We start from the raw sequence: 143,523 nt of genomic DNA, 5'->3' as shown, positions 1-143,523 counted from the left end.
ACACAGCGTCACCAGGGGAGCCCGAAGTTCTGCATTTCTTTAACGTGAGCACACGTTGCGGGACACTTAGAACACTCGCATGGGCACCATATCCCCTGCAATGACAGTTCCGGGATGAGGGAGTTCCCTGCATGTTGAACACCCTGTGAAGAAAAGTTGATTCAGGGAGGGTACTAGTGTGTAGCTAGAGCCTCCTTTGACTTGTGAGAAAACACAAGGATGTAGGCTGCATGTTCATTGGAGACGGAGGCCAGGTCGCAGAAATCTGTCTTGCCCTTTTATTTTCCCGCTTTTTTTTGAGTATGCGGGCCTCTAACTGTTGTGGCCTCTCCCGTTGCGGATCACAGGCTCCAGAAGTGCAGGCCCAGCGGCCATGGCTCACGGGCCCAGCCGCTCGGCGTCCTGTGCGATCTTCCCAGACCGGGCCACGAACCTGTGTACCCCGCTTCGGCAGGCAGACTCTCAACCACTGCGCCACCAGGGAAACCCCGCTTGCCCATTTTGAAAGGTCCATTCATGCTGCCTGGAACCTTCCTAAAGTACAGGTTTCTAACGGGCCTGTAGTACGTGTAGGCAGCACTCGGGGAACAAAGGAATTTTCGCTAAATATACAGGGTGCTACCGTAGCCTGTTTAGGAGCGGCACATGATTATAAGCCTAACTTGAGCCTGCCTTGGTTGACGCAGTTCGCTAAACGCAGGACACCCTGCGAATAGAAGTTCATTCAGGGAAGGACCCATTGTGTTCCTCGAGGGAGAAAGGCTGCTTGTGTTCCACCTGCAACTATAGGAGACTTCTCCGTGTAACACTGCAGTGTTTTGCGAGAGGAAATGCTTATAGGCCTAACTAGAGCCTGTCTTGTTGGAGGCAGTTTGCTACACGCAGAAGTCTCTCCGAAAGAAGTCGATTCACGTCAGGGCCCATTGTGAACCTTCTGTGTCTTTGGGCATCTTAAATTTACAGGTAAGCGTACTGCGTGTCTGCCTGCAAATACGGGGCTGATGGCACAAGGCGTGTTTCCCATTTTGAAAGTTCTTTTCACGGGGCCTTGAATTTCCCGGAGAGGCATACTGTTCACGGCTCTGTGGAAACTGTAGGCTTGGCTCTGGGAAGAAATGGGGTTTTCTCTACTAAAACATGGTGCTTCCAAGGCCGGGTTGGGAGCTGATGCTGCCATTCTCTATACCTACGTGAAGACCAAAACTCAGCCGTTTCCTCGAGGTAAGTCCCTGAAATGCCCTGCTGAAGCGGAGGCATGCAGCAGTTTCAAAATGGACTTCGTCGCAGTGCAGGAAGGCTTTTTTAAATTGTTTTCTTTGTACACGGGGCTCTCACTGTCGTGGCCTCTCCCGATCCGGAGCAGAGACTACAGACGCGCAGGCTCAGCGGCCTGGGCTCTCGGGCCTATTCACTCCGGGGCATGTTGGAACTTCCCGGTCCGGGGCACGAACTCGTGTCTCCTGCATCGGCAGGCAGACCCTCCACCACTGCGCCAACAGGGAAGCCCGAAATTCTGCATTATTTTAACGTTAGCACACATTTCCGGACACAGAGAACACTCGCGTGGGCACCCTATACACCGCAAGGACACTGAGTAGCGGCAGGCTCTACTGTTCTGCTCAGAAACATCCAGGCCCGGAAGCCATTCCCAGTCACTCTGTGTATGCCGAGTGTAGGGCAACACACTGCACTCTTCCTTGGGACAGCTTGATTTCCTCAGCATGCCAACAACTCCAGGAAGTCTGTTCTCTCACGTCCTATATGCCATAGAAGTCTTCCTCATTGCCCTCATCTGAGCTGCACCTGGAAAAACAAGCTGCTTCGCATTCCCTCTAAGAACTCATACTCGAAGACACCATACCATGAGGACATAGCCGGCATGCATTCCTACTGTAATTCAAGCAGAGCTCTTCTTGTTAAACTGCAGCATTTAAGAAGAGACTGAGGACTGAGAGGCTACCTGGAGCGTTCCAGGATGAAGGAGTTCCCTCCGTGTTGCACACCCTGTGAAGAAAAGTTGATTCAGGGAGGGGAGAAGCGTGTAGCTAGAGCCACCTTTGACTTGTGAGAAAACACAAGGATATGCATGTTCCCTGGAGACGGAGGCCAGGTCGCAGAAATCTTCCCTGCCCAATTATTTTCCCCCCATTTTTTGCAATGTGCGGGCCTCTAACAGTTGGGGTCTCTCCCGTTGCAGATCACAGGCTCCAGAAGGGCAGGCCCAGCGGCCATGGCTCAGGGGCCCCACCGCTCTGCGTCATGTGTGATCTTGCCGGACCGGGCCACGAACCTGTGTGCCCGGCTTCGGCAGGCAGACTCAAACACAGCGTCACCAGGGGAGCCCGAAGTTCTGCATTTCTTTAACGTGAGCACACGTTGCCGGACACTTAGAACACTCGCGTGGGCACCTTATTCCCTGCAAGGACACTGAGTAGCGGCAGGCTCCACTATTCTGCTCAGAAACATCCAGGCCCGGAAGCCATTCCCACTCCGTGTGTGCCGAGCGTAGGGAAACACACTGCACTCTTCCTTGGGACAGCTAGATTTCGTCAGCACGCCAACAGCTCCAGGAACTCTGTTCTCTCACGTCCTACATGCCATAGAAGTCTTCCTCATTGCCCTCATCTGAGCTGCACCTGGAAAAACCATCTGCTTCGCATTCCTTCTAAGAACTCGTGCTCGAAGACACCATATGATGAGGTCATAGCCGGCATGCATTCCTACTGTAACTAAAGCAGAGTTCTTCCTTTAAACTGCAGCATTTAAGAAGAGACTAAGGACCGAGAGCCTACTTAGAGAGTTCTGGGATGAGGGAGTTCCCTGCATGTTGAACACCCTGTGAAGAAAAGTTGATTCAGGGAGGGTACTAGTGTGTAGCTAGAGCCTCCTTTGACTTGTGAGAAAACACAAGGATGTAGGCTGCATGTTCACTGGAGGCGGAGGCCAGGTCGCAGAAATCTTCCTTGCCCTTTTATTTTCCCGCTTTTTTTTGAGTATGCGGGCCTCTAACTGTTGTGGCCTCTCCCGTTGCGGATCACAGGCTCCAGAAGTGCAGGCCCAGCGGCCATGGCTCACGGGCCCAGCCGCTCTGCGTCCTGTGCGATCTTCCCGGACCGGGCCACGAACCTGTGTACCCCGCTTCGGCAGGCAGACTCTCAACCACTGCGCCACCAGGGAAACCCCGCTTGCCCATTTTGAAAGGTCCATTCATGCTGCCTGGAACCTTCCTAAAGTACAGGTTTCTAACGGGCCTGTAGTACGTGTAGGCAGCACTCGGGGAACAAAGGAATTTTCGCTAAATATACAGGGTGCTACCGTAGCCTGTTTAGGAGCGGCACATGATTATAGGCCTAACTTGAGCCTGCCTTGGTTGACGCAGTTCGCTAAACGCAGGACACCCTGCGAATAGAAGTTCATTCAGGGAAGGACCCATTGTGTTCCTTGAGGGAGAAAGGCTGCTTGTGTTCCACCTGCAACTACAGGAGACTTCTCCGTGTAACACTGCAGTGTTTTGCGAGAGGAAATGCTTATAGGCCTAACTAGAGCCTGTCTTGTTGGAGGCAGTTTGCTACACGCAGAAGTCTCTCCGAAAGAAGTCGATTCACGTCAGGGCCCATTGTGAACCTTCTGTATCTTTGGGCATCTTAAATTTACAGGTAAGCGTACTGCGTGTCTGCCTGCAAATACGGGGCTGATGGCACAAGGCGTGTTTCCCATTTTGAAAGTCCTATTCACGGGGCCTTGAATTTCCCGGAGAGGCATACTGTTCACGGCTCTGTGGAAACTGTAGGCTTGGCTCTGGGAAGAAATGGGGTTTTCTCTACTAAAACATGGTGCTTCCAAGGCCGGGTTGGGAGCTGATGCTGCCATTCTCTATACCTACGTGAAGACCAAAACTCAGCCGTTTCCTCGAGGTAAGTCCCTGAAATGCCCTGCTGAAGCGGAGGCATGCAGCAGTTTCAAAATGGACTTCGTCGCAGTGCAGGAAGGCTTTTTTAAATTTTTTTCTTTGTACACGGGGCTCTCACTGTCGTGGCCTCTCCCGATCCGGAGCAGAGACTACAGACGCGCAGGCTCAGCGGCCTGGGCTCTCGGGCCTATTCACTCCGGGGCATGTTGGAACTTCCCGGTCCGGGGCACGAACTCGTGTCTCCTGCATCGGCAGGCAGACCCTCCACCACTGCGCCAACAGGGAAGCCCGAAATTCTGCATTATTTTAACGTTAGCACACATTTCCGGACACAGAGAACACTCGCGTGGGCACCCTATACACCGCAAGGACACTGAGTAGCGGCAGGCTCTACTGTTCTGCTCAGAAACATCCAGGCCCGGAAGCCATTCCCAGTCACTCTGTGTATGCCGAGTGTAGGGCAACACACTGCACTCTTCCTTGGGACAGCTTGATTTCCTCAGCATGCCAACAGCTCCAGGAAGTCTGTTCTCTCACGTCCTATATGCCATAGAAGTCTTCCTCATTGCCCTCATCTGAGCTGCACCTGGAAAAACAAGCTGCTTCGCATTCCCTCTAAGAACTCATACTCGAAGACACCATACCATGAGGACATAGCCGGCATGCATTCCTACTGTAATTCAAGCAGAGCTCTTCTTGTTAAACTGCAGCATTTAAGAAGAGACTGAGGACTGAGAGGCTACCTGGAGCGTTCCAGGATGAAGGAGTTCCCTCCGTGTTGCACACCCTGTGAAGAAAAGTTGATTCAGGGAGGGGAGAAGCGTGTAGCTAGAGCCACCTTTGACTTGTGAGAAAACACAAGGATATGCATGTTCCCTGGAGACGGAGGCCAGGTCGCAGAAATCTTCCCTGCCCAATTATTTTCCCCCCTTTTTTTGCAATAAGCGGGCCTCTAACAGTTGGGGCCTCTCCCGTTGCAGATCACAGGCTCCAGAATCGCAGGCCCAGCGGCCATGGCTCAGGGGCCCCACCGCTCTGCGTCATGTGTGATCTTGCCGCACCGGGCCATGAACCTGTGTGCCCGGCTTCGGCAGGCAGACTCAAACACAGCGTCACCAGGGGAGCCCGAAGTTCTGCATTTCTTTAACGTGAGCACACGTTGCCGGACACTTAGAACACTCGCGTGGGCACCTTATCCCCTGCAAGGACACTGAGTAGCGGCAGGCTCCACTATTCTGCTCAGAAACATCCAGGCCCGGAAGCCATTCCCACTCCGTGTATGCCGAGTGTAGGGAAACACACTGCACTCTTCCTTGGGACAGCTAGATTTCGTCAGCACGCCAACAGCTCCAGGAACTCTGTTCTCTCACGTCCTACATGCCATAGAAGTCTTCCTCATTGCCCTCATCTGAGCTGCACCTGGAAAAACCATCTGCTTCGCATTCCTTCTAAGAACTCGTGCTCGAAGACACCATATGATGAGGTCATAGCCGGCATGCATTCCTACTGTAACTAAAGCAGAGTTCTTCCTTTAAACTGCAGCATTTAAGAAGAGACTAAGGACCGAGAGCCTAATTAGAGAGTTCCGGGATGAGGGAGTTCCCTGCATGTTGAACACCCTGTGAAGAAAAGTTGATTCAGGGAGGGTACTAGTGTGTAGCTAGGGCCTCCTTTGACTTGTGAGAAAACACAAGGATGTAGGCTGCATGTTCACTGGAGACGGAGGCCAGGTCGCAGAAATCTTCCTTGCCCTTTTATTTTCCCGCTTTTTTTTGAGTATGCGGGCCTCTAACTGTTGTGGCCTCTCCCGTTGCGGATCACAGGCTCCAGAAGTGCAGGCCCAGCGGCCATGGCTCACGGGCCCAGCCGCTCTGCGTCCTGTGCGATCTTCCCGGACCGGGCCACGAACCTGTGTACCCCGCTTCGGCAGGCAGACTCTCAACCACTGCGCCACCAGGGAAACCCCGCTTGCCCATTTTGAAAGGTCCATTCATGCTGCCTGGAACCTTCCTAAAGTACAGGTTTCTAACGGGCCTGTAGTACGTGTAGGCAGCACTCGGGGAACAAAGGAATTTTCGCTAAATATACAGGGTGCTACCGTAGCCTGTTTAGGAGCGGCACATGATTATAGGCCTAACTTGAGCCTGCCTTGGTTGACGCAGTTCGCTAAACGCAGGACACCCTGCGAATAGAAGTTCATTCAGGGAAGGACCCATTGTGTTCCTTGAGGGAGAAAGGCTGCTTGTGTTCCACCTGCAACTACAGGAGACTTCTCCGTGTAACACTGCAGTGTTTTGCGAGAGGAAATGCTTATAGGCCTAACTAGAGCCTGTCTTGTTGGAGGCAGTTTGCTACACGCAGAAGTCTCTCCGAAAGAAGTCGATTCACGTCAGGGCCCATTGTGAACCTTCTGTATCTTTGGGCATCTTAAATTTACAGGTAAGCGTACTGCGTGTCTGCCTGCAAATACGGGGCTGATGGCCCAAGGCGTGTTTCCCATTTTGAAAGTTCTATTCACGGGGCCTTGAATTTCCCGGAGAGGCATACTGTTCACGGCTCTGTGGAAACTGTAGGCTTGGCTCTGGGAAGAAATGGGGTTTTCTCTACTAAAACATGGTGCTTCCAAGGCCGGGTTGGGAGCTGATGCTGCCATTCTCTATACCTACGTGAAGACCAAAACTCAGCCGTTTCCTCGAGGTAAGTCCCTGAAATGCCCTGCTGAAGCGGAGGCATGCAGCAGTTTCAAAATGGACTTCGTCGCAGTGCAGGAAGGCTTTTTTAAATTGTTTTCTTTGTACACGGGGCTCTCACTGTCGTGGCCTCTCCCGATCCGGAGCAGAGACTACAGACGCGCAGGCTCAGCGGCCTGGGCTCTCGGGCCTATTCACTCCGGGGCATGTTGGAACTTCCTGGTCCGGGGCACGAACTCGTGTCTCCTGCATCGGCAGGCAGACCCTCCACCACTGCGCCAACAGGGAAGCCCGAAATTCTGCATTATTTTAACGTTAGCACACATTTCCGGACACAGAGAACACTCGCGTGGGCACCCTATACACCGCAAGGACACTGAGTAGCGGCAGGCTCTACTGTTCTGCTCAGAAACATCCAGGCCCGGAAGCCATTCCCAGTCACTCTGTGTATGCCGAGTGTAGGGCAACACACTGCACTCTTCCTTGGGACAGCTTGATTTCCTCAGCATGCCAACAGCTCCAGGAAGTCTGTTCTCTCACGTCCTATATGCCATAGAAGTCTTCCTCATTGCCCTCATCTGAGCTGCACCTGGAAAAACAAGCTGCTTCGCATTCCCTCTAAGAACTCATACTCGAAGACACCATACCATGAGGACATAGCCGGCATGCATTCCTACTGTAATTCAAGCAGAGCTCTTCTTGTTAAACTGCAGCATTTAAGAAGAGACTGAGGACTGAGAGGCTACCTGGAGCGTTCCAGGATGAAGGAGTTCCCTCCGTGTTGCACACCCTGTGAAGAAAAGTTGATTCAGGGAGGGGAGAAGCGTGTAGCTAGAGCCACCTTTGACTTGTGAGAAAACACAAGGATATGCATGTTCCCTGGAGACGGAGGCCAGGTCGCAGAAATCTTCCCTGCCCAATTATTTTCCCCCCTTTTTTTGCAATATGCGGGCCTCTAACAGTTGGGGCCTCTCCCATTGCAGATCACAGGCTCCAGAAGGGCAGGCCCAGCGGCCATGGCTCAGGGGCCCCACCGCTCTGCGTCATGTGTGATCTTGCCGCACCGGGCCATGAACCTGTGTGCCCGGCTTCGGCAGGCAGACTCAAACACAGCGTCACCAGGGGAGCCCGAAGTTCTGCATTTCTTTAACGTGAGCACACGTTGCCGGACACTTAGAACACTCGCGTGGGCACCTTATCCCCTGCAAGGACACTGAGTAGCGGCAGGCTCCACTATTCTGCTCAGAATCATCCAGGCCCGGAAGCCATTCCCACTCCGTGTATGCCGAGTGTAGGGAAACACACTGCACTCTTCCTTGGGACAGCTAGATTTCGTCAGCACGCCAACAGCTCCAGGAACTCTGTTCTCTCACGTCCTACATGCCATAGAAGTCTTCCTCATTGCCCTCATCTGAGCTGCACCTGGAAAAACCATCTGCTTCGCATTCCTTCTAAGAACTCGTGCTCGAAGACACCATATGATGAGGTCATAGCCGGCATGCATTCCTACTGTAACTAAAGCAGAGTTCTTCCTTTAAACTGCAGCATTTAAGAAGAGACTAAGGACCGAGAGCCTAATTAGAGAGTTCCGGGATGAGGGAGTTCCCTGCATGTTGAACACCCTGTGAAGAAAAGTTGATTCAGGGAGGGTACTAGTGTGTAGCTAGGGCCTCCTTTGACTTGTGAGAAAACACAAGGATGTAGGCTGCATGTTCACTGGAGACGGAGGCCAGGTCGCAGAAATCTTCCTTGCCCTTTTATTTTCCCGCTTTTTTTTGAGTATGCGGGCCTCTAACTGTTGTGGCCTCTCCCGTTGCGGATCACAGGCTCCAGAAGTGCAGGCCCAGCGGCCATGGCTCACGGGCCCAGCCGCTCTGCGTCCTGTGCGATCTTCCCGGTCCGGGCCACGAACCTGTGTACCCCGCTTCGGCAGGCAGACTCTCAACCACTGCGCCACCAGGGAAACCCCGATTGCCCATTTTGAAAGGTCCATTCATGCTGCCTGGAACCTTCCTAAAGTACAGGTTTCTAACGGGCCTGTAGTACGTGTAGGCAGCACTCGGGGAACAAAGGAATTTTCGCTAAATATACAGGGTGCTACCGTAGCCTGTTTAGGAGCGGCACATGATTATAAGCCTAACTTGAGCCTGCCTTGGTTGACGCAGTTCGCTAAACGCAGGACACCCTGCGAATAGAAGTTCATTCAGGGAAGGACCCATTGTGTTCCTTGAGGGAGAAAGGCTGCTTGTGTTCCACCTGCAACTATAGGAGACTTCTCCGTGTAACACTGCAGTGTTTTGCGAGAGGAAATGCTTATAGGCCTAACTAGAGCCTGTCTTGTTGGAGGCAGTTTGCTACACGCAGAAGTCTCTCCGAAAGAAGTCGATTCACGTCAGGGCCCATTGTGAACCTTCTGTGTCTTTGGGCATCTTAAATTTACAGGTAAGCGTACTGCGTGTCTGCCTGCAAATACGGGGCTGATGGCACAAGGCGTGTTTCCCATTTTGAAAGTTCTATTCACGGGGCCTTGAATTTCCCGGAGAGGCATACTGTTCACGGCTCTGTGGAAACTGTAGGCTTGGCTCTGGGAAGAAATGGGGTTTTCTCTACTAAAACATGGTGCTTCCAAGGCCGGGTTGGGAGCTGATGCTGCCATTCTCTATACCTACGTGAAGACCAAAACTCAGCCGTTTCCTCGAGGTAAGTCCCTGAAATGCCCTGCTGAAGCGGAGGCATGCAGCAGTTTCAAAATGGACTTCGTCGCAGTGCAGGAAGGCTTTTTTAAATTTTTTTCTTTGTACACGGGGCTCTCACTGTCGTGGCCTCTCCCGATCCGGAGCAGAGACTACAGACGCGCAGGCTCAGCGGCCTGGGCTCTCGGGCCTATTCACTCCGGGGCATGTTGGAACTTCCCGGTCCGGGGCACGAACTCGTGTCTCCTGCATCGGCAGGCAGACCCTCCACCACTGCGCCAACAGGGAAGCCCGAAATTCTGCATTATTTTAACGTTAGCACACATTTCCGGACACAGAGAACACTCGCGTGGGCACCCTATACACCGCAAGGACACTGAGTAGCGGCAGGCTCTACTGTTCTGCTCAGAAACATCCAGGCCCGGAAGCCATTCCCAGTCACTCTGTGTATGCCGAGTGTAGGGCAACACACTGCACTCTTCCTTGGGACAGCTTGATTTCCTCAGCATGCCAACAGCTCCAGGAAGTCTGTTCTCTCACGTCCTATATGCCATAGAAGTCTTCCTCATTGCCCTCATCTGAGCTGCACCTGGAAAAACAAGCTGCTTCGCATTCCCTCTAAGAACTCATACTCGAAGACACCATACCATGAGGACATAGCCGGCATGCATCCCTACTGTAATTCAAGCAGAGCTCTTCTTGTTAAACTGCAGCATTTAAGAAGAGACTGAGGACTGAGAGGCTACCTGGAGCGTTCCAGGATGAAGGAGTTCCCTCCGTGTTGCACACCCTGTGAAGAAAAGTTGATTCAGGGAGGGGAGAAGCGTGTAGCTAGAGCCACCTTTGACTTGTGAGAAAACACAAGGATATGCATGTTCCCTGGAGACAGAGGCCAGATCGCAGAAATCTTCCCTGCCCAATTATTTTCCCCCCTTTTTTTGCAATATGCGGGCCTCTAACAGTTGGGGCCTCTCCCGTTGCAGATCACAGGCTCCAGAAGCGCAGGCCCAGCGGCCATGGCTCAGGGGCCCCACCGCTCTGCGTCATGTGTGATCTTGCCGGACCGGGCCACGAACCTGTGTACCCGGCTTCGGCAGGCAGGCTCAAACACAGCGTCACCAGGGAAGCCCGAAGTTCTGCATTTCTTTAACGTGAGCACACGTTGCCGGACACTTAGAACACTCGCGTGGGCACCTTATCCCCTGCAAGGACACTGAGTAGCGGCAGGCTCCACTATTCTGCTCAGAAACATCCAGGCCCGGAAGCCATTCCCACTCCGTGTATGCCGAGTGTAGGGAAACACACTGCACTCTTCCTTGGGACAGCTAGATTTCGTCAGCACGCCAACAGCTCCAGGAACTCTGTTCTCTCACGTCCTACATGCCATAGAAGTCTTCCTCATTGCCCTCATCTGAGCTGCACCTGGAAAAACCATCTGCTTCGCATTCCTTCTAAGGACTCGTGCTCGAAGACACCATATGATGAGGTCATAGCCGGCATGCATTCCTACTGTAACTAAAGCAGAGCTCTTCCTTTAAACTGCAGCATTTAAGAAGAGACTAAGGACCGAGAGCCTACTTAGAGAGTTCCGGGATGAGGGAGTTCCCTGCATGTTGAACACCCTGTGAAGAAAAGTTGATTCAGGGAGGGTACTAGTGTGTAGCTAGAGCCTCCTTTGACTTGTGAGAAAACACAAGGATGTAGGCTGCATGTTCACTGGAGACGGAGGCCAGGTCGCAGAAATCTTCCTTGCCCTTTTATTTTCCCGCTTTTTTTTGAGTATGCGGGCCTCTAACTGTTGTGGCCTCTCCCGTTGCGGATCACAGGCTCCAGAAGTGCAGGCCCAGCGGCCATGGCTCACGGGCCCAGCCGCTCTGCGTCCTGTGCGATCTTCCCGGACCGGGCCACGAACCTGTGTACCCCGCTTCGGCAGGCAGACTCTCAACAACTGCGCCACCAGGGAAACCCCGCTTGCCCATTTTGAAAGGTCCATTCATGCTGCCTGGAACCTTCCTAAAGTACAGGTTTCTAACGGGCCTGTAGTACGTGTAGGCAGCACTCGGGGAACAAAGGAATTTTCGCTAAATATACAGGGTGCTACCGTAGCCTGTTTAGGAGCGGCACATGATTATAGGCCTAACTTGAGCCTGCCTTGGTTGACGCAGTTCGCTAAACGCAGGACACCCTGCGAATAGAAGTTCATTCAGGGAAGGACCCATTGTGTTCCTCGAGGGAGAAAGGCTGCTTGTGTTCCACCTGCAACTACAGGAGACTTCTCCGTGTAACACTGCAGTGTTTTGCGAGAGGAAATGCTTATAGGCCTAACTAGAGCCTGTCTTGTTGGAGGCAGTTTGCTACACGCAGAAGTCTCTCCGAAAGAAGTCGATTCACGTCAGGGCCCATTGTGAACCTTCTGTGTCTTTGGGCATCTTAAATTTACAGGTAAGCGTACTGCGTGTCTGCCTGCAAATACGGGGCTGATGGCACAAGGCGTGTTTCCCATTTTGAAAGTTCTATTCACGGGGCCTTGAATTTCCCGGAGAGGCATACTGTTCACGGCTCTGTGGAAACTGTAGGCTTGGCTCTGGGAAGAAATGGGGTTTTCTCTACTAAAACATGGTGCTTCCAAGGCCGGGTTGGGAGCTGATGCTGCCATTCTCTATACCTACGTGAAGACCAAAACTCAGCCGTTTCCTCGAGGTAAGTCCCTGAAATGCCCTGCTGAAGCGGAGGCATGCAGCAGTTTCAAAATGGACTTCGTCGCAGTGCAGGAAGGCTTTTTTAAATTGTTTTCTTTGTACACGGGGCTCTCACTGTCGTGGCCTCTCCCGATCCGGAGCAGAGACTACAGACGCGCAGGCTCAGCGGCCTGGGCTCTCGGGCCTATTCACTCCGGGGCATGTTGGAACTTCCCGGTCCGGGGCACGAACTCGTGTCTCCTGCATCGGCAGGCAGACCCTCTACCACTGCGCCAACAGGGAAGCCCGAAATTCTGCATTATTTTAACGTTAGCACACATTTCCGGACACAGAGAACACTCGCGTGGGCACCCTATACACCGCAAGGACACTGAGTAGCGGCAGGCTCTACTGTTCTGCTCAGAAACATCTAGGCCCGGAAGCCATTCCCAGTCACTCTGTGTATGCCGAGTGTAGGGCAACACACTGCACTCTTCCTTGGGACAGCTTGATTTCCTCAGCATGCCAACAGCTCCAGGAAGTCTGTTCTCTCACGTCCTATATGCCATAGAAGTCTTCCTCATTGCCCTCATCTGAGCTGCACCTGGAAAAACAAGCTGCTTCGCATTCCCTCTAAGAACTCATACTCGAAGACACCATACCATGAGGACATAGCCGGCATGCATTCCTACTGTAATTCAAGCAGAGCTCTTCTTGTTAAACTGCAGCATTTAAGAAGAGACTGAGGACTGAGAGGCTACCTGGATCGTTCCAGGTTGAAGGAATTCCCTCCGTGTTGCACACCCTGTGAAGAAAAGTTGATTCAGGGAGGGGAGAAGCGTGTAGCTAGAGCCACCTTTGACTTGTGAGAAAACACAAGGATATGCATGTTCCCTGGAGATGGAGGCCAGATCGCAGAAATCTTCCCTGCCCAATTATTTTCCCCCCTTTTTTTGCAATATGCGGGCCTCTAACAGTTGGGGCCTCTCCCGTTGCAGATCACAGGCTCCAGAAGCGCAGGCCCAGCGGCCATGGCTCAGGGGCCCCAGCGCTCTGCGTCATGTGTGATCTTGCCGGACCGGGCCACGAACCTGTGTACCCGGCTTCGGCAGGCAGACTCAAACACAGCGTCACCAGGGGAGCCCGAAGTTCTGCATTTCTTTAACGTGAGCACACGTTGCCGGACACTTAGAACACTCGCGTGGGCACCTTATCCCCTGCAAGGACACTGAGTAGCGGCAGGCTCCACTATTCTGCTCAGAAACATCCAGGCCCGGAAGCCATTCCCACTCCGTGTATGCCGAGTGTAGGGAAACACACTGCACTCTTCCTTGGGACAGCTAGATTTCGTCAGCACGCCAACAGCTCCAGGAACTCTGTTCTCTCACGTCCTACATGCCATAGAAGTCTTCCTCATTGCCCTCATCTGAGCTGCACCTGGAAAAACCATCTGCTTCGCATTCCTTCTAAGAACTCGTGCTCGAAGACACCATATGATGAGGTCATAGCCGGCATGCATTCCTACTGTAACTAAAGCAGAGCTCTTCCTTTAAACTGCAGCATTTAAGAAGAGACTAAGGACCGAGAGCCTACTTAGAGAGTTCCGGGATGAGGGAGTTCCCTGCATGTTGAACACCCTGTGAAGAAAAGTTGATTCAGGGAGGGTACTAGTGTGTAGCTAGAGCCTCCTTTGACTTGTGAGAAAACACAAGGATGTAGGCTGCATGTTCACTGGAGACGGAGGCCAGGTCGCAGAAATCTTCCTTGCCCTTTTATTTTCCCGCTTTTTTTTGAGTATGCGGGCCTCTAACTGTTGTGGCCTCTCCCGTTGCGGATCACAGGCTCCAGAAGTGCAGGCCCAGCGGCCATGGCTCACGGGCCCAGCCGCTCTGCGTCCTGTGCGATCTTCCCGGACCGGGCCACGAACCTGTGTACCCCGCTTCGGCAGGCAGACTCTCAACCACTGCGCCACCAGGGAAACCCCGCTTGCCCATTTTGAAAGGTCCATTCATGCTGCCTGGAACCTTCCTAAAGTACAGGTTTCTAACGGGCCTGTAGTACGTGTAGGCAGCACTCGGGGAACAAAGGAATTTTCGCTAAATATACAGGGTGCTACCGTAGCCTGTTTAGGAGCGGCACATGATTATAGGCCTAACTTGAGCCTGCCTTGGTTGACGCAGTTCGCTAAACGCAGGACACCCTGCGAATAGAAGTTCATTCAGGGAAGGACCCATTGTGTTCCTCGAGGGAGAAAGGCTGCTTGTGTTCCACCTGCAACTATAGGAGACTTCTCCGTGTAACACTGCAGTGTTTTGCGAGAGGAAATGCTTATAGGCCTAACTAGAGCCTGTCTTGTTGGAGGCAGTTTGCTACACGCAGAAGTCTCTCCGAAAGAAGTCGATTCACGTCAGGGCCCATTGTGAACCTTCTGTGTCTTTGGGCATCTTAAATTTACAGGTAAGCGTACTGCGTGTCTGCCTGCAAATACGGGGCTGATGGCACAAGGCGTGTTTCCCATTTTGAAAGTTCTATTCACGGGGCCTTGAATTTCCCGGAGAGGCATACTGTTCACGGCTCTGTGGAAACTGTAGGCTTGGCTCTGGGAAGAAATGGGGTTTTCTCTACTAAAACATGGTGCTTCCAAGGCCGGGTTGGGAGCTGATGCTGCCATTCTCTATACCTACGTGAAGACCAAAACTCAGCCGTTTCCTCGAGGTAAGTCCCTGAAATGCCCTGCTGAAGCGGAGGCATGCAGCAGTTTCAAAATGGACTTCGTCGCAGTGCAGGAAGGCTTTTTTAAATTGTTTTCTTTGTACACGGGGCTCTCACTGTCGTGGCCTCTCCCGATCCGGAGCAGAGACTACAGACGCGCAGGCTCAGCGGCCTGGGCTCTCGGGCCTATTCACTCCGGGGCATGTTGGAACTTCCCGGTCCGGGGCACGAACTCGTGTCTCCTGCATCGGCAGGCAGACCCTCCACCACTGCGCCAACAGGGAAGCCCGAAATTCTGCATTATTTTAACGTTAGCACACATTTCCGGACACAGAGAACACTCGCGTGGGCACCCTATACACCGCAAGGACACTGAGTAGCGGCAGGCTCTACTGTTCTGCTCAGAAACATCCAGGCCCGGAAGCCATTCCCAGTCACTCTGTGTATGCCGAGTGTAGGGCAACACACTGCACTCTTCCTTGGGACAGCTTGATTTCCTCAGCATGCCAACAGCTCCAGGAAGTCTGTTCTCTCACGTCCTATATGCCATAGAAGTCTTCCTCATTGCCCTCATCTGAGCTGCACCTGGAAAAACAAGCTGCTTCGCATTCCCTCTAAGAACTCATACTCGAAGACACCATACCATGAGGACATAGCCGGCATGCATTCCTACTGTAATTCAAGCAGAGCTCTTCTTGTTAAACTGCAGCATTTAAGAAGAGACTGAGGACTGAGAGGCTACCTGGAGCGTTCCAGGATGAAGGAGTTCCCTCCGTGTTGCACACCCTGTGAAGAAAAGTTGATTCAGGGAGGGGAGAAGCGTGTAGCTAGAGCCACCTTTGACTTGTGAGAAAACACAAGGATATGCATGTTCCCTGGAGACGGAGGCCAGATCGCAGAAATCTTCCCTGCCCAATTATTTTCCCCCCTTTTTTTGCAATATGCGGGCCTCTAACAGTTGGGGCCTCTCCCGTTGCAGATCACAGGCTCCAGAAGCGCAGGCCCAGCGGCCATGGCTCAGGGGCCCCAGCGCTCTGCGTCATGAGGACATAGCCGGCATGCATTCCTACTGTAACTAAAGCAGAGCTCTTCCTTTAAACTGCAGCATTTAAGAAGAGACTAAGGACCGAGAGCCTACTTAGAGAGTTCCGGGATGAGGGAGTTCCCTGCATGTTGAACACCCTGTGAAGAAAAGTTGATTCAGGGAGGGTACTAGTGTGTAGCTAGAGCCTCCTTTGACTTGTGAGAAAACACAAGGATGTAGGCTGCATGTTCACTGGAGACGGAGGCCAGGTCGCAGAAATCTTCCTTGCCCTTTTATTTTCCCGCTTTTTTTTGAGTATGCGGGCCTCTAACTGTTGTGGCCTCTCCCGTTGCGGATCACAGGCTCCAGAAGTGCAGGCCCAGCGGCCATGGCTCACGGGCCCAGCCGCTCTGCGTCCTGTGCGATCTTCCCGGACCGGGCCACGAACCTGTGTACCCCGCTTCGGCAGGCAGACTCTCAACCACTGCGCCACCAGGGAAACCCCGCTTGCCCATTTTGAAAGGTCCATTCATGCTGCCTGGAACCTTCCTAAAGTACAGGTTTCTAACGGGCCTGTAGTACGTGTAGGCAGCACTCGGGGAACAAAGGAATTTTCGCTAAATATACAGGGTGCTACCGTAGCCTGTTTAGGAGCGGCACATGATTATAGGCCTAACTTGAGCCTGCCTTGGTTGACGCAGTTCGCTAAACGCAGGACACCCTGCGAATAGAAGTTCATTCAGGGAAGGACCCATTGTGTTCCTCGAGGGAGAAAGGCTGCTTGTGTTCCACCTGCAACTACAGGAGACTTCTCCGTGTAACACTGCAGTGTTTTGCGAGAGGAAATGCTTATAGGCCTAACTAGAGCCTGTCTTGTTGGAGGCAGTTTGCTACACGCAGAAGTCTCTCCGAAAGAAGTCGATTCACGTCAGGGCCCATTGTGAACCTTCTGTGTCTTTGGGCATCTTAAATTTACAGGTAAGCGTACTGCGTGTCTGCCTGCAAATACGGGGCTGATGGCACAAGGCGTGTTTCCCATTTTGAAAGTTCTATTCACGGGGCCTTGAATTTCCCGGAGAGGCATACTGTTCACGGCTCTGTGGAAACTGTAGGCTTGGCTCTGGGAAGAAATGGGGTTTTCTCTACTAAAACATGGTGCTTCCAAGGCCGGGTTGGGAGCTGATGCTGCCATTCTCTATACCTACGTGAAGACCAAAACTCAGCCGTTTCCTCGAGGTAAGTCCCTGAAATGCCCTGCTGAAGCGGAGGCATGCAGCAGTTTCAAAATGGACTTCGTCGCAGTGCAGGAAGGCTTTTTTAAATTGTTTTCTTTGTACACGGGGCTCTCACTGTCGTGGCCTCTCCCGATCCGGAGCAGAGACTACAGACGCGCAGGCTCAGCGGCCTGGGCTCTCGGGCCTATTCACTCCGGGGCATGTTGGAACTTCCCGGTCCGGGGCACGAACTCGTGTCTCCTGCATCGGCAGGCAGACCCTCCACCACTGCGCCAACAGGGAAGCCCGAAATTCTGCATTATTTTAACGTTAGCACACATTTCCGGACACAGAGAACACTCGCGTGGGCACCCTATACACCGCAAGGACACTGAGTAGCGGCAGGCTCTACTGTTCTGCTCAGAAACATCCAGGCCCGGAAGCCATTCCCAGTCACTCTGTGTATGCCGAGTGTAGGGCAACACACTGCACTCTTCCTTGGGACAGCTTGATTTCCTCAGCATGCCAACAGCTCCAGGAAGTCTGTTCTCTCACGTCCTATATGCCATAGAAGTCTTCCTCATTGCCCTCATCTGAGCTGCACCTGGAAAAACAAGCTGCTTCGCATTCCCTCTAAGAACTCATACTCGAAGACACCATACCATGAGGACATAGCCGGCATGCATTCCTACTGTAATTCAAGCAGAGCTCTTCTTGTTAAACTGCAGCATTTAAGAAGAGACTGAGGACTGAGAGGCTACCTGGAGCGTTCCAGGATGAAGGAGTTCCCTCCGTGTTGCACACCCTGTGAAGAAAAGTTGATTCAGGGAGGGGAGAAGCGTGTAGCTAGAGCCACCTTTGACTTGTGAGAAAACACAAGGATATGCATGTTCCCTGGAGACGGAGGCCAGATCGCAGAAATCTTCCCTGCCCAATTATTTTCCCCCCTTTTTTTGCAATATGCGGGCCTCTAACAGTTGGGGCCTCTCCCGTTGCAGATCACAGGCTCCAGAAGCGCAGGCCCAGCGGCCATGGCTCAGGGGCCCCAGCGCTCTGCGTCATGTGTGATCTTGCCGGACCGGGCCACGAACCTGTGTACCCGGCTTCGGCAGGCAGACTCAAACACAGCGTCACCAGGGGAGCCCGAAGTTCTGCATTTCTTTAACGTGAGCACACGTTGCCGGACACTTAGAACACTCGCGTGGGCACCTTATCCCCTGCAAGGACACTGAGTAGCGGCAGGCTCCACTATTCTGCTCAGAAACATCCAGGCCCGGAAGCCATTCCCACTCCGTGTATGCCGAGTGTAGGGAAACACACTGCACTCTTCCTTGGGACAGCTAGATTTCGTCAGCACGCCAACAGCTCCAGGAACTCTGTTCTCTCACGTCCTACATGCCATAGAAGTCTTCCTCATTGCCCTCATCTGAGCTGCACCTGGAAAAACCATCTGCTTCGCATTCCTTCTAAGAACTCGTGCTCGAAGACACCATATGATGAGGTCATAGCCGGCATGCATTCCTACTGTAACTAAAGCAGAGCTCTTCCTTTAAACTGCAGCATTTAAGAAGAGACTAAGGACCGAGAGCCTACTTAGAGAGTTCCGGGATGAGGGAGTTCCCTGCATGTTGAACACCCTGTGAAGAAAAGTTGATTCAGGGAGGGTACTAGTGTGTAGCTAGAGCCTCCTTTGACTTGTGAGAAAACACAAGGATGTAGGCTGCATGTTCACTGGAGACGGAGGCCAGGTCGCAGAAATCTTCCTTGCCCTTTTATTTTCCCGCTTTTTTTTGAGTATGCGGGCCTCTAACTGTTGTGGCCTCTCCCGTTGCGGATCACAGGCTCCAGAAGTGCAGGCCCAGCGGCCATGGCTCACGGGCCCAGCCGCTCTGCGTCCTGTGTGATCTTCCCGGACCGGGCCACGAACCTGTGTACCCCGCTTCGGCAGGCAGACTCTCAACCACTGCGCCACCAGGGAAACCCCGCTTGCCCATTTTGAAAGGTCCATTCATGCTGCCTGGAACCTTCCTAAAGTACAGGTTTCTAACGGGCCTGTAGTACGTGTAGGCAGCACTCGGGGAACAAAGGAATTTTCGCTAAATATACAGGGTGCTACCGTAGCCTGTTTAGGAGCGGCACATGATTATAGGCCTAACTTGAGCCTGCCTTGGTTGACGCAGTTCGCTAAACGCAGGACACCCTGCGAATAGAAGTTCATTCAGGGAAGGACCCATTGTGTTCCTCGAGGGAGAAAGGCTGCTTGTGTTCCACCTGCAACTACAGGAGACTTCTCCGTGTAACACTGCAGTGTTTTGCGAGAGGAAATGCTTATAGGCCTAACTAGAGCCTGTCTTGTTGGAGGCAGTTTGCTACACGCAGAAGTCTCTCCGAAAGAAGTCGATTCACGTCAGGGCCCATTGTGAACCTTCTGTGTCTTTGGGCATCTTAAATTTACAGGTAAGCGTACTGCGTGTCTGCCTGCAAATACGGGGCTGATGGCACAAGGCGTGTTTCCCATTTTGAAAGTTCTATTCACGGGGCCTTGAATTTCCCGGAGAGGCATACTGTTCACGGCTCTGTGGAAACTGTAGGCTTGGCTCTGGGAAGAAATGGGGTTTTCTCTACTAAAACATGGTGCTTCCAAGGCCGGGTTGGGAGCTGATGCTGCCATTCTCTATACCTACGTGAAGACCAAAACTCAGCCGTTTTCTCGAGGTAAGTCCCTGAAATGCCCTGCTGAAGCGGAGGCATGCAGCAGTTTCAAAATGGACTTCGTCACAGTGCAGGAAGGCTTTTTTAAATTGTTTTCTTTGTACACGGGGCTCTCACTGTCGTGGCCTCTCCCGATCCGGAGCAGAGACTACAGACGCGCAGGCTCAGCGGCCTGGGCTCTCGGGCCTATTCACTCCGGGGCATGTTGGAACTTCCCGGTCCGGGGCACGAACTCGTGTCTCCTGCATCGGCAGGCAGACCCTCCACCACTGCGCCAACAGGGAAGCCCGAAATTCTGCATTATTTTAACGTTAGCACACATTTCCGGACACAGAGAACACTCGCGTGGGCACCCTATACACCGCAAGGACACTGAGTAGCGGCAGGCTCTACTGTTCTGCTCAGAAACATCCAGGCCCGGAAGCCATTCCCAGTCACTCTGTGTATGCCGAGTGTAGGGCAACACACTGCACTCTTCCTTGGGACAGCTTGATTTCCTCAGCATGCCAACAGCTCCAGGAAGTCTGTTCTCTCACGTCCTATATGCCATAGAAGTCTTCCTCATTGCCCTCATCTGAGCTGCACCTGGAAAAACAAGCTGCTTCGCATTCCCTCTAAGAACTCATACTCGAAGACACCATACCATGAGGACATAGCCGGCATGCATTCCTACTGTAATTCAAGCAGAGCTCTTCTTGTTAAACTGCAGCATTTAAGAAGAGACTGAGGACTGAGAGGCTACCTGGAGCGTTCCAGGATGAAGGAGTTCCCTCCGTGTTGCACACCCTGTGAAGAAAAGTTGATTCAGGGAGGGGAGAAGCGTGTAGCTAGAGCCACCTTTGACTTGTGAGAAAACACAAGGATATGCATGTTCCCTGGAGACGGAGGCCAGATCGCAGAAATCTTCCCTGCCCAATTATTTTCCCCCCTTTTTTTGCAATATGCGGGCCTCTAACAGTTGGGGCCTCTCCCGTTGCAGATCACAGGCTCCAGAAGCGCAGGCCCAGCGGCCATGGCTCAGGGGCCCCAGCGCTCTGCGTCATGTGTGATCTTGCCGGACCGGGCCACGAACCTGTGTACCCGGCTTCGGCAGGCAGACTCAAACACAGCGTCACCAGGGGAGCCCGAAGTTCTGCATTTCTTTAACGTGAGCACACGTTGCCGGACACTTAGAACACTCGCGTGGGCACCTTATCCCCTGCAAGGACACTGAGTAGCGGCAGGCTCCACTATTCTGTCAGAAACATCCAGGCCCGGAAGCCATTCCCACTCCGTGTATGCCGAGTGTAGGGAAACACACTGCACTCTTCCTTGGGACAGCTAGATTTCGTCAGCACGCCAACAGCTCCAGGAACTCTGTTCTCTCACGTCCTACATGCCATAGAAGTCTTCCTCATTGCCCTCATCTGAGCTGCACCTGGAAAAACCATCTGCTTCGCATTCCTTCTAAGAACTCGTGCTCGAAGACACCATATGATGAGGTCATAGCCGGCATGCATTCCTACTGTACCTAAAGCAGAGCTCTTCCTTTAAACTGCAGCATTTAAGAAGAGACTAAGGACCGAGAGCCTACTTAGAGAGTTCCGGGATGAGGGAGTTCCCTGCATGTTGAACACCCTGTGAAGAAAAGTTGATTCAGGGAGGGTACTAGTGTGTAGCTAGAGCCTCCTTTGACTTGTGAGAAAACACAAGGATGTAGGCTGCATGTTCACTGGAGACGGAGGCCAGGTCGCAGAAATCTTCCTTGCCCTTTTATTTTCCCGCTTTTTTTTGAGTATGCGGGCCTCTAACTGTTGTGGCCTCTCCCGTTGCGGATCACAGGCTCCAGAAGTGCAGGCCCAGCGGCCATGGCTCACGGGCCCAGCCGCTCTGCGTCCTGTGCGATCTTCCCGGACCGGGCCACGAACCTGTGTACCCCGCTTCGGCAGGCAGACTCTCAACCACTGCGCCACCAGGGAAACCCCGCTTGCCCATTTTGAAAGGTCCATTCATGCTGCCTGGAACCTTCCTAAAGTACAGGTTTCTAACGGGCCTGTAGTACGTGTAGGCAGCACTCGGGGAACAAAGGAATTTTCGCTAAATATACAGGGTGCTACCGTAGCCTGTTTAGGAGCGGCACATGATTATAGGCCTAACTTGAGCCTGCCTTGGTTGACGCAGTTCGCTAAACGCAGGACACCCTGCGAATAGAAGTTCATTCAGGGAAGGACCCATTGTGTTCCTCGAGGGAGAAAGGCTGCTTGTGTTCCACCTGCAACTACAGGAGACTTCTCCGTGTAACACTGCAGTGTTTTGCGAGAGGAAATGCTTATAGGCCTAACTAGAGCCTGTCTTGTTGGAGGCAGTTTGCTACACGCAGAAGTCTCTCCGAAAGAAGTCGATTCACGTCAGGGCCCATTGTGAACCTTCTGTGTCTTTGGGCATCTTAAATTTACAGGTAAGCGTACTGCGTGTCTGCCTGCAAATACGGGGCTGATGGCACAAGGCGTGTTTCCCATTTTGAAAGTTCTATTCACGGGGCCTTGAATTTCCCGGAGAGGCATACTGTTCACGGCTCTGTGGAAACTGTAGGCTTGGCTCTCGGAAGAAATGGGGTTTTCTCTACTAAAACATGGTGCTTCCAAGGCCGGGTTGGGAGCTGATGCTGCCATTCTCTATACCTACGTGAAGACCAAAACTCAGCCGTTTCCTCGAGGTAAGTCCCTGAAATGCCCTGCTGAAGCGGAGGCATGCAGCAGTTTCAAAATGGACTTCGTCGCAGTGCAGGAAGGCTTTTTTAAATTGTTTTCTTTGTACACGGGGCTCTCACTGTCGTGGCCTCTCCCGATCCGGAGCAGAGACTACAGACGCGCAGGCTCAGCGGCCTGGGCTCTCGGGCCTATTCACTCCGGGGCATGTTGGAACTTCCCGGTCCGGGGCACGAACTCGTGTCTCCTGCATCGGCAGGCAGACCCTCCACCACTGCGCCAACAGGGAAGCCCGAAATTCTGCATTATTTTAACGTTAGCACACATTTCCGGACACAGAGAACACTCGCGTGGGCACCCTATACACCGCAAGGACACTGAGTAGCGGCAGGCTCTACTGTTCTGCTCAGAAACATCCAGGCCCGGAAGCCATTCCCAGTCACTCTGTGTATGCCGAGTGTAGGGCAACACACTGCACTCTTCCTTGGGACAGCTTGATTTCCTCAGCATGCCAACAGCTCCAGGAAGTCTGTTCTCTCACGTCCTATATGCCATAGAAGTCTTCCTCATTGCCCTCATCTGAGCTGCACCTGGAAAAACAAGCTGCTTCGCATTCCCTCTAAGAACTCATACTCGAAGACACCATACCATGAGGACATAGCCGGCATGCATTCCTACTGTAATTCAAGCAGAGCTCTTCTTGTTAAACTGCAGCATTTAAGAAGAGACTGAGGACTGAGAGGCTACCTGGAGCGTTCCAGGATGAAGGAGTTCCCTCCGTGTTGCACACCCTGTGAAGAAAAGTTGATTCAGGGAGGGGAGAAGCGTGTAGCTAGAGCCACCTTTGACTTGTGAGAAAACACAAGGATATGCATGTTCCCTGGAGACGGAGGCCAGATCGCAGAAATCTTCCCTGCCCAATTATTTTCCCCCCTTTTTTTGCAATATGCGGGCCTCTAACAGTTGGGGCCTCTCCCGTTGCAGATCACAGGCTCCAGAAGCGCAGGCCCAGCGGCCATGGCTCAGGGGCCCCACCGCTCTGCGTCATGTGTGATCTTGCCGGACCGGGCCACGAACCTGTGTACCCGGCTTCGGCAGGCAGGCTCAAACACAGCGTCACCAGGGGAGCCCGAAGTTCTGCATTTCTTTAACGTGAGCACACGTTGCCGGACACTTAGAACACTCGCGTGGGCACCTTATCCCCTGCAAGGACACTGAGTAGCGGCAGGCTCCACTATTCTGCTCAGAAACATCCAGGCCCGGAAGCCATTCCCACTCCGTGTATGCCGAGTGTAGGGAAACACACTGCACTCTTCCTTGGGACAGCTAGATTTCGTCAGCACGCCAACAGCTCCAGGAACTCTGTTCTCTCACGTCCTACATGCCATAGAAGTCTTCCTCATTGCCCTCATCTGAGCTGCACCTGGAAAAACCATCTGCTTCGCATTCCTTCTAAGAACTCGTGCTCGAAGACACCATATGATGAGGTCATAGCCGGCATGCATTCCTACTGTAACTAAAGCAGAGCTCTTCCTTTAAACTGCAGCATTTAAGAAGAGACTAAGGACCGAGAGCCTACTTAGAGAGTTCCGGGATGAGGGAGTTCCCTGCATGTTGAACACCCTGTGAAGAAAAGTTGATTCAGGGAGGGTACTAGTGTGTAGCTAGAGCCTCCTTTGACTTGTGAGAAAACACAAGGATGTAGGCTGCATGTTCACTGGAGACGGAGGCCAGGTCGCAGAAATCTTCCTTGCCCTTTTATTTTCCCGCTTTTTTTTGAGTATGCGGGCCTCTAACTGTTGTGGCCTCTCCCGTTGCGGATCACAGGCTCCAGAAGTGCAGGCCCAGCGGCCATGGCTCGCGGGCCCAGCCGCTCTGCGTCCTGTGCGATCTTCCCGGACCGGGCCACGAACCTGTGTACCCCGCTTCGGCAGGCAGACTCTAAACCACTGCGCCACCAGGGAAACCCCGCTTGCCCATTTTGAAAGGTCCATTCATGCTGCCTGGAACCTTCCTAAAGTACAGGTTTCTAACGGGCCTGTAGTACGTGTAGGCAGCACTCGGGGAACAAAGGAATTTTCGCTAAATATACAGGGTGCTACCGTAGCCTGTTTAGGAGCGGCACATGATTATAGGCCTAACTTGAGCCTGCCTTGGTTGACGCAGTTCGCTAAACGCAGGACACCCTGCGAATAGAAGTTCATTCAGGGAAGGACCCATTGTGTTCCTCGAGGGAGAAAGGCTGCTTGTGTTCCACCTGCAACTACAGGAGACTTCTCCGTGTAACACTGCAGTGTTTTGCGAGAGGAAATGCTTATAGGCCTAACTAGAGCCTGTCTTGTTGGAGGCAGTTTGCTACACGCAGAAGTCTCTCCGAAAGAAGTCGATTCACGTCAGGGCCCATTGTGAACCTTCTGTGTCTTTGGGCATCTTAAATTTACAGGTAAGCGTACTGCGTGTCTGCCTGCAAATACGGGGCTGATGGCCCAAGGCGTGTTTCCCATTTTGAAAGTTCTATTCACGGGGCCTTGAATTTCCCGGAGAGGCATACTGTTCACGGCTCTGTGGAAACTGTAGGCTTGGCTCTCGGAAGAAATGGGGTTTTCTCTACTAAAACATGGTGCTTCCAAGGCCGGGTTGGGAGCTGATGCTGCCATTCTCTATACCTACGTGAAGACCAAAACTCAGCCGTTTCCTCGAGGTAAGTCCCTGAAATGCCCTGCTGAAGCGGAGGCATGCAGCAGTTTCAAAATGGACTTCGTCGCAGTGCAGGAAGGCTTTTTTAAAATTTTTTCTTTGTACACGGGGCTCTCACTGTCGTGGCCTCTCCCGATCCGGAGCAGAGACTACAGACGCGCAGGCTCAGCGGCCTGGGCTCTCGGGCCTATTCACTCCGGGGCATGTTGGAACTTCCCGGTCTGGGGCACGAACTCGTGTCTCCTGCATCGGCAGGCAGACCCTCCACCACTGCGCCAACAGGGAAGCCCGAAATTCTGCATTATTTTAACGTTAGCACACATTTCCGGACACAGAGAACACTCGCGTAGGCACCCTATACACCGCAAGGACACTGAGTAGCGGCAGGCTCTACTGTTCTGCTCAGAAACATCCAGGCCCGGAAGCCATTCCCAGTCACTCTGTGTATGCCGAGTGTAGGGCAACACACTGCACTCTTCCTTGGGACAGCTTGATTTCCTCAGCATGCCAACAGCTCCAGGAAGTCTGTTCTCTCACGTCCTATATGCCATAGAAGTCTTCCTCATTGCCCTCATCTGAGCTGCACCTGGAAAAACAAGCTGCTTCGCATTCCCTCTAAGAACTCATACTCGAAGACACCATACCATGAGGACATAGCCGGCATGCATTCCTACTGTAATTCAAGCAGAGCTCTTCTTGTTAAACTGCAGCATTTAAGAAGAGACTGAGGACTGAGAGGCTACCTGGAGCGTTCCAGGATGAAGGAGTTCCCTCCGTGTTGCACACCCTGTGAAGAAAAGTTGATTCAGGGAGGGGAGAAGCGTGTAGCTAGAGCCACCTTTGACTTGTGAGAAAACACAAGGATATGCATGTTCCCTGGAGACGGAGGCCAGATCGCAGAAATCTTCCCTGCCCAATTATTTTCCCCCCTTTTTTTGCAATATGCGGGCCTCTAACAGTTGGGGCCTCTCCCGTTGCAGATCACAGGCTCCAGAAGCGCAGGCCCAGCGGCCATGGCTCATGGGCCCCAGCGCTCTGCGTCATGTGTGATCTTGCCGGACCGGGCCACGAACCTGTGTACCTGGCTTCGGCAGGCAGACTCAAACACAGCGTCACCAGGGGAGCCCGAAGTTCTGCATTTCTTTAACGTGAGCACACGTTGCCGGACAGTTAGAACACTCGCGTGGGCACTTTATCCCCTGCAAGGACACTGAGTAGCGGCAGGCTCCACTATTCTGCTCAGAAACATCCAGGCCCGGAAGCCATTCCCACTCCGTGTGTGCCGAGCGTAGGGAAACACACTGCACTCTTCCTTGGGACAGCTAGATTTCGTCAGCACGCCAACAGCTCCAGGAACTCTGTTCTCTCACGTCCTACATGCCATAGAAGTCTTCCTCATTGCCCTCATCTGAGCTGCACCTGGAAAAACCATCTGCTTCGCATTCCTTCTAAGAACTCGTGCTCGAAGACACCATATGATGAGGTCATAGCCGGCATGCATTCCTACTGTAACTAAAGCAGAGCTCTTCCTTTAAACTGCAGCATTTAAGAAGAGACTAAGGACCGAGAGCCTACTTAGAGAGTTCCGGGATGAGGGAGTTCCCTACATGTTGAACACCCTGTGAAGAAAAGTTGATTCAGGGAGGGTACTAGTGTGTAGCTAGAGCCTCCTTTGACTTGTGAGAAAACACAAGGATGTAGGCTGCATGTTCACTGGAGACGGAGGCCAGGTCGCAGAAATCTTCCTTGCCCTTTTATTTTCCCGCTTTTTTTTGAGTATGCGGGCCTCTAACTGTTGTGGCCTCTCCCGTTGCGGATCACAGGCTCCAGAAGTGCAGGCCCAGCGGCCATGGCTCACGGGCCCAGCCGCTCTGCGTCCTGTGCGATCTTCCCGGACCGGGCCACGAACCTGTGTACCCCGCTTCGGCAGGCAGACTCTCAACCACTGCGCCACCAGGGAAACCCCGCTTGCCCATTTTGAAAGGTCCATTCATGCTGCCTGGAACCTTCCTAAAGTACAGGTTTCTAACGGGCCTGTAGTAGGTGTAGGCAGCACTCGGGGAACAAAGGAATTTTCGCTAAATATACAGGGTGCTACCGTAGCCTGTTTAGGAGCGGCACATGATTATAGGCCTAACTTGAGCCTGCCTTGGTTGACGCAGTTCGCTAAACGCAGGACACCCTGCGAATAGAAGTTCATTCAGGGAAGGACCCATTGTGTTCCTCGAGGGAGAAAGGCTGCTTGTGTTCCACCTGCAACTACAGGAGACTTCTCCGTGTAACACTGCAGTGTTTTGCGAGAGGAAATGCTTATAGGCCTAACTAGAGCCTGTCTTGTTGGAGGCAGTTTGCTACACGCAGAAGTCTCTCCGAAAGAAGTCGATTCACGTCAGGGCCCATTGTGAACCTTCTGTGTCTTTGGGCATCTTAAATTTACAGGTAAGCGTACTGCGTGTCTGCCTGCAAATACGGGGCTGATGGCACAAGGCGTGTTTCCCATTTTGAAAGTTCTATTCACGGGGCCTTGAATTTCCCGGAGAGGCATACTGTTCACGGCTCTGTGGAAACTGTAGGCTTGGCTCTGGGAAGAAATGGGGTTTTCTCTACTAAAACATGGTGCTTCCAAGGCCGGGTTGGGAGCTGATGCTGCCATTCTCTATACCTACGTGAAGACCAAAACTCAGCCGTTTCCTCGAGGTAAGTCCCTGAAATGCCCTGCTGAAGCGGAGGCATGCAGCAGTTTCAAAATGGACTTCGTCGCAGTGCAGGAAGGCTTTTTTAAATTGTTTTCTTTGTACACGGGGCTCTCACTGTCGTGGCCTCTCCCGATCCGGAGCAGAGACTACAGACGCGCAGGCTCAGCGGCCTGGGCTCTCGGGCCTATTCACTCCGGGGCATGTTGGAACTTCCCGGTCCGGGGCACGAACTCGTGTCTCCTGCATCGGCAGGCAGACCCTCCACCACTGCGCCAACAGGGAAGCCCGAAATTCTGCATTATTTTAACGTTAGCACACATTTCCGGACACAGAGAACACTCGCGTGGGCACCCTATACACCGCAAGGACACTGAGTAGCGGCAGGCTCTACTGTTCTGCTCAGAAACATCCAGGCCCGGAAGCCATTCCCAGTCACTCTGTGTATGCCGAGTGTAGGGCAACACACTGCACTCTTCCTTGGGACAGCTTGATTTCCTCAGCATGCCAACAGCTCCAGGAAGTCTGTTCTCTCACGTCCTATATGCCATAGAAGTCTTCCTCATTGCCCTCATCTGAGCTGCACCTGGAAAAACAAGCTGCTTCGCATTCCCTCTAAGAACTCATACTCGAAGACACCATACCATGAGGACATAGCCGGCATGCATTCCTACTGTAATTCAAGCAGAGCTCTTCTTGTTAAACTGCAGCATTTAAGAAGAGACTGAGGACTGAGAGGCTACCTGGAGCGTTCCAGGATGAAGGAGTTCCCTCCGTGTTGCACACCCTGTGAAGAAAAGTTGATTCAGGGAGGGGAGAAGCGTGTAGCTAGAGCCACCTTTGACTTGTGAGAAAACACAAGGATATGCATGTTCCCTGGAGACGGAGGCCAGATCGCAGAAATCTTCCCTGCCCAATTATTTTCCCCCCTTTTTTTGCAATATGCGGGCCTCTAACAGTTGGGGCCTCTCCCGTTGCAGATCACAGGCTCCAGAAGCGCAGGCCCAGCGGCCATGGCTCAGGGACCCCAGCGCTCTGCGTCATGTGTGATCTTGCCGGACCGGGCCACGAACCTGTGTACCCGGCTTCGGCAGGCAGGCTCAAACACAGCGTCACCAGGGGAGCCCGAAGTTCTGCATTTCTTTAACGTGAGCACACGTTGCCGGACACTTAGAACACTCGCGTGGGCACCTTATCCCCTGCAAGGACACTGAGTAGCGGCAGGCTCCACTATTCTGCTCAGAAACATCCAGGCCCGGAAGCCATTCCCACTCCGTGTATGCCGAGTGTAGGGAAACACACTGCACTCTTCCTTGGGACAGCTAGATTTCGTCAGCACGCCAACAGCTCCAGGAACTCTGTTCTCTCACGTCCTACATGCCATAGAAGTCTTCCTCATTGCCCTCATCTGAGCTGCACCTGGAAAAACCATCTGCTTCGCATTCCTTCTAAGAACTCGTGCTCGAAGACACCATATGATGAGGTCATAGCCGGCATGCATTCCTACTGTAACTAAAGCAGAGCTCTTCCTTTAAACTGCAGCATTTAAGAAGAGACTAAGGACCGAGAGCCTACTTAGAGAGTTCCGGGATGAGGGAGTTCCCTGCATGTTGAACACCCTGTGAAGAAAAGTTGATTCAGGGAGGGTACTAGTGTGTAGCTAGAGCCTCCTTTGACTTGTGAGAAAACACAAGGATGTAGGCTGCATGTTCACTGGAGACGGAGGCCAGGTCGCAGAAATCTTCCTTGCCCTTTTATTTTCCCGCTTTTTTTTGAGTATGCGGGCCTGTAACTGTTGTGGCCTCTCCCGTTGCGGATCACAGGCTCCAGAAGTGCAGGCCCAGCGGCCATGGCTCACGGGCCCAGCCGCTCTGCGTCCTGTGCGATCTTCCCGGACCGGGCCACGAACCTGTGTACCCCGCTTCGGCAGGCAGACTCTCAACCACTGCACCACCAGGGAAACCCTGCTTGCCCATTTTGAAAGGTCCATTCATGCTGCCTGGAACCTTCCTAAAGTACAGGTTTCTAACGGGCCTGTAGTACGTGTAGGCAGCACTCGGGGAACAAAGGAATTTTCGCTAAATATACAGGGTGCTACCGTAGCCTGTTTAGGAGCCCACATGATTATAGGCCTAACTTGAGCCTGCCTTGGTTGACGCAGTTCGCTAAACGCAGGACACCCTGCGAATAGAAGTTCATTCAGGGAAGGACCCATTGTGTTCCTCGAGGGAGAAAGGCTGCTTGTGTTCCACCTGCAACTACAGGAGACTTCTCCGTGTAACACTGCAGTGTTTTGCGAGAGGAAATGCTTATAGGCCTAACTAGAGCCTGTCTTGTTGGAGGCAGTTTGCTACACGCAGAAGTCTCTCCGAAAGAAGTCGATTCATGTCAGGGCCCATTGTGAACCTTCTGTGTCTTTGGGCATCTTAAATTTACAGGTAAGCGTACTGCGTGTCTGCCTGCAAATACGGGGCTGATGGCACAAGGCGTGTTTCCCATTTTGAAAGTTCTATTCACGGGGCCTTGAATTTCCCGGAGAGGCATACTGTTCACGGCTCTGTGGAAACTGTAGGCTTGGCTCTGGGAAGAAATGGGGTTTTCTCTACTAAAACATGGTGCTTCCAAGGCCGGGTTGGGAGCTGATGCTGCCATTCTCTATACCTACGTGAAGACCAAAACTCAGCCGTTTCCTCGAGGTAAGTCCCTGAAATGCCCTGCTGAAGCGGAGGCATGCAGCAGTTTCAAAATGGACTTCGTCGCAGTGCAGGAAGGCTTTTTTAAATTGTTTTCTTTGTACACGGGGCTCTCACTGTCGTGGCCTCTCCCGATCCGGAGCAGAGACTACAGACGCGCAGGCTCAGCGGCCTGGGCTCTCGGGCCTATTCACTCCGGGACATGTTGGAACTTCCCGGTCCGGGGCACGAACTCGTGTCTCCTGCATCGGCAGGCAGACCCTCCACCACTGCGCCAACAGGGAAGCCCGAAAGTCTGCATTATTTTAACGTTAGCACACATTTCCGGACACAGAGAACACTCGCGTGGGCACCCTATACACCGCAAGGACACTGAGTAGCGGCAGGCTCTACTGTTCTGCTCAGAAACATCCAGGCCCGGAAGCCATTCCCAGTCACTCTGTGTATGCCGAGTGTAGGGCAACACACTGCACTCTTCCTTGGGACAGCTTGATTTCCTCAGCATGCCAACAGCTCCAGGAAGTCTGTTCTCTCACGTCCTATATGCCATAGAAGTCTTCCTCATTGCCCTCATCTGAGCTGCACCTGGAAAAACAAGCTGCTTCGCATTCCCTCTAAGAACTCATACTCGAAGACACCATACCATGAGGACATAGCCGGCATGCATTCCTACTGTAATTCAAGCAGAGCTCTTCTTGTTAAACTGCAGCATTTAAGAAGAGACTGAGGACTGAGAGGCTACCTGGAGCGTTCCAGGATGAAGGAGTTCCCTCCGTGTTGCACACCCTGTGAAGAAAAGTTGATTCAGGGAGGGGAGAAGCGTGTAGCTAGAGCCACCTTTGACTTGTGAGAAAACACAAGGATATGCATGTTCCCTGGAGACGGAGGCCAGATCGCAGAAATCTTCCCTGCCCAATTATTTTCCCCCCTTTTTTTGCAATATGCGGGCCTCTAACAGTTGGGGCCTCTCCCGTTGCAGATCACAGGCTCCAGAAGCGCAGGCCCAGCGGCCATGGCTCAGGGACCCCAGCGCTCTGCGTCATGTGTGATCTTGCCGGACCGGGCCACGAACCTGTGTACCCGGCTTCGGCAGGCAGGCTCAAACACAGCGTCACCAGGGGAGCCCGAAGTTCTGCATTTCTTTAACGTGAGCACACGTTGCCGGACACTTAGAACACTCGCGTGGGCACCTTATCCCCTGCAAGGACACTGAGTAGCGGCAGGCTCCACTATTCTGCTCAGAAACATCCAGGCCCGGAAGCCATTCCCACTCCGTGTATGCCGAGTGTAGGGAAACACACTGCACTCTTCCTTGGGACAGCTAGATTTCGTCAGCACGCCAACAGCTCCAGGAACTCTGTTCTCTCACGTCCTACATGCCATAGAAGTCTTCCTCATTGCCCTCATCTGAGCTGCACCTGGAAAAACCATCTGCTTCGCATTCCTTCTAAGAACTCGTGCTCGAAGACACCATATGATGAGGTCATAGCCGGCATGCATTCCTACTGTAACTAAAGCAGAGCTCTTCCTTTAAACTGCAGCATTTAAGAAGAGACTAAGGACCGAGAGCCTACTTAGAGAGTTCCGGGATGAGGGAGTTCCCTGCATGTTGAACACCCTGTGAAGAAAAGTTGATTCAGGGAGGGTACTAGTGTGTAGCTAGAGCCTCCTTTGACTTGTGAGAAAACACAAGGATGTAGGCTGCATGTTCACTGGAGACGGAGGCCAGGTCGCAGAAATCTTCCTTGCCCTTTTATTTTCCCGCTTTTTTTTGAGTATGCGGGCCTCTAACTGTTGTGGCCTCTCCCGTTGCGGATCACAGGCTCCAGAAGTGCAGGCCCAGCGGCCATGGCTCACGGGCCCAGCCGCTCTGCGTCCTGTGCGATCTTCCCGGACCGGGCCACGAACCTGTGTACCCCGCTTCGGCAGGCAGACTCTCAACCACTGCGCCACCAGGGAAACCCTGCTTGCCCATTTTGAAAGGTCCATTCATGCTGCCTGGAACCTTCCTAAAGTACAGGTTTCTAACGGGCCTGTAGTACGTGTAGGCAGCACTCGGGGAACAAAGGAATTTTCGCTAAATATACAGGGTGCTACCGTAGCCTGTTTAGGAGCGGCACATGATTATAGGCCTAACTTGAGCCTGCCTTGGTTGACGCAGTTCGCTAAACGCAGGACACCCTGCGAATAGAAGTTCATTCAGGGAAGGACCCATTGTGTTCCTCGAGGGAGAAAGGCTGCTTGTGTTCCACCTGCAACTACAGGAGACTTCTCCGTGTAACACTGCAGTGTTTTGCGAGAGGAAATGCTTATAGGCCTAACTAGAGCCTGTCTTGTTGGAGGCAGTTTGCTACACGCAGAAGTCTCTCCGAAAGAAGTCGATTCACGTCAGGGCCCATTGTGAACCTTCTGTGTCTTTGGGCATCTTAAATTTACAGGTAAGCGTACTGCGTGTCTGCCTGCAAATACGGGGCTGATGGCACAAGGCGTGTTTCCCATTTTGAAAGTTCTATTCACGGGGCCTTGAATTTCCCGGAGAGGCATACTGTTCACGGCTCTGTGGAAACTGTAGGCTTGGCTCTGGGAAGAAATGGGGTTTTCTCTACTAAAACATGGTGCTTCCAAGGCCGGGTTGGGAGCTGATGCTGCCATTCTCTATACCTACGTGAAGACCAAAACTCAGCCGTTTCCTCGAGGTAAGTCCCTGAAATGCCCTGCTGAAGCTGAGGCATGCAGCAGTTTCAAAATGGACTTCATCGCAGTGCAGGAAGGCTTTTTTAAATTTTTTTCTTTGTACACGGGGCTCTCACTGTCGTGGCCTCTCCCGATCCGGAGCAGAGACTACAGACGCGCAGGCTCAGCGGCCTGGGCTCTCGGGCCTATTCACTCCGGGGCATGTTGGAACTTCCCGGTCTGGGGCACGAACTCGTGTCTCCTGCATCGGCAGGCAGACCCTCCACCACTGCGCCAACAGGGAAGCCCGAAATTCTGCATTATTTTAACGTTAGCACACATTTCCGGACACAGAGAACACTCGCGTGGGCACCCTATACACCGCAAGGACACTGAGTAGCGGCAGGCTCTACTGTTCTGCTCAGAAACATCCAGGCCCGGAAGCCATTCCCAGTCACTCTGTGTATGCCGAGTGTAGGGCAACACACTGCACTCTTCCTTGGGACAGCTTGATTTCCTCAGCATGCCAACAGCTCCAGGAAGTCTGTTCTCTCACGTCCTATATGCCATAGAAGTCTTCCTCATTGCCCTCATCTGAGCTGCACCTGGAAAAACAAGCTGCTTCGCATTCCCTCTAAGAACTCATACTCGAAGACACCATACCATGAGGACATAGCCGGCATGCATTCCTACTGTAATTCAAGCAGAGCTCTTCTTGTTAAACTGCAGCATTTAAGAAGAGACTGAGGACTGAGAGGCTACCTGGAGCGTTCCAGGATGAAGGAGTTCCCTCCGTGTTGCACACCCTGTGAAGAAAAGTTGATTCAGGGAGGGGAGAAGCGTGTAGCTAGAGCCACCTTTGACTTGTGAGAAAACACAAGGATATGCATGTTCCCTGGAGACGGAGGCCAGATCGCAGAAATCTTCCCTGCCCAATTATTTTCCCCCCTTTTTTTGCAATATGCGGGCCTCTAACAGTTGGGGCCTCTCCCGTTGCAGATCACAGGCTCCAGAAGCGCAGGCCCAGCGGCCATGGCTCAGGGACCCCAGCGCTCTGCGTCATGTGTGATCTTGCCGGACCGGGCCACGAACCTGTGTACCCGGCTTCGGCAGGCAGGCTCAAACACAGCGTCACCAGGGGAGCCCGAAGTTCTGCATTTCTTTAACGTGAGCACACGTTGCCGGACACTTAGAACACTCGCGTGGGCACCTTATCCCCTGCAAGGACACTGAGTAGCGGCAGGCTCCACTATTCTGCTCAGAAACATCCAGGCCCGGAAGCCATTCCCACTCCGTGTATGCCGAGTGTAGGGAAACACACTGCACTCTTCCTTGGGACAGCTAGATTTCGTCAGCACGCCAACAGCTCCAGGAACTCTGTTCTCTCACGTCCTACATGCCATAGAAGTCTTCCTCATTGCCCTCATCTGAGCTGCACCTGGAAAAACCATCTGCTTCGCATTCCTTCTAAGAACTCGTGCTCAAAGACACCATATGATGAGGTCATAGCCGGCATGCATTCCTACTGTAACTAAAGCAGAGCTCTTCCTTTAAACTGCAGCATTTAAGAAGAGACTAAGGACCGAGAGCCTACTTAGAGAGTTCCGGGATGAGGGAGTTCCCTGCATGTTGAACACCCTGTGAAGAAAAGTTGATTCAGGGAGGGTACTAGTGTGTAGCTAGAGCCTCCTTTGACTTGTGAGAAAACACAAGGATGTAGGCTGCATGTTCACTGGAGACGGAGGCCAGGTCGCAGAAATCTTCCTTGCCCTTTTATTTTCCCGCTTTTTTTTGAGTATGCGGGCCTCTAACTGTTGTGGCCTCTCCCGTTGCGGATCACAGGCTCCAGAAGTGCAGGCCCAGCGGCCATGGCTCACGGGCCCAGCCGCTCTGCGTCCTGTGCGATCTTCCCGGACCGGGCCACGAACCTGTGTACCCCGCTTCGGCAGGCAGACTCTCAACCACTGCGCCACCAGGGAAACCCTGCTTGCCCATTTTGAAAGGTCCATTCATGCTGCCTGGAACCTTCCTAAAGTACAGGTTTCTAACGGGCCTGTAGTACGTGTAGGCAGCACTCGGGGAACAAAGGAATTTTCGCTAAATATACAGGGTGCTACCGTAGCCTGTTTAGGAGCGGCACATGATTATAGGCCTAACTTGAGCCTGCCTTGGTTGACGCAGTTCGCTAAACGCAGGACACCCTGCGAATAGAAGTTCATTCAGGGAAGGACCCATTGTGTTCCTCGAGGGAGAAAGGCTGCTTGTGTTCCACCTGCAACTACAGGAGACTTCTCCGTGTAACACTGCAGTGTTTTGCGAGAGGAAATGCTTATAGGCCTAACTAGAGCCTGTCTTGTTGGAGGCAGTTTGCTACACGCAGAAGTCTCTCCGAAAGAAGTCGATTCACGTCAGGGCCCATTGTGAACCTTCTGTGTCTTTGGGCATCTTAAATTTACAGGTAAGCGTACTGCGTGTCTGCCTGCAAATACGGGGCTGATGGCACAAGGCGTGTTTCCCATTTTGAAAGTTCTATTCACGGGGCCTTGAATTTCCCGGAGAGGCATACTGTTCAAGGCTCTGTGGAAACTGTAGGCTTGGTTCTGGGAAGAAATGGGGTTTTCTCTACTAAAACATGGTGCTTCCAAGGCCGGGTTGGGAGCTGATGCTGCCATTCTCTATACCTACGTGAAGACCAAAACTCAGCCGTTTCCTCGAGGTAAGTCCCTGAAATGCCCTGCTGAAGCGGAGGCATGCAGCAGTTTCAAAATGGACTTCGTCGCAGTGCAGGAAGGCTTTTTTAAATTTTTTTCTTTGTACACGGGGCTCTCACTGTCGTGGCCTCTCCCGATCCGGAGCAGAGACTACAGACGCGCAGGCTCAGCGGCCTGGGCTCTCGGGCCTATTCACTCCGGGGCATGTTGGAACTTCCCGGTCCGGGGCACGAACTCGTGTCTCCTGCATCGGCAGGCAGACCCTCCACCACTGCGCCAACAGGGAAGCCCGAAAGTCTGCATTATTTTAACGTTAGCACACATATCCGGACACAGAGAACACTCGCGTGGGCACCCTATATACAGCAAGGACACTGAGTAGCGGCAGGCTCTACTGTTCTGCTCAGAAACATCCAGGCCCGGAAGCCATTCCCAGTCACTCTGTGTATGCCGAGTGTAGGGCAACACACTGCACTCTTCCTTGGGACAGCTTGATTTCCTCAGCATGCCAACAGCTCCAGGAAGTCTGTTCTCTCACGTCCTATATGCCATAGAAGTCTTCCTCATTGCCCTCATCTGAGCTGCACCTGGAAAAACAAGCTGCTTCGCATTCCCTCTAAGAACTCATACTCGAAGACACCATACCATGAGGACATAGCCGGCATGCATTCCTACTGTAATTCAAGCAGAGCTCTTCTTGTTAAACTGCAGCATTTAAGAAGAGACTGAGGACTGAGAGGCTACCTGGAGCGTTCCAGGATGAAGGAGTTCCCTCCGTGTTGCACACCCTGTGAAGAAAAGTTGATTCAGGGAGGGGAGAAGCGTGTAGCTAGAGCCACCTTTGACTTGTGAGAAAACACAAGGATATGCATGTTCCCTGGAGACGGAGGCCAGATCGCAGAAATCTTCCCTGCCCAATTATTTTCCCCCCTTTTTTTGCAATATGCGGGCCTCTAACAGTTGGGGCCTCTCCCGTTGCAGATCACAGGCTCCAGAAGCGCAGGCCCAGCGGCCATGGCTCAGGGGCCCCAGCGCTCTGCATCATGTGTGATCTTGCCGGACCGGGCCACGAACCTGTGTACCCGGCTTCGGCAGGCAGGCTCAAACACAGCGTCACCAGGGGAGCCCGAAGTTCTGCATTTCTTTAACGTGAGCACACGTTGCCGGACACTTAGAACACTCGCGTGGGCACCTTATCCCCTGCAAGGACACTGAGTAGCGGCAGGCTCCACTATTCTGCTCAGAAACATCCAGGCCCGGAAGCCATTCCCACTCCGTGTATGCCGAGTGTAGGGAAACACACTGCACTCTTCCTTGGGACAGCTAGATTTCGTCAGCACGCCAACAGCTCCAGGAACTCTGTTCTCTCACGTCCTACATGCCATAGAAGTCTTCCTCATTGCCCTCATCTGAGCTGCACCTGGAAAAACCATCTGCTTCGCATTCCTTCTAAGAACTCGTGCTCGAAGACACCATATGATGAGGTCATAGCCGGCATGCATTCCTACTGTAACTAAAGCAGAGCTCTTCCTTTAAACTGCAGCATTTAAGAAGAGACTAAGGACCGAGAGCCTACTTAGAGAGTTCCGGGATGAGGGAGTTCCCTGCATGTTGAACACCCTGTGAAGAAAAGTTGATTCAGGGAGGGTACTAGTGTGTAGCTAGAGCCTCCTTTGACTTGTGAGAAAACACAAGGATGTAGGCTGCATGTTCACTGGAGACGGAGGCCAGGTCGCAGAAATCTTCCTTGCCCTTTTATTTTCCCGCTTTTTTTTGAGTATGCGGGCCTCTAACTGTTGTGGCCTCTCCCGTTGCGGATCACAGGCTCCAGAAGTGCAGGCCCAGCGGCCATGGCTCACGGGCCCAGCCGCTCTGCGTCCTGTGCGATCTTCCCGGACCGGGCCACGAACCTGTGTACCCCGCTTCGGCAGGCAGACTCTCAACCACTGCGCCACCAGGGAAACCCTGCTTGCCCATTTTGAAAGGTCCATTCATGCTGCCTGGAACCTTCCTAAAGTACAGGTTTCTAACGGGCCTGTAGTACGTGTAGGCAGCACTCGGGGAACAAAGGAATTTTCGCTAAATATACAGGGTGCTACCGTAGCCTGTTTAGGAGCGGCACATGATTATAGGCCTAACTTGAGCCTGCCTTGGTTGACGCAGTTCGCTAAACGCAGGACACCCTGCGAATAGAAGTTCATTCAGGGAAGGACCCATTGTGTTCCTCGAGGGAGAAAGGCTGCTTGTGTTCCACCTGCAACTACAGGAGACTTCTCCGTGTAACACTGCAGTGTTTTGCGAGAGGAAATGCTTATAGGCCTAACTAGAGCCTGTCTTGTTGGAGGCAGTTTGCTACACGCAGAAGTCTCTCCGAAAGAAGTCGATTCACGTCAGGGCCCATTGTGAACCTTCTGTGTCTTTGGGCATCTTAAATTTACAGGTAAGCGTACTGCGTGTCTGCCTGCAAATACGGGGCTGATGGCACAAGGCGTGTTTCCCATTTTGAAAGTTCTATTCACGGGGCCTTGAATTTCCCGGAGAGGCATACTGTTCACGGCTCTGTGGAAACTGTAGGCTTGGCTCTGGGAAGAAATGGGGTTTTCTCTACTAAAACATGGTGCTTCCAAGGCCGGGTTGGGAGCTGATGCTGCCATTCTCTATACCTACGTGAAGACCAAAACTCAGCCGTTTCCTCGAGGTAAGTCCCTGAAATGCCCTGCTGAAGCGGAGGCATGCAGCAGTTTCAAAATGGACTTCGTCGCAGTGCAGGAAGGCTTTTTTAAATTTTTTTCTTTGTACACGGGGCTCTCACTGTCGTGGCCTCTCCCGATCCGGAGCAGAGACTACAGACGCGCAGGCTCAGCGGCCTGGGCTCTCGGGCCTATTCACTCCGGGGCATGTTGGAACTTCCCGGTCCGGGGCACGAACTCGTGTCTCCTGCATCGGCAGGCAGACCCTCCACCACTGCGCCAACAGGGAAGCCCGAAATTCTGCATTATTTTAACGTTAGCACACATTTCCGGACACAGAGAACACTCGCGTGGGCACCCTATACACCGCAAGGACACTGAGTAGCGGCAGGCTCTACTGTTCTGCTCAGAAACATCCAGGCCCGGAAGCCATTCCCAGTCACTCTGTGTATGCCGAGTGTAGGGCAACACACTGCACTCTTCCTTGGGACAGCTTGATTTCCTCAGCATGCCAACAGCTCCAGGAAGTCTGTTCTCTCACGTCCTATATGCCATAGAAGTCTTCCTCATTGCCCTCATCTGAGCTGCACCTGGAAAAACAAGCTGCTTCGCATTCCCTCTAAGAACTCATACTCGAAGACACCATACCATGAGGACATAGCCGGCATGCATTCCTACTGTAATTCAAGCAGAGCTCTTCTTGTTAAACTGCAGCATTTAAGAAGAGACTGAGGACTGAGAGGCTACCTGGAGCGTTCCAGGATGAAGGAGTTCCCTCCGTGTTGCACACCCTGTGAAGAAAAGTTGATTCAGGGAGGGGAGAAGCGTGTAGCTAGAGCCACCTTTGACTTGTGAGAAAACACAAGGATATGCATGTTCCCTGGAGACGGAGGCCAGATCGCAGAAATCTTCCCTGCCCAATTATTTTCCCCCCTTTTTTTGCAATATGCGGGCCTCTAACAGTTGGGGCCTCTCCCGTTGCAGATCACAGGCTCCAGAAGCGCAGGCCCAGCGGCCATGGCTCAGGGGCCCCAGCGCTCTGCGTCATGTGTGATCTTGCCGGACCGGGCCACGAACCTGTGTACCCGGCTTCGGCAGGCAGACTCAAACACAGCGTCACCAGGGGAGCCCGAAGTTCTGCATTTCTTTAACGTGAGCACACGTTGCCGGACACTTAGAACACTCGCGTGGGCACCTTATCCCCTGCAAGGACACTGAGTAGCGGCAGGCTCCACTATTCTGCTCAGAAACATCCAGGCCCGGAAGCCATTCCCACTCCGTGTATGCCGAGTGTAGGGAAACACACTGCACTCTTCCTTGGGACAGCTAGATTTCGTCAGCACGCCAACAGCTCCAGGAACTCTGTTCTCTCACGTCCTACATGCCATAGAAGTCTTCCTCATTGCCCTCATCTGAGCTGCACCTGGAAAAACCATCTGCTTCGCATTCCTTCTAAGAACTCGTGCTCGAAGACACCATATGATGAGGTCATAGCCGGCATGCATTCCTACTGTAACTAAAGCAGAGCTCTTCCTTTAAACTGCAGCATTTAAGAAGAGACTAAGGACCGAGAGCCTACTTAGAGAGTTCCGGGATGAGGGAGTTCCCTGCATGTTGAACACCCTGTGAAGAAAAGTTGATTCAGGGAGGGTACTAGTGTGTAGCTAGAGCCTCCTTTGACTTGTGAGAAAACACAAGGATGTAGGCTGCATGTTCACTGGAGACGGAGGCCAGGTCGCAGAAATCTTCCTTGCCCTTTTATTTTCCCGCTTTTTTTTGAGTATGCGGGCCTCTAACTGTTGTGGCCTCTCCCGTTGCGGATCACAGGCTCCAGAAGTGCAGGCCCAGCGGCCATGGCTCACGGGCCCAGCCGCTCTGCGTCCTGTGCGATCTTCCTGGACCGGGCCACGAACCTGTGTACCCCGCTTCGGCAGGCAGACTCTCAACCACTGCGCCACCAGGGAAACCCCGCTTGCCCATTTTGAAAGGTCCATTCATGCTGCCTGGAACCTTCCTAAAGTACAGGTTTCTAACGGGCCTGTAGTACGTGTAGGCAGCACTCGGGGAACAAAGGAATTTTCGCTAAATATACAGGGTGCTACCGTAGCCTGTTTAGGAGCGGCACATGATTATAGGCCTAACTTGAGCCTGCCTTGGTTGACGCAGTTCGCTAAACGCAGGACACCCTGCGAATAGAAGTTCATTCAGGGAAGGACCCATTGTGTTCCTCGAGGGAGAAAGGCTGCTTGTGTTCCACCTGCAACTACAGGAGACTTCTCCGTGTAACACTGCAGTGTTTTGCGAGAGGAAATGCTTATAGGCCTAACTAGAGCCTGTCTTGTTGGAGGCAGTTTGCTACACGCAGAAGTCTCTCCGAAAGAAGTCGATTCACGTCAGGGCCCATTGTGAACCTTCTGTGTCTTTGGGCATCTTAAATTTACAGGTAAGCGTACTGCGTGTCTGCCTGCAAATACGGGGCTGATGGCACAAGGCGTGTTTCCCATTTTGAAAGTTCTATTCACGGGGCCTTGAATTTCCCGGAGAGGCATACTGTTCACGGCTCTGTGGAAACTGTAGGCTTGGCTCTGGGAAGAAATGGGGTTTTCTCTACTAAAACATGGTGCTTCCAAGGCCGGGTTGGGAGCTGATGCTGCCATTCTCTATACCTACGTGAAGACCAAAACTCAGCCGTTTCCTCGAGGTAAGTCCCTGAAATGCCCTGCTGAAGCGGAGGCATGCAGCAGTTTCAAAATGGACTTCGTCGCAGTGCAGGAAGGCTTTTTTAAATTGTTTTCTTTGTACACGGGGCTCTCACTGTCGTGGCCTCTCCCGATCCGGAGCAGAGACTACAGACGCGCAGGCTCAGCGGCCTGGGCTCTCGGGCCTATTCACTCCGGGGCATGTTGGAACTTCCCGGTCCGGGGCACGAACTCGTGTCTCCTGCATCGGCAGGCAGACCCTCCACCACTGCGCCAACAGGGAAGCCCGAAAGTCTGCATTATTTTAACGTTAGCACACATTTCCGGACACAGAGAACACTCGCGTGGGCACCCTATACACCGCAAGGACACTGAGTAGCGGCAGGCTCTACTGTTCTGCTCAGAAACATCCAGGCCCGGAAGCCATTCCCAGTCACTCTGTGTATGCCGAGTGTAGGGCAACACACTGCACTCTTCCTTGGGACAGCTTGATTTCCTCAGCATGCCAACAGCTCCAGGAAGTCTGTTCTCTCACGTCCTATATGCCATAGAAGTCTTCCTCATTGCCCTCATCTGAGCTGCACCTGGAAAAACAAGCTGCTTCGCATTCCCTCTAAGAACTCATACTCGAAGACACCATACCATGAGGATATAGCCGGCATGCATTCCTACTGTAATTCAAGCAGAGCTCTTCTTGTTAAACTGCAGCATTTAAGAAGAGGCTGAGGACTGAGAGGCTACCTGGAGCATTCCAGGATGAAGGAGTTCCCTCCGTGTTGCACACCCTGTGAAGAAAAGTTGATTCAGGGAGGGGAGAAGCGTGTAGCTAGAGCCACCTTTGACTTGTGAGAAAACACAAGGATATGCATGTTCCCTGGAGACGGAGGCCAGATCGCAGAAATCTTCCCTGCCCAATTATTTTCCCCCCTTTTTTTGCAATATGCGGGCCTCTAACAGTTGGGGCCTCTCCCGTTGCAGATCACAGGCTCCAGAAGCGCAGGCCCAGCGGCCATGGCTCAGGGGCCCCAGCGCTCTGCGTCATGTGTGATCTTGCCGGACCGGGCCACGAACCTGTGTACCCGGCTTCGGCAGGCAGACTCAAACACAGCGTCACCAGGGGAGCCCGAAGTTCTGCATTTCTTTAACGTGAGCACACGTTGCCGGACACTTAGAACACTCGCGTGGGCACCTTATCCCCTGCAAGGACACTGAGTAGCGGCAGGCTCCACTATTCTGCTCAGAAACATCCAGGCCCGGAAGCCATTCCCACTCCGTGTGTGCCGAGCGTAGGGAAACACACTGCACTCTTCCTTGGGACAGCTAGATTTCGTCAGCACGCCAACAGCTCCAGGAACTCTGTTCTCTCACGTCCTGCATGCCATAGAAGTCTTCCTCATTGCCCTCATCTGAGCTGCACCTGGAAAAACCATCTGCTTCGCATTCCTTCTAAGAACTCGTGCTCGAAGACACCATATGATGAGGTCATAGCCGGCATGCATTCCTACTGTAACTAAAGCAGAGCTCTTCCTTTAAACTGCAGCATTTAAGAAGAGACTAAGGACCGAGAGCCTACTTAGAGAGTTCCGGGATGAGGGAGTTCCCTGCATGTTGAACACCCTGTGAAGAAAAGTTGATTCAGGGAGGGTACTAGTGTGTAGCTAGAGCCTCCTTTGACTTGTGAGAAAACACAAGGATGTAGGCTGCATGTTCACTGGAGACGGAGGCCAGGTCGCAGAAATCTTCCTTGCCCTTTTATTTTCCCGCTTTTTTTTGAGTATGCGGGCCTCTAACTGTTGTGGCCTCTCCCGTTGCGGATCACAGGCTCCAGAAGTGCAGGCCCAGCGGCCATGGCTCACGGGCCCAGCCGCTCTGCGTCCTGTGCGATCTTCCCGGACCGGGCCACGAACCTGTGTACCCCGCTTCGGCAGGCAGACTCTCAACCACTGCGCCACCAGGGAAACCCCGCTTGCCCATTTTGAAAGGTCCATTCATGCTGCCTGGAACCTTCCTAAAGTACAGGTTTCTAACGGGCCTGTAGTACGTGTAGGCAGCACTCGGGGAACAAAGGAATTTTCGCTAAATATACAGGGTGCTACCGTAGCCTGTTTAGGAGCGGCACATGATTATAGGCCTAACTTGAGCCTGCCTTGGTTGACGCAGTTCGCTAAACGCAGGACACCCTGCGAATAGAAGTTCATTCAGGGAAGGACCCATTGTGTTCCTCGAGGGAGAAAGGCTGCTTGTGTTCCACCTGCAACTACAGGAGACTTCTCCGTGTAACACTGCAGTGTTTTGCGAGAGGAAATGCTTATAGGCCTAACTAGAGCCTGTCTTGTTGGAGGCAGTTTGCTACACGCAGAAGTCTCTCCGAAAGAAGTCGATTCACGTCAGGGCCCATTGTGAACCTTCTGTGTCTTTGGGCATCTTAAATTTACAGGTAAGCGTACTGCGTGTCTGCCTGCAAATACGGGGCTGATGGCACAAGGCGTGTTTCCCATTTTGAAAGTTCTATTCACGGGGCCTTGAATTTCCCGGAGAGGCATACTGTTCACGGCTCTGTGGAAACTGTAGGCTTGGCTCTGGGAAGAAATGGGGTTTTCTCTACTAAAACATGGTGCTTCCAAGGCCGGGTTGGGAGCTGATGCTGCCATTCTCTATACCTACGTGAAGACCAAAACTCAGCCGTTTCCTCGAGGTAAGTCCCTGAAATGCCCTGCTGAAGCGGAGGCATGCAGCAGTTTCAAAATGGACTTCGTCGCAGTGCAGGAAGGCTTTTTTAAATTTTTTTCTTTGTACACGGGGCTCTCACTGTCGTGGCCTCTCCCGATCCGGAGCAGAGACTACAGACGCGCAGGCTCAGCGGCCTGGGCTCTCGGGCCTATTCACTCCGGGGCATGTTGGAACTTCCCGGTCCGGGGCACGAACTCGTGTCTCCTGCATCGGCAGGCAGACCCTCCACCACTGCGCCAACAGGGAAGCCCGAAAGTCTGCATTATTTTAACGTTAGCACACATTTCCGGACACAGAGAACACTCGCGTGGGCACCCTATACACCGCAAGGACACTGAGTAGCGGCAGGCTCTACTGTTCTGCTCAGAAACATCCAGGCCCGGAAGCCATTCCCAGTCACTCTGTGTATGCCGAGTGTAGGGCAACACACTGCACTCTTCCTTGGGACAGCTTGATTTCCTCAGCATGCCAACAGCTCCAGGAAGTCTGTTCTCTCTCGTCCTATATGCCATAGAAGTCTTCCTCATTGCCCTCATCTGAGCTGCACCTGGAAAAACAAGCTGCTTCGCATTCCCTCTAAGAACTCATACTCGAAGACACCATACCATGAGGACATAGCCGGCATGCATTCCTACTGTAATTCAAGCAGAGCTCTTCTTGTTAAACTGCAGCATTTAAGAAGAGACTGAGGACTGAAGGGCTACCTGGAGCGTTCCAGGAGGAAGGAGTTCCCTCCGTGTTGCACTCCCTGTGAAGAAAAGTTGATTCAGGGAGGGGAGAAGCGTGTAGCTAGAGCCACCTTTGACTTGTGAGAAAACACAAGGATATGCATGTTCCCTGGAGACGGAGGCCAGATCGCAGAAATCTTCCCTGCCCAATTATTTTCCCCCCTTTTTTTGCAATATGCGGGCCTCTAACAGTTGGGGCCTCTCCCGTTGCAGATCACAGGCTCCAGAAGCGCAGGCCCAGCGGCCATGGCTCAGGGACCCCAGCGCTCTGCGTCATGTGTGATCTTCCCGGACCGGGCCACGAACCTGTGTACCCTGCTTCGGCAGGCAGGCTCAAACACAGCGTCACCAGGGGAGCCCGAAGTTCTGCATTTCTTTAACGTGAGCACACGTTGCCGGACACTTAGAACACTCGCGTGGGCACCTTATCCCCTGCAAGGACACTGAGTAGCGGCAGGCTCCACTATTCTGCTCAGAAACATCCAGGCCCGGAAGCCATTCCCACTCCGTGTATGCCGAGTGTAGGGAAACACACTGCACTCTTCCTTGGGACAGCTAGATTTCGTCAGCACGACAACAGCTCCAGGAACTCTGTTCTCTCACGTCCTACATGCCATAGAAGTCTTCCTCATTGCCCTCATCTGAGCTGCACCTGGAAAAACCATCTGCTTCGCATTCCTTCTAAGAACTCGTGCTCGAAGACACCATATGATGAGGTCATAGCCGGCATGCATTCCTACTGTAACTAAAGCAGAGCTCTTCCTTTAAACTGCAGCATTTAAGAAGAGACTAAGGACCGAGAGCCTACTTAGAGAGTTCCGGGATGAGGGAGTTCCCTGCATGTTGAACACCCTGTGAAGAAAAGTTGATTCAGGGAGGGTACTAGTGTGTAGCTAGAGCCTCCTTTGACTTGTGAGAAAACACAAGGATGTAGGCTGCATGTTCACTGGAGACGGAGGCCAGGTCGCAGAAATCTTCCTTGCCCTTTTATTTTCCCGCTTTTTTTTGAGTATGCGGGCCTCTAACTGTTGTGGCCTCTCCCGTTGCGGATCACAGGCTCCAGAAGTGCAGGCCCAGCGGCCATGGCTCACGGGCCCAGCCGCTCTGCGTCCTGTGCGATCTTCCCGGACCGGGCCACGAACCTGTGTACCCCGCTTCGGCAGGCAGACTCTCAACCACTGCGCCACCAGGGAAACCCCGCTTGCCCATTTTGAAAGGTCCATTCATGCTGCCTGGAACCTTCCTAAAGTACAGGTTTCTAACGGGCCTGTAGTACGTGTAGGCAGCACTCGGGGAACAAAGGAATTTTCGCTAAATATACAGGGTGCTACCGTAGCCTGTTTAGGAGCGGCACATGATTATAGGCCTAACTTGAGCCTGCCTTGGTTGACGCAGTTCGCTAAACGCAGGACACCCTGCGAATAGAAGTTCATTCAGGGAAGGACCCATTGTGTTCCTCGAGGGAGAAAGGCTGCTTGTGTTCCACCTGCAACTACAGGAGACTTCTCCGTGTAACACTGCAGTGTTTTGCGAGAGGAAATGCTTATAGGCCTAACTAGAGCCTGTCTTGTTGGAGGCAGTTTGCTACACGCAGAAGTCTCTCCGAAAGAAGTCGATTCACGTCAGGGCCCATTGTGAACCTTCTGTGTCTTTGGGCATCTTAAATTTACAGGTAAGCGTACTGCGTGTCTGCCTGCAAATACGGGGCTGATGGCACAAGGCGTGTTTCCCATTTTGAAAGTTCTATTCACGGGGCCTTGAATTTCCCGGAGAGGCATACTGTTCACGGCTCTGTGGAAACTGTAGGCTTGGCTCTGGGAAGAAATGGGGTTTTCTCTACTAAAACATGGTGCTTCCAAGGCCGGGTTGGGAGCTGATGCTGCCATTCTCTATACCTACGTGAAGACCAAAACTCAGCCGTTTCCTCGAGGTAAGTCCCTGAAATGCCCTGCTGAAGCGGAGGCATGCAGCAGTTTCAAAATGGACTTCGTCGCAGTGCAGGAAGGCTTTTTTAAATTTTTTTCTTTGTACACGGGGCTCTCACTGTCGTGGCCTCTCCCGATCCGGAGCAGAGACTACAGACGCGCAGGCTCAGCGGCCTGGGCTCTCGGGCCTATTCACTCCGGGGCATGTTGGAACTTCCCGGTCCGGGGCACGAACTCGTGTCTCCTGCATCGGCAGGCAGACCCTCCACCACTGCGCCAACAGGGAAGCCCGAAATTCTGCATTATTTTAACGTTAGCACACATTTCCGGACACAGAGAACACTCGCGTGGGCACCCTATACACCGCAAGGACACTGAGTAGCGGCAGGCTCTACTGTTCTGCTCAGAAACATCCAGGCCCGGAAGCCATTCCCAGTCACTCTGTGTATGCCGAGTGTAGGGCAACACACTGCACTCTTCCTTGGGACAGCTTGATTTCCTCAGCATGCCAACAGCTCCAGGAAGTCTGTTCTCTCACGTCCTATATGCCATAGAAGTCTTCCTCATTGCCCTCATCTGAGCTGCACCTGGAAAAACAAGCTGCTTCGCATTCCCTCTAAGAACTCATACTCGAAGACACCATACCATGAGGACATAGCCGGCATGCATTCCTACTGTAATTCAAGCAGAGCTCTTCTTGTTAAACTGCAGCATTTAAGAAGAGACTGAGGACTGAGAGGCTACCTGGAGCGTTCCAGGATGAAGGAGTTCCCTCCGTGTTGCACACCCTGTGAAGAAAAGTTGATTCAGGGAGGGGAGAAGCGTGTAGCTAGAGCCACCTTTGACTTGTGAGAAAACACAAGGATATGCATGTTCCCTGGAGACGGAGGCCAGATCGCAGAAATCTTCCCTGCCCAATTATTTTCCCCCCTTTTTTTGCAATATGCGGGCCTCTAACAGTTGGGGCCTCTCCCGTTGCAGATCACAGGCTCCAGAAGCGCAGGCCCAGCGGCCATGGCTCAGGGGCCCCAGCGCTCTGCGTCATGTGTGATCTTGCCGGACCGGGCCACGAACCTGTGTACCCGGCTTCGGCAGGCAGACTCAAACACAGCGTCACCAGGGGAGCCCGAAGTTCTGCATTTCTTTAACGTGAGCACACGTTGCCGGACACTTAGAACACTCGCGTGGGCACCTTATCCCCTGCAAGGACACTGAGTAGCGGCAGGCTCCACTATTCTGCTCAGAAACATCCAGGCCCGGAAGCCATTCCCACTCCGTGTATGCCGAGTGTAGGGAAACACACTGCACTCTTCCTTGGGACAGCTAGATTTCGTCAGCACGCCAACAGCTCCAGGAACTCTGTTCTCTCACGTCCTACATGCCATAGAAGTCTTCCTCATTGCCCTCATCTGAGCTGCACCTGGAAAAACCATCTGCTTCGCATTCCTTCTAAGAACTCGTGCTCGAAGACACCATATGATGAGGTCATAGCCGGCATGCATTCCTACTGTAACTAAAGCAGAGCTCTTCCTTTAAACTGCAGCATTTAAGAAGAGACTAAGGACCGAGAGCCTACTTAGAGAGTTCCGGGATGAGGGAGTTCCCTGCATGTTGAACACCCTGTGAAGAAAAGTTGATTCAGGGAGGGTACTAGTGTGTAGCTAGAGCCTCCTTTGACTTGTGAGAAAACACAAGGATGTAGGCTGCATGTTCACTGGAGACGGAGGCCAGGTCGCAGAAATCTTCCTTGCCCTTTTATTTTCCCGCTTTTTTTTGAGTATGCGGGCCTCTAACTGTTGTGGCCTCTCCCGTTGCGGATCACAGGCTCCAGAAGTGCAGGCCCAGCGGCCATGGCTCACGGGCCCAGCCGCTCTGCGTCCTGTGCGATCTTCCCGGACCGGGCCACGAACCTGTGTACCCCGCTTCGGCAGGCAGACTCTCAACCACTGCGCCACCAGGGAAACCCCGCTTGCCCATTTTGAAAGGTCCATTCATGCTGCCTGGAACCTTCCTAAAGTACAGGTTTCTAACGGGCCTGTAGTACGTGTAGGCAGCACTCGGGGAACAAAGGAATTTTCGCTAAATATACAGGGTGCTACCGTAGCCTGTTTAGGAGCGGCACATGATTATAGGCCTAACTTGAGCCTGCCTTGGTTGACGCAGTTCGCTAAACGCAGGACACCCTGCGAATAGAAGTTCATTCAGGGAAGGACCCATTGTGTTCCTCGAGGGAGAAAGGCTGCTTGTGTTCCACCTGCAACTACAGGAGACTTCTCCGTGTAACACTGCAGTGTTTTGCGAGAGGAAATGCTTATAGGCCTAACTAGAGCCTGTCTTGTTGGAGGCAGTTTGCTACACGCAGAAGTCTCTCCGAAAGAAGTCGATTCACGTCAGGGCCCATTGTGAACCTTCTGTGTCTTTGGGCATCTTAAATTTACAGGTAAGCGTACTGCGTGTCTGCCTGCAAATACGGGGCTGATGGCACAAGGCGTGTTTCCCATTTTGAAAGTTCTATTCACGGGGCCTTGAATTTCCCGGAGAGGCATACTGTTCACGGCTCTGTGGAAACTGTAGGCTTGGCTCTGGGAAGAAATGGGGTTTTCTCTACTAAAACATGGTGCTTCCAAGGCCGGGTTGGGAGCTGATGCTGCCATTCTCTATACCTACGTGAAGACCAAAACTCAGCCGTTTCCTCGAGGTAAGTCCCTGAAATGCCCTGCTGAAGCGGAGGCATGCAGCAGTTTCAAAATGGACTTCGTCGCAGTGCAGGAAGGCTTTTTTAAATTGTTTTCTTTGTACACGGGGCTCTCACTGTCGTGGCCTCTCCCGATCCGGAGCAGAGACTACAGACGCGCAGGCTCAGCGGCCTGGGCTCTCGGGCCTATTCACTCCGGGGCATGTTGGAACTTCCCGGTCCGGGGCACGAACTCGTGTCTCCTGCATCGGCAGGCAGACCCTCCACCACTGCGCCAACAGGGAAGCCCGAAATTCTGCATTATTTTAACGTTAGCACACATTTCCGGACACAGAGAACACTCGCGTGGGCATCCTATACACCGCAAGGACACTGAGTAGCGGCAGGCTCTACTGTTCTGCTCAGAAACATCCAGGCCCGGAAGCCATTCCCAGTCACTCTGTGTATGCCGAGTGTAGGGCAACACACTGCACTCTTCCTTGGGACAGCTTGATTTCCTCAGCATGCCAACAGCTCCAGGAAGTCTGTTCTGTCACGTCCTATATGCCATAGAAGTCTTCCTCATTGCCCTCATCTGAGCTGCACCTGGAAAAACAAGCTGCTTCGCATTCCCTCTAAGAACTCATACTCGAAGACACCATACCATGAGGACATAGCCGGCATGCATTCCTACTGTAATTCAAGCAGAGCTCTTCTTGTTAAACTGCAGCATTTAAGAAGAGACTGAGGACTGAGAGGCTACCTGGAGCGTTCCAGGATGAAGGAGTTCCCTCCGTCTTGCACACCCTGTGAAGAAAAGTTGATTCAGGGAGGGGAGAAGCGTGTAGCTAGAGCCACCTTTGACTTGTGAGAAAACACAAGGATATGCATGTTCCCTGGAGACGGAGGCCAGATCGCAGAAATCTTCCCTGCCCAATTATTTTCCCCCCTTTTTTTGCAATATGCGGGCCTCTAACAGTTGGGGCCTCTCCCGTTGCAGATCACAGGCTCCAGAAGCGCAGGCCCAGCGGCCATGGCTCAGGGGCTCCAGCGCTCTGCGTCATGTGTGATCTTGCCGGACCGGGCCACGAACCTGTGTACCCGGCTTCGGCAGGCAGACTCAAACACAGCGTCACCAGGGGAGCCCGAAGTTCTGCATTTCTTTAACGTGAGCACACGTTGCCGGACTCTTAGAACACTCGCGTGGGCACCTTATCCCCTGCAAGGACACTGAGTAGCGGCAGGCTCCACTATTCTGCTCAGAAACATCCAGGCCCGGAAGCCATTCCCACTCCGTGTGTGCCGAGTGTAGGGAAACACACTGCACTCTTCCTTGGGACAGCTAGATTTCGTCAGCACGCCAACAGCTCCAGGAACTCTGTTCTCTCACGTCCTACATGCCATAGAAGTCTTCCTCATTGCCCTCATCTGAGCTGCACCTGGAAAAACCATCTGCTTCGCATTCCTTCTAAGAACTCGTGCTCGAAGACACCATATGATGAGGTCATAGCCGGCATGCATTCCTACTGTAACTAAAGCAGAGCTCTTCCTTTAAACTGCAGCATTTAAGAAGAGACTAAGGACCGAGAGCCTACTTAGAGAGTTCCGGGATGAGGGAGTTCCCTGCATGTTGAACACCCTGTGAAGAAAAGTTGATTCAGGGAGGGTACTAGTGTGTAGCTAGAGCCTCCTTTGACTTGTGAGAAAACACAAGGATGTAGGCTGCATGTTCACTGGAGACGGAGGCCAGGTCGCAGAAATCTTCCTTGCCCTTTTATTTTCCCGCTTTTTTTTGAGTATGCGGGCCTCTAACTGTTGTGGCCTCTCCCGTTGCGGATCACAGGCTCCAGAAGTGCAGGCCCAGCGGCCATGGCTCACGGGCCCAGCCGCTCTGCGTCCTGTGCGATCTTCCCGGACCGGGCCACGAACCTGTGTACCCCGCTTCGGCAGGCAGACTCTCAACCACTGCGCCACCAGGGAAACCCCGCTTGCCCATTTTGAAAGGTCCATTCATGCTGCCTGGAACCTTCCTAAAGTACAGGTTTCTAACGGGCCTGTAGTACGTGTAGGCAGCACTCGGGGAACAAAGGAATTTTCGCTAAATATACAGGGTGCTACCGTAGCCTGTTTAGGAGCGGCACATGATTATAGGCCTAACTTGAGCCTGCCTTGGTTGACGCAGTTCGCTAAACGCAGGACACCCTGCGAATAGAAGTTCATTCAGGGAAGGACCCATTGTGTTCCTCGAGGGAGAAAGGCTGCTTGTGTTCCACCTGCAACTACAGGAGACTTCTCCGTGTAACACTGCAGTGTTTTGCGAGAGGAAATGCTTATAGGCCTAACTAGAGCCTGTCTTGTTGGAGGCAGTTTGCTACACGCAGAAGTCTCTCCGAAAGAAGTCGATTCACGTCAGGGCCCATTGTGAACCTTCTGTGTCTTTGGGCATCTTAAATTTACAGGTAAGCGTACTGCGTGTCTGCCTGCAAATACGGGGCTGATGGCACAAGGCGTGTTTCCCATTTTGAAAGTTCTATTCACGGGGCCTTGAATTTCCCGGAGAGGCATACTGTTCACGGCTCTGTGGAAACTGTAGGCTTGGCTCTGGGAAGAAATGGGGTTTTCTCTACTAAAACATGGTGCTTCCAAGGCCGGGTTGGGAGCTGATGCTGCCATTCTCTATACCTACGTGAAGACCAAAACTCAGCCGTTTCCTCGAGGTAAGTCCCTGAAATGCCCTGCTGAAGCGGAGGCATGCAGCAGTTTCAAAATGGACTTCGTCGCAGTGCAGGAAGGCTTTTTTAAATTGTTTTCTTTGTACACGGGGCTCTCACTGTCGTGGCCTCTCCCGATCCGGAGCAGAGACTACAGACGCGCAGGCTCAGCGGCCTGGGCTCTCGGGCCTATTCACTCCGGGGCATGTTGGAACTTCCCGGTCCGGGGCACGAACTCGTGTCTCCTGCATCGGCAGGCAGACCCTCCACCACTGCGCCAACAGGGAAGCCCGAAATTCTGCATTATTTTAACGTTAGCACACATTTCCGGACACAGAGAACACTCGCGTGGGCACCCTATACACCGCAAGGACACTGAGTAGCGGCAGGCTCTACTGTTCTGCTCAGAAACATCCAGGCCCGGAAGCCATTCCCAGTCACTCTGTGTATGCCGAGTGTAGGGCAACACACTGCACTCTTCCTTGGGACAGCTTGATTTCCTCAGCATGCCAACAGCTCCAGGAAGTCTGTTCTCTCACGTCCTATATGCCATAGAAGTCTTCCTCATTGCCCTCATCTGAGCTGCACCTGGAAAAACAAGCTGCTTCGCATTCCCTCTAAGAACTCATACTCGAAGACACCATACCATGAGGACATAGCCGGCATGCATTCCTACTGTAATTCAAGCAGAGCTCTTCTTGTTAAACTGCAGCATTTAAGAAGAGACTGAGGACTGAGAGGCTACCTGGAGCGTTCCAGGATGAAGGAGTTCCCTCCGTGTTGCACACCCTGTGAAGAAAAGTTGATTCAGGGAGGGGAGAAGCGTGTAGCTAGAGCCACCTTTGACTTGTGAGAAAACACAAGGATATGCATGTTCCCTGGAGATGGAGGCCAGATCGCAGAAATCTTCCCTGCCCAATTATTTTCCCCCCTTTTTTTGCAATATGCGGGCCTCTAACAGTTGGGGCCTCTCCCGTTGCAGATCACAGGCTCCAGAAGCGCAGGCCCAGCGGCCATGGCTCAGGGGCTCCAGCGCTCTGCGTCATGTGTGATCTTGCCGGACCGGGCCACGAACCTGTGTACCCGGCTTCGGCAGGCAGACTCAAACACAGCGTCACCAGGGGAGCCCGAAGTTCTACATTTCTTTAACGTGAGCACACGTTGCCGGACACTTAGAACACTCGCGTGGGCACCTTATCCCCTGCAAGGACACTGAGTAGCGGCAGGCTCCACTATTCTGCTCAGAAACATCCAGGCCCGGAAGCCATTCCCACTCCGTGTGTGCCGAGTGTAGGGAAACACACTGCACTCTTCCTTGGGACAGCTAGATTTCGTCAGCACGCCAACAGCTCCAGTAACTCTGTTCTCTCACGTCCTGCATGCCATAGAAGTCTTCCTCATTGCCCTCATCTGAGCTGCACCTGGAAAAACCATCTGCTTCGCATTCCTTCTAAGAACTCGTGCTCGAAGACACCATATGATGAGGTCATAGCCGGCATGCATTCCTACTGTAACTAAAGCAGAGCTCTTCCTTTAAACTGCAGCATTTAAGAAGAGACTAAGGACCGAGAGCCTACTTAGAGAGTTCCGGGATGAGGGAGTTCCCTGCATGTTGAACACCCTGTGAAGAAAAGTTGATTCAGGGAGGGTACTAGTGTGTAGCTAGAGCCTCCTTTGACTTGTGAGAAAACACAAGGATGTAGGCTGCATGTTCACTGGAGACGGAGGCCAGGTCGCAGAAATCTTCCTTGCCCTTTTATTTTCCCGCTTTTTTTTGAGTATGCGGGCCTCTAACTGTTGTGGCCTCTCCCGTTGCGGATCACAGGCTCCAGAAGTGCAGGCCCAGCGGCCATGGCTCACGGGCCCAGCCGCTCTGCGTCCTGTGCGATCTTCCCGGACCGGGCCACGAACCTGTGTACCCCGCTTCGGCAGGCAGACTCTCAACCACTGTGCCACCAGGGAAACCCCGCTTGCCCATTTTGAAAGGTCCATTCATGCTGCCTGGAACCTTCCTAAAGTACAGGTTTCTAACGGGCCTGTAGTACGTGTAGGCAGCACTCGGGGAACAAAGGAATTTTCGCTAAATATACAGGGTGCTACCGTAGCCTGTTTAGGAGCGGCACATGATTATAGGCCTAACTTGAGCCTGCCTTGGTTGACGCAGTTCGCTAAACGCAGGACACCCTGCGAATAGAAGTTCATTCAGGGAAGGACCCATTGTGTTCCTCGAGGGAGAAAGGTTGCTTGTGTTCCACCTGCAACTACAGGAGACTTCTCCGTGTAACACTGCAGTGTTTTGCGAGAGGAAATGCTTATAGGCCTAACTAGAGCCTGTCTTGTTGGAGGCAGTTTGCTACACGCAGAAGTCTCTCCGAAAGAAGTCGATTCACGTCAGGGCCCATTGTGAACCTTCTGTGTCTTTGGGCATCTTAAATTTACAGGTAAGCGTACTGCGTGTCTGCCTGCAAATACGGGGCTGATGGCACAAGGCGTGTTTCCCATTTTGAAAGTTCTATTCACGGGGCCTTGAATTTCCCGGAGAGGCATACTGTTCACGGCTCTGTGGAAACTGTAGGCTTGGCTCTGGGAAGAAATGGGGTTTTCTCTACTAAAACATGGTGCTTCCAAGGCCGGGTTGGGAGCTGATGCTGCCATTCTCTATACCTACGTGAAGACCAAAACTCAGCCGTTTCCTCGAGGTAAGTCCCTGAAATGCCCTGCTGAAGCGGAGGCATGCAGCAGTTTCAAAATGGACTTCGTCGCAGTGCAGGAAGGCTTTTTTAAATTGTTTTCTTTGTACACGGGGCTCTCACTGTCGTGGCCTCTCCCGATCCGGAGCAGAGACTACAGACGCGCAGGCTCAGCGGCCTGGGCTCTCGGGCCTATTCACTCCGGGGCATGTTGGAACTTCCCGGTCCGGGGCACGAACTCGTGTCTCCTGCATCGGCAGGCAGACCCTCCACCACTGCGCCAACAGGGAAGCCCGAAATTCTGCATTATTTTAACGTTAGCACACATTTCCGGACACAGAGAACACTCGCGTGGGCACCCTATACACCGCAAGGACACTGAGTAGCGGCAGGCTCTACTGTTCTGCTCAGAAACATCCAGGCCCGGAAGCCATTCCCAGTCACTCTGTGTATGCCGAGTGTAGGGCAACACACTGCACTCTTCCTTGGGACAGCTTGATTTCCTCAGCATGCCAACAGCTCCAGGAAGTCTGTTCTCTCACGTCCTATATGCCATAGAAGTCTTCCTCATTGCTCTCATCTGAGCTGCACCTGGAAAAACAAGCTGCTTCGCATTCCCTCTAAGAACTCATACTCGAAGACACCATACCATGAGGACATAGCCGGCATGCATTCCTACTGTAATTCAAGCAGAGCTCTTCTTGTTAAACTGCAGCATTTAAGAAGAGACTGAGGACTGAGAGGCTACCTGGAGCGTTCCAGGATGAAGGAGTTCCCTCCGTGTTGCACACCCTGTGAAGAAAAGTTGATTCAGGGAGGGGAGAAGCGTGTAGCTAGAGCCACCTTTGACTTGTGAGAAAACACAAGGATATGCATGTTCCCTGGAGATGGAGGCCAGATCGCAGAAATCTTCCCTGCCCAATTATTTTCCCCCCTTTTTTTGCAATATGCGGGCCTCTAACAGTTGGGGCCTCTCCCGTTGCAGATCACAGGCTCCAGAAGCGCAGGCCCAGCGGCCATGGCTCAGGGGCTCCAGCGCTCTGCGTCATGTGTGATCTTGCCGGACCGGGCCACGAACCTGTGTACCCGGCTTCGGCAGGCAGACTCAAACACAGCGTCACCAGGGGAGCCCGAAGTTCTACATTTCTTTAACGTGAGCACACGTTGCCGGACACTTAGAACACTCGCGTGGGCACCTTATCCCCTGCAAGGACACTGAGTAGCGGCAGGCTCCACTATTCTGCTCAGAAACATCCAGGCCCGGAAGCCATTCCCACTCCGTGTGTGCCGAGTGTAGGGAAACACACTGCACTCTTCCTTGGGACAGCTAGATTTCGTCAGCACGCCAACAGCTCCAGTAACTCTGTTCTCTCACGTCCTGCATGCCATAGAAGTCTTCCTCATTGCCCTCATCTGAGCTGCACCTGGAAAAACCATCTGCTTCGCATTCCTTCTAAGAACTCGTGCTCGAAGACACCATATGATGAGGTCATAGCCGGCATGCATTCCTACTGTAACTAAAGCAGAGCTCTTCCTTTAAACTGCAGCATTTAAGAAGAGACTAAGGACCGAGAGCCTACTTAGAGAGTTCCGGGATGAGGGAGTTCCCTGCATGTTGAACACCCTGTGAAGAAAAGTTGATTCAGGGAGGGTACTAGTGTGTAGCTAGAGCCTCCTTTGACTTGTGAGAAAACACAAGGATGTAGGCTGCATGTTCACTGGAGACGGAGGCCAGGTCGCAGAAATCTTCCTTGCCCTTTTATTTTCCCGCTTTTTTTTGAGTATGCGGGCCTCTAACTGTTGTGGCCTCTCCCGTTGCGGATCACAGGCTCCAGAAGTGCAGGCCCAGCGGCCATGGCTCACGGGCCCAGCCGCTCTGCGTCCTGTGCGATCTTCCCGGACCGGGCCACGAACCTGTGTACCCCGCTTCGGCAGGCAGACTCTCAACCACTGCGCCACCAGGGAAACCCCGCTTGCCCATTTTGAAAGGTCCATTCATGCTGCCTGGAACCTTCCTAAAGTACAGGTTTCTAACGGGCCTGTAGTACGTGTAGGCAGCACTCGGGGAACAAAGGAATTTTCGCTAAATATACAGGGTGCTACCGTAGCCTGTTTAGGAGCGGCACATGATTATAGGCCTAACTTGAGCCTGCCTTGGTTGACGCAGTTCGCTAAACGCAGGACACCCTGCGAATAGAAGTTCATTCAGGGAAGGACCCATTGTGTTCCTCGAGGGAGAAAGGCTGCTTGTGTTCCACCTGCAACTACAGGAGACTTCTCCGTGTAACACTGCAGTGTTTTGCGAGAGGAAATGCTTATAGGCCTAACTAGAGCCTGTCTTGTTGGAGGCAGTTTGCTACACGCAGAAGTCTCTCCGAAAGAAGTCGATTCACGTCAGGGCCCATTGTGAACCTTCTGTGTCTTTGGGCATCTTAAATTTACAGGTAAGCGTACTGCGTGTCTGCCTGCAAATATGGGGCTGATGGCACAAGGCGTGTTTCCCATTTTGAAAGTTCTATTCACGGGGCCTTGAATTTCCCGGAGAGGCATACTGTTCACGGCTCTGTGGAAACTGTAGGCTTGGCTCTGGGAAGAAATGGGGTTTTCTCTACTAAAACATGGTGCTTCCAAGGCCGGGTTGGGAGCTGATGCTGCCATTCTCTATACCTACGTGAAGACCCAAACTCAGCCGTTTCCTCGAGGTAAGTCCCTGAAATGCCCTGCTGAAGCGGAGGCATGCAGCAGTTTCAAAATGGACTTCGTCGCAGTGCAGGAAGGCTTTTTTAAATTGTTTTCTTTGTACACGGGGCTCTCACTGTCGTGGCCTCTCCCGATCCGGAGCAGAGACTACAGACGCGCAGGCTCAGCGGCCTGGGCTCTCGGGCCTATTCACTCCGGGGCATGTTGGAACTTCCCGGTCCGGGGCACGAACTCGTGTCTCCTGCATCGGCAGGCAGACCCTCCACCACTGCGCCAACAGGGAAGCCCGAAAGTCTGCATTATTTTAACGTTAGCACACATTTCCGGACACAGAGAACACTCGCGTGGGCACCCTATACACCGCAAGGACACTGAGTAGCGGCAGGCTCTACTGTTCTGCTCAGAAACATCCAGGCCCGGAAGCCATTCCCAGTCACTCTGTGTATGCCGAGTGTAGGGCAACACACTGCACTCTTCCTTGGGACAGCTTGATTTCCTCAGCATGCCAACAGCTCCAGGAAGTCTGTTCTCTCACGTCCTATATGCCATAGAAGTCTTCCTCATTGCCCTCATCTGAGCTGCACCTGGAAAAACAAGCTGCTTCGCATTCCCTCTAAGAACTCATACTCGAAGACACCATACCATGAGGACATAGCCGGCATGCATTCCTACTGTAATTCAAGCAGAGCTCTTCTTGTTAAACTGCAGCATTTAAGAAGAGACTGAGGACTGAGAGGCTACCTGGAGCGTTCCAGGATGAAGGAGTTCCCTCCGTGTTGCACACCCTGTGAAGAAAAGTTGATTCAGGGAGGGGAGAAGCGTGTAGCTAGAGCCACCTTTGACTTGTGAGAAAACACAAGGATATGCATGTTCCCTGGAGACGGAGGCCAGATCGCAGAAATCTTCCCTGCCCAATTATTTTCCCCCCTTTTTTTGCAATATGCGGGCCTCTAACAGTTGGGGCCTCTCCCGTTGCAGATCACAGGCTCCAGAAGCGCAGGCCCAGCGGCCATGGCTCAGGGGCCCCAGCGCTCTGCGTCATGTGTGATCTTGCCGGACCGGGCCACGAACCTGTGTACCCGGCTTCGGCAGGCAGACTCAAACACAGCGTCACCAGGGGAGCCCGAAGTTCTGCATTTCTTTAACGTGAGCACACGTTGCCGGACACTTAGAACACTCGCGTGGGCACCTTATCCCCTGCAAGGACACTGAGTAGCGGCAGGCTCCACTATTCTGCTCAGAAACATCCAGGCCCGGAAGCCATTCCCACTCCGTGTATGCCGAGTGTAGGGAAACACACTGCACTCTTCCTTGGGACAGCTAGATTTCGTCAGCACGCCAACAGCTCCAGGAACTCTGTTCTCTCACGTCCTACATGCCATAGAAGTCTTCCTCATTGCCCTCATCTGAGCTGCACCTGGAAAAACCATCTGCTTCGCATTCCTTCTAAGAACTCGTGCTCGAAGACACCATATGATGAGGTCATAGCCGGCATGCATTCCTACTGTAACTAAAGCAGAGCTCTTCCTTTAAACTGCAGCATTTAAGAAGAGACTAAGGACCGAGAGCCTACTTAGAGAGTTCCGGGATGAGGGAGTTCCCTGCATGTTGAACACCCTGTGAAGAAAAGTTGATTCAGGGAGGGTACTAGTGTGTAGCTAGAGCCTCCTTTGACTTGTGAGAAAACACAAGGATGTAGGCTGCATGTTCACTGGAGACGGAGGCCAGGTCGCAGAAATCTTCCTTGCCCTTTTATTTTCCCGCTTTTTTTTGAGTATGCGGGCCTCTAACTGTTGTGGCCTCTCCCGTTGCGGATCACAGGCTCCAGAAGTGCAGGCCCAGCGGCCATGGCTCACGGGCCCAGCCGCTCTGCGTCCTGTGCGATCTTCCCGGACCGGGCCACGAACCTGTGTACCCCGCTTCGGCAGGCAGACTCTCAACCACTGCGCCACCAGGGAAACCCCGCTTGCCCATTTTGAAAGGTCCATTCATGCTGCCTGGAACCTTCCTAAAGTACAGGTTTCTAACGGGCCTGTAGTACGTGTAGGCAGCACTCGGGGAACAAAGGAATTTTCGCTAAATATACAGGGTGCTACCGTAGCCTGTTTAGGAGCGGCACATGATTATAGGCCTAACTTGAGCCTGCCTTGGTTGACGCAGTTCGCTAAACGCAGGACACCCTGCGAATAGAAGTTCATTCAGGGAAGGACCCATTGTGTTCCTCGAGGGAGAAAGGCTGCTTGTGTTCCACCTGCAACTACAGGAGACTTCTCCGTGTAACACTGCAGTGTTTTGCGAGAGGAAATGCTTATAGGCCTAACTAGAGCCTGTCTTGTTGGAGGCAGTTTGCTACACGCAGAAGTCTCTCCGAAAGAAGTCGATTCACGTCAGGGCCCATTGTGAACCTTCTGTGTCTTTGGGCATCTTAAATTTACAGGTAAGCGTACTGCGTGTCTGCCTGCAAATACGGGGCTGATGGCACAAGGCGTGTTTCCCATTTTGAAAGTTCTATTCACGGGGCCTTGAATTTCCCGGAGAGGCATACTGTTCACGGCTCTGTGGAAACTGTAGGCTTGGCTCTGGGAAGAAATGGGGTTTTCTCTACTAAAACATGGTGCTTCCAAGGCCGGGTTGGGAGCTGATGCTGCCATTCTCTATACCTACGTGAAGACCAAAACTCAGCCGTTTCCTCGAGGTAAGTCCCTGAAATGCCCTGCTGAAGCGGAGGCATGCAGCAGTTTCAAAATGGACTTCGTCGCAGTGCAGGAAGGCTTTTTTAAATTTTTTTCTTTGTACACGGGGCTCTCACTGTCGTGGCCTCTCCCGATCCGGAGCAGAGACTACAGACGCGCAGGCTCAGTGGCCTGGGCTCTCGGGCCTATTCACTCCGGGGCATGTTGGAACTGCCCGGTCCGGGGCACGAACTCGTGTCTCCTGCATCGGCAGGCAGACCCTCCACCACTGCGCCAACAGGGAAGCCCGAAATTCTGCATTATTTTAACGTTAGCACACATTTCCGGACACAGAGTACACTCGCGTGGGCACCCTATACACAGCAAGGACACTGAGTAGCGGCAGGCTCTACTGTTCTGCTCAGAAACATCCAGGCCCGGAAGCCATTCCCAGTCACTCTGTGTATGCCGAGTGTAGGGCAACACACTGCACTCTTCCTTGGGACAGCTTGATTTCCTCAGCATGCCAACAGCTCCAGGAAGTCTGTTCTCTCACGTCCTATATGCCATAGAAGTCTTCCTCATTGCCCTCATCTGAGCTGCACCTGGAAAAACAAGCTGCTTCGCATTCCCTCTAAGAACTCATACTCGAAGACACCATACCATGAGGACATAGCCGGCATGCATTCCTACTGTAATTCAAGCAGAGCTCTTCTTGTTAAACTGCAGCATTTAAGAAGAGACTGAGGACTGAGAGGCTACCTGGAGCGTTCCAGGATGAAGGAGTTCCCTCCGTGTTGCACACCCTGTGAAGAAAAGTTGATTCAGGGAGGGGAGAAGCGTGTAGCTAGAGCCACCTTTGACTTGTGAGAAAACACAAGGATATGCATGTTCCCTGGAGACGGAGGCCAGATCGCAGAAATCTTCCCTGCCCAATTATTTTCCCCCCTTTTTTTGCAATATGCGGGCCTCTAACAGTTGGGGCCTCTCCCGTTGCAGATCACAGGCTCCAGAAGCGCAGGCCCAGCGGCCATGGCTCAGGGGCCCCAGCGCTCTGCGTCATGTGTGATCTTGCCGGACCGGGCCACGAACCTGTGTGCCCGGCTTCGGCAGGCAGGCTCAAACACAGCGTCACCAGGGGAGCCTGAAGTTCTGCATTTCTTTAACGTGAGCACACGTTGCCGGACACTTAGAACACTCGCGTGGGCACCTTATCCCCTGCAAGGACACTGAGTAGCGGCAGGCTCCACTATTCTGCTCAGAAACATCCAGGCCCGGAAGCCATTCCCACTCCGTGTATGCCGAGTGTAGGGAAACACACTGCACTCTTCCTTGGGACAGCTAGATTTCGTCAGCACGCCAACAGCTCCAGGAACTCTGTTCTCTCACGTCCTACATGCCATAGAAGTCTTCCTCATTGCCCTCATCTGAGCTGCACCTGGAAAAACCATCTGCTTCGCATTCCTTCTAAGAACTCGTGCTCGAAGACACCATATGATGAGGTCATAGCCGGCATGCATTCCTACTGTAACTAAAGCAGAGCTCTTCCTTTAAACTGCAGCATTTAAGAAGAGACTAAGGACCGAGAGCCTACTTAGAGAGTTCCGGGATGAGGGAGTTCCCTGCATGTTGAACACCCTGTGAAGAAAAGTTGATTCAGGGAGGGTACTAGTGTGTAGCTAGAGCCTCCTTTGACTTGTGAGAAAACACAAGGATGTAGGCTGCATGTTCACTGGAGACGGAGGCCAGGTCGCAGAAATCTTCCTTGCCCTTTTATTTTCCCGCTTTTTTTTGAGTATGCGGGCCTCTAACTGTTGTGGCCTCTCCCGTTGCGGATCACAGGCTCCAGAAGTGCAGGCCCAGCGGCCATGGCTCACGGGCCCAGCCGCTCTGCGTCCTGTGCGATCTTCCCGGACCGGGCCACGAACCTGTGTACCCCGCTTCGGCAGGCAGACTCTCAACCACTGCGCCACCAGGGAAACCCCGCTTGCCCATTTTGAAAGGTCCATTCATGCTGCCTGGAACCTTCCTAAAGTACAGGTTTCTAACGGGCCTGTAGTACGTGTAGGCAGCACTCGGGGAACAAAGGAATTTTCGCTAAATATACAGGGTGCTACCGTAGCCTGTTTAGGAGCGGCACATGATTATAGGCCTAACTTGAGCCTGCCTTGGTTGACGCAGTTCGCTAAACGCAGGACACCCTGCGAATAGAAGTTCATTCAGGGAAGGACCCATTGTGTTCCTCGAGGGAGAAAGGCTGCTTGTGTTCCACCTGCAACTACAGGAGACTTCTCCGTGTAACACTGCAGTGTTTTGCGAGAGGAAATGCTTATAGGCCTAACTAGAGCCTGTCTTGTTGGAGGCAGTTTGCTACACGCAGAAGTCTCTCCGAAAGAAGTCGATTCACGTCAGGGCCCATTGTGAACCTTCTGTGTCTTTGGGCATCTTAAATTTACAGGTAAGCGTACTGCGTGTCTGCCTGCAAATACGGGGCTGATGGCACAAGGCGTGTTTCCCATTTTGAAAGTTCTATTCACGGGGCCTTGAATTTCCCGGAGAGGCATACTGTTCACGGCTCTGTGGAAACTGTAGGCTTGGCTCTGGGAAGAAATGGGGTTTTCTCTACTAAAACATGGTGCTTCCAAGGCCGGGTTGGGAGCTGATGCTGCCATTCTCTATACCTACGTGAAGACCAAAACTCAGCCGTTTCCTCGAGGTAAGTCCCTGAAATGCCCTGCTGAAGCGGAGGCATGCAGCAGTTTCAAAATGGACTTCGTCGCAGTGCAGGAAGGCTTTTTAAAATTTTTTTCTTTGTACACGGGGCTCTCACTGTCGTGGCCTCTCCCGATCCGGAGCAGAGACTACAGACGCGCAGGCTCAGCGGCCTGGGCTCTCGGGCCTATTCACTCTGGGGCATGCTGGAACTTCCCGGTCCGGGGCACGAACTCGTGTCTCCTGCATCGGCAGGCAGACCCTCCACCACTGCACCACAGGGAAGCCCGAAATTCTGCATTATTTTAACGTTAGCACACATTTCCGGACACAGAGAACACTCGCGTGGGCACCCTATACACCGCAAGGACACTGAGTAGCGGCAGGCTCTACTGTTCTGCTCAGAAACATCCAGGCCCGGAAGCCATTCCCAGTCACTCTGTGTATGCCGAGTGTAGGGCAACACACTGCACTCTTCCTTGGGACAGCTTGATTTCCTCAGCATGCCAACAGCTCCAGGAAGTCTGTTCTCTCACGTCCTATATGCCATAGAAGTCTTCCTCATTGCCCTCATCTGAGCTGCACCTGGAAAAACAAGCTGCTTCGCATTCCCTCTAAGAACTCATACTCGAAGACACCATACCATGAGGACATAGCCGGCATGCATTCCTACTGTAATTCAAGCAGAGCTCTTCTTGTTAAACTGCAGCATTTAAGAAGAGACTGAGGACTGAGAGGCTACCTGGAGCGTTCCAGGATGAAGGAGTTCCCTCCGTGTTGCACACCCTGTGAAGAAAAGTTGATTCAGGGAGGGGAGAAGCGTGTAGCTAGAGCCACCTTTGACTTGTGAGAAAACACAAGGATATGCATGTTCCCTGGAGACGGAGGCCAGATCGCAGAAATCTTCCCTGCCCAATTATTTTCCCCCCTTTTTTTGCAATATGCGGGCCTCTAACAGTTGGGGCCTCTCCCGTTGCAGATCACAGGCTCCAGAAGCGCAGGCCCAGCGGCCATGGCTCAGGGGCCCCAGCGCTCTGCGTCATGTGTGATCTTGCCGGACCGGGCCACGAACCTGTGTACCCGGCTTCGGCAGGCAGACTCAAACACAGCGTCACCAGGGGAGCCCGAAGTTCTGCATTTCTTTAACGTGAGCACACGTTGCCGGACACTTAGAACACTCGCGTGGGCACCTTATCCCCTGCAAGGACACTGAGTAGCGGCAGGCTCCACTATTCTGCTCAGAAACATCCAGGCCCGGAAGCCATTCCCACTCCGTGTGTGCCGAGTGTAGGGAAACACACTGCACTCTTCCTTGGGACAGCTAGATTTCGTCAGCACGCCAACAGCTCCAGGAACTCTGTTCTCTCACGTCCTGCATGCCATAGAAGTCTTCCTCATTGCCCTCATCTGAGCTGCACCTGGAAAAACCATCTGCTTCGCATTCCTTCTAAGAACTCGTGCTCGAAGACACCATATGATGAGGTCATAGCCGGCATGCATTCCTACTGTAACTAAAGCAGAGCTCTTCCTTTAAACTGCAGCATTTAAGAAGAGACTAAGGACCGAGAGCCTACTTAGAGAGTTCCGGGATGAGGGAGTTCCCTGCATGTTGAACACCCTGTGAAGAAAAGTTGATTCAGGGAGGGTACTAGTGTGTAGCTAGAGCCTCCTTTGACTTGTGAGAAAACACAAGGATGTAGGCTGCATGTTCACTGGAGACGGAGGCCAGGTCGCAGAAATCTTCCTTGCCCTTTTATTTTCCCGCTTTTTTTTGAGTATGCGGGCCTCTAACTGTTGTGGCCTCTCCCGTTGCGGATCACAGGCTCCAGAAGTGCAGGCCCAGCGGCCATGGCTCACGGGCCCAGCCGCTCTGCGTCCTGTGCGATCTTCCCGGACCGGGCCACGAACCTGTGTACCCCGCTTCGGCAGGCAGACTCTCAACCACTGCGCCACCAGGGAAACCCCGCTTGCCCATTTTGAAAGGTCCATTCATGCTGCCTGGAACCTTCCTAAAGTACAGGTTTCTAACGGGCCTGTAGTACGTGTAGGCAGCACTCGGGGAACAAAGGAATTTTCGCTAAATATACAGGGTGCTACCTTAGCCTGTTTAGGAGCGGCACATGATTATAGGCCTAACTTGAGCCTGCCTTGGTTGACGCAGTTCGCTAAACGCAGGACACCCTGCGAATAGAAGTTCATTCAGGGAAGGACCCATTGTGTTCCTCGAGGGAGAAAGGCTGCTTGTGTTCCACCTGCAACTACAGGAGACTTCTCCGTGTAACACTGCAGTGTTTTGCGAGAGGAAATGCTTATAGGCCTAACTAGAGCCTGTCTTGTTGGAGGCAGTTTGCTACACGCAGAAGTCTCTCCGAAAGAAGTCGATTCACGTCAGGGCCCATTGTGAACCTTCTGTGTCTTTGGGCATCTTAAATTTACAGGTAAGCGTACTGCGTGTCTGCCTGCAAATACGGGGCTGATGGCCCAAGGCGTGTTTCCCATTTTGAAAGTTCTATTCACGGGGCCTTGAATTTCCCGGAGAGGCATACTGTTCACGGCTCTGTGGAAACTGTAGGCTTGGCTCTGGGAAGAAATGGGGTTTTCTCTACTAAAACATGGTGCTTCCAAGGCCGGGTTGGGAGCTGATGCTGCCATTCTCTATACCTACGTGAAGACCAAAACTCAGCCGTTTCCTCGAGGTAAGTCCCTGAAATGCCCTGCTGAAGCGGAGGCATGCAGCAGTTTCAAAATGGACTTCGTCGCAGTGCAGGAAGGCTTTTTAAATTTTTTTTCTTTGTACACGGGGCTCTCACTGTCGTGGCCTCTCCCGATCCGGAGCAGAGACTACAGACGCGCAGGCTCAGCGGCCTGGGCTCTCGGGCCTATTCACTCCGGGGCATGTTGGAACTTCCCGGTCCGGGGCACGAACTCGTGTCTCCTGCATCGGCAGGCAGACCCTCCACAACTGCACCAACAGGGAAGCCCGAAATTCTGCATTATTTTAACGTTAGCACACATTTCCGGACACAGAGAACACTCGCGTGGGCACCCTATACACCGCAAGGACACTGAGTAGCGGCAGGCTCTACTGTTCTGCTCAGAAACATCCAGGCCCGGAAGCCATTCCCAGTCACTCTGTGTATGCCGAGTGTAGGGCAACACACTGCACTCTTCCTTGGGACAGCTTGATTTCCTCAGCATGCCAACAGCTCCAGGAAGTCTGTTCTCTCACGTCCTATATGCCATAGAAGTCTTCCTCATTGCCCTCATCTGAGCTGCACCTGGAAAAACAAGCTGCTTCGCATTCCCTCTAAGAACTCATACTCGAAGACACCATACCATGAGGACATAGCCGGCATGCATTCCTACTGTAATTCAAGCAGAGCTCTTCTTGTTAAACTGCAGCATTTAAGAAGAGACTGAGGACTGAGAGGCTACCTGGAGCGTTCCAGGATGAAGGAGTTCCCTCCGTGTTGCACACCCTGTGAAGAAAAGTTGATTCAGGGAGGAGAGAAGCGTGTAGCTAGAGCCACCTTTGACTTGTGAGAAAACACAAGGATGTAGGCTGCATGTTCCCTGGAGACGGAGGCCAGGTCGCAGAAATCTTCCTTGCCCTTTTATTTTCCCGCTTTTTTTTGAGTATGCGGGCCTCTAACTGTTGTGGCCTCTCCCGTTGCGGATCACAGGCTCCAGAAGTGCCGGCCCAGCAGCCATGGCTCACGGGCCCAGCCGCTCTGCGTCCTGTGCGATCTTCCCGGACCGGGCCACGAACCTGTGTTCCCCGCTTCGGCAGGCAGACTCTCAACCACTGCGCCACCAGGGAAACCCCGCTTGCCCATTTTGAAAGGTCCATTCATGCTGCCTGGAACCTTCCTAAAGTACAGGTTTCTAACGGGCCTGTAGTACGTGTAGGCAGCACTCGGGGAACAAAGGAATTTTCGCTAAATATACAGGGTGCTACCGTAGCCTGTTTAGGAGCGGCACATGATTATAGGCCTAACTTTAGCCTGCCTTGGTTGACACAGTTCGCTAAACGCAGGACACCCTGCGAATAGAAGTTCATTCAGGGAAGGACCCATTGTGTTCCTCGAGGGAGAAAGGCTGCTTGTGTTCCACCTGCAACTATAGGAGACTTCTCCGTGTAACACTGCAGTGTTTTGCGAGAGGAAATGCTTATAGGCCTAACTAGAGCCTGTCTTGTTGGAGGCAGTTTGCTACACGCAGAAGTCTCTCCGAAAGAAGTCGATTCACGTCAGGGCCCATTGTGAACCTTCTGTGTCTTTGGGCATCTTAAATTTACAGGTAAGCGTACTGCGTGTCTGCCTGCAAATACGGGGCTGATGGCACAAGGCGTGTTTCCCATTTTGAAAGTTCTATTCACGGGGCCTTGAATTTCCCGGAGAGGCATACTGTTCACGGCTCTGTGGAAACTGTAGGCTTGGCTCTGGGAAGAAATGGGGTTTTCTCTACTAAAACATGGTGCTTCCAAGGCCGGGTTGGGAGCTGATGCTGCCATTCTCTATACCTACGTGAAGACCAAAACTCAGCCGTTTCCTCGAGGTAAGTCCCTGAAATGCCCTGCTGAAGCGGAGGCATGCAGCAGTTTCAAAATGGACTTCGTCGCAGTGCAGGAAGGCTTTTTAAAATTGTTTTCTTTGTACACGGGGCTCTCACTGTCGTGGCCTCTCCCGATCCGGAGCAGAGACTACAGACGCGCAGGCTCAGCGGCCTGGGCTCTCGGGCCTATTCACTCCGGGGCATGTTGGAACTTCCCGGTCCGGGGCACGAACTCGTGTCTCCTGCATCGGCAGGCAGACCCTCCACCACTGCGCCAACAGGGAAGCCCGAAATTCTGCATTATTTTAACGTTAGCACACATTTCCGGACACAGAGAACACTCGCGTGGGCACCCTATACACCGCAAGGACACTGAGTAGCGGCAGGCTCTACTGTTCTGCTCAGAAACATCCAGGCCCGGAAGCCATTCCCAGTCACTCTGTGTATGCCGAGTGTAGGGCAACACACTGCACTCTTCCCTGGGACAGCTTGATTTCCTCAGCATGCCAACAGCTCCAGGAAGTCTGTTCTCTCACGTCCTATATGCCATAGAAGTCTTCCTCATTGCCCTCATCTGAGCTGCACCTGGAAAAACAAGCTGCTTCGCATTCCCTCTAAGAACTCATACTCGAAGACACCATACCATGAGGACATAGCCGGCATGCATTCCTACTGTAATTCAAGCAGAGCTCTTCTTTTTAAACTGCAGCATTTAAGAAGAGACTGAGGACTGAGAGGCTACCTGGAGCGTTCCAGGATGAAGGAGTTCCCTCCGTGTTGCACACCCTGTGAAGAAAAGTTGATTCAGGGAGGGGAGAAGCGTGTAGCTAGAACCACCTTTGACTTGTGAGAAAACACAAGGATATGCATGTTCCCTGGAGACGGAGGCCAGATCGCAGAAATCTTCCCTGCCCAATTATTTTCCCCCCTTTTTTTGCAATATGCGGGCCTCTAACAGTTGGGGCCTCTCCCGTTGCAGATCACAGGCTCCAGAAGCGCAGGCCCAGCGGCCATGGCTCAGGGGCCCCAGCGCTCTGCGTCATGTGTGATCTTGCCGGACCGGGCCACGAACCTGTGTACCCGGCTTCGGCAGGCAGACTCAAACACAGCGTCACCAGGGGAGCCCGAAGTTCTGCATTTCTTTAACGTGAGCACACGTTGCCGGACACTTAGAACACTCGCGTGGGCACCTTATCCCCTGCAAGGACACTGAGTAGCGGCAGGCTCCACTATTCTGCTCAGAAACATCCAGGCCCGGAAGCCATTCCCACTCCGTGTATGCCGAGTGTAGGGAAACACACTGCACTCTTCCTTGGGACAGCTAGATTTCGTCAGCACGCCAACAGCTCCAGGAACTCTGTTCTCTCACGTCCTACATGCCATAGAAGTCTTCCTCATTGCCCTCATCTGAGCTGCACCTGGAAAAACCATCTGCTTCGCATTCCTTCTAAGAACTCGTGCTCGAAGACACCATATGATGAGGTCATAGCCGGCATGCATTCCTACTGTAACTAAAGCAGAGCTCTTCCTTTAAACTGCAGCATTTAAGAAGAGACTAAGGACCGAGAGCCTACTTAGAGAGTTCCGGGATGAGGGAGTTCCCTGCATGTTGAACACCCTGTGAAGAAAAGTTGATTCAGGGAGGGTACTAGTGTGTAGCTAGAGCCTCCTTTGACTTGTGAGAAAACACAAGGATGTAGGCTGCATGTTCACTGGAGACGGAGGCCAGGTCGCAGAAATCTTCCTTGCCCTTTTATTTTCCCGCTTTTTTTTGAGTATGCGGGCCTCTAACTGTTGTGGCCTCTCCCGTTGCGGATCACAGGCTCCAGAAGTGCAGGCCCAGCGGCCATGGCTCACGGGCCCAGCCGCTCTGCGTCCTGTGCGATCTTCCCGGACCGGACCACGAACCTGTGTACCCCGCTTCGGCAGGCAGACTCTCAACCACTGCGCCACCAGGGAAACCCCGCTTGCCCATTTTGAAAGGTCCATTCATGCTGCCTGGAGCCTTCCTAAAGTACAGGTTTCTAACGGGCCTGTAGTACGTGTAGGCAGCACTCGGGGAACAAAGGAATTTTCGCTAAATATACAGGGTGCTACCGTAGCCTGTTTAGGAGCGGCACATGATTATAGGCCTAACTTGAGCCTGCCTTGGTTGACGCAGTTCGCTAAACGCAGGACACCCTGCGAATAGAAGTTCATTCAGGGAAGGACCCATTGTGTTCCTCGAGGGAGAAAGGCTGCTTGTGTTCCACCTGCAACTACAGGAGACTTCTCCGTGTAACACTGCAGTGTTTTGCGAGAGGAAATGCTTATAGGCCTAACTAGAGCCTGTCTTGTTGGAGGCAGTTTGCTACACGCAGAAGTCTCTCCGAAAGAAGTCGATTCACGTCAGGGCCCATTGTGAAACTTCTGTGTCTTTGGGCATCTTAAATTTACAGGTAAGCGTACTGCGTGTCTGCCTGCAAATACGGGGCTGATGGCACAAGGCGTGTTTCCCATTTTGAAATTTCTATTCACGGGGCCTTGAATTTCCCGGAGAGGCATACTGTTCACGGCTCTGTGGAAACTGTAGGCTTGGCTCTGGGAAGAAATGGGGTTTTCTCTACTAAAACATGGTGCTTCCAAGGCCGGGTTGGGAGCTGATGCTGCCATTCTCTATACCTACGTGAAGACCAAAACTCAGCCGTTTCCTCGAGGTAAGTCCCTGAAATGCCCTGCTGAAGCGGAGGCATGCAGCAGTTTCAAAATGGACTTCGTCGCAGTGCAGGAAGGCTTTTTAAAATTGTTTTCTTTGTACACGGGGCTCTCACTGTCGTGGCCTCTCCCGATCCGGAGCAGAGACTACAGACGCGCAGGCTCAGCGGCCTGGGCTCTCGGGCCTATTCACTCCGGGGCATGTTGGAACTTCCCGGTCCGGGGCACGAACTCGTGTCTCCTGCATCGGCAGGCAGACCCTCCACCACTGCGCCAACAGGGAAGCCCGAAATTCTGCATTATTTTAACGTTAGCACACATTTCCGGACACAGAGAACACTCGCGTGGGCACCCTATACACCGCAAGGACACTGAGTAGCGGCAGGCTCTACTGTTCTGCTCAGAAACATCCAGGCCCGGAAGCCATTCCCAGTCACTCTGTGTATGCCGAGTGTAGGGCAACACACTGCACTCTTCCCTGGGACAGCTTGATTTCCTCAGCATGCCAACAGCTCCAGGAAGTCTGTTCTCTCACGTCCTATACGCCATAGAAGTCTTCCTCATTGCCCTCATCTGAGCTGCACCTGGAAAAACAAGCTGCTTCGCATTCCCTCTAAGAACTCATACTCGAAGACACCATACCATGAGGACATAGCCGGCATGCATTCCTACTGTAATTCAAGCAGAGCTCTTCTTGTTAAACTGCAGCATTTAAGAAGAGACTGAGGACTGAGAGGCTACCTGGAGCGTTCCAGGATGAAGGAGTTCCCTCCGTGTTGCACACCCTGTGAAGAAAAGTTGATTCAGGGAGGGGAGAAGCGTGTAGCTAGAGCCACCTTTGACTTGTGAGAAAACACAAGGATATGCATGTTCCCTGGAGACGGAGGCCAGATCGCAGAAATCTTCCCTGCCCAATTATTTTCCCCCCTTTTTTTGCAATATGCGGGCCTCTAACAGTTGGGGCCTCTCCCGTTGCAGATCACAGGCTCCAGAAGCGCAGGCCCAGCGGCCATGGCTCAGGGGCCCCAGCGCTCTGCGTCATGTGTGATCTTGCCGGACCGGGCCACGAACCTGTGTACCCGGCTTCGGCAGGCAGGCTCAAACACAGCGTCACCAGGGGAGCCCGAAGTTCTGCATTTCTTTAACGTGAGCACACGTTGCCGGACACTTAGAACACTCGCGTGGGCACCTTATCCCCTGCAAGGACACTGAGTAGCGGCAGGCTCCACTATTCTGCTCAGAAACATCCAGGCCCGGAAGCCATTCCCACTCCGTGTGTGCCGAGCGTAGGGAAACACACTGCACTCTTCCTTGGGACAGCTAGATTTCGTCAGCACGCCAACAGCTCCAGGAACTCTGTTCTCTCACGTCCTGCATGCCATAGAAGTCTTCCTCATTGCCCTCATCTGAGCTGCACCTGGAAAAACCATCTGCTTCGCATTCCTTCTAAGAACTCGTGCTCGAAGACACCATATGATGAGGTCATAGCCGGCATGCATTCCTACTGTAACTAAAGCAGAGCTCTTCCTTTAAACTGCAGCATTTAAGAAGAGACTAAGGACCGAGAGCCTACTTAGAGAGTTCCGGGATGAGGGAGTTCCCTGCATGTTGAACACCCTGTGAAGAAAAGTTGATTCAGGGAGGGTACTAGTGTGTAGCTAGAGCCTCCTTTGACTTGTGAGAAAACACAAGGATGTAGGCTGCATGTTCACTGGAGACGGAGGCCAGGCCGCAGAAATCTTCCTTGCCCTTTTATTTTCCCGCTTTTTTTTGAGTATGCGGGCCTCTAACTGTTGTGGCCTCTCCCGTTGCGGATCACAGGCTCCAGAAGTGCAGGCCCAGCGGCCATGGCTCACGGGCCCAGCCGCTCTGCGTCCTGTGCGATCTTCCCGGACCGGGCCACGAACCTGTGTACCCCGCTTCGCCAGGCAGACTCTCAACCACTGCGCCACCAGGGAAACCCCGCTTGCCCATTTTGAAAGGTCCATTCATGCTGCCTGGAACCTTCCTAAAGTACAGGTTTCTAACGGGCCTGTAGTACGTGTAGGCAGCACTCGGGGAACAAAGGAATTTTCGCTAAATATACAGGGTGCTACCGTAGCCTGTTTAGGAGCGGCACATGATTATAGGCCTAACTTGAGCCTGCCTTGGTTGACGCAGTTCGCTAAACGCAGGACACCCTGCGAATAGAAGTTCATTCAGGGAAGGACCCATTGTGTTCCTCGAGGGAGAAAGGCTTCTTGTGTTCTACCTGCAACTACAGGAGACTTCTCCGTGTAACACTGCAGTGTTTTGCGAGAGGAAATGCTTATAGGCCTAACTAGAGCCTGTCTTGTTGGAGGCAGTTTGCTACACGCAGAAGTCTCTCCGAAAGAAGTCGATTCACGTCAGGGCCCATTGTGAACCTTCTGTGTCTTTGGGCATCTTAAATTTACAGGTAAGCGTACTGCGTGTCTGCCTGCAAATACGGGGCTGATGGCACAAGGCGTGTTTCCCATTTTGAAAGTTCTATTCACGGGGCCTTGAATTTCCCGGAGAGGCATGCTGTTCACGGCTCTGTGGAAACTGTAGGCTTGGCTCTGGGAAGAAATGGGGTTTTCTCTACTAAAACATGGTGCTTCCAAGGCCGGGTTGGGAGCTGATGCTGCCATTCTCTATACCTACGTGAAGACCGAAACTCAGCCGTTTCCTCGAGGTAAGTCCCTGAAATGCCCTGCTGAAGCGGAGGCATGCAGCAGTTTCAAAATGGACTTCGTCGCAGTGCAGGAAGGCTTTTTTAAATTTTTTTCTTTGTACACGGGGCTCTCACTGTCGTGGCCTCTCCCGATCCGGAGCAGAGACTACAGACGCGCAGGCTCAGCGGCCTGGGCTCTCGGGCCTATTCACTCCGGGGCATGTTGGAACTGCCCGGTCCGGGGCACGAACTCGTGTCTCCTGCATCGGCAGGCAGACCCTCCACCACTGCGCCAACAGGGAAGCCCGAAAGTCTGCATTATTTTAACGTTAGCACACATTTCCGGACACAGAGAACACTCGCGTGGGCACCCTATACACCGCAAGGACACTGAGTAGCGGCAGGCTCTACTGTTCTGCTCAGAAACATCCAGGCCCGGAAGCCATTCCCAGTCACTCTGTGTATGCCGAGTGTAGGGCAACACACTGCACTCTTCCTTGGGACAGCTTGATTTCCTCAGCATGCCAACAGCTCCAGGAAGTCTGTTCTCTCACGTCCTATATGCCATAGAAGTCTTCCTCATTGCCCTCATCTGAGCTGCACCTGGAAAAACAAGCTGCTTCGCATTCCCTCTAAGAACTCATACTCGAAGACACCATACCATGAGGACATAGCCGGCATGCATTCCTACTGTAATTCAAGCAGAGCTCTTCTTGTTAAACTGCAGCATTTAAGAAGAGACTGAGGACTGAGAGGCTACCTGGAGCGTTCCAGGATGAAGGAGTTCCCTCCGTGTTGCACACCCTGTGAAGAAAACTCGATTCAGGGAGGGGAGAAGCGTGTAGCTAGAGCCACCTTTGACTTGTGAGAAAACACAAGGATATGCATGTTCCCTGGAGACGGAGGCCAGATCGCAGAAATCTTCCCTGCCCAATTATTTTCCCCCCTTTTTTTGCAATATGCGGGCCTCTAACAGTTGGGGCCTCTCCCGTTGCAGATCACAGGCTCCAGAAGCGCAGGCCCAGCGGCCATGGCTCAGGGGCCCCACCGCTCTGCGTCATGTGTGATCTTGCCGGACCGGGCCACGAACCTGTGTGCCCGGCTTCGGCAGGCAGGCTCAAACACAGCGTCACCAGGGGAGCCCGAAGTTCTGCATTTCTTTAACGTGAGCACACGTTGCCGGACACTTAGAACACTCGCGTGGGCACCTTATCCCCTGCAAGGACACTGAGTAGCGGCAGGCTCCACTATTCTGCTCAGAAACATCCAGGCCCGGAAGCCATTCCCACTCCGTGTATGCCGAGTGTAGGGAAACACACTGCACTCTTCCTTGGGACAGCTAGATTTCGTCAGCACGCCAACAGCTCCAGGAACTCTGTTCTCTCACGTCCTACATGCCATAGAAGTTTTCCTCATTGCCCTCATCTGAGCTGCACCTGGAAAAACCATCTGCTTCGCATTCCTTCTAAGAACTCGTGCTCGAAGACACCATATGATGAGGTCATAGCCGGCATGCATTCCTACTGTAACTAAAGCAGAGCTCTTCCTTTAAACTGCAGCATTTAAGAAGAGACTAAGGACCGAGAGCCTACTTAGAGAGTTCCGGGATGAGGGAGTTCCCTGCATGTGGAACACCCTGTGAAGAAAAGTTGATTCAGGGAGGGTACTAGTGTGTAGCTAGAGCCTCCTTTGACTTGTGAGAAAACACAAGGATGCAGGCTGCATGTTCACTGGAGACGGAGGCCAGGTCGCAGAAATCTTCCTTGCCCTTTTATTTTCCCGCTTTTTTTTGAGTATGCGGGCCTCTAACTGTTGTGGCCTCTCCCGTTGCGGATCACAGGCTCCAGAAGTGCAGGCCCAGCGGCCATGGCTCACGGGCCCAGCCGCTCTGCGTCCTGTGCGATCTTCCCGGACCGGGCCACGAACCTGTGTACCCCGCTTCGGCAGGCAGACTCTCAACCACTGCGCCACCAGGGAAACCCCGCTTGCCCATTTTGAAAGGTCCATTCATGCTGCCTGGAACCTTCCTAAAGTACAGGTTTCTAACGGGCCTGTAGTACGTGTAGGCAGCACTCGGGGAACAAAGGAATTTTCGCTAAATATACAGGGTGCTACCGTAGCCTGTTTAGGAGCGGCACATGATTATAGGCCTAACTTGAGCCTGCCTTGGTTGACGCAGTTCGCTAAACGCAGGACACCCTGCGAATAGAAGTTCATTCAGGGAAGGACCCATTGTGTTCCTCGAGGGAGAAAGGCTGCTTGTGTTCCACCTGCAACTACAGGAGACTTCTCCGTGTAACACTGCAGTGTTTTGCGAGAGGAAATGCTTATAGGCCTAACTAGAGCCTGTCTTGTTGGAGGCAGTTTGCTACACGCAGAAGTCTCTCCGAAAGAAGTCGATTCACGTCAGGGCCCATTGTGAACCTTCTGTGTCTTTGGGCATCTTAAATTTACAGGTAAGCGTACTGCGTGTCTGCCTGCAAATACGGGGCTGATGGCACAAGGCGTGTTTCCCATTTTGAAAGTTCTATTCACGGGGCCTTGAATTTCCCGGAGAGGCATGCTGTTCACGGCTCTGTGGAAACTGTAGGCTTGGCTCTGGGAAGAAATGGGGTTTTCTCTACTAAAACATGGTGCTTCCAAGGCCGGGTTGGGAGCTGATGCTGCCATTCTCTATACCTACGTGAAGACCGAAACTCAGCCGTTTCCTCGAGGTAAGTCCCTGAAATGCCCTGCTGAAGCGGAGGCATGCAGCAGTTTCAAAATGGACTTCGTCGCAGTGCAGGAAGGCTTTTTTAAATTTTTTTCTTTGTACACGGGGCTCTCACTGTCGTGGCCTCTCCCGATCCGGAGCAGAGACTACAGACGCGCAGGCTCAGCGGCCTGGGCTCTCGGGCCTATTCACTCCGGGGCATGTTGGAACTGCCCGGTCCGGGGCACGAACTCGTGTCTCCTGCATCGGCAGGCAGACCCTCCACCACTGCGCCAACAGGGAAGCCCGAAATTCTGCATTATTTTAACGTTAGCACACATTTCCGGACACAGAGAACACTCGCGTGGGCACCCTATACACCGCAAGGACACTGAGTAGCGGCAGGCTCTACTGTTCTGCTCAGAAACATCCAGGCCCGGAAGCCATTCCCAGTCACTCTGTGTATGCCGAGTGTAGGGCAACACACTGCACTCTTCCTTGGGACAGCTTGATTTCCTCAGCATGCCAACAGCTCCAGGAAGTCTGTTCTCTCACGTCCTATATGCCATAGAAGTCTTCCTCATTGCCCTCATCTGAGCTGCACCTGGAAAAACAAGCTGCTTCGCATTCCCTCTAAGAACTCATACTCGAAGACACCATACCATGAGGACATAGCCGGCATGCATTCCTACTGTAATTCAAGCAGAGCTCTTCTTGTTAAACTGCAGCATTTAAGAAGAGACTGAGGACTGAGAGGCTACCTGGAGCGTTCCAGGATGAAGGAGTTCCCTCCGTGTTGCACACCCTGTGAAGAAAACTCGATTCAGGGAGGGGAGAAGCGTGTAGCTAGAGCCACCTTTGACTTGTGAGAAAACACAAGGATATGCATGTTCCCTGGAGACGGAGGCCAGATCGCAGAAATCTTCCCTGCCCAATTATTTCCCCCCCTTTTTTTGCAATATGCGGGCCTCTAACAGTTGGGGCCTCTCCCGTTGCAGATCACAGGCTCCAGAAGCGCAGGCCCAGCGGCCATGGCTCAGGGGCCCCACCGCTCTGCGTCATGTGTGATCTTGCCGGACCGGGCCACGAACCTGTGTGCCCGGCTTCGGCAGGCAGGCTCAAACACAGCGTCACCAGGGGAGCCCGAAGTTCTGCATTTCTTTAACGTGAGCACACGTTGCCGGACACTTAGAACACTCGCGTGGGCACCTTATCCCCTGCAAGGACACTGAGTAGCGGCAGGCTCCACTATTCTGCTCAGAAACATCCAGGCCCGGAAGCCATTCCCACTCCGTGTATGCCGAGTGTAGGGAAACACACTGCACTCTTCCTTGGGACAGCTAGATTTCGTCAGCACGCCAACAGCTCCAGGAACTCTGTTCTCTCACGTCCTACATGCCATAGAAGTCTTCCTCATTGCCCTCATCTGAGCTGCACCTGGAAAAACCATCTGCTTCGCATTCCTTCTAAGAACTCGTGCTCGAAGACACCATATGATGAGGTCATAGCCGGCATGCATTCCTACTGTAACTAAAGCAGAGCTCTTCCTTTAAACTGCAGCATTTAAGAAGAGACTAAGGACCGAGAGCCTACTTAGAGAGTTCCGGGATGAGGGAGTTCCCTGCATGTTGAACACCCTGTGAAGAAAAGTTGATTCAGGGAGGGTACTAGTGTGTAGCTAGAGCCTCCTTTGACTTGTGAGAAAACACAAGGATGCAGGCTGCATGTTCACTGGAGACGGAGGCCAGGTCGCAGAAATCTTCCTTGCCCTTTTATTTTCCCGCTTTTTTTTGAGTATGCGGGCCTCTAACTGTTGTGGCCTCTCCCGTTGCGGATCACAGGCTCCAGAAGTGCAGGCCCAGCGGCCATGGCTCACGGGCCCAGCCGCTCTGCGTCCTGTGCGATCTTCCCGGACCGGGCCACGAACCTGTGTACCCCGCTTCGGCAGGCAGACTCTCAACCACTGCGCCACCAGGGAAACCCCGCTTGCCCATTTTGAAAGGTCCATTCATGCTGCCTGGAACCTTCCTAAAGTACAGGTTTCTAACGGGCCTGTAGTACGTGTAGGCAGCACTCGGGGAACAAAGGAATTTTCGCTAAATATACAGGGTGCTACCGTAGCCTGTTTAGGAGCGGCACATGATTATAGGCCTAACTTGAGCCTGCCTTGGTTGACGCAGTTCGCTAAACGCAGGACACCCTGCGAATAGAAGTTCATTCAGGGAAGGACCCATTGTGTTCCTCGAGGGAGAAAGGCTGCTTGTGTTCCACCTGCAACTACAGGAGACTTCTCCGTGTAACACTGCAGTGTTTTGCGAGAGGAAATGCTTATAGGCCTAACTAGAGCCTGTCTTGTGGGAGGCAGTTTGCTACACGCAGAAGTCTCTCCGAAAGAAGTCGATTCACTTCAGGGCCCATTGTGAACCTTCTGTGTCTTTGGGCATCTTAAATTTACAGGTAAGCGTACTGCGTGTCTGCCTGCAAATACGGGGCTGATGGCACAAGGCGTGTTTCCCATTTTGAAAGTTCTATTCACGGGGCCTTGAATTTCCCGGAGAGGCATGCTGTTCACGGCTCTGTGGAAACTGTAGGCTTGGCTCTGGGAAGAAATGGGGTTTTCTCTACTAAAACATGGTGCTTCCAAGGCCGGGTTGGGAGCTGATGCTGCCATTCTCTATACCTACGTGAAGACCGAAACTCAGCCGTTTCCTCGAGGTAAGTCCCTGAAATGCCCTGCTGAAGCGGAGGCATGCAGCAGTTTCAAAATGGACTTCGTCGCAGTGCAGGAAGGCTTTTCTAAATTTTTTTCTTTGTACACGGGGCTCTCACTGTCGTGGCCTCTCCCGATCCGGAGCAGAGACTACAGACGCGCAGGCTCAGCGGCCTGGGCTCTCGGGCCTATTCACTCCGGGGCATGTTGGAACTTCCCGGTCCGGGGCACGAACTCGTGTCTCCTGCATCGGCAGGCAGACCCTCCACCACTGCGCCAACAGGGAAGCCCGAAATTCTGCATTATTTTAACGTTAGCACACATTTCCGGACACAGAGAACACTCGCGTGGGCACCCTATACACCGCAAGGACACTGAGTAGCGGCAGGCTCTACTGTTCTGCTCAGAAACATCCAGGCCCGGAAGCCATTCCCAGTCACTCTGTGTATGCCGAGTGTAGGGCAACACACTGCACTCTTCCTTGGGACAGCTTGATTTCCTCAGCATGCCAACAGCTCCAGGAAGTCTGTTCTCTCACGTCCTATATGCCATAGAAGTCTTCCTCATTGCCCTCATCTGAGCTGCACCTGGAAAAACAAGCTGCTTCGCATTCCCTCTAAGAACTCATACTCGAAGACACCATACCATGAGGACATAGCCGGCATGCATTCCTACTGTAATTCAAGCAGAGCTCTTCTTGTTAAACTGCAGCATTTAAGAAGAGACTGAGGACTGAGAGGCTACCTGGAGCGTTCCAGGATGAAGGAGTTCCCTCCGTGTTGCACACCCTGTGAAGAAAAGTTGATTCAGGGAGGGGAGAAGCGTGTAGCTAGAGCCACCTTTGACTTGTGAGAAAACACAAGGATATGCATGTTCCCTGGAGACGGAGGCCAGATCGCAGAAATCTTCCCTGCCCAATTATTTTCCCCCCTTTTTTTGCAATATGCGGGCCTCTAACAGTTGGGGCCTCTCCCGTTGCAGATCACAGGCTCCAGAAGCGCAGGCCCAGCGGCCATGGCTCAGGGGCCCCACCGCTCTGCGTCATGTGTGATCTTGCCGGACCGGGCCACGAACCTGTGTACCCGGCTTCGGCAGGCAGGCTCAAACACAGCGTCACCAGGGGAGCCCGAAGTTCTGCATTTCTTTAACGTGAGCACACGTTGCCGGACACTTAGAACACTCGCGTGGGCACCTTATCCCCTGCAAGGACACTGAGTAGCGGCAGGCTCCACTATTCTGCTCAGAAACATCCAGGCCCGGAAGCCATTCCCACTCCGTGTGTGCCGAGTGTAGGGAAACACACTGCACTCTTCCTTGGGACAGCTAGATTTCGTCAGCACGCCAACAGCTCCAGGAACTCTGTTCTCTCACGTCCTACATGCCATAGAAGTCTTCCTCATTGCCCTCATCTGAGCTGCACCTGGAAAAACCATCTGCTTCGCATTCCTTCTAAGAACTCGTGCTCGAAGACACCATATGATGAGGTCATAGCCGGCATGCATTCCTACTGTAACTAAAGCAGAGCTCTTCCTTTAAACTGCAGCATTTAAGAAGAGACTAAGGACCGAGAGCCTACTTAGAGAGTTCCGGGATGAGGGAGTTCCCTGCATGTTGAACACCCTGTGAAGAAAAGTTGATTCAGGGAGGGTACTAGTGTGTAGCTAGAGCCTCCTTTGACTTGTGAGAAAACACAAGGATGTAGGCTGCATGTTCACTGGAGACGGAGGCCAGGTCGCAGAAATCTTCCTTGCCCTTTTATTTTCCCGCTTTTTTTTGAGTATGCGGGCCTCTAACTGTTGTGGCCTCTCCCGTTGCGGATCACAGGCTCCAGAAGTGCAGGCCCAGCGGCCATGGCTCACGGGCCCAGCCGCTCTGCGTCCTGTGCGATCTTCCCGGACCGGGCCACGAACCTGTGTACCCCGCTTCGCCAGGCAGACTCTCAACCACTGCGCCACCAGGGAAACCCCGCTTGCCCATTTTGAAAGGTCCATTCATGCTGCCTGGAACCTTCCTAAAGTACAGGTTTCTAACGGGCCTGTAGTACGTGTAGGCAGCACTCGGGGAACAAAGGAATTTTCGCTAAATATACAGGGTGCTACCGTAGCCTGTTTAGGAGCGGCACATGATTATAGGCCTAACTTGAGCCTGCCTTGGTTGACGCAGTTCGCTAAACGCAGGACACCCTGCGAATAGAAGTTCATTCAGGGAAGGACCCATTGTGTTCCTCGAGGGAGAAAGGCTGCTTGTGTTCCACCTGCAACTATAGGAGACTTCTCCGTGTAACACTGCAGTGTTTTGCGAGAGGAAATGCTTATAGGCCTAACTAGAGCCTGTCTTGTTGGAGGCAGTTTGCTACACGCAGAAGTCTCTCCGAAAGAAGTCGATTCACGTCAGGGCCCATTGTGAACCTTCTGTGTCTTTGGGCATCTTAAATTTACAGGTAAGCGTACTGCATGTCTGCCTGCAAATACGGGGCTGATGGCACAAGGCGTGTTTCCCATTTTGAAAGTTCTATTCACGGGGCCTTGAATTTCCCGGAGAGGCATACTGTTCACGGCTCTGTGGAAACTGTAGGCTTGGCTCTGGGAAGAAATGGGGTTTTCTCTACTAAAACATGGTGCTTCCAAGGCCGGGTTGGGAGCTGATGCTGCCATTCTCTATACCTACGTGAAGACCAAAACTCAGCCGTTTCCTCGAGGTAAGTCCCTGAAATGCCCTGCTGAAGCGGAGGCATGCAGCAGATTCAAAATGGACTTCGTCGCAGTGCAGGAAGGCTTTTTAAAATTGTTTTCTTTGTACACGGGGCTCTCACTGTCGTGGCCTCTCCCGATCCGGAGCAGAGACTACAGACGCGCAGGCTCAGCGGCCTGGGCTCTCGGGCCTATTCACTCCGGGGCATGTTGGAACTTCCCGGTCCGGGGCACGAACTCGTGTCTCCTGCATCGGCAGGCAGACCCTCCACCACTGCGCCAACAGGGAAGCCCGAAATTCTGCATTATTTTAACGTTAGCACACATTTCCGGACACAGAGAACACTCGCGTGGGCACCCTATACACCGCAAGGACACTGAGTAGCGGCAGGCTCTACTGTTCTGCTCAGAAACATCCAGGCCCGGAAGCCATTCCCAGTCACTCTGTGTATGCCGAGTGTAGGGCAACACACTGCACTCTTCCTTGGGACAGCTTGATTTCCTCAGCATGCCAACAGCTCCAGGAAGTCTGTTCTCTCACGTCCTATATGCCATAGAAGTCTTCCTCATTGCCCTCATCTGAGCTGCACCTGGAAAAACAAGCTGCTTCGCATTCCCTCTAAGAACTCATACTCGAAGACACCATACCATGAGGACATAGCCGGCATGCATTCCTACTGTAATTCAAGCAGAGCTCTTCTTGTTAAACTGCAGCATTTAAGAAGAGACTGAGGACTGAGAGGCTACCTGGAGCGTTCCAGGATGAAGGAGTTCCCTCCGTGTTGCACACCCTGTGAAGAAAAGTTGATTCAGGGAGGGGAGAAGCGTGTAGCTAGAGCCACCTTTGACTTGTGAGAAAACACAAGGATATGCATGTTCCCTGGAGACGGAGGCCAGATCGCAGAAATCTTCCCTGCCCAATTATTTTCCCCCCTTTTTTTGCAATATGCGGGCCTCTAACAGTTGGGGCCTCTCCCGTTGCAGATCACAGGCTCCAGAAGCGCAGGCCCAGCGGCCATGGCTCAGGGGCCCCACCGCTCTGCGTCATGTGTGATCTTGCCGGACCGGGCCACGAACCTGTGTACCCGGCTTCGGCAGGCAGGCTCAAACACAGGATCACCAGGGGAGCCCGAAGTTCTGCATTTCTTTAACGTGAGCACACGTTGCCGGACACTTAGAACACTCGCGTGGGCACCTTATCCCCTGCAAGGACACTGAGTAGCGGCAGGCTCCACTATTCTGCTCAGAAACATCCAGGCCCGGAAGCCATTCCCACTCCGTGTATGCCGAGTGTAGGGAAACACACTGCACTCTTCCTTGGGACAGCTAGATTTCGTCAGCACGCCAACAGCTCCAGGAACTCTGTTCTCTCACGTCCTACATGCCATAGAAGTCTTCCTCATTGCCCTCATCTGAGCTGCACCTGGAAAAACCATCTGCTTCGCATTCCTTCTAAGAACTCGTGCTCGAAGACACCATATGATGAGGTCATAGCCGGCATGCATTCCTACTGTAACTAAAGCAGAGCTCTTCCTTTAAACTGCAGCATTTAAGAAGAGACTAAGGACCGAGAGCCTACTTAGAGAGTTCCGGGATGAGGGAGTTCCCTGCATGTTGAACACCCTGTGAAGAAAAGTTGATTCAGGGAGGGTACTAGTGTGTAGCTAGAGCCTCCTTTGACTTGTGAGAAAACACAAGGATGTAGGCTGCATGTTCACTGGAGACGGAGGCCAGGTCGCAGAAATCTTCCTTGCCCTTTTATTTTCCCGCTTTTTTTTGAGTATGCGGGCCTCTAACTGTTGTGGCCTCTCCCGTTGCGGATCACAGGCTCCAGAAGTGCAGGCCCAGCGGCCATGGCTCACGGGCCCAGCCGCTCTGCGTCCTGTGCGATCTTCCCGGACCGGGCCACGAACCTGTGTACCCCGCTTCGGCAGGCAGACTCTCAACCACTGCGCCACCAGGGAAACCCCGCTTGCCCATTTTGAAAGGTCCATTCATGCTGCCTGGAACCTTCCTAAAGTACAGGTTTCTAACGGGCCTGTAGTACGTGTAGGCAGCACTCGGGGAACAAAGGAATTTTCGCTAAATATACAGGGTGCTACCGTAGCCTGTTTAGGAGCGGCACATGATTATAGGCCTAACTTGAGCCTGCCTTGGTTGACGCAGTTCGCTAAACGCAGGACACCCTGCGAATAGAAGTTCATTCAGGGAAGGACCCATTGTGTTCCTCGAGGGAGAAAGGCTGCTTGTGTTCCACCTGCAACTATAGGAGACTTCTCCGTGTAACACTGCAGTGTTTTGCGAGAGGAAATGCTTATAGGCCTAACTAGAGCCTGTCTTGTTGGAGGCAGTTTGCTACACGCAGAAGTCTCTCCGAAAGAAGTCGATTCACGTCAGGGCCCATTGTGAACCTTCTGTGTCTTTGGGCATCTTAAATTTACAGGTAAGCGTACTGCGTGTCTGCCTGCAAATACGGGGCTGATGGCACAAGGCGTGTTTCCCATTTTGAAAGTTCTATTCACGGGGCCTTGAATTTCCCGGAGAGGCATACTGTTCACGGCTCTGTGGAAACTGTAGGCTTGGCTCTGGGAAGAAATGGGGTTTTCTCTACTAAAACATGGTGCTTCCAAGGCCGGGTTGGGAGCTGATGCTGCCATTCTCTATACCTACGTGAAGACCAAAACTCAGCCGTTTCCTCGAGGTAAGTCCCTGAAATGCCCTGCTGAAGCGGAGGCATGCAGCAGATTCAAAATGGACTTCGTCGCAGTGCAGGAAGGCTTTTTAAAATTGTTTTCTTTGTACACGGGGCTCTCACTGTCGTGGCCTCTCCCGATCCGGAGCAGAGACTACAGACGCGCAGGCTCAGCGGCCTGGGCTCTCGGGCCTATTCACTCCGGGGCATGTTGGAACTTCCCGGTCCGGGGCACGAACTCGTGTCTCCTGCATCGGCAGGCAGACCCTCCACCACTGCGCCAACAGGGAAGCCCGAAATTCTGCATTATTTTAACGTTAGCACACATTTCCGGACACAGAGAACACTCGCGTGGGCACCCTATACACCGCAAGGACACTGAGTAGCGGCAGGCTCTACTGTTCTGCTCAGAAACATCCAGGCCCGGAAGCCATTCCCAGTCACTCTGTGTATGCCGAGTGTAGGGCAACACACTGCACTCTTCCTTGGGACAGCTTGATTTCCTCAGCATGCCAACAGCTCCAGGAAGTCTGTTCTCTCACGTCCTATATGCCATAGAAGTCTTCCTCATTGCCCTCATCTGAGCTGCACCTGGAAAAACAAGCTGCTTCGCATTCCCTCTAAGAACTCATACTCGAAGACACCATACCATGAGGACATAGCCGGCATGCATTCCTACTGTAATTCAAGCAGAGCTCTTCTTGTTAAACTGCAGCATTTAAGAAGAGACTGAGGACTGAGAGGCTACCTGGAGCGTTCCAGGATGAAGGAGTTCCCTCCGTGTTGCACACCCTGTGAAGAAAAGTTGATTCAGGGAGGGGAGAAGCGTGTAGCTAGAGCCACCTTTGACTTGTGAGAAAACACAAGGATATGCATGTTCCCTGGAGACGGAGGCCAGATCGCAGAAATCTTCCCTGCCCAATTATTTTCCCCCCTTTTTTTGCAATATGCGGGCCTCTAACAGTTGGGGCCTCTCCCGTTGCAGATCACAGGCTCCAGAAGCGCAGGCCCAGCGGCCATGGCTCAGGGGCCCCACCGCTCTGCGTCATGTGTGATCTTGCCGGACCGGGCAACGAACCTGTGTACCCGGCTTCGGCAGGCAGGCTCAAACACAGGATCACCAGGGGAGCCCGAAGTTCTGCATTTCTTTAACGTGAGCACACGTTGCCGGACACTTAGAACACTCGCGTGGGCACCTTATCCCCTGCAAGGACACTGAGTAGCGGCAGGCTCCACTATTCTGCTCAGAAACATCCAGGCCCGGAAGCCATTCCCACTCCGTGTATGCCGAGTGTAGGGAAACACACTGCACTCTTCCTTGGGACAGCTAGATTTCGTCAGCACGCCAACAGCTCCAGGAACTCTGTTCTCTCACGTCCTACATGCCATAGAAGTCTTCCTCATTGCCCTCATCTGAGCTGCACCTGGAAAAACCATCTGCTTCGCATTCCTTCTAAGAACTCGTGCTCGAAGACACCATATGATGAGGTCATAGCCGGCATGCATTCCTACTGTAACTAAAGCAGAGCTCTTCCTTTAAACTGCAGCATTTAAGAAGAGACTAAGGACCGAGAGCCTACTTAGAGAGTTCCGGGATGAGGGAGTTCCCTGCATGTTGAACACCCTGTGAAGAAAAGTTGATTCAGGGAGGGTACTAGTGTGTAGCTAGAGCCTCCTTTGACTTGTGAGAAAACACAAGGATGTAGGCTGCATGTTCACTGGAGACGGAGGCCAGGTCGCAGAAATCTTCCTTGCCCTTTTATTTTCCCGCTTTTTTTTGAGTATGCGGGCCTCTAACTGTTGTGGCCTCTCCCGTTGCGGATCACAGGCTCCAGAAGTGCAGGCCCAGCGGCCATGGCTCACGGGCCCAGCCGCTCTGCGTCCTGTGCGATCTTCCCGGACCGGGCCACGAACCTGTGTACCCCGCTTCGCCAGGCAGACTCTCAACCACTGCGCCACCAGGGAAACCCCGCTTGCCCATTTTGAAAGGTCCATTCATGCTGCCTGGAACCTTCCTAAAGTACAGGTTTCTAACGGGCCTGTAGTACGTGTAGGCAGCACTCGGGGAACAAAGGAATTTTTGCTAAATATACAGGGTGCTACCGTAGCCTGTTTAGGAGCGGCACATGATTATAGGCCTAACTTGAGCCTGCCTTGGTTGACGCAGTTCGCTAAACGCAGGACACCCTGCGAATAGAAGTTCATTCAGGGAAGGACCCATTGTGTTCCTCGAGGGAGAAAGGCTGCTTGTGTTCCACCTGCAACTATAGGAGACTTCTCCGTGTAACACTGCAGTGTTTTGCGAGAGGAAATGCTTATAGGCCTAACTAGAGCCTGTCTTGTTGGAGGCAGTTTGCTACACGCAGAAGTCTCTCCGAAAGAAGTCGATTCACGTCAGGGCCCATTGTGAACCTTCTGTGTCTTTGGGCATCTTAAATTTACAGGTAAGCGTACTGCGTGTCTGCCTGCAAATACGGGGCTGATGGCACAAGGCGTGTTTCCCATTTTGAAAGTTCTATTCACGGGGCCTTGAATTTCCCGGAGAGGCATACTGTTCACGGCTCTGTGGAAACTGTAGGCTTGGCTCTGGGAAGAAATGGGGTTTTCTCTACTAAAACATGGTGCTTCCAAGGCCGGGTTGGGAGCTGATGCTGCCATTCTCTATACCTACGTGAAGACCAAAACTCAGCCGTTTCCTCGAGGTAAGTGCCTGAAATGCCCTGCTGAAGCGGAGGCATGCAGCAGTTTCAAAATGGACTTCGTCGCAGTGCAGGAAGGCTTTTCTAAATTTTTTTCTTTGTACACGGGGCTCTCACTGTCGTGGCCTCTCCCGATCCGGAGCAGAGACTACAGACGCGCAGGCTCAGCGGCCTGGGCTCTCGGGCCTATTCACTCCGGGGCATGTTGGAACTTCCCGGTCCGGGGCACGAACTCGTGTCTCCTGCATCGGCAGGCAGACCCTCCACCACTGCGCCAACAGGGAAGCCCGAAATTCTGCATTATTTTAACGTTAGCACACATTTCCGGACACAGAGAACACTCGCGTGGGCACCCTATACACCGCAAGGACACTGAGTAGCGGCAGGCTCTACTGTTCTGCTCAGAAACATCCAGGCCCGGAAGCCATTCCCAGTCACTCTGTGTATGCCGAGTGTAGGGCAACACACTGCACTCTTCCTTGGGACAGCTTGATTTCCTCAGCATGCCAACAGCTCCAGGAAGTCTGTTCTCTCACGTCCTATATGCCATAGAAGTCTTCCTCATTGCCCTCATCTGAGCTGCACCTGGAAAAACAAGCTGCTTCGCATTCCCTCTAAGAACTCATACTCGAAGACACCATACCATGAGGACATAGCCGGCATGCATTCCTACTGTAATTCAAGCAGAGCTCTTCTTGTTAAACTGCAGCATTTAAGAAGAGACTGAGGACTGAGAGGCTACCTGGAGCGTTCCAGGATGAAGGAGTTCCCTCCGTGTTGCACACCCTGTGAAGAAAAGTTGATTCAGGGAGGGGAGAAGCGTGTAGCTAGAGCCACCTTTGACTTGTGAGAAAACACAAGGATATGCATGTTCCCTGGAGACAGAGGCCAGATCGCAGAAATCTTCCCTGCCCAATTATTTTCCCCCCTTTTTTTGCAATATGCGGGCCTCTAACAGTTGGGGCCTCTCCCGTTGCAGATCACAGGCTCCAGAAGCGCAGGCCCAGCGGCCATGGCTCAGGGGCCCCACCGCTCTGCGTCATGTGTGATCTTCCCGGACCGGGCCACGAACCTGTGTACCCGGCTTCGGCAGGCAGGCTCAAACACAGCGTCACCAGGGGAGCCCGAATTTCTGCATTTCTTTAACGTGAGCACACGTTGCCGGACACTTAGAACACTCGCGTGGGCACCTTATCCCCTGCAAGGACACTGAGTAGCGGCAGGCTCCACTATTCTGCTCAGAAACATCCAGGCCCGGAAGCCATTCCCACTCCGTGTATGCCGAGTGTAGGGAAACACACTGCACTCTTCCTTGGGACAGCTAGATTTCGTCAGCACGCCAACAGCTCCAGGAACTCTGTTCTCTCACGTCCTACATGCCATAGAAGTCTTCCTCATTGCCCTCATCTGAGCTGCACCTGGAAAAACCATCTGCTTCGCATTCCTTCTAAGAACTCGTGCTCGAAGACACCATATGATGAGGTCATAGCCGGCATGCATTCCTACTGTAACTAAAGCAGAGCTCTTCCTTTAAACTGCAGCATTTAAGAAGAGACTAAGGACCGAGAGCCTACTTAGAGAGTTCCGGGATGAGGGAGTTCCCTGCATGTTGAACACCCTGTGAAGAAAAGTTGATTCAGGGAGGGTACTAGTGTGTAGCTAGAGCCTCCTTTGACTTGTGAGAAAACACAAGGATGTAGGCTGCATGTTCACTGGAGACGGAGGCCAGGTCGCAGAAATCTTCCTTGCCCTTTTATTTTCCCGCTTTTTTTTGAGTATGCGGGCCTCTAACTGTTGTGGCCTCTCCCGTTGCGGATCACAGGCTCCAGAAGTGCAGGCCCAGCGGCCATGGCTCACGGGCCCAGCCGCTCTGCGTCCTGTGCGATCTTCCCGGACCGGGCCACGAACCTGTGTACCCCGCTTCGGCAGGCAGACTCTCAACCACTGCGCCACCAGGGAAACCCCGCTTGCCCATTTTGAAAGGTCCATTCATGCTGCCTGGAACCTTCCTAAAGTACAGGTTTCTAACGGGCCTGTAGTACGTGTAGGCAGCACTCGGGGAACAAAGGAATTTTCGCTAAATATACAGGGTGCTACCGTAGCCTGTTTAGGAGCGGCACATGATTATAGGCCTAACTTGAGCCTGCCTTGGTTGACGCAGTTCGCTAAACGCAGGACACCCTGCGAATAGAAGTTCATTCAGGGAAGGACCCATTGTGTTCCTCGAGGGAGAAAGGCTGCTTGTGTTCCACCTGCAACTACAGGAGACTTCTCCGTGTAACACTGCAGTGTTTTGCGAGAGGAAATGCTTATAGGCCTAACTAGAGCCTGTCTTGTTGGAGGCAGTTTGCTACACGCAGAAGTCTCTCCGAAAGAAGTCGATTCACGTCAGGGCCCATTGTGAACCTTCTGTGTCTTTGGGCATCTTAAATTTACAGGTAAGCGTACTGCGTGTCTGCCTGCAAATACGGGGCTGATGGCACAAGGCGTGTTTCCCATTTTGAAAGTTCTATTCACGGGGCCTTGAATTTCCCGGAGAGGCATACTGTTCACGGCTCTGTGGAAACTGTAGGCTTGGCTCTGGGAAGAAATGGGGTTTTCTCTACTAAAACATGGTGCTTCCAAGGCCGGGTTGGGAGCTGATGCTGCCATTCTCTATACCTACGTGAAGACCAAAACTCAGCCGTTTCCACGAGGTAAGTCCCTGAAATGCCCTGCTGAAGCGGAGGCATGCAGCAGTTTCAAAATGGACTTCGTCGCAGTGCAGGAAGGGTTTTTAAAATTTTTTTCTTTGTACACGGGGCTCTCACTGTCGTGGCCTCTCCCGATCCGGAGCAGAGACTACAGACGCGCAGGCTCAGCGGCCTGGGCTCTCGGGCCTATTCACTCCGGGGCATGTTGGAACTTCCCGGTCCGGGGCACGAACTCGTGTCTCCTGCATCGGCAGGCAGACCCTCCACCACTGCGCCAACAGGGAAGCCCGAAATTCTGCATTATTTTAACGTTAGCACACATTTCCGGACACAGAGAACACTCGCGTGGGCACCCTATACACCGCGAGGACACTGAGTAGCGGCAGGCTCTACTGTTCTGCTCAGAAACATCCAGGCCCGGAAGCCATTCCCAGTCACTCTGTGTATGCCGAATGTAGGGCAACACACTGCACTCTTCCTTGGGACAGCTTGATTTCCTCAGCATGCCAACAGCTCCAGGAAGTCTGTTCTCTCACGTCCTATATGCCATAGAAGTCTTCCTCATTGCCCTCATCTGAGCTGCACCTGGAAAAACAAGCTGCTTCGCATTCCCTCTAAGAACTCATACTCGAAGACACCATACCATGAGGACATAGCCGGCATGCATTCCTACTGTAATTCAAGCAGAGCTCTTCTTGTTAAACTGCAGCATTTAAGAAGAGACTGAGGACTGAGAGGCTACCTGGAGCGTTCCAGGATGAAGGAGTTCCCTCCGTGTTGCACACCCTGTGAAGAAAAGTTGATTCAGGGAGGGGAGAAGCGTGTAGCTAGAGCCACCTTTGACTTGTGAGAAAACACAAGGATATGCATGTTCCCTGGAGACGGAGGCCAGATCGCAGAAATCTTCCCTGCCCAATTATTTTCCCCCCTTTTTTTGCAATATGCGGGCCTCTAACAGTTGGGGCCTCTCCCGTTGCAGATCACAGGCTCCAGAAGCGCAGGCCCAGCGGCCATGGCTCAGGGGCCCCACCGCTCTGCGTCATGTGTGATCTTCCCGGACCGGGCCACGAACCTGTGTACCCGGCTTCGGCAGGCAGACTCAAACACAGCGTCACCAGGGGAGCCCGAAGTTCTGCATTTCTTTAACGTGAGCACACGTTGCCGGACACTTAGAACACTCGCGTGGGCACCTTATCCCCTGCAAGGACACTGAGTAGCGGCAGGCTCCACTATTCTGCTCAGAAACATCCAGGCCCGGAAGCCATTCCCACTCTGTGTATGCCGAGTGTAGGGAAACACACTGCACTCTTCCTTGGGACAGCTAGATTTCGTCAGCACGCCAACAGCTCCAGGAACTCTGTTCTCTCACGTCCTACATGCCATAGAAGTCTTCCTCATTGCCCTCATCTGAGCTGCACCTGGAAAAACCATCTGCTTTGCATTCCTTCTAAGAACTCGTACTCGAAGACACCATATGATGAGGTCATAGCCGGCATGCATTCCTACTGTAACTAAAGCAGAGTTCTTCCTTTAAAATGCAGCATTTAAGAAGAGACTAAGGACCGAGAGCCTACTTAGAGAGTTCCGGGATGAGGGAGTTCCCTGCATGTTGAACACCCTGTGAAGAAAAGTTGATTCAGGGAGGTTACTAGTGTGTAGCTAGAGCCTCCTTTGACTTGTGAGAAAACACAAGGATGTAGGCTGCATGTTCACTGGAGACGGAGGCCAGGTCGCAGAAATCTTCCTTGCCCTTTTATTTTCCCGCTTTTTTTTGAGTATGCGGGCCTCTAACTGTTGTGGCCTCTCCCGTTGCGGATCACAGGCTCCAGAAGTGCAGGCCCAGCGGCCATGGCTCACGGGCCCAGCCGCTCTGCGTCCTGTGCGATCTTCCCGGACCGGGCCACGAACCTGTGTACCCCGCTTCGGCAGGCAGACTCTCAACCACTGCGCCACCAGGGAAACCCCACTTGCCCATTTTGAAAGGTCCATTCATGCTGCCTGGAACCTTCCTAAAGTACAGGTTTCTAACGGGCCTGTAGTACGTGTAGGCAGCACTCGGGGAACAAAGGAATTTTCGCTAAATATACAGGGTGCTACCGTAGCCTGTTTAGGAGCGGCACATGATTATAGGCCTAACTTGAGCCTGCCTTGGTTGACGCAGTTCGCTAAACGCAGGACACCCTGCGAATAGAAGTTCATTCAGGGAAGGACCCATTGTGTTCCTCGAGGGAGAAAGGCTGCTTGTGTTCCACCTGCAACTATAGGAGACTTCTCCGTGTAACACTGCAGTGTTTTGCGAGAGGAAATGCTTATAGGCCTAACTAGAGCCTGTCTTGTTGGAGGCAGTTTGCTACACGCAGAAGTCTCTCCGAAAGAAGTCGATTCACGTCAGGGCCCATTGTGAACCTTCTGTGTCTTTGGGCATCTTAAATTTACAGGTAAGCGTACTGCGTGTCTGCCTGCAAATACGGGGCTGATGGCACAAGGCGTGTTTCCCATTTTGAAAGTTCTATTCACGGGGCCTTGAATTTCCCGGAGAGGCATACTGTTCACGGCTCTGTGGAAACTGTAGGCTTGGCTCTGGGAAGAAATGGGGTTTTCTCTACTAAAACATGGTGCTTCCAAGGCCGCGTTGGGAGCTGATGCTGCCATTCTCTATACCTACGTGAAGACCAAAACTCAGCCGTTTCCTCGAGGTAAGTCCCTGAAATGCCCTGCTGAAGCGGAGGCATGCAGCAGTTTCAAAATGGACTTCGTCGCAGTGCAGGAAGGCTTTTTTAAATTTTTTTCTTTGTACACGGGGCTCTCACTGTCGTGGCCTCTCCCGATCCGGAGCAGAGACTACAGACGCACAGGCTCAGCGGCCTGGGCTCTCGGGCCTATTCACTCCGGGGCATGTTGGAACTTCCCGGTCCGGGGCACGAACTCGTGTCTCCTGCATCGGCAGGCAGACCCTCCACCACTGCGCCAACAGGGAAGCCCGAAATTCTGCATTATTTTAACGTTAGCACACATTTCCGGACACAGAGAACACTCGCGTGGGCACCATATACACCGCAAGGACACTGAGTAGCGGCAGGCTCTACTGTTCTGCTCAGAAACATCCAGGCCCGGAAGCCATTCCCAGTCACTCTGTGTATGCCGAGTGTAGGGCAACACACTGCACTCTTCCTTGGGACAGCTTGATTTCCTCAGCATGCCAACAGCTCCAGGAAGTCTGTTCTCTCACGTCCTACATGCCATAGAAGTCTTCCTCATTGCCCTCATCTGAGCTGCACCTGGAAAAACAAGCTGCTTCGCATTCCTTCTAAGAACTCGTGCTCGAAGACACCATATGATGAGGTCATAGCCGGCATGCATTCCTACTGTAACTAAAGCAGAGTTCTTCCTTTAAACTGCAGCATTTAAGAAGAGACTAAGGACCGAGAGCCTACTTAGAGAATTCCGGGATGAGGGAGTTCCCTGCATGTTGAACACCCTGTGAAGAAAAGTTGATTCAGGGAGGGTACTAGTGTGTAGCTAGAGCCCCCTTTGACTTGTGAGAAAACACAAGGATGTAGGCTGCATGTTCACTGGAGACGGAGGCCAGGTCGCAGAAATCTTCCTTGCCCTTTTATTTTCCCCCTTTTTTTTGAGTATGCGGGCCTCTAACTGTTGTGGCCTCTCCCGTTGCGGATCACAGGCTCCAGAAGTGCAGGCCCAGCGGCCATGGCTCACGGGCCCAGCCGCTCTGCGTCCTGTGCGATCTTCCCGGACCGGGCCACGAACCTGTGTACCCCGCTTCGGCAGGCAGACTCTCAACCACTGCGCCACCAGGGAAACCCCGCTTGCCCATTTTGAAAGGTCCATTCATGCTGCCTGGAACCTTCCTAAAGTACAGGTTTCTAACGGGCCTGTAGTACGTGTAGGCAGCACTCGGGGAACAAAGGAATTTTCGCTAAATATACAGGGTGCTACCGTAGCCTGTTTAGGAGCGGCACATGATTATAGGCCTAACTTGAGCCTGCCTTGTTTGACGCAGTTCGCTAAACGCAGGACACCCTGCGAATAGAAGTTCATTCAGGGAAGGACCCATTGTGTTCCTTGAGGGAGAAAGGCTGCTTGTGTTCCACCTGCAACTACAGGAGACTTCTCTGTGTAACACTGCAGTGTTTTGCGAGAGGAAATGCTTATAGGCCTAACTAGAGCCTGTCTTGTTGGAGGCAGTTTGCTACACGCAGAAGTCTCTCCGAAAGAAGTCGATTCACGTCAGGGCCCATTGTGAACCTTCTGTGTCTTTGGGCATCTTAAATTTACAGGTAAGCGTACTGCGTGTCTGCCTGCAAATACGGGGCTGATGGCACAAGGCGTGTTTCCCATTTTGAAAGTTCTATTCACGGGGCCTTGAATTTCCCGGAGAGGCATACTGTTCACGGCTCTGTGGAAACTGTAGGCTTGGCTCTGGGAAGAAATGGGGTTTTCTCTACTAAAACATGGTGCTTCCAAGGCCGGGTTGGGAGCTGATGCTGCCATTCTCTATACCTACGTGAAGACCAAAACTCAGCCGTTTCCTCGAGGTAAGTCCCTGAAATGCCCTGCTGAAGCGGAGGCATGCAGCAGTTTCAAAATGGACTTCGTCGCAGTGCAGGAAGGCTTTTCTAAATTTTTTTCTTTGTACACGGGGCTCTCACTGTCGTGGCCTCTCCCGATCCGGAGCAGAGACTACAGACGCGCAGGCTCAGCGGCCTGGGCTCTCGGGTCTATTCACTCCGGGGCATGTTGGAACTTCCCGGTCCGGGGCACGAACTCGTGTCTCCTGCATCGGCAGGCAGACCCTCCACCACTGCGCCAACAGGGAAGCCCGAAATTCTGCATTATTTTAACGTTAGCACACATTTCCGGACACAGAGAACACTCGCGTGGGCACCCTATACACCGCAAGGACACTGAGTAGCGGCAGGCTCTACTGTTCTGCTCAGAAACATCCAGGCCCGGAAGCCATTCCCAGTCACTCTGTGTATGCCGAGTGTAGGGCAACACACTGCACTCTTCCTTGGGACAGCTTGATTTCCTCAGCATGCCAACAGCTCCAGGAAGTCTGTTCTCTCACGTCCTATATGCCATAGAAGTCTTCCTCATTGCCCTCAATGAGCTGCACCTGGAAAAACAAGCTGCTTCGCATTCCCTCTAAGAACTCATACTCGAAGACACCATACCATGAGGACATAGCCGGCATGCATTCCTACTGTAATTCAAGCAGAGCTCTTCTTGTTAAACTGCAGCATTTAAGAAGAGACTGAGGACTGAGAGGCTACCTGGAGCGTTCCAGGATGAAGGAGTTCCCTCCGTGTTGCACACCCTGTGAAGAAAAGTTGATTCAGGGAGGGGAGAAGCGTGTAGCTAGAGCCACCTTTGACTTGTGAGAAAACACAAGGATATGCATGTTCCCTGGAGACGGAGGCCAGATCGCAGAAATCTTCCCTGCCCAATTATTTTCCCCCCTTTTTTTGCAATATGCGGGCCTCTAACAGTTGGGGCCTCTCCCGTTGCAGATCACAGGCTCCAGAAGCGCAGGCCCAGCGGCCATGGCTCAGGGGCCCCAGCGCTCTGCGTCATGTGTGATCTTGCCGGACCGGGCCACGAACCTGTGTACCCGGCTTCGGCAGGCAGACTCAAACACAGCGTCACCAGGGGAGCCCGAAGTTCTGCATTTCTTTAACGTGAGCACACGTTGCCGGACACTTAGAACACTCGCGTGGGCACCTTATCCCCTGCAAGAACACTGAGTAGCGGCAGGCTCCACTATTCTGCTCAGAAACATCCAGGCCCGGAAGCCATTCCCACTCCGTGTATGCCGAGTGTAGGGAAACACACTGCACTCTTCCTTGGGACAGCTAGATTTCGTCAGCACGCCAACAGCTCCAGGAACTCTGTTCTCTCACGTCCTACATGCCATAGAAATCTTCCTCATTGCCCTCATCTGAGCTGCACCTGGAAAAACCATCTGCTTCGCATTCCTTCTAAGAACTCGTGCTCGAAGACACCATATGATGAGGTCATAGCCGGCATGCATTCCTACTGTAACTAAAGCAGAGTTCTTCCTTTAAACTGCAGCATTTAAGAAGAGACCAAGGACCGAGAGCCTACTTAGAGAGTTCCGGGATGAGGGAGTTCCCTGCATGTTGAACACCCTGTGAAGAAAAGTTGATTCAGGGAGGGTACTAGTGTGTAGCTAGAGCCTCCTTTGACTTGTGAGAAAACACAAGGATGTAGGCTGCATGTTCACTGGAGACGGAGGCCAGGTCGCAGAAATCTTCCTTGCCCTTTTATTTTCCCCCTTTTTTTTGAGTATGCGGGCCTCTAACTGTTGTGGCCTCTCCCGTTGCGGATCACAGGCTCCAGAAGTGCAGGCCCAGCGGCCATGGCTCACGGGCCCAGCCGCTCTGCGTCCTGTGCGATCTTCCTGGACCGGGCCACGAACCTGTGTACCCCGCTTCGGCAGGCAGACTCTCAACCACTGCGCCACCGGGGAAACCCCACTTGCCCATTTTGAAAGGTCCATTCATGCTGCCTGGAACCTTCCTAAAGTACAGGTTTCTAACGGGCCTGTAGTACGTGTAGGCAGCACTCGGGGAACAAAGGAATTTTCGCTAAATATACAGGGTGCTACCGTAGCCTGTTTAGGAGCGGCACATGATTTTAGGCCTAACTTGAGCCTGCCTTGGTTGACGCAGTTCGCTAAACGCAGGACACCCTGCGAATAGAAGTTCATTCAGGGAAGGACCCATTGTGTTCCTCGAGGGAGAAAGGCTGCTTGTGTTCCACCTGCAACTATAGGAGACTTCTCCGTGTAACACTGCAGTGTTTTGCGAGAGGAAATGCTTATAGGCCTAACTAGAGCCTGTCTTGTTGGAGGCAGTTTGCTACACGCAGAAGTCTCTCCGAAAGAAGTCGATTCACGTCAGGGCCCATTGTGAAACTTCTGTGTCTTTGGGCATCTTAAATTTACAGGTAAGCGTACTGCGTGTCTGCCTGCAAATACGGGGCTGATGGCACAAGGCGTGTTTCCCATTTTGAAAGTTCTATTCACGGGGCCTTGAATTTCCCGGAGAGGCATACTGTTCACGGCTCTGTGGAAACTGTAGGCTTGGCTCTGGGAAGAAATGGGGTTTTCTCTACTAAAACATGGTGCTTCCAAGGCCGGGTTGGGAGCTGATGCTGCCATTCTCTATACCTACGTGAAGACCAAAACTCAGCCGTTTCCTCGAGGTAAGTCCCTGAAATGCCCTGCTGAAGCGGAGGCATGCAGCAGTTTCAAAATGGACTTCGTCGCAGTGCAGGAAGGCGTTTTTAAATTTTTTTCTTTGTACACGGGGCTCTCACTGTCGTGGCCTCTCCCGATCCGGAGCAGAGACTACAGACGCGCAGGCTCAGCGGCCTGGGCTCTCGGGCCTATTCACTCCGGGGCATGTTGGAACTTCCCGGTCCGGGGCACGAACTCGTGGTCTCCTGCATCGGCAGGCAGACCCTCCACCACTGCGCCAACAGGGAAGCCCGAAATTCTGCATTATTTTAATCTTAGCACACATTTCCCGACACAGAGAACACTCGCGTGGGCACCCTATACACCGCAAGGACACTGAGTAGCGGCAGGCTCTACTGTTCTGCTCAGAAACATCCAGGCCCGGAAGCCATTCCCAGTCACTCTGTGTATGCCGAGTGTAGGGCAACACACTGCACTCTTCCTTGGGACAGCTTGATTTCCTCAGCATGCCAACAGCTCCAGGAAGTCTGTTCTCTCACGTCCTACATGCCATAGAAGTCTTCCTCATTGCCCTCATCTGAGCTGCACCTGGAAAACAAGCTGCTTCGCATTCCTTCTAAGAACTCGTGCTCGAAGACACCATATGATGAGGTCATAGCCAGCATGCATTCCTACTGTAACTAAAGCAGAGTTCTTCCTTTAAACTGCAGCATTTAAGAAGAGACTAAGGACCGAGAGCCTACTTAGAGAATTCCGGGATGAGGGAGTTCCCTGCATGTTGAACACCCTGTGAAGAAAAGTTGATTCAGGGAGGGTACTAGTGTGTAGCTAGAGCCCCCTTTGACTTGTGAGAAAACACAAGGATGTAGGCTGCATGTTCACTGGAGACGGAGGCCAGGTCGCAGAAATCTTCCTTGCCCTTTTATTTTCCCGCTTTTTTTTGAGTATGCGGGCCTCTAACTGTTGTGGCCTCTCCCGTTGCGGATCACAGGCTCCAGAAGTGCAGGCCCAGCGGCCATGGCTCACGGGCCCAGCCGCTCTGCGTCCTGTGCAATCTTCCCGGACCGGGCCACGAACCTGTGTACCCCGCTTCGGCAGGCAGACTCTCAACCACTGCGCCACCAGGGAAACCCCGCTTGCCCATTTTGAAAGGTCCATTCATGCTGCCTGGAACCTTCCTAAAGTACAGGTTTCTAACGGGCCTGTAGTACGTGTAGGCAGCACTCGGGGAACAAAGGAATTTTCGCTAAATATACAGGGTGCTACCGTAGCCTGTTTAGGAGCGGCACATGATTATAGGCCTAACTTGAGCCTGCCTTGGTTGACGCAGTTCGCTAAACGCAGGACACCCTGCGAATAGAAGTTCATTCAGGGAAGGACCCATTGTGTTCCTTGAGGGAGAAAGGCTGCTTGTGTTCCACCTGCAACTATAGGAGACTTCTCCGTGTAACACTGCAGTGTTTTGCGAGAGGAAATGCTTATAGGCCTAACTAGAGCCTGTCTTGTTGGAGGCAGTTTGCTACACGCAGAAGTCTCTCCGAAAGAAGTCGATTCACGTCAGGGCCCATTGTGAACCTTCTGTGTCTTTGGGCATCTTAAATTTACAGGTAAGCGTACTGCGTGTCTGCCTGCAAATACGGGGCTGATGGCACAAGGCGTGTTTCCCATTTTGAAAGTTCTATTCACGGGGCCTTGAATTTCCCGGAGAGGCATACTGTTCACGGCTCTGTGGAAACTGTAGGCTTGGCTCTGGGAAGAAATGGGGTTTTCTCTACTAAAACATGGTGCTTCCAAGGCCGGGTTGGGAGCTGATGCTGCCATTCTCTATACCTACGTGAAGACCAAAACTCAGCCGTTTCCTCGAGGTAAGTCCCTGAAATGCCCTGCTGAAGCGGAGGCATGCAGCAGTTTCAAAATGGACTTCGTCGCAGTGCAGGAAGGCTTTTCTAAATTTTTTTCTTTGTACACGGGGCTCTCACTGTCGTGGCCTCTCCCGATCCGGAGCAGAGACTACAGACGCGCAGGCTCAGCGGCCTGGGCTCTCGGGTCTATTCACTCCGGGGCATGTTGGAACTTCCCGGTCCGGGGCACGAACTCGTGTCTCCTGCATCGGCAGGCAGACCCTCCACCACTGCGCCAACAGGGAAGCCCGAAATTCTGCATTATTTTAACGTTAGCACACATTTCCGGACACAGAGAACACTCGCGTGGGCACCCTATACACCGCAAGGACACTGAGTAGCGGCAGGCTCTACTGTTCTGCTCAGAAACATCCAGGCCCGGAAGCCATTCCCAGTCACTCTGTGTATGCCGAGTGTAGGGCAACACACTGCACTCTTCCTTGGGACAGCTTGATTTCCTCAGCATGCCAACAGCTCCAGGAAGTCTGTTCTCTCACGTCCTATATGCCATAGAAGTCTTCCTCATTGCCCTCATCTGAGCTGCACCTGGAAAAACAAGCTGCTTCGCATTCCCTCTAAGAACTCATACTCGAAGACACCATACCATGAGGACATAGCCGGCATGCATTCCTACTGTAATTCAAGCAGAGCTCTTCTTGTTAAACTGCAGCATTTAAGAAGAGACTGAGGACTGAGAGGCTACCTGGAGCGTTCCAGGATGAAGGAGTTCCCTCCGTGTTGCACACCCTGTGAAGAAAAGTTGATTCAGGGAGGGGAGAAGCGTGTAGCTAGAGCCACCTTTGACTTGTGAGAAAACACAAGGATATGCATGTTCCCTGGAGACGGAGGCCAGATCGCAGAAATCTTCCCTGCCCAATTATTTTCCCCCCTTTTTTTGCAATATGCGGGCCTCTAACAGTTGGGGCCTCTCCCGTTGCAGATCACAGGCTCCAGAAGCGCAGGCCCAGCGGCCATGGATCAGCGGCCCCACCGCTCTGTGTCATGTGTGATCTTGCCGGACCGGGCCACGAACCTGTGTACCCGGCTTCGGCAGGCAGACTCAAACACAGCGTCACCAGGGGAGCCCGAAGTTCTGCATTTCTTTAACGTGAGCACACGTTGCCGGACACTTAGAACACTCGCGTGGGCACCTTATCCCCTGCAAGGACACTGAGTAGCGGCAGGCTCCACTATTCTGCTCAGAAACATCCAGGCCCGGAAGCCATTCCCACTCCGTGTATGCCGAGTGTAGGGAAACACACTGCACTCTTCCTTGGGACAGCTAGATTTCGTCAGCACGCCAACAGCTCCAGGAACTCTGTTCTCTCACGTCCTACATGCCATAGAAGTCTTCCTCATTGCCCTCATCTGAGCTGCACCTGGAAAAACCATCTGCTTCGCATTCCTTCTAAGAACTCGTGCCCGAAGACACCATATGATGAGGTCATAGCCGGCATGCATTCCTACTGTAACTAAAGCAGAGTTCTTCCTATAAACTGCAGCATTTAAGAAGAGACTAAGGACTGAGAGCCTACTTAGAGAGTTTCGGGATGAGGGAGTTCCCTGCATGTTGAACACCCTGTGAAGAAAAGTTGATTCAGGGAGGGTACTAGTGTGTAGCTAGAGCCTCCTTTGACTTGTGAGAAAACACAAGGATGTAGGCTGCATGTTCACTGGAGACGGAGGCCAGGTCGCAGAAATCTTCCTTGCCCTTTTATTTTCCCGCTTTTTTTTGAGTATGCGGGCCTCTAACTGTTGTGGCCTCTCCCGTTGCGGATCACAGGCTCCAGAAGTGCAGGCCCAGCGGCCATGGCTCACGGGCCCAGCCGCTCTGCGTCCTGTGCGATCTTCCCGGACCGGGCCACGAACCTGTGTACCCCGCTTCGGCAGGCAGACTCTCAACCACTGCGCCACCAGGGAAACCCCGCTTGCCCATTTTGAAAGGTCCATTCATGCTGCCTGGAACCTTCCTAAAGTACAGGTTTCTAACGGGCCTGTAGTACGTGTAGGCAGCACTCGGGGAACAAAGGAATTTTCGCTAAATATACAGGGTGCTACCGTAGCCTGTTTAGGAGCGGCACATGATTATAGGCCTAACTTGAGCCTGCCTTGGTTGACGCAGTTCGCTAAACGCAGGACACCCTGCGAATAGAAGTTCATTCAGGGAAGGACCCATTGTGTTCCTTGAGGGAGAAAGGCTGCTTGTGTTCCACCTGCAACTATAGGAGACTTCTCCGTGTAACACTGCAGTGTTTTGCGAGAGGAAATGCTTATAGGCCTAACTAGAGCCTGTCTTGTTGGAGGCAGTTTGCTACACGCAGAAGTCTCTCCGAAAGAAGTCGATTCACGTCAGGGCCCATTGTGAACCTTCTGTGTCTTTGGGCATCTTAAATTTACAGGTAAGCGTACTGCGTGTCTGCCTGCAAATACGGGACTGATGGCATAAGGCGTGTTTCCCATTTTGAAAGTTCTATTCACGGGGCCTTGAATTTCCCGGAGAGGCATACTGTTCACGGCTCTGTGGAAACTGTAGGCTTGGCTCTGGGAAGAAATGGGGTTTTCTCTACTAAAACATGGTGCTTCCAAGGCCGGGTTGGGAGCTGATGCTGCCATTCTCTATACCTACGTGAAGACCAAAACTCAGCCGTTTCCTCGAGGTAAGTCCCTGAAATGCCCTGCTGAAGCGGAGGCATGCAGCAGTTTCAAAATGGACTTCGTCGCAGTGCAGGAAGGCTTTTCTAAATTTTTTTCTTTGTACACGGGGCTCTCACTGTCGTGGCCTCTCCCGATCCGGAGCAGAGACTACAGACGCGCAGGCTCAGCGGCCTGGGCTCTCGGGTCTATTCACTCCGGGGCATGTTGGAACTTCCCGGTCCGGGGCACGAACTCGTGTCTCCTGCATCGGCAGGCAGACCCTCCACCACTGCGCCAACAGGGAAGCCCGAAATTCTGCATTATTTTAACGTTAGCACACATTTCCGGACACAGAGAACACTCGCGTGGGCACCCTATACACCGCAAGGACACTGAGTAGCGGCAGGCTCTACTGTTCTGCTCAGAAACATCCAGGCCCGGAAGCCATTCCCAGTCACTCTGTGTATGCCGAGTGTAGGGCAACACACTGCACTCTTCCTTGGGACAGCTTGATTTCCTCAGCATGCCAACAGCTCCAGGAAGTCTGTTCTCTCACGTCCTACATGCCATAGAAGTCTTCCTCATTGCCCTCATCTGAGCTGCACCTGGAAAAACAAGCTGCTTCGCATTCCTTCTAAGAACTCGTGCTCGAAGACACCATATGATGAGGTCATAGCCGGCATGCATTCCTACTGTAACTAAAGCAGAGTTCTTCCTTTAAACTGCAGCATTTAAGAAGAGACTAAGGACTGAGAGCCTACTTAGAGAATTCCGGGATGAGGGAGTTCCCTGCATGTTGAACACCCTGTGAAGAAAAGTTGATTCAGGGAGGGTACTAGTGTGTAGCTAGAGCCCCCTTTGACTTGTGAGAAAACACAAGGATGTAGGCTGCATGTTCACTGGAGATGGAGGCCAGGTCGCAGAAATCTTCCTTGCCCTTTTATTTTCCCCCTTTTTTTTGAGTATGCGGGCCTCTAACTGTTGTGGCCTCTCCCGTTGCGGATCACAGGCTCCAGAAGTGCAGGCCCAGCGGCCATGGCTCACGGGCCCAGCCGCTCTGCGTCCTGTGCGATCTTCCCGGACCGGGCCACGAACCTGTGTACCCCGCTTCGGCAGGCAGACTCTCAACCACTGCGCCACCAGGGAAACCCCGCTTGCCCATTTTGAAAGGTCCATTCATGCTGCCTGGAACCTTCCTAAAGTACAGGTTTCTAACGGGCCTGTAGTACGTGTAGGCAGCACTCGGGGAACAAAGGAATTTTCGCTAAATATACAGGGTGCTACCGTAGCCTGTTTAGGAGCGGCACATGATTATAGGCCTAACTTGAGCCTGCCTTGGTTGACGCAGTTCGCTAAACGCAGGACACCCTGCGAATAGAAGTTCATTCAGGGAAGGACCCATTGTGTTCCTTGAGGGAGAAAGGCTGCTTGTGTTCCACCTGCAACTATAGGAGACTTCTCCGTGTAACACTGCAGTGTTTTGCGAGAGGAAATGCTTATAGGCCTAACTAGAGCCTGTCTTGTTGGAGGCAGTTTGCTACACGCAGAAGTCTCTCCGAAAGATGTCGATTCACGTCAGGGCCCATTGTGAACCTTCTGTGTCTTTGGGCATCTTAAATTTACAGGTAAGCGTACTGCGTGTCTGCCTGCAAATACGGGGCTGATGGCACAAGGCGTGTTTCCCATTTTGAAAGTTCTATTCACGGGGCCTTGAATTTCCCGGAGAGGCATACTGTTCACGGCTCTGTGGAAACTGTAGGCTTGGCTCTGGGAAGAAATGGGGTTTTCTCTACTAAAACATGGTGCTTCCAAGGCCGGGTTGGGAGCTGATGCTGCCATTCTCTATACCTACGTGAAGACCAAAACTCAGCCGTTTCCTCGAGGTAAGTCCCTGAAATGCCCTGCTGAAGCGGAGGCATGCAGCAGTTTCAAAATGGACTTCGTCGCAGTGCAGGAAGGCTTTTCTAAATTTTTTTCTTTGTACACGGGGCTCTCACTGTCGTGGCCTCTCCCGATCCGGAGCAGAGACTACAGACGCGCAGGCTCAGCGGCCTGGGCTCTCGGGTCTATTCACTCCGGGGCATGTTGGAACTTCCCGGTCCGGGGCACGAACTCGTGTCTCCTGCATCGGCAGGCAGACCCTCCACCACTGCGCCAACAGGGAAGCCCGAAATTCTGCATTATTTTAACGTTAGCACACATTTCCGGACACAGAGAACACTCGCGTGGGCACCCTATACACCGCAAGGACACTGAGTAGCGGCAGGCTCTACTGTTCTGCTCAGAAACATCCAGGCCCGGAAGCCATTCCCAGTCACTCTGTGTATGCCGAGTGTAGGGCAACACACTGCACTCTTCCTTGGGACAGCTTGATTTCCTCAGCATGCCAACAGCTCCAGGAAGTCTGTTCTCTCACGTCCTATATGCCATAGAAGTCTTCCTCATTGCCCTCATCTGAGCTGCACCTGGAAAAACAAGCTGCTTCGCATTCCCTCTAAGAACTCATACTCGAAGACACCATACCATGAGGACATAGCCGGCATGCATTCCTACTGTAATTCAAGCAGAGCTCTTCTTGTTAAACTGCAGCATTTAAGAAGAGACTGAGGACTGAGAGGCTACCTGGAGCGTTCCAGGATGAAGGAGTTCCCTCCGTGTTGCACACCCTGTGAAGAAAAGTTGATTCAGGGAGGGGAGAAGCGTGTAGCTAGAGCCACCTTTGACTTGTGAGAAAACACAAGGATATGCATGTTCCCTGGAGACGGAGGCCAGATCGCAGAAATCTTCCCTGCCCAATTATTTTCCCCCCTTTTTTTGCAATATGCGGGCCTCTAACAGTTGGGGCCTCTCCCGTTGCAGATCACAGGCTCCAGAAGCGCAGGCCCAGCGGCCATGGATCAGCGGCCCCACCGCTCTGTGTTATGTGTGATCTTCCCGGACCGGGCCACGAACCTGTGTACCCGGCTTCGGCAGGCAGACTCAAACACAGCGTCACCAGGGGAGCCCGAAGTTCTGCATTTCTTTAACGTGAGCACACGTTGCCGGACACTTAGAACACTCGCGTGGGCACCTTATCCCCTGCAAGGACACTGAGTAGCGGCAGGCTCCACTATTCTGCTCAGAAACATCCAGGCCCGGAAGCCATTCCCACTCCGTGTATGCCGAGTGTAGGGAAACACACTGCACTCTTCCTTGGGACAGCTAGATTTCGTCAGCACGCCAACAGCTCCAGGAACTCTGTTCTCTCACGTCCTACATGCCATAGAAGTCTTCCTCATTGCCCTCATCTGAGCTGCACCTGGAAAAACCATCTGCTTCGCATTCCTTCTAAGAACTCGTGCTCGAAGACACCATATGATGAGGTCATAGCCGGCATGCATTCCTACTGTAACTAAAGCAGAGTTCTTCCTATAAACTGCAGCATTTAAGAAGAGACTAAGGACTGAGAGCCTACTTAGAGTGTTTCGGGATGAGGGAGTTCCCTGCATGTTGAACACCCTGTGAAGAAAAGTTGATTCAGGGAGGGTACTAGTGTGTAGCTAGAGCCTCCTTTGACTTGTGAGAAAACACAAGGATGTAGGCTGCATGTTCACTGGAGACGGAGGCCAGGTCGCAGAAATCTTCCTTGCCCTTTTATTTTCCCGCTTTTTTTTGAGTATGCGGGCCTCTAACTGTTGTGGCCTCTCCCGTTGCGGATCACAGGCTCCAGAAGTGCAGGCCCAGCGGCCATGGCTCACGGGCCCAGCCGCTCTGCGTCCTGTGCGATCTTCCCGGACCGGGCCACGAACCTGTGTACCCCGCTTCGGCAGGCAGACTCTCAACCACTGCGCCACCAGGGAAACCCCGCTTGCCCATTTTGAAAGGTCCATTCATGCTGCCTGGAACCTTCCTAAAGTACAGGTTTCTAACGGGCCTGTAGTACGTGTAGGCAGCACTCGGGGAACAAAGGAATTTTCGCTAAATATACAGGGTGCTACCGTAGCCTGTTTAGGAGCGGCACATGATTATAGGCCTAACTTGAGCCTGCCTTGGTTGACGCAGTTCGCTAAACGCAGGACACCCTGCGAATAGAAGTTCATTCAGGGAAGGACCCATTGTGTTCCTTGAGGGAGAAAGGCTGCTTGTGTTCCACCTGCAACTATAGGAGACTTCTCCGTGTAACACTGCAGTGTTTTGCGAGAGGAAATGCTTATAGGCCTAACTAGAGCCTGTCTTGTTGGAGGCAGTTTGCTACACGCAGAAGTCTCTCCGAAAGAAGTCGATTCACGTCAGGGCCCATTGTGAACCTTCTGTGTCTTTGGGCATCTTAAATTTACAGGTAAGCGTACTGCGTGTCTGCCTGCAAATACGGGGCTGATGGCACAAGGCGTGTTTCCCATTTTGAAAGTTCTATTCACGGGGCCTTGAATTTCCCGGAGAGGCATACTGTTCACGGCTCTGTGGAAACTGTAGGCTTGGCTCTGGGAAGAAATGGGGTTTTCTCTACTAAAACATGGTGCTTCCAAGGCCGGGTTGGGAGCTGATGCTGCCATTCTCTATACCTACGTGAAGACCAAAACTCAGCCGTTTCCTCGAGGTAAGTCCCTGAAATGCCCTGCTGAAGCGGAGGCATGCAGCAGTTTCAAAATGGACTTCGTCGCAGTGCAGGAAGGCTTTTCTAAATTTTTTTCTTTGTACACGGGGCTCTCACTGTCGTGGCCTCTCCCGATCCGGAGCAGAGACTACAGACGCGCAGGCTCAGCGGCCTGGGCTCTCGGGTCTATTCACTCCGGGGCATGTTGGAACTTCCCGGTCCGGGGCACGAACTCGTGTCTCCTGCATCGGCAGGCAGACCCTCCACCACTGCGCCAACAGGGAAGCCCGAAATTCTGCATTATTTTAACGTTAGCACACATTTCCGGACACAGAGAACACTCGCGTGGGCACCCTATACACCGCAAGGACACTGAGTAGCGGCAGGCTCTACTGTTCTGCTCAGAAACATCCAGGCCCGGAAGCCATTCCCAGTCACTCTGTGTATGCCGAGTGTAGGGCAACACACTGCACTCTTCCTTGGGACAGCTTGATTTCCTCAGCATGCCAACAGCTCCAGGAAGTCTGTTCTCTCACGTCCTATATGCCATAGAAGTCTTCCTCATTGCCCTCATCTGAGCTGCACCTGGAAAAACAAGCTGCTTCGCATTCCCTCTAAGAACTCATACTCGAAGACACCATACCATGAGGACATAGCCGGCATGCATTCCTACTGTAATTCAAGCAGAGCTCTTCTTGTTAAACTGCAGCATTTAAGAAGAGACTGAGGACTGAGAGGCTACATGGAGCGTTCCAGGATGAAGGAGTTCCCTCCGTGTTGCACACCCTGTGAAGAAAAGTTGATTCAGGGAGGGGAGAAGCGTGTAGCTAGAGCCACCTTTGACTTGTGAGAAAACACAAGGATATGCATGTTCCCTGGAGACGGAGGCCAGATCGCAGAAATCTTCCCTGCCCAATTATTTTCCCCCCTTTTTTTGCAATATGCGGGCCTCTAACAGTTGGGGCCTCTCCCGTTGCAGATCACAGGCTCCAGAAGCGCAGGCCCAGCGGCCATGGCTCAGGGGCCCCACCGCTCTGCGTCATGTGTGATCTTCCCGGACCGGGCCACGAACCTGTGTACCCGGCTTCGGCAGGCAGGCTCAAACACAGCGTCACCAGGGGAGCCCGAAGTTCTGCATTTCTTTAACGTGAGCACACGTTGCCGGACACTTAGAACACTCGCGTGGGCACCTTATCCCCTGCAAGAACACTGAGTAGCGGCAGGCTCCACTATTCTGCTCAGAAACATCCAGGCCCGGAAGCCATTCCCACTCCGTGTATGCCGAGTGTAGGGAAACACACTGCACTCTTCCTTGGGACAGCTAGATTTCGTCAGCACGCCAACAGCTCCAGGAACTCTGTTCTCTCACGTCCTACATGCCATAGAAGTCTTCCTCATTGCCCTCATCTGAGCTGCACCTGGAAAAACCATCTGCTTCGCATTCCTTCTAAGAACTCGTGCTCGAAGACACCATATGATGAGGTCATAGCCGGCATGCATTCCTACTGTAACTAAAGCAGAGCTCTTCCTTTAAACTGCAGCATTTAAGAAGAGACTAAGGACCGAGAGCCTACTTAGAGAGTTCCGGGATGAGGGAGTTCCCTGCATGTTGAACACCCTGTGAAGAAAAGTTGATTCAGGGAGGGTACTAGTGTGTAGCTAGAGCCTCCTTTGACTTGTGAGAAAACACAAGGATGTAGGCTGCATGTTCACTGGAGACGGAGGCCAGGTCGCAGAAATCTTCCTTGCCCTTTTATTTTCCCGCTTTTTTTTGAGTATGCGGGCCTCTAACTGTTGTGGCCTCTCCCGTTGCGGATCACAGGCTCCAGAAGTGCAGGCCCAGCGGCCATGGCTCACGGGCCCAGCCGCTCTGCGTCCTGTGCGATCTTCCCGGACCGGGCCACGAACCTGTGTACCCCGCTTCGGCAGGCAGACTCTCAACCACTGCGCCACCAGGGAAACCCCGCTTGCCCATTTTGAAAGGTCCATTCATGCTGCCTGGAACCTTCCTAAAGTACAGGTTTCTAACGGGCCTGTAGTACGTGTAGGCAGCACTCGGGGAACAAAGGAATTTTCGCTAAATATACAGGGTGCTACCGTAGCCTGTTCAGGAGCAGCACATGATTATAGGCCTAACTTGAGCCTGCCTTGGTTGACGCAGTTCGCTAAACGCAGGACACCCTGCGAATAGAAGTTCATTCAGGGAAGGACCCAGTGTGTTCCTTGAGGGAGAAAGGCTGCTTGTGTTCCACCTGCAACTATAGGAGACTTCTCCGTGTAACACTGCAGTGTTTTGCGAGAGGAAATGCTTATAGGCCTAACTAGAGCCTGTCTTGTTGGAGGCAGTTTGCTACACGCAGAAGTCTCTCCGAAAGAAGTCGATTCACGTCAGGGCCCATAGTGAACCTTCTGTGTCTTTGGGCATCTTAAATTTACAGGTAAGCGTACTGCGTGTCTGCCTGCAAATACGGGGCTGATGGCACAAGGCGTGTTTCCCATTTTGAAAGTTCTATTCACGGGGCCTTGAATTTCCCGGAGAGGCATACTGTTCACGGCTCTGTGGAAACTGTAGGCTTGGCTCTGGGAAGAAATGGGGTTTTCTCTACTAAAACATGGTGCTTCCAAGGCCGGGTTGGGAGCTGATGCTGCCATTCTCTATACCTACGTGAAGACCAAAACTCAGCCGTTTCCTCGAGGTAAGTCCCTGAAATGCCCTGCTGAAGCGGAGGCATGCAGCAGTTTCAAAATGGACTTCGTCGCAGTGCAGGAAGGCTTTTTTAAATTGTTTTTTTGTACACGGGGCTCTCACTGTCGTGGCCTCTCCCGATCCGGAGCAGAGACTACAGACGCGCAGGCTCAGCGGCCTGGGCTCTCGGGCCTATTCACTCCGGGGCATGTTGGAACTTCCCCGTCCGGGGCACGAACTCGTGTCTCCTGCATCGGCAGGCAGACCCTCCACCACTGCGCCAACAGGGAAGCCCGAAATTCTGCATTATTTTAACGTTAGCACACATTTCCGGACACAGAGAACACTCGCGTGGGCACCCTATACACCGCAAGGACACTGAGTAGCGGCAGGCTCTACTGTTCTGCTCAGAAACATCCAGGCCCGGAAGCCATTCCCAGTCACTCTGTGTATGCCGAGTGTAGGGCAACACACTGCACTCTTCCTTGGGACAGCTTGATTTCCTCAGCATGCCAACAGCTCCAGGAAGTCTGTTCTCTCACGTCCTATATGCCATAGAAGTCTTCCTCATTGCCCTCATCTGAGCTGCACCTGGAAAAACAAGCTGCTTCGCATTCCCTCTAAGAACTCATACTCGAAGACACCATACCATGAGGACATAGCCGGCATGCATTCCTACTGTAATTCAAGCAGAGCTCTTCTTGTTAAACTGCAGCATTTAAGAAGAGACTGAGGACTGAGAGGCTACCTGGAGCGTTCCAGGATGAAGGAGTTCCCTCCGTGTTGCACACCCTGTGAAGAAAAGTTGATTCAGGGAGGGGAGAAGCGTGTAGCTAGAGCCACCTTTGACTTGTGAGAAAACACAAGGATATGCATGTTCCCTGGAGACGGAGGCCAGATCGCAGAAATCTTCCCTGCCCAATTATTTTCCCCCCTTTTTTGCAATATGCGGGCCTCTAACAGTTGCGGCCTCTCCCGTTGCAGATCACAGGCTCCAGAAGCGCAGGCCCAGCGGCCATGGCTCAGGGGCCCCACCGCTCTGCGTCATGTGTGATCTTCCCGGACCGGGCCACGAACCTGTGTACCCGGCTTCGGCAGGCAGACTCAAACACAGCGTCACCAGGGGAGCCCGAAGTTCTGCATTTCTTTAACGTGAGCACACGTTGCCGGACACTTAGAACACTCGCGTGGGCACCTTATCCCCTGCAAGGACACTGAGTAGCGGCAGGCTCCACTATTCTGCTCAGAAACATCCAGGCCCGGAAGCCATTCCCACTCCGTGTATGCCGAGTGTAGGGAAACACACTGCACTCTTCCTTGGGACAGCTAGATTTCGTCAGCACGCCAACAGCTCCAGGAACTCTGTTCTCTCACGTCCTACATGCCATAGAAGTCTTCCTCATTGCCCTCATCTGAGCTGCACCTGGAAAAACCATCTGCTTCGCATTCCTTCTAAGAACTCGTGCTCGAAGACACCATATGATGAGGTCATAGCCGGCATGCATTCCTACTGTAACTAAAGCAGAGCTCTTCCTTTAAACTGCAGCATTTAAGAAGAGACTAAGGACCGAGAGCCTACTTAGAGAGTTCCGGAATGAGGGAGTTCCCTGCATGTTGAACACCCTGTGAAGAAAAGTTGATTCAGGGAGGGTACTAGTGTGTAGCTAGAGCCTCCTTTGACTTGTGAGAAAACACAAGGATGTAGGCTGCATGTTCACTGGAGACGGAGGCCAGGTCACAGAAATCTTCCTTGCCCTTTTATTTTCCTGCTTTTTTTTGAGTATGCGGGCCTCTAACTGTTATGGCCTCTCCCGTTGCGGATCACAGGCTCCAGAAGTGCAGGCCCAGCGGCCATGGCTCACGGGCCCAGCCGCTCTGCGTCCTGTGCGATCTTCCCGGACCGGGCCACGAACTTGTGTACCCCGCTTCGGCAGGCAGACTCTCAACCACTGCGCCACCAGGGATACCCCGCTTGCCCATTTTGAAAGGTCCATTCATGCTGCCTGGAACCTTCCTAAAGTACAGGTTTCTAACGGGCCTGTAGTACGTGTAGGCAGCACTCGGGGAACAAAGGAATTTTCGCTAAATATACAGGGTGCTACCGTAGCCTGTTTAGGAGCGGCACATGATTATAGGCCTAACTTGAGCCTGCCTTGGTTGACGCAGTTCGCTAAACGCAGGACACCCTGCGAATAGAAGTTCATTCAGGGAAGGACCCATTGTGTTCCTTGAGGGAGAAAGGCTGCTTGTGTTCCACCTGCAACTATAGGAGACTTCTCCGTGTAACACTGCAGTGTTTTGCGAGAGGAAATGCTTATAGGCCTAACTAGACCCTGTCTTGTTGGAGGCAGTTTGCTACACGCAGAAGTCTCTCCGAAAGAAGTCGATTCACGTCAGGGCCCATTGTGAACCTTCTGTGTCTTTGGGCATCTTAAATTTACAGGTAAGCGTACTGCGTGTCTGCCTGCAAATACGGGGCTGATGGCACAAGGCGTGTTTCCCATTTTGAAAGTTCTATTCACGGGGCCTTGAATTTCCCGGAGAGGCATACTGTTCACGGCTCTGTGGAAACTGTAGGCTTGGCTCTGGGAAGAAATGGGGTTTTCTCTACTAGAACATGGTGCTTCCAAGGCCGGGTTGGGAGCTGATGCTGCCATTCTCTATACCTACGTGAAGACCAAAACTCAGCCGTTTCCTCGAGGTAAGTCCCTGAAATGCCCTGCTGAAGCGGAGGCATGCAGCAGTTTCAAAATGGACTTCGTCGCAGTGCAGGAAGGCTTTTTTAAATTGTTTTCTTTGTACACGGGGCTCTCACTGTCGTGGCCTCTCCCGATCCGGAGCAGAGACTACAGACGCGCAGGCTCAGCGGCCTGGGCTCTCGGGCCTATTCACTCCGGGGCATGTTGGAACTTCCCGGTCCGGGGCACGAACTCGTGTCTCCTGCATCGGCAGGCAGACCCTCCACCACTGCGCCAACAGGGAAGCCCGAAATTCTGCATTATTTTAACGTTAGCACACATTTCCGGACACAGAGAACACTCGCGTGGGCACCCTATACACCGCAAGGACACTGAGTAGCGGCAGGCTCTACTGTTCTGCTCAGAAACATCCAGGCCCGGAAGCCATTCCCAGTCACTCTGTGTATGCCGAGTGTAGGGCAACACACTGCACTCTTCCTTGGGACAGCTTGATTTCCTCAGCATGCCAACAGCTCCAGGAAGTCTGTTCTCTCACGTCCTATATGCCATAGAAGTCTTCCTCATTGCCCTCATCTGAGCTGCACCTGGAAAAACAAGCTGCTTCGCATTCCCTCTAAGAACTCATACTCGAAGACACCATACCATGAGGACATAGCCGGCATGCATTCCTACTGTAATTCAAGCAGAGCTCTTCTTGTTAAACTGCAGCATTTAAGAAGAGACTGAGGACTGAGAGGCTACCTGGAGCGTTCCAGGATGAAGGAGTTCCCTCCGTGTTGCACACCCTGTGAAGAAAAGTTGATTCAGGGAGGGGAGAAGCGTGTAGCTAGAGCCACCTTTGACTTGTGAGAAAACACAAGGATATGCATGTTCCCTGGAGACGGAGGCCAGATCGCAGAAATCTTCCCTGCCCAATTATTTTCCCCCCTTTTTTTGCAATATGCGGGCCTCTAACAGTTGGGGCCTCTCCCGTTGCAGATCACAGGCTCCAGAAGCGCAGGCCCAGCGGCCATGGCTCAGGGGCCCCACCGCTCTGCGTCATGTGTGATCTTCCCGGACCGGGCCACGAACCTGTGTACCCGGCTTCGGCAGGCAGGCTCAAACACAGCGTCACCAGGGGAGCCCGAAGTTCTGCATTTCTTTAACGTGAGCACACGTTGCCGGACACTTAGAACACTCGCGTGGGCACCTTATCCCCTGCAAGGACACTGAGTAGCGGCAGGCTCCACTATTCTGCTCAGAAACATCCAGGCCCGGAAGCCATTCCCACTCCGTGTATGCCGAGTGTAGGGAAACACACTGCACTCTTCCTTGGGACAGCTAGATTTCGTCAGCACGCCAACAGCTCCAGGAACTCTGTTCTCTCACGTCCTACATGCCATAGAAGTCTTCCTCATTGCCCTCATCTGAGCTGCACCTGGAAAAACCATCTGCTTCGCATTCCTTCTAAGAACTCGTGCTCGAAGACACCATATGATGAGGTCATAGCCGGCATGCATTCCTACTGTAACTAAAGCAGAGTTCTTCCTTTAAACTGCAACATTTAAGAAGAGACTAAGGACCGAGAGCCTACTTAGAGAGTTCCGGGATGAGGGAGTTCCCTGCATGTTGAACACCCTGTGAAGAAAAGTTGATTCAGGGAGGGTACTAGTGTGTAGCTAGAGCCTCCTTTGACTTGTGAGAAAACACAAGGATGTAGGCTGCATGTTCACTGGAGACGGAGGCCAGGTCGCAGAAATCTTCCTTGCCCTTTTATTTTCCCGCTTTTTTTTGAGTATGCGGGCCTCTAACTGTTGTGGCCTCTCCCGTTGCGGATCACAGGCTCCAGAAGTGCAGGCCCAGCGGCCATGGCTCACGGGCCCAGCCGCTCTGCGTCCTGTGCGATCTTCCCGGACCGGGCCACGAACCTGTGTACCCCGCTTCGGCAGGCAGACTCTCAACCACTGCGCCACCAGGGAAACCCCGCTTGCCCATTTTGAAAGGTCCATTCATGCTGCCTGGAACCTTCCTAAAGTACAGGTTTCTAACGGGCCTGTAGTACGTGTAGGCAGCACTCGGGGAACAAAGGAATTTTCGCTAAATATACAGGGTGCTACCGTAGCCTGTTCAGGAGCAGCACATGATTATAGGCCTAACTTGAGCCTGCCTTGGTTGACGCAGTTCGCTAAACGCAGGACACCCTGCGAATAGAAGTTCATTCAGGGAAGGACCCATTGTGTTCCTTGAGGGAGAAAGGCTGCTTGTGTTCCACCTGCAACTATAGGAGACTTCTCCGTGTAACACTGCAGTGTTTTGCGAGAGGAAATGCTTATAGGCCTAACTAGAGCCTGTCTTGTTGGAGGCAGTTTGCTACACGCAGAAGTCTCTCCGAAAGAAGTCGATTCACGTCAGGGCCCATAGTGAACCTTCTGTGTCTTTGGGCATCTTAAATTTACAGGTAAGCGTACTGCGTGTCTGCCTGCAAATACGGGGCTGATGGCACAAGGCGTGTTTCCCATTTTGAAAGTTCTATTCACGGGGCCTTGAATTTCCCGGAGAGGCATACTGTTCACGGCTCTGTGGAAACTGTAGGCTTGGCTCTGGGAAGAAATGGGGTTTTCTCTACTAAAACATGGTGCTTCCAAGGCCGGGTTGGGAGCTGATGCTGCCATTCTCTATACCTACGTGAAGACCAAAACTCAGCCGTTTCCTCGAGGTAAGTCCCTGAAATGCCCTGCTGAAGCGGAGGCATGCAGCAGTTTCAAAATGGACTTCGTCGCAGTGCAGGAAGGCTTTTTTAAATTTTTTTCTTTGTACACGGGGCTCTCACTGTCGTGGCCTCTCCCGATCCGGAGCAGAGACTACAGACGCGCAGGCTCAGCGGCCTGGGCTCTCGGGCCTATTCACTCCGGGGCATGTTGGAACTTCCCCGTCCGGGGCACGAACTCGTGTCTCCTGCATCGGCAGGCAGACCCTCCACCACTGCGCCAACAGGGAAGCCCGAAATTCTGCATTATTTTAACGTTAGCACACATTTCCGGACACAGAGAACACTCGCGTGGGCACCCTATACACCGCAAGGACACTGAGTAGCGGCAGGCTCTACTGTTCTGCTCAGAAACATCCAGGCCCGGAAGCCATTCCCAGTCACTCTGTGTATGCCGAGTGTAGGGCAACACACTGCACTCTTCCTTGGGACAGCTTGATTTCCTCAGCATGCCAACAGCTCCAGGAAGTCTGTTCTCTCACGTCCTATATGCCATAGAAGTCTTCCTCATTGCCCTCATCTGAGCTGCACCTGGAAAAACAAGCTGCTTCGCATTCCCTCTAAGAACTCATACTCGAAGACACCATACCATGAGGACATAGCCGGCATGCATTCCTACTGTAATTCAAGCAGAGCTCTTCTTGTTAAACTGCAGCATTTAAGAAGAGACTGAGGACTGAGAGGCTACCTGGAGCGTTCCAGGATGAAGGAGTTCCCTCCGTGTTGCACACCCTGTGAAGAAAAGTTGATTCAGGGAGGGGAGAAGCGTGTAGCTAGAGCCACCTTTGACTTGTGAGAAAACACAAGGATATGCATGTTCCCTGGAGACGGAGGCCAGATCGCAGAAATCTTCCCTGCCCAATAATTTTCCCCCCTTTTTTGCAATATGCGGGCCTCTAACAGTTGGGGCCTCTCCCGTTGCAGATCACAGGCTCCAGAAGCGCAGGCCCAGCGGCCATGGCTCAGGGGCCCCAGCGCTCTGCGTCATGTGTGATCTTGCCGGACCGGGCCACGAACCTGTGTACCCGGCTTCGGCAGGCAGACTCAAACACAGCGTCACCAGGGGAGCCCGAAGTTCTGCATTTCTTTAACGTGAGCACACGTTGCCGGACACTTAGAACACTCGCGTGGGCACCTTATCCCCTGCAAGGACACTGAGTAGCGGCAGGCTCCACTATTCTTCTCAGAAACATCCAGGCCCGGAAGCCATTCCCACTCCGTGTATGCCGAGTGTAGGGAAACACACTGCACTCTTCCTTGGGACAGCTAGATTTCGTCAGCACGCCAACAGCTCCAGGAACTCTGTTCTCTCACGTCCTACATGCCATAGAAGTCTTCCTCATTGCCCTCATCTGAGCTGCACCTGGAAAAACCATCTGCTTCGCATTCCTTCTAAGAACTCGTGCTCGAAGACACCATATGATGAGGTCATAGCCGGCATGCATTCCTACTGTAACTAAAGCAGAGCTCTTCCTTTAAACTGCAGCATTTAAGAAGAGACTAAGGACCGAGAGCCTACTTAGAGAGTTCCGGGATGAGGGAGTTCCCTGCATGTTGAACACCCTGTGAAGAAAAGTTGATTCAGGGAGGGTACTAGTGTGTAGCTAGAGCCTCCTTTGACTTGTGAGAAAACACAAGGATGTAGGCTGCATGTTCACTGGAGACGGAGGCCAGGTCGCAGAAATCTTCCTTGCCCTTTTATTTTCCCGCTTTTTTTTGAGTATGCGGGCCTCTAACTGTTGTGGCCTCTCCCGTTGCGGATCACAGGCTCCAGAAGTGCAGGCCCAGCGGCCATGGCTCACGGGCCCAGCCGCTCTGCGTCCTGTGCGATCTTCCCGGACCGGGCCACGAACCTGTGTACCCCGCTTCGGCAGGCAGACTCTCAACCACTGCGCCACCAGGGAAACCCCGCTTGCCCATTTTGAAAGGTCCATTCATGCTGCCTGGAACCTTCCTAAAGTACAGGTTTCTAACGGGCCTGTAGTACGTGTAGGCAGCACTCGGGGAACAAAGGAATTTTCGCTAAATATACAGGGTGCTACCGTAGCCTGTTTAGGAGCGGCACATGATTATAGGCCTAACTTGAGCCTGCCTTGGTTGACGCAGTTCGCTAAACGCAGGACACCCTGCGAATAGAAGTTCATTCAGGGAAGGACCCATTGTGTTCCTTGAGGGAGAAAGGCTGCTTGTGTTCCACCTGCAACTATAGGAGACTTCTCCGTGTAACACTGCAGTGTTTTGCGAGAGGAAATGCTTATAGGCCTAACTAGAGCCTGTCTTGTTGGAGGCAGTTTGCTACACGCAGAAGTCTCTCCGAAAGAAGTCGATTCACGTCAGGGCCCATTGTGAACCTTCTGTGTCTTTGGGCATCTTAAATTTACAGGTAAGCGTACTGCGTGTCTGCCTGCAAATACGGGGCTGATGGCACAAGGCGTGTTTCCCATTTTGAAAGTTCTATTCACGGGGCCTTGAATTTCCCGGAGAGGCATACTGTTCACGGCTCTGTGGAAACTGTAGGCTTGGCTCTGGGAAGAAATGGGGTTTTCTCTACTAAAACATGGTGCTTCCAAGGCCGGGTTGGGAGCTGATGCTGCCATTCTCTATACCTACGTGAAGACCAAAACTCAGCCGTTTCCTCGAGGTAAGTCCCTGAAATGCCCTGCTGAAGCGGAGGCATGCAGCAGTTTCAAAATGGACTTCGTCGCAGTGCAGGAAGGCTTTTCTAAATTTTTTTCTTTGTACACGGGGCTCTCACTGTCGTGGCCTCTCCCGATCCGGAGCAGAGACTACAGACGCGCAGGCTCAGCGGCCTGGGCTCTCGGGTCTATTCACTCCGGGGCATGTTGGAACTTCCCGGTCCGGGGCACGAACTCGTGTCTCCTGCATCGGCAGGCAGACCCTCCACCACTGCGCCAACAGGGAAGCCCGAAATTCTGCATTATTTTAACGTTAGCACACATTTCCGGACACAGAGAACACTCGCGTGGGCACCCTATACACCGCAAGGACACTGAGTAGCGGCAGGCTCTACTGTTCTGCTCAGAAACATCCAGGCCCGGAAGCCATTCCCAGTCACTCTGTGTATGCCGAGTGTAGGGCAACACACTGCACTCTTCCTTGGGACAGCTTGATTTCCTCAGCATGCCAACAGCTCCAGGAAGTCTGTTCTCTCACGTCCTATATGCCATAGAAGTCTTCCTCATTGCCCTCATCTGAGCTGCACCTGGAAAAACAAGCTGCTTCGCATTCCCTCTAAGAACTCATACTCGAAGACACCATACCATGAGGACATAGCCGGCATGCATTCCTACTGTAATTCAAGCAGAGCTCTTCTTGTTAAACTGCAGCATTTAAGAAGAGACTGAGGACTGAGAGGCTACCTGGAGCGTTCCAGGATGAAGGAGTTCCCTCCGTGTTGCACACCCTGTGAAGAAAAGTTGATTCAGGGAGGGGAGAAGCGTGTAGCTAGAGCCACCTTTGACTTGTGAGAAAACACAAGGATATGCATGTTCCCTGGAGACGGAGGCCAGATCGCAGAAATCTTCCCTGCCCAATTATTTTCCCCCCTTTTTTTGCAATATGCGGGCCTCTAACAGTTGGGGCCTCTCCCGTTGCAGATCACAGGCTCCAGAAGCGCAGGCCCAGCGGCCATGGCTCAGGGGCCCCACCGCTCTGCGTCATGTGTGATCTTCCCGGACCGGGCCACGAACCTGTGTACCCGGCTTCGGCAGGCAGGCTCAAACACAGCGTCACCAGGGGAGCCCGAAGTTCTGCATTTCTTTAACGTGAGCACACGTTGCCGGACACTTAGAACACTCGCGTGGGCACCTTATCCCCTGCAAGGACACTGAGTAGCGGCAGGCTCCACTATTCTGCTCAGAAACATCCAGGCCCGGAAGCCATTCCCACTCCGTGTATGCCGAGTGTAGGGAAACACACTGCACTCTTCCTTGGGACAGCTAGATTTCGTCAGCACGCCAACAGCTCCAGGAACTCTGTTCTCTCACGTCCTACATGCCATAGAAGTCTTCCTCATTGCCCTCATCTGAGCTGCACCTGGAAAAACCATCTGCTTCGCATTCCTTCTAAGAACTCGTGCTCGAAGACACCATATGATGAGGTCATAGCCGGCATGCATTCCTACTGTAACTAAAGCAGAGTTCTTCCTTTAAACTGCAGCATTTAAGAAGAGACTAAGGACCGAGAGCCTACTTAGAGAGTTCCGGGATGAGGGAGTTCCCTGCATGTTGAACACCCTGTGAAGAAAAGTTGATTCAGGGAGGGTACTAGTGTGTAGCTAGAGCCTCCTTTGACTTGTGAGAAAACACAAGGATGTAGGCTGCATGTTCACTGGAGACGGAGGCCAGGTCGCAGAAATCTTCCTTGCCCTTTTATTTTCCCGCTTTTTTTTGAGTATGCGGGCCTCTAACTGTTGTGGCCTCTCCCGTTGCGGATCACAGGCTCCAGAAGTGCAGGCCCAGCGGCCATGGCTCACGGGCCCAGCCGCTCTGCGTCCTGTGCGATCTTCCCAGACCGGGCCACGAACCTGTGTACCCCGCTTCGGCAGGCAGACTCTCAACCACTGCGCCACCAGGGAAACCCCGCTTGCCCATTTTGAAAGGTCCATTCATGCTGCCTGGAACCTTCCTAAAGTACAGGTTTCTAACGGGCCTGTAGTACGTGTAGGCAGCACTCGGGGAACAAAGGAATTTTCGCTAAATATACAGGGTGCTACCGTAGCCTGTTCAGGAGCAGCACATGATTATAGGCCTAACTTGAGCCTGCCTTGGTTGACGCAGTTCGCTAAACGCAGGACACCCTGCGAATAGAAGTTCATTCAGGGAAGGACCCATTGTGTTCCTTGAGGGAGAAAGGCTGCTTGTGTTCCACCTGCAACTATAGGAGACTTCTCCGTGTAACACTGCAGTGTTTTGCGAGAGGAAATGCTTATAGGCCTAACTAGAGCCTGTCTTGTTGGAGGCAGTTTGCTACACGCAGAAGTCTCTCCGAAAGAAGTCGATTCACGTCAGGGCCCATAGTGAACCTTCTGTGTCTTTGGGCATCTTAAATTTACAGGTAAGCGTACTGCGTGTCTGCCTGCAAATACGGGGCTGATGGCACAAGGCGTGTTTCCCATTTTGAAAGTTCTATTCACGGGGCCTTGAATTTCCCGGAGAGGCATACTGTTCACGGCTCTGTGGAAACTGTAGGCTTGGCTCTGGGAAGAAATGGGGTTTTCTCTACTAAAACATGGTGCTTCCAAGGCCGGGTTGGGAGCTGATGCTGCCATTCTCTATACCTACGTGAAGACCAAAACTCAGCCGTTTCCTCGAGGTAAGTCCCTGAAATGCCCTGCTGAAGCGGAGGCATGCAGCAGTTTCAAAATGGACTTCGTCGCAGTGCAGGAAGGCTTTTTTAAATTTTTTTCTTTGTACACGGGGCTCTCACTGTCGTGGCCTCTCCCGATCCGGAGCAGAGACTACAGACGCGCAGGCTCAGCGGCCTGGGCTCTCGGGCCTATTCACTCCGGGGCATGTTGGAACTTCCCCGTCCGGGGCACGAACTCGTGTCTCCTGCATCGGCAGGCAGACCCTCCACCACTGCGCCAACAGGGAAGCCCGAAATTCTGCATTATTTTAACGTTAGCACACATTTCCGGACACAGAGAACACTCGCGTGGGCACCCTATACACCGCAAGGACACTGAGTAGCGGCAGGCTCTACTGTTCTGCTCAGAAACATCCAGGCCCGGAAGCCATTCCCAGTCACTCTGTGTATGCCGAGTGTAGGGCAACACACTGCACTCTTCCTTGGGACAGCTTGATTTCCTCAGCATGCCAACAGCTCCAGGAAGTCTGTTCTCTCACGTCCTATATGCCATAGAAGTCTTCCTCATTGCCCTCATCTGAGCTGCACCTGGAAAAACAAGCTGCTTCGCATTCCCTCTAAGAACTCATACTCGAAGACACCATACCATGAGGACATAGCCGGCATGCATTCCTACTGTAATTCAAGCAGAGCTCTTCTTGTTAAACTGCAGCATTTAAGAAGAGACTGAGGACTGAGAGGCTACCTGGAGCGTTCCAGGATGAAGGAGTTCCCTCCGTGTTGCACACCCTGTGAAGAAAAGTTGATTCAGGGAGGGGAGAAGCGTGTAGCTAGAGCCACCTTTGACTTGTGAGAAAACACAAGGATATGCATGTTCCCTGGAGACGGAGGCCAGATCGCAGAAATCTTCCCTGCCCAATAATTTTCCCCCCTTTTTTGCAATATGCGGGCCTCTAACAGTTGCGGCCTCTCCCGTTGCAGATCACAGGCTCCAGAAGCGCAGGCCCAGCGGCCATGGCTCAGGGGCCCCAGCGCTCTGCGTCATGTGTGATCTTGCCGGACCGGGCCACGAACCTGTGTACCCGGCTTCGGCAGGCAGACTCAAACACAGCGTCACCAGGGGAGCCCGAAGTTCTGCATTTCTTTAACGTGAGCACACGTTGCCGGACACTTAGAACACTCGCGTGGGCACCTTATCCCCTGCAAGGACACTGAGTAGCGGCAGGCTCCACTATTCTGCTCAGAAACATCCAGGCCCGGAAGCCATTCCCACTCCGTGTATGCCGAGTGTAGGGAAACACACTGCACTCTTCCTTGGGACAGCTAGATTTCGTCAGCACGCCAACAGCTCCAGGAACTCTGTTCTCTCACGTCCTACATGCCATAGAAGTCTTCCTCATTGCCCTCATCTGAGCTGCACCTGGAAAAACCATCTGCTTCGCATTCCTTCTAAGAACTCGTGCTCGAAGACACCATATGATGAGGTCATAGCCGGCATGCATTCCTACTGTAACTAAAGCAGAGTTCTTCCTTTAAACTGCAGCATTTAAGAAGAGACTAAGGACCGAGAGCCTACTTAGAGAATTCCGGGATGAGGGAGTTCCCTGCATGTTGAACACCCTGTGAAGAAAAGTTGATTCAGGGAGGGTACTAGTGTGTAGCTAGAGCCCCCTTTGACTTGTGAGAAAACACAAGGATGTAGGCTGCATGTTCACTGGAGACGGAGGCCAGGTCGCAGAAATCTTCCTTGCCCTTTTATTTTCCCCCTTTTTTTTGAGTATGCGGGCCTCTAACTGTTGTGGCCTCTCCCGTTGCGGATCACAGGCTCCAGAAGTGCAGGCCCAGCGGCCATGGCTCACGGGCCCAGCCGCTCTGCGTCCTGTGCGATCTTCCCGGACCGGGCCACGAACCTGTGTACCCCGCTTCGGCAGGCAGACTCTCAACCACTGCGCCACCAGGGAAACCCCGCTTGCCCATTTTGAAAGGTCCATTCATGCTGCCTGGAACCTTCCTAAAGTACAGGTTTCTAACGGGCCTGTAGTACGTGTAGGCAGCACTCGGGGAACAAAGGAATTTTCGCTAAATATACAGGGTGCTACCGTAGCCTGTTTAGGAGCGGCACATGATTATAGGCCTAACTTGAGCCTGCCTTGGTTGACGCAGTTCGCTAAACGCAGGACACCCTGCGAATAGAAGTTCATTCAGGGAAGGACCCATTGTGTTCCTTGAGGGAGAAAGGCTGCTTGTGTTCCACCTGCAACTATAGGAGACTTCTCCGTGTAACACTGCAGTGTTTTGCGAGAGGAAATGCTTATAGGCCTAACTAGAGCCTGTCTTGTTGGAGGCAGTTTGCTACACGCAGAAGTCTCTCCGAAAGAAGTCGATTCACGTCAGGGCCCATTGTGAACCTTCTGTGTCTTTGGGCATCTTAAATTTACAGGTAAGCGTACTGCGTGTCTGCCTGCAAATACGGGGCTGATGGCACAAGGCGTGTTTCCCATTTTGAAAGTTCTATTCACGGGGCCTTGAATTTCCCGGAGAGGCATACTGTTCACGGCTCTGTGGAAACTGTAGGCTTGGCTCTGGGAAGAAATGGGGTTTTCTCTACTAAAACATGGTGCTTCCAAGGCCGGGTTGGGAGCTGATGCTGCCATTCTCTATACCTACGTGAAGACCAAAACTCAGCCGTTTCCTCGAGGTAAGTCCCTGAAATGCCCTGCTGAAGCGGAGGCATGCAGCAGTTTCAAAATGGACTTCGTCGCAGTGCAGGAAGGCTTTTCTAAATTTTTTTCTTTGTACACGGGGCTCTCACTGTCGTGGCCTCTCCCGATCCGGAGCAGAGACTACAGACGCGCAGGCTCAGCGGCCTGGGCTCTCGGGTCTATTCACTCCGGGGCATGTTGGAACTTCCCGGTCCGGGGCACGAACTCGTGTCTCCTGCATCGGCAGGCAGACCCTCCACCACTGCGCCAACAGGGAAGCCCGAAATTCTGCATTATTTTAACGTTAGCACACATTTCCGGACACAGAGAACACTCGCGTGGGCACCCTATACACCGCAAGGACACTGAGTAGCGGCAGGCTCTACTGTTCTGCTCAGAAACATCCAGGCCCGGAAGCCATTCCCAGTCACTCTGTGTATGCCGAGTGTAGGGCAACACACTGCACTCTTCCTTGGGACAGCTTGATTTCCTCAGCATGCCAACAGCTCCAGGAAGTCTGTTCTCTCACGTCCTATATGCCATAGAAGTCTTCCTCATTGCCCTCATCTGAGCTGCACCTGGAAAAACAAGCTGCTTCGCATTCCCTCTAAGAACTCATACTCGAAGACACCATACCATGAGGACATAGCCGGCATGCATTCCTACTGTAATTCAAGCAGAGCTCTTCTTGTTAAACTGCAGCATTTAAGAAGAGACTGAGGACTGAGAGGCTACCTGGAGCGTTCCAGGATGAAGGAGTTCCCTCCGTGTTGCACACCCTGTGAAGAAAAGTTGATTCAGGGAGGGGAGAAGCGTGTAGCTAGAGCCACCTTTGACTTGTGAGAAAACACAAGGATATGCATGTTCCCTGGAGACGGAGGCCAGATCGCAGAAATCTTCCCTGCCCAATTATTTTCCCCCCTTTTTTTGCAATATGCGGGCCTCTAACAGTTGGGGCCTCTCCCGTTGCAGATCACAGGCTCCAGAAGCGCAGGCCCAGCGGCCATGGATCAGCGGCCCCACCGCTCTGTGTCATGTGTGATCTTCCCGGACCGGGCCACGAACCTGTGTACCCGGCTTCGGCAGGCAGACTCAAACACAGCGTCACCAGGGGAGCCCGAAGTTCTGCATTTCTTTAACGTGAGCACACGTTGCCGGACACTTAGAACACTCGCGTGGGCACCTTATACCCTGCAAGGACACTGAGTAGCGGCAGGCTCCACTATTCTGCTCAGAAACATCCAGGCCCGGAAGCCATTCCCACTCCGTGTATGCCGAGTGTAGGGAAACACACTGCACTCTTCCTTGGGACAGCTAGATTTCGTCAGCACGCCAACAGCTCCAGGAACTCTGTTCTCTCACGTCCTACATGCCATAGAAGTCTTCCTCATTGCCCTCATCTGAGCTGCACCTGGAAAAACCATCTGCTTCGCATTCCTTCTAAGAACTCGTGCTCGAAGACACCATATGATGAGGTCATAGCCGGCATGCATTCCTACTGTAACTAAAGCAGAGTTCTTCCTATAAACTGCAGCATTTAAGAAGAGACTAAGGACTGAGAGCCTACTTAGAGAGTTTCGGGATGAGGGAGTTCCCTGCATGTTGAACACCCTGTGAAGAAAAGTTGATTCAGGGAGGGTACTAGTGTGTAGCTAGAGCCTCCTTTGACTTGTGAGAAAACACAAGGATGTAGGCTGCATGTTCACTGGAGACGGAGGCCAGGTCGCAGAAATCTTCCTTGCCCTTTTATTTTCCCGCTTTTTTTTGAGTATGCGGGCCTCTAACTGTTGTGGCCTCTCCCGTTGCGGATCACAGGCTCCAGAAGTGCAGGCCCAGCGGCCATGGCTCACGGGCCCAGCCGCTCTGCGTCCTGTGCGATCTTCCCGGACCGGGCCACGAACCTGTGTACCCCGCTTCGGCAGGCAGACTCTCAACCACTGCGCCACCAGGGAAACCCCGCTTGCCCATTTTGAAAGGTCCATTCATGCTGCCTGGAACCTTCCTAAAGTACAGGTTTCTAACGGGCCTGTAGTACGTGTAGGCAGCACTCGGGGAACAAAGGAATTTTCGCTAAATATACAGGGTGCTACCGTAGCCTGTTTAGGAGCGGCACATGATTATAGGCCTAACTTGAGCCTGCCTTGGTTGACGCAGTTCGCTAAACGCAGGACACCCTGCGAATAGAAGTTCATTCAGGGAAGGACCCATTGTGTTCCTTGAGGGAGAAAGGCTGCTTGTGTTCCACCTGCAACTATAGGAGACTTCTCCGTGTAACACTGCAGTGTTTTGCGAGAGGAAATGCTTATAGGCCTAACTAGAGCCTGTCTTGTTGGAGGCAGTTTGCTACACGCAGAAGTCTCTCCGAAAGAAGTCGATTCACGTCAGGGCCCATAGTGAACCTTCTGTGTCTTTGGGCATCTTAAATTTACAGGTAAGCGTACTGCGTGTCTGCCTGCAAATACGGGGCTGATGGCACAAGGCGTGTTTCCCATTTTGAAAGTTCTATTCACGGGGCCTTGAATTTCCCGGAGAGGCATACTGTTCACGGCTCTGTGGAAACTGTAGGCTTGGCTCTGGGAAGAAATGGGGTTTTCTCTACTAAAACATGGTGCTTCCAAGGCCGGGTTGGGAGCTGATGCTGCCATTCTCTATACCTACGTGAAGACCAAAACTCAGCCGTTTCCTCGAGGTAAGTCCCTGAAATGCCCTGCTGAAGCGGAGGCATGCAGCAGTTTCAAAATGGACTTCGTCGCAGTGCAGGAAGGCTTTTTTAAATTTTTTTCTTTGTACACGGGGCTCTCACTGTCGTGGCCTCTCCCGATTCGGAGCAGAGACTACAGACGCGCAGGCTCAGCGGCCTGGGCTCTCGGGCCTATTCACTCCGGGGCATGTTGGAACTTCCCCGTCCGGGGCACGAACTCGTGTCTCCTGCATCGGCAGGCAGACCCTCCACCACTGCGCCAACAGGGAAGCCCGAAATTCTGCATTATTTTAACGTTAGCACACATTTCCGGACACAGAGAACACTCGCGTGGGCACCCTATACACCGCAAGGACACTGAGTAGCGGCAGGCTCTACTGTTCTGCTCAGAAACATCCAGGCCCGGAAGCCATTCCCAGTCACTCTGTGTATGCCGAGTGTAGGGCAACACACTGCACTCTTCCTTGGGACAGCTTGATTTCCTCAGCATGCCAACAGCTCCAGGAAGTCTGTTCTCTCACGTCCTATATGCCATAGAAGTCTTCCTCATTGCCCTCATCTGAGCTGCACCTGGAAAAACAAGCTGCTTCGCATTCCCTCTAAGAACTCATACTCGAAGACACCATACCATGAGGACATAGCCGGCATGCATTCCTACTGTAATTCAAGCAGAGCTCTTCTTGTTAAACTGCAGCATTTAAGAAGAGACTGAGGACTGAGAGGCTACCTGGAGCGTTCCAGGATGAAGGAGTTCCCTCCGTGTTGCACACCCTGTGAAGAAAAGTTGATTCAGGGAGGGGAGAAGCGTGTAGCTAGAGCCACCTTTGACTTGTGAGAAAACACAAGGATATGCATGTTCCCTGGAGACGGAGGCCAGATCGCAGAAATCTTCCCTGCCCAATTATTTTCCCCCCTTTTTTGCAATATGCGGGCCTCTAACAGTTGCGGCCTCTCCCGTTGCAGATCACAGGCTCCAGAAGCGCAGGCCCAGCGGCCATGGCTCAGGGGCCCCACCGCTCTGCGTCATGTGTGATCTTCCCGGACCGGGCCACGAACCTGTGTACCCGGCTTCGGCAGGCAGACTCAAACACAGCGTCACCAGGGGAGCCCGAAGTTCTGCATTTCTTTAACGTGAGCACACGTTGCCGGACACTTAGAACACTCGCGTGGGCACCTTATCCCCTGCAAGGACACTGAGTAGCGGCAGGCTCCACTATTCTGCTCAGAAACATCCAGGCCCGGAAGCCATTCCCACTCCGTGTATGCCGAGTGTAGGGAAACACACTGCACTCTTCCTTGGGACAGCTAGATTTCGTCAGCACGCCAACAGCTCCAGGAACTCTGTTCTCTCACGTCCTACATGCCATAGAAGTCTTCCTCATTGCCCTCATCTGAGCTGCACCTGGAAAAACCATCTGCTTCGCATTCCTTCTAAGAACTCGTGCTCGAAGACACCATATGATGAGGTCATAGCCGGCATGCATTCCTACTGTAACTAAAGCAGAGCTCTTCCTTTAAACTGCAGCATTTAAGAAGAGACTAAGGACCGAGAGCCTACTTAGAGAGTTCCGGGATGAGGGAGTTCCCTGCATGTTGAACACCCTGTGAAGAAAAGTTGATTCAGGGAGGGTACTAGTGTGTAGCTAGAGCCTCCTTTGACTTGTGAGAAAACACAAGGATGTAGGCTGCATGTTCACTGGAGACGGAGGCCAGGTCGCAGAAATCTTCCTTGCCCTTTTATTTTCCTGCTTTTTTTTGAGTATGCGGGCCTCTAACTGTTGTGGCCTCTCCCGTTGCGGATCACAGGCTCCAGAAGTGCAGGCCCAGCGGCCATGGCTCACGGGCCCAGCCGCTCTGCGTCCTGTGCGATCTTCCCGGACCGGGCCACGAACCTGTGTACCCCGCTTCGGCAGGCAGACTCTCAACCACTGCGCCACCAGGGAAACCCCACTTGCCCATTTTGAAAGGTCCATTCATGCTGCCTGGAACCTTCCTAAAGTACAGGTTTCTAACGGGCCTGTAGTACGTGTAGGCAGCACTCGGGGAACAAAGGAATTTTCGCTAAATATACAGGGTGCTACCGTAGCCTGTTTAGGAGCGGCACATGATTATAGGCCTAACTTGAGCCTGCCTTGGTTGACGCAGTTCGCTAAACGCAGGACACCCTGCGAATAGAAGTTCATTCAGGGAAGGACCCATTGTGTTCCTTGAGGGAGAAAGGCTGCTTGTGTTCCACCTGCAACTATAGGAGACTTCTCCGTGTAACACTGCAGTGTTTTGCGAGAGGAAATGCTTATAGGCCTAACTAGACCCTGTCTTGTTGGAGGCAGTTTGCTACACGCAGAAGTCTCTCCGAAAGAAGTCGATTCACGTCAGGGCCCATTGTGAACCTTCTGTGTCTTTGGGCATCTTAAATTTACAGGTAAGCGTACTGCGTGTCTGCCTGCAAATACGGGGCTGATGGCACAAGGCGTGTTTCCCATTTTGAAAGTTCTATTCACGGGGCCTTGAATTTCCCGGAGAGGCATACTGTTCACGGCTCTGTGGAAACTGTAGGCTTGGCTCTGGGAAGAAATGGGGTTTTCTCTACTAGAACATGGTGCTTCCAAGGCCGGGTTGGGAGCTGATGCTGCCATTCTCTATACCTACGTGAAGACCAAAACTCAGCCGTTTCCTCGAGGTAAGTCCCTGAAATGCCCTGCTGAAGCGGAGGCATGCAGCAGTTTCAAAATGGACTTCGTCGCAGTGCAGGAAGGCTTTTTTAAATTGTTTTCTTTGTACACGGGGCTCTCACTGTCGTGGCCTCTCCCGATCCGGAGCAGAGACTACAGACGCGCAGGCTCAGCGGCCTGGGCTCTCGGGCCTATTCACTCCGGGGCATGTTGGAACTTCCCGGTCCGGGGCACGAACTCGTGTCTCCTGCATCGGCAGGCAGACCCTCCACCACTGCGCCAACAGGGAAGCCCGAAATTCTGCATTATTTTAACGTTAGCACACATTTCCGGACACAGAGAACACTCGCGTGGGCACCCTATACACCGCAAGGACACTGAGTAGCGGCAGGCTCTACTGTTCTGCTCAGAAACATCCAGGCCCGGAAGCCATTCCCAGTCACTCTGTGTATGCCGAGTGTAGGGCAACACACTGCACTCTTCCTTGGGACAGCTTGATTTCCTCAGCATGCCAACAGCTCCAGGAAGTCTGTTCTCTCACGTCCTATATGCCATAGAAGTCTTCCTCATTGCCCTCATCTGAGCTGCACCTGGAAAAACAAGCTGCTTCGCATTCCCTCTAAGAACTCATACTCGAAGACACCATACCATGAGGACATAGCCGGCATGCATTCCTACTGTAATTCAAGCAGAGCTCTTCTTGTTAAACTGCAGCATTTAAGAAGAGACTGAGGACTGAGAGGCTACCTGGAGCGTTCCAGGATGAAGGAGTTCCCTCCGTGTTGCACACCCTGTGAAGAAAAGTTGATTCAGGGAGGGGAGAAGCGTGTAGCTAGAGCCACCTTTGACTTGTGAGAAAACACAAGGATATGCATGTTCCCTGGAGACGGAGGCCAGATCGCAGAAATCTTCCCTGCCCAATTATTTTCCCCCCTTTTTTTGCAATATGCGGGCCTCTAACAGTTGGGGCCTCTCCCGTTGCAGATCACAGGCTCCAGAAGCGCAGGCCCAGCGGCCATGGCTCAGGGGCCCCACCGCTCTGCGTCATGTGTGATCTTCCCGGACCGGGCCACGAACCTGTGTACCCGGCTTCGGCAGGCAGGCTCAAACACAGCGTCACCAGGGGAGCCCGAAGTTCTGCATTTCTTTAACGTGAGCACACGTTGCCGGACACTTAGAACACTCGCGTGGGCACCTTATCCCCTGCAAGGACACTGAGTAGCGGCAGGCTCCACTATTCTGCTCAGAAACATCCAGGCCCGGAAGCCATTCCCACTCCGTGTATGCCGAGTGTAGGGAAACACACTGCACTCTTCCTTGGGACAGCTAGATTTCGTCAGCACGCCAACAGCTCCAGGAACTCTGTTCTCTCACGTCCTACATGCCATAGAAGTCTTCCTCATTGCCCTCATCTGAGCTGCACCTGGAAAAACCATCTGCTTCGCATTCCTTCTAAGAACTCGTGCTCGAAGACACCATATGATGAGGTCATAGCCGGCATGCATTCCTACTGTAACTAAAGCAGAGTTCTTCCTTTAAACTGCAACATTTAAGAAGAGACTAAGGACCGAGAGCCTACTTAGAGAGTTCCGGGATGAGGGAGTTCCCTGCATGTTGAACACCCTGTGAAGAAAAGTTGATTCAGGGAGGGTACTAGTGTGTAGCTAGAGCCTCCTTTGACTTGTGAGAAAACACAAGGATGTAGGCTGCATGTTCACTGGAGACGGAGGCCAGGTCGCAGAAATCTTCCTTGCCCTTTTATTTTCCCGCTTTTTTTTGAGTATGCGGGCCTCTAACTGTTGTGGCCTCTCCCGTTGCGGATCACAGGCTCCAGAAGTGCAGGCCCAGCGGCCATGGCTCACGGGCCCAGCCGCTCTGCGTCCTGTGCGATCTTCCCGGACCGGGCCACGAACCTGTGTACCCCGCTTCGGCAGGCAGACTCTCAACCACTGCGCCACCAGGGAAACCCCGCTTGCCCATTTTGAAAGGTCCATTCATGCTGCCTGGAACCTTCCTAAAGTACAGGTTTCTAACGGGCCTGTAGTACGTGTAGGCAGCACTCGGGGAACAAAGGAATTTTCGCTAAATATACAGGGTGCTACCGTAGCCTGTTCAGGAGCAGCACATGATTATAGGCCTAACTTGAGCCTGCCTTGGTTGACGCAGTTCGCTAAACGCAGGACACCCTGCGAATAGAAGTTCATTCAGGGAAGGACCCATTGTGTTCCTTGAGGGAGAAAGGCTGCTTGTGTTCCACCTGCAACTATAGGAGACTTCTCCGTGTAACACTGCAGTGTTTTGCGAGAGGAAATGCTTATAGGCCTAACTAGAGCCTGTCTTGTTGGAGGCAGTTTGCTACACGCAGAAGTCTCTCCGAAAGAAGTCGATTCACGTCAGGGCCCATAGTGAACCTTCTGTGTCTTTGGGCATCTTAAATTTACAGGTAAGCGTACTGCGTGTCTGCCTGCAAATACGGGGCTGATGGCACAAGGCGTGTTTCCCATTTTGAAAGTTCTATTCACGGGGCCTTGAATTTCCCGGAGAGGCATACTGTTCACGGCTCTGTGGAAACTGTAGGCTTGGCTCTGGGAAGAAATGGGGTTTTCTCTACTAAAACATGGTGCTTCCAAGGCCGGGTTGGGAGCTGATGCTGCCATTCTCTATACCTACGTGAAGACCAAAACTCAGCCGTTTCCTCGAGGTAAGTCCCTGAAATGCCCTGCTGAAGCGGAGGCATGCAGCAGTTTCAAAATGGACTTCGTCGCAGTGCAGGAAGGCTTTTTTAAATTTTTTTCTTTGTACACGGGGCTCTCACTGTCGTGGCCTCTCCCGATCCGGAGCAGAGACTACAGACGCGCAGGCTCAGCGGCCTGGGCTCTCGGGCCTATTCACTCCGGGGCATGTTGGAACTTCCCCGTCCGGGGCACGAACTCGTGTCTCCTGCATCGGCAGGCAGACCCTCCACCACTGCGCCAACAGGGAAGCCCGAAATTCTGCATTATTTTAACGTTAGCACACATTTCCGGACACAGAGAACACTCGCGTGGGCACCCTATACACCGCAAGGACACTGAGTAGCGGCAGGCTCTACTGTTCTGCTCAGAAACATCCAGGCCCGGAAGCCATTCCCAGTCACTCTGTGTATGCCGAGTGTAGGGCAACACACTGCACTCTTCCTTGGGACAGCTTGATTTCCTCAGCATGCCAACAGCTCCAGGAAGTCTGTTCTCTCACGTCCTATATGCCATAGAAGTCTTCCTCATTGCCCTCATCTGAGCTGCACCTGGAAAAACAAGCTGCTTCGCATTCCCTCTAAGAACTCATACTCGAAGACACCATACCATGAGGACATAGCCGGCATGCATTCCTACTGTAATTCAAGCAGAGCTCTTCTTGTTAAACTGCAGCATTTAAGAAGAGACTGAGGACTGAGAGGCTACCTGGAGCGTTCCAGGATGAAGGAGTTCCCTCCGTGTTGCACACCCTGTGAAGAAAAGTTGATTCAGGGAGGGGAGAAGCGTGTAGCTAGAGCCACCTTTGACTTGTGAGAAAACACAAGGATATGCATGTTCCCTGGAGACGGAGGCCAGATCGCAGAAATCTTCCCTGCCCAATAATTTTCCCCCCTTTTTTGCAATATGCGGGCCTCTAACAGTTGGGGCCTCTCCCGTTGCAGATCACAGGCTCCAGAAGCGCAGGCCCAGCGGCCATGGCTCAGGGGCCCCAGCGCTCTGCGTCATGTGTGATCTTGCCGGACCGGGCCACGAACCTGTGTACCCGGCTTCGGCAGGCAGACTCAAACACAGCGTCACCAGGGGAGCCCGAAGTTCTGCATTTCTTTAACGTGAGCACACGTTGCCGGACACTTAGAACACTCGCGTGGGCACCTTATCCCCTGCAAGGACACTGAGTAGCGGCAGGCTCCACTATTCTTCTCAGAAACATCCAGGCCCGGAAGCCATTCCCACTCCGTGTATGCCGAGTGTAGGGAAACACACTGCACTCTTCCTTGGGACAGCTAGATTTCGTCAGCACGCCAACAGCTCCAGGAACTCTGTTCTCTCACGTCCTACATGCCATAGAAGTCTTCCTCATTGCCCTCATCTGAGCTGCACCTGGAAAAACCATCTGCTTCGCATTCCTTCTAAGAACTCGTGCTCGAAGACACCATATGATGAGGTCATAGCCGGCATGCATTCCTACTGTAACTAAAGCAGAGCTCTTCCTTTAAACTGCAGCATTTAAGAAGAGACTAAGGACCGAGAGCCTACTTAGAGAGTTCCGGGATGAGGGAGTTCCCTGCATGTTGAACACCCTGTGAAGAAAAGTTGATTCAGGGAGGGTACTAGTGTGTAGCTAGAGCCTCCTTTGACTTGTGAGAAAACACAAGGATGTAGGCTGCATGTTCACTGGAGACGGAGGCCAGGTCGCAGAAATCTTCCTTGCCCTTTTATTTTCCCGCTTTTTTTTGAGTATGCGGGCCTCTAACTGTTGTGGCCTCTCCCGTTGCGGATCACAGGCTCCAGAAGTGCAGGCCCAGCGGCCATGGCTCACGGGCCCAGCCGCTCTGCGTCCTGTGCGATCTTCCCGGACCGGGCCACGAACCTGTGTACCCCGCTTCGGCAGGCAGACTCTCAACCACTGCGCCACCAGGGAAACCCCGCTTGCCCATTTTGAAAGGTCCATTCATGCTGCCTGGAACCTTCCTAAAGTACAGGTTTCTAACGGGCCTGTAGTACGTGTAGGCAGCACTCGGGGAACAAAGGAATTTTCGCTAAATATACAGGGTGCTACCGTAGCCTGTTTAGGAGCGGCACATGATTATAGGCCTAACTTGAGCCTGCCTTGGTTGACGCAGTTCGCTAAACGCAGGACACCCTGCGAATAGAAGTTCATTCAGGGAAGGACCCATTGTGTTCCTTGAGGGAGAAAGGCTGCTTGTGTTCCACCTGCAACTATAGGAGACTTCTCCGTGTAACACTGCAGTGTTTTGCGAGAGGAAATGCTTATAGGCCTAACTAGAGCCTGTCTTGTTGGAGGCAGTTTGCTACACGCAGAAGTCTCTCCGAAAGAAGTCGATTCACGTCAGGGCCCATTGTGAACCTTCTGTGTCTTTGGGCATCTTAAATTTACAGGTAAGCGTACTGCGTGTCTGCCTGCAAATACGGGGCTGATGGCACAAGGCGTGTTTCCCATTTTGAAAGTTCTATTCACGGGGCCTTGAATTTCCCGGAGAGGCATACTGTTCACGGCTCTGTGGAAACTGTAGGCTTGGCTCTGGGAAGAAATGGGGTTTTCTCTACTAAAACATGGTGCTTCCAAGGCCGGGTTGGGAGCTGATGCTGCCATTCTCTATACCTACGTGAAGACCAAAACTCAGCCGTTTCCTCGAGGTAAGTCCCTGAAATGCCCTGCTGAAGCGGAGGCATGCAGCAGTTTCAAAATGGACTTCGTCGCAGTGCAGGAAGGCTTTTCTAAATTTTTTTCTTTGTACACGGGGCTCTCACTGTCGTGGCCTCTCCCGATCCGGAGCAGAGACTACAGACGCGCAGGCTCAGCGGCCTGGGCTCTCGGGTCTATTCACTCCGGGGCATGTTGGAACTTCCCGGTCCGGGGCACGAACTCGTGTCTCCTGCATCGGCAGGCAGACCCTCCACCACTGCGCCAACAGGGAAGCCCGAAATTCTGCATTATTTTAACGTTAGCACACATTTCCGGACACAGAGAACACTCGCGTGGGCACCCTATACACCGCAAGGACACTGAGTAGCGGCAGGCTCTACTGTTCTGCTCAGAAACATCCAGGCCCGGAAGCCATTCCCAGTCACTCTGTGTATGCCGAGTGTAGGGCAACACACTGCACTCTTCCTTGGGACAGCTTGATTTCCTCAGCATGCCAACAGCTCCAGGAAGTCTGTTCTCTCACGTCCTATATGCCATAGAAGTCTTCCTCATTGCCCTCATCTGAGCTGCACCTGGAAAAACAAGCTGCTTCGCATTCCCTCTAAGAACTCATACTCGAAGACACCATACCATGAGGACATAGCCGGCATGCATTCCTACTGTAATTCAAGCAGAGCTCTTCTTGTTAAACTGCAGCATTTAAGAAGAGACTGAGGACTGAGAGGCTACCTGGAGCGTTCCAGGATGAAGGAGTTCCCTCCGTGTTGCACACCCTGTGAAGAAAAGTTGATTCAGGGAGGGGAGAAGCGTGTAGCTAGAGCCACCTTTGACTTGTGAGAAAACACAAGGATATGCATGTTCCCTGGAGACGGAGGCCAGATCGCAGAAATCTTCCCTGCCCAATTATTTTCCCCCCTTTTTTTGCAATATGCGGGCCTCTAACAGTTGGGGCCTCTCCCGTTGCAGATCACAGGCTCCAGAAGCGCAGGCCCAGCGGCCATGGCTCAGGGGCCCCACCGCTCTGCGTCATGTGTGATCTTCCCGGACCGGGCCACGAACCTGTGTACCCGGCTTCGGCAGGCAGGCTCAAACACAGCGTCACCAGGGGAGCCCGAAGTTCTGCATTTCTTTAACGTGAGCACACGTTGCCGGACACTTAGAACACTCGCGTGGGCACCTTATCCCCTGCAAGGACACTGAGTAGCGGCAGGCTCCACTATTCTGCTCAGAAACATCCAGGCCCGGAAGCCATTCCCACTCCGTGTATGCCGAGTGTAGGGAAACACACTGCACTCTTCCTTGGGACAGCTAGATTTCGTCAGCACGCCAACAGCTCCAGGAACTCTGTTCTCTCACGTCCTACATGCCATAGAAGTCTTCCTCATTGCCCTCATCTGAGCTGCACCTGGAAAAACCATCTGCTTCGCATTCCTTCTAAGAACTCGTGCTCGAAGACACCATATGATGAGGTCATAGCCGGCATGCATTCCTACTGTAACTAAAGCAGAGTTCTTCCTTTAAACTGCAGCATTTAAGAAGAGACTAAGGACCGAGAGCCTACTTAGAGAGTTCCGGGATGAGGGAGTTCCCTGCATGTTGAACACCCTGTGAAGAAAAGTTGATTCAGGGAGGGTACTAGTGTGTAGCTAGAGCCTCCTTTGACTTGTGAGAAAACACAAGGATGTAGGCTGCATGTTCACTGGAGACGGAGGCCAGGTCGCAGAAATCTTCCTTGCCCTTTTATTTTCCCGCTTTTTTTTGAGTATGCGGGCCTCTAACTGTTGTGGCCTCTCCCGTTGCGGATCACAGGCTCCAGAAGTGCAGGCCCAGCGGCCATGGCTCACGGGCCCAGCCGCTCTGCGTCCTGTGCGATCTTCCCAGACCGGGCCACGAACCTGTGTACCCCGCTTCGGCAGGCAGACTCTCAACCACTGCGCCACCAGGGAAACCCCGCTTGCCCATTTTGAAAGGTCCATTCATGCTGCCTGGAACCTTCCTAAAGTACAGGTTTCTAACGGGCCTGTAGTACGTGTAGGCAGCACTCGGGGAACAAAGGAATTTTCGCTAAATATACAGGGTGCTACCGTAGCCTGTTCAGGAGCAGCACATGATTATAGGCCTAACTTGAGCCTGCCTTGGTTGACGCAGTTCGCTAAACGCAGGACACCCTGCGAATAGAAGTTCATTCAGGGAAGGACCCATTGTGTTCCTTGAGGGAGAAAGGCTGCTTGTGTTCCACCTGCAACTATAGGAGACTTCTCCGTGTAACACTGCAGTGTTTTGCGAGAGGAAATGCTTATAGGCCTAACTAGAGCCTGTCTTGTTGGAGGCAGTTTGCTACACGCAGAAGTCTCTCCGAAAGAAGTCGATTCACGTCAGGGCCCATAGTGAACCTTCTGTGTCTTTGGGCATCTTAAATTTACAGGTAAGCGTACTGCGTGTCTGCCTGCAAATACGGGGCTGATGGCACAAGGCGTGTTTCCCATTTTGAAAGTTCTATTCACGGGGCCTTGAATTTCCCGGAGAGGCATACTGTTCACGGCTCTGTGGAAACTGTAGGCTTGGCTCTGGGAAGAAATGGGGTTTTCTCTACTAAAACATGGTGCTTCCAAGGCCGGGTTGGGAGCTGATGCTGCCATTCTCTATACCTACGTGAAGACCAAAACTCAGCCGTTTCCTCGAGGTAAGTCCCTGAAATGCCCTGCTGAAGCGGAGGCATGCAGCAGTTTCAAAATGGACTTCGTCGCAGTGCAGGAAGGCTTTTTTAAATTTTTTTCTTTGTACACGGGGCTCTCACTGTCGTGGCCTCTCCCGATCCGGAGCAGAGACTACAGACGCGCAGGCTCAGCGGCCTGGGCTCTCGGGCCTATTCACTCCGGGGCATGTTGGAACTTCCCCGTCCGGGGCACGAACTCGTGTCTCCTGCATCGGCAGGCAGACCCTCCACCACTGCGCCAACAGGGAAGCCCGAAATTCTGCATTATTTTAACGTTAGCACACATTTCCGGACACAGAGAACACTCGCGTGGGCACCCTATACACCGCAAGGACACTGAGTAGCGGCAGGCTCTACTGTTCTGCTCAGAAACATCCAGGCCCGGAAGCCATTCCCAGTCACTCTGTGTATGCCGAGTGTAGGGCAACACACTGCACTCTTCCTTGGGACAGCTTGATTTCCTCAGCATGCCAACAGCTCCAGGAAGTCTGTTCTCTCACGTCCTATATGCCATAGAAGTCTTCCTCATTGCCCTCATCTGAGCTGCACCTGGAAAAACAAGCTGCTTCGCATTCCCTCTAAGAACTCATACTCGAAGACACCATACCATGAGGACATAGCCGGCATGCATTCCTACTGTAATTCAAGCAGAGCTCTTCTTGTTAAACTGCAGCATTTAAGAAGAGACTGAGGACTGAGAGGCTACCTGGAGCGTTCCAGGATGAAGGAGTTCCCTCCGTGTTGCACACCCTGTGAAGAAAAGTTGATTCAGGGAGGGGAGAAGCGTGTAGCTAGAGCCACCTTTGACTTGTGAGAAAACACAAGGATATGCATGTTCCCTGGAGACGGAGGCCAGATCGCAGAAATCTTCCCTGCCCAATAATTTTCCCCCCTTTTTTGCAATATGCGGGCCTCTAACAGTTGCGGCCTCTCCCGTTGCAGATCACAGGCTCCAGAAGCGCAGGCCCAGCGGCCATGGCTCAGGGGCCCCAGCGCTCTGCGTCATGTGTGATCTTGCCGGACCGGGCCACGAACCTGTGTACCCGGCTTCGGCAGGCAGACTCAAACACAGCGTCACCAGGGGAGCCCGAAGTTCTGCATTTCTTTAACGTGAGCACACGTTGCCGGACACTTAGAACACTCGCGTGGGCACCTTATCCCCTGCAAGGACACTGAGTAGCGGCAGGCTCCACTATTCTGCTCAGAAACATCCAGGCCCGGAAGCCATTCCCACTCCGTGTATGCCGAGTGTAGGGAAACACACTGCACTCTTCCTTGGGACAGCTAGATTTCGTCAGCACGCCAACAGCTCCAGGAACTCTGTTCTCTCACGTCCTACATGCCATAGAAGTCTTCCTCATTGCCCTCATCTGAGCTGCACCTGGAAAAACCATCTGCTTCGCATTCCTTCTAAGAACTCGTGCTCGAAGACACCATATGATGAGGTCATAGCCGGCATGCATTCCTACTGTAACTAAAGCAGAGTTCTTCCTTTAAACTGCAGCATTTAAGAAGAGACTAAGGACCGAGAGCCTACTTAGAGAATTCCGGGATGAGGGAGTTCCCTGCATGTTGAACACCCTGTGAAGAAAAGTTGATTCAGGGAGGGTACTAGTGTGTAGCTAGAGCCCCCTTTGACTTGTGAGAAAACACAAGGATGTAGGCTGCATGTTCACTGGAGACGGAGGCCAGGTCGCAGAAATCTTCCTTGCCCTTTTATTTTCCCCCTTTTTTTTGAGTATGCGGGCCTCTAACTGTTGTGGCCTCTCCCGTTGCGGATCACAGGCTCCAGAAGTGCAGGCCCAGCGGCCATGGCTCACGGGCCCAGCCGCTCTGCGTCCTGTGCGATCTTCCCGGACCGGGCCACGAACCTGTGTACCCCGCTTCGGCAGGCAGACTCTCAACCACTGCGCCACCAGGGAAACCCCGCTTGCCCATTTTGAAAGGTCCATTCATGCTGCCTGGAACCTTCCTAAAGTACAGGTTTCTAACGGGCCTGTAGTACGTGTAGGCAGCACTCGGGGAACAAAGGAATTTTCGCTAAATATACAGGGTGCTACCGTAGCCTGTTTAGGAGCGGCACATGATTATAGGCCTAACTTGAGCCTGCCTTGGTTGACGCAGTTCGCTAAACGCAGGACACCCTGCGAATAGAAGTTCATTCAGGGAAGGACCCATTGTGTTCCTTGAGGGAGAAAGGCTGCTTGTGTTCCACCTGCAACTATAGGAGACTTCTCCGTGTAACACTGCAGTGTTTTGCGAGAGGAAATGCTTATAGGCCTAACTAGAGCCTGTCTTGTTGGAGGCAGTTTGCTACACGCAGAAGTCTCTCCGAAAGAAGTCGATTCACGTCAGGGCCCATTGTGAACCTTCTGTGTCTTTGGGCATCTTAAATTTACAGGTAAGCGTACTGCGTGTCTGCCTGCAAATACGGGGCTGATGGCACAAGGCGTGTTTCCCATTTTGAAAGTTCTATTCACGGGGCCTTGAATTTCCCGGAGAGGCATACTGTTCACGGCTCTGTGGAAACTGTAGGCTTGGCTCTGGGAAGAAATGGGGTTTTCTCTACTAAAACATGGTGCTTCCAAGGCCGGGTTGGGAGCTGATGCTGCCATTCTCTATACCTACGTGAAGACCAAAACTCAGCCGTTTCCTCGAGGTAAGTCCCTGAAATGCCCTGCTGAAGCGGAGGCATGCAGCAGTTTCAAAATGGACTTCGTCGCAGTGCAGGAAGGCTTTTCTAAATTTTTTTCTTTGTACACGGGGCTCTCACTGTCGTGGCCTCTCCCGATCCGGAGCAGAGACTACAGACGCGCAGGCTCAGCGGCCTGGGCTCTCGGGTCTATTCACTCCGGGGCATGTTGGAACTTCCCGGTCCGGGGCACGAACTCGTGTCTCCTGCATCGGCAGGCAGACCCTCCACCACTGCGCCAACAGGGAAGCCCGAAATTCTGCATTATTTTAACGTTAGCACACATTTCCGGACACAGAGAACACTCGCGTGGGCACCCTATACACCGCAAGGACACTGAGTAGCGGCAGGCTCTACTGTTCTGCTCAGAAACATCCAGGCCCGGAAGCCATTCCCAGTCACTCTGTGTATGCCGAGTGTAGGGCAACACACTGCACTCTTCCTTGGGACAGCTTGATTTCCTCAGCATGCCAACAGCTCCAGGAAGTCTGTTCTCTCACGTCCTATATGCCATAGAAGTCTTCCTCATTGCCCTCATCTGAGCTGCACCTGGAAAAACAAGCTGCTTCGCATTCCCTCTAAGAACTCATACTCGAAGACACCATACCATGAGGACATAGCCGGCATGCATTCCTACTGTAATTCAAGCAGAGCTCTTCTTGTTAAACTGCAGCATTTAAGAAGAGACTGAGGACTGAGAGGCTACCTGGAGCGTTCCAGGATGAAGGAGTTCCCTCCGTGTTGCACACCCTGTGAAGAAAAGTTGATTCAGGGAGGGGAGAAGCGTGTAGCTAGAGCCACCTTTGACTTGTGAGAAAACACAAGGATATGCATGTTCCCTGGAGACGGAGGCCAGATCGCAGAAATCTTCCCTGCCCAATTATTTTCCCCCCTTTTTTTGCAATATGCGGGCCTCTAACAGTTGGGGCCTCTCCCGTTGCAGATCACAGGCTCCAGAAGCGCAGGCCCAGCGGCCATGGATCAGCGGCCCCACCGCTCTGTGTCATGTGTGATCTTCCCGGACCGGGCCACGAACCTGTGTACCCGGCTTCGGCAGGCAGACTCAAACACAGCGTCACCAGGGGAGCCCGAAGTTCTGCATTTCTTTAACGTGAGCACACGTTGCCGGACACTTAGAACACTCGCGTGGGCACCTTATACCCTGCAAGGACACTGAGTAGCGGCAGGCTCCACTATTCTGCTCAGAAACATCCAGGCCCGGAAGCCATTCCCACTCCGTGTATGCCGAGTGTAGGGAAACACACTGCACTCTTCCTTGGGACAGCTAGATTTCGTCAGCACGCCAACAGCTCCAGGAACTCTGTTCTCTCACGTCCTACATGCCATAGAAGTCTTCCTCATTGCCCTCATCTGAGCTGCACCTGGAAAAACCATCTGCTTCGCATTCCTTCTAAGAACTCGTGCTCGAAGACACCATATGATGAGGTCATAGCCGGCATGCATTCCTACTGTAACTAAAGCAGAGTTCTTCCTATAAACTGCAGCATTTAAGAAGAGACTAAGGACTGAGAGCCTACTTAGAGAGTTTCGGGATGAGGGAGTTCCCTGCATGTTGAACACCCTGTGAAGAAAAGTTGATTCAGGGAGGGTACTAGTGTGTAGCTAGAGCCTCCTTTGACTTGTGAGAAAACACAAGGATGTAGGCTGCATGTTCACTGGAGACGGAGGCCAGGTCGCAGAAATCTTCCTTGCCCTTTTATTTTCCCGCTTTTTTTTGAGTATGCGGGCCTCTAACTGTTGTGGCCTCTCCCGTTGCGGATCACAGGCTCCAGAAGTGCAGGCCCAGCGGCCATGGCTCACGGGCCCAGCCGCTCTGCGTCCTGTGCGATCTTCCCGGACCGGGCCACGAACCTGTGTACCCCGCTTCGGCAGGCAGACTCTCAACCACTGCGCCACCAGGGAAACCCCGCTTGCCCATTTTGAAAGGTCCATTCATGCTGCCTGGAACCTTCCTAAAGTACAGGTTTCTAACGGGCCTGTAGTACGTGTAGGCAGCACTCGGGGAACAAAGGAATTTTCGCTAAATATACAGGGTGCTACCGTAGCCTGTTTAGGAGCGGCACATGATTATAGGCCTAACTTGAGCCTGCCTTGGTTGACGCAGTTCGCTAAACGCAGGACACCCTGCGAATAGAAGTTCATTCAGGGAAGGACCCATTGTGTTCCTTGAGGGAGAAAGGCTGCTTGTGTTCCACCTGCAACTATAGGAGACTTCTCCGTGTAACACTGCAGTGTTTTGCGAGAGGAAATGCTTATAGGCCTAACTAGAGCCTGTCTTGTTGGAGGCAGTTTGCTACACGCAGAAGTCTCTCCGAAAGAAGTCGATTCACGTCAGGGCCCATAGTGAACCTTCTGTGTCTTTGGGCATCTTAAATTTACAGGTAAGCGTACTGCGTGTCTGCCTGCAAATACGGGGCTGATGGCACAAGGCGTGTTTCCCATTTTGAAAGTTCTATTCACGGGGCCTTGAATTTCCCGGAGAGGCATACTGTTCACGGCTCTGTGGAAACTGTAGGCTTGGCTCTGGGAAGAAATGGGGTTTTCTCTACTAAAACATGGTGCTTCCAAGGCCGGGTTGGGAGCTGATGCTGCCATTCTCTATACCTACGTGAAGACCAAAACTCAGCCGTTTCCTCGAGGTAAGTCCCTGAAATGCCCTGCTGAAGCGGAGGCATGCAGCAGTTTCAAAATGGACTTCGTCGCAGTGCAGGAAGGCTTTTTTAAATTTTTTTCTTTGTACACGGGGCTCTCACTGTCGTGGCCTCTCCCGATTCGGAGCAGAGACTACAGACGCGCAGGCTCAGCGGCCTGGGCTCTCGGGCCTATTCACTCCGGGGCATGTTGGAACTTCCCCGTCCGGGGCACGAACTCGTGTCTCCTGCATCGGCAGGCAGACCCTCCACCACTGCGCCAACAGGGAAGCCCGAAATTCTGCATTATTTTAACGTTAGCACACATTTCCGGACACAGAGAACACTCGCGTGGGCACCCTATACACCGCAAGGACACTGAGTAGCGGCAGGCTCTACTGTTCTGCTCAGAAACATCCAGGCCCGGAAGCCATTCCCAGTCACTCTGTGTATGCCGAGTGTAGGGCAACACACTGCACTCTTCCTTGGGACAGCTTGATTTCCTCAGCATGCCAACAGCTCCAGGAAGTCTGTTCTCTCACGTCCTATATGCCATAGAAGTCTTCCTCATTGCCCTCATCTGAGCTGCACCTGGAAAAACAAGCTGCTTCGCATTCCCTCTAAGAACTCATACTCGAAGACACCATACCATGAGGACATAGCCGGCATGCATTCCTACTGTAATTCAAGCAGAGCTCTTCTTGTTAAACTGCAGCATTTAAGAAGAGACTGAGGACTGAGAGGCTACCTGGAGCGTTCCAGGATGAAGGAGTTCCCTCCGTGTTGCACACCCTGTGAAGAAAAGTTGATTCAGGGAGGGGAGAAGCGTGTAGCTAGAGCCACCTTTGACTTGTGAGAAAACACAAGGATATGCATGTTCCCTGGAGACGGAGGCCAGATCGCAGAAATCTTCCCTGCCCAATTATTTTCCCCCCTTTTTTGCAATATGCGGGCCTCTAACAGTTGCGGCCTCTCCCGTTGCAGATCACAGGCTCCAGAAGCGCAGGCCCAGCGGCCATGGCTCAGGGGCCCCACCGCTCTGCGTCATGTGTGATCTTCCCGGACCGGGCCACGAACCTGTGTACCCGGCTTCGGCAGGCAGACTCAAACACAGCGTCACCAGGGGAGCCCGAAGTTCTGCATTTCTTTAACGTGAGCACACGTTGCCGGACACTTAGAACACTCGCGTGGGCACCTTATCCCCTGCAAGGACACTGAGTAGCGGCAGGCTCCACTATTCTGCTCAGAAACATCCAGGCCCGGAAGCCATTCCCACTCCGTGTATGCCGAGTGTAGGGAAACACACTGCACTCTTCCTTGGGACAGCTAGATTTCGTCAGCACGCCAACAGCTCCAGGAACTCTGTTCTCTCACGTCCTACATGCCATAGAAGTCTTCCTCATTGCCCTCATCTGAGCTGCACCTGGAAAAACCATCTGCTTCGCATTCCTTCTAAGAACTCGTGCTCGAAGACACCATATGATGAGGTCATAGCCGGCATGCATTCCTACTGTAACTAAAGCAGAGCTCTTCCTTTAAACTGCAGCATTTAAGAAGAGACTAAGGACCGAGAGCCTACTTAGAGAGTTCCGGGATGAGGGAGTTCCCTGCATGTTGAACACCCTGTGAAGAAAAGTTGATTCAGGGAGGGTACTAGTGTGTAGCTAGAGCCTCCTTTGACTTGTGAGAAAACACAAGGATGTAGGCTGCATGTTCACTGGAGACGGAGGCCAGGTCGCAGAAATCTTCCTTGCCCTTTTATTTTCCTGCTTTTTTTTGAGTATGCGGGCCTCTAACTGTTGTGGCCTCTCCCGTTGCGGATCACAGGCTCCAGAAGTGCAGGCCCAGCGGCCATGGCTCACGGGCCCAGCCGCTCTGCGTCCTGTGCGATCTTCCCGGACCGGGCCACGAACCTGTGTACCCCGCTTCGGCAGGCAGACTCTCAACCACTGCGCCACCAGGGAAACCCCACTTGCCCATTTTGAAAGGTCCATTCATGCTGCCTGGAACCTTCCTAAAGTACAGGTTTCTAACGGGCCTGTAGTACGTGTAGGCAGCACTCGGGGAACAAAGGAATTTTCGCTAAATATACAGGGTGCTACCGTAGCCTGTTTAGGAGCGGCACATGATTATAGGCCTAACTTGAGCCTGCCTTGGTTGACGCAGTTCGCTAAACGCAGGACACCCTGCGAATAGAAGTTCATTCAGGGAAGGACCCATTGTGTTCCTTGAGGGAGAAAGGCTGCTTGTGTTCCACCTGCAACTATAGGAGACTTCTCCGTGTAACACTGCAGTGTTTTGCGAGAGGAAATGCTTATAGGCCTAACTAGAGCCTGTCTTGTTGGAGGCAGTTTGCTACACGCAGAAGTCTCTCCGAAAGAAGTCGATTCACGTCAGGGCCCATAGTGAACCTTCTGTGTCTTTGGGCATCTTAAATTTACAGGTAAGCGTACTGCGTGTCTGCCTGCAAATACGGGGCTGATGGCACAAGGCGTGTTTCCCATTTTGAAAGTTCTATTCACGGGGCCTTGAATTTCCCGGAGAGGCATACTGTTCACGGCTCTGTGGAAACTGTAGGCTTGGCTCTGGGAAGAAATGGGGTTTTCTCTACTAAAACATGGTGCTTCCAAGGCCGGGTTGGGAGCTGATGCGGCCATTCTCTATACCTACGTGAAGACCAAAACTCAGCCGTTTCCTCGAGGTAAGTCCCTGAAATGCCCTGCTGAAGCGGAGGCATGCAGCAGTTTCAAAATGGACTTCGTCACAGTGCAGGAAGGCTTTTTTAAATTTTTTTCTTTGTACACGGGGCTCTCACTGTCGTGGCCTCTCCCGATCCGGAGCAGAGACTACAGACGCGCAGGCTCAGCGGCCTGGGCTCTCGGGCCTATTCACTCCGGGGCATGTTGGAACTTCCCCGTCCGGGGCACGAACTCGTGTCTCCTGCATCGGCAGGCAGACCCTCCACCACTGCGCCAACAGGGAAGCCCGAAATTCTGCATTATTTTAACGTTAGCACACATTTCCGGACACAGAGAACACTCGCGTGGGCACCCTATACACCGCAAGGACACTGAGTAGCGGCAGGCTCTACTGTTCTGCTCAGAAACATCCAGGCCCGGAAGCCATTCCCAGTCACTCTGTGTATGCCGAGTGTAGGGCAACACACTGCACTCTTCCTTGGGACAGCTTGATTTCCTCAGCATGCCAACAGCTCCAGGAAGTCTGTTCTCTCACGTCCTATATGCCATAGAAGTCTTCCTCATTGCCCTCATCTGAGCTGCACCTGGAAAAACAAGCTGCTTCGCATTCCCTCTAAGAACTCATACTCGAAGACACCATACCATGAGGACATAGCCGGCA

The sequence above is a fragment of the Delphinapterus leucas genome, chromosome 21, assembly GCF_059928025.1.
Source record: "Delphinapterus leucas isolate spDelLeu-1000000601 "Yukka" chromosome 21, BTC_Dleu_Yukka2, whole genome shotgun sequence".
NCBI classification, from domain to species: Eukaryota; Metazoa; Chordata; class Mammalia; order Artiodactyla; family Monodontidae; genus Delphinapterus; species Delphinapterus leucas.
Note: the sequence above shows the minus strand (reverse complement) of the source record.